This window comes from Pongo pygmaeus, chromosome 4 (genome assembly GCF_028885625.2).
Source record: "Pongo pygmaeus isolate AG05252 chromosome 4, NHGRI_mPonPyg2-v2.0_pri, whole genome shotgun sequence".
Lineage (NCBI taxonomy): Eukaryota > Metazoa > Chordata > Mammalia > Primates > Hominidae > Pongo > Pongo pygmaeus.
Window position 1 is genome coordinate 180,511,311 of NC_072377.2, and position 144,179 is coordinate 180,655,489.

Below are 144,179 nucleotides of genomic sequence, written 5' to 3' on the forward strand. Positions count from 1 at the left end.
TGGCAATGAACAATGGAATTTATTTTTTTTAATGTCATACAGCACAATAAAATGAAATACTTATAGATACAACAAAATGTGTACAGAATCTGTATGCACAAAACTACAGAGCAATGACGAAAGAAATGCAAGATACAAATAAATGGAGAGATTCTGTGCTCAGGGATTTAAAAAGACTCAATATCGTGAAGGTGCCAATTCTTTCTAACTTGATCTATAGATTCAATGCAATCAGAATCAAAATCCCAGCCGGCAATTTTGTAGATATCGACAAACTGATTCTAAAGTTTATATAGAAATACAAGGGACCTACGATAGTCAAAACAATTTTGAAAATGAACAAAGTTGAAAGACTCACATTACCCAATTTCAAGACTTACTGTAAGATACAATAAATAAGACAGTGTGATATTGGTGAAAAGGTAAACATAAATTAATGGAACAGAAGAAAGAGCACAAAAATAGACCCACATACATGTAGTCAACTGATCTTTGCACAAGGACCTAAAGCAAGTTGCTTTTTGTGTTTTCAACAAATGATACTGGAATAATTGGATGTCTAGATGTAAACCAATGCACCTAGACACAGACCTCATACCTTACACAAAAATTAACTCAAAGTTGATCATAGAGCAGTGTGACATGTAAACCTTTAAAATATCTAGAAGAGGACCTGGCATGGTGGCTCAGGCCTGTAATCTCAGAACTTTGGGAGACCAAGGCAGGAGGATTGCCTGAGCTCAGGAATTCAAGACCAGCCTGGGCAACATAATGAGATCTCATCTCTACTAAAAATAAAAATTTAAAAAAAAATTAGCTGAGCATAGTGGTGCTCACCTGTAGTCCCCGGTACTCAGGAGGCTACGGCAGGATTGCTTGAGCCTAGGAGTTTAAGGCTGCTGTAAGCTACAATCATGCCACTGCACTCCAGCCTGGGAGTACAGAGACCCTGTCTCAAAACAAAATAAAATACTTATGAGAAAAACACAGGAGAAAATCTCTTTACCATTGGGTTTGGTGATATATTTCTAGATACAACAGCAAAAGCACTGTCCACAAAAGAAAATATTAATATGTTGTATTTTATTAAAATTTCAAACTTCTGCTCTGTGAAAGACACTATTAAGAGAATTAAAAGACAAGCCACAGACTGGAAGAAAATGTTTGTAAAACATATATTTAATTTTTAAAAATTGCATCCAAAATATACAAAGAACACTCAACAATAAGAAAACAATCCAGTGTTGGGCAAAAGACATGAAAAGACACCTCACCAGAGAAGGTATACAGATGACCAATAAGCCTCAGAAAAGATGCTCAACATCACTTGTCATTAAGGAACTTCAAGTTAAAACAACAATGATATACTACTGCACACCTATTGAAATGGCTACTTTTAAAATGCCAATACAATTTGCTGGTGAGGGTGTGGAGAAGCAAGAACTCTTACTCATTGCCCGTGGGAATGCAAAATTGTATAGCCACTTTGGAAGATAATTTGGTGGATTTTTACAAAACTAAACAGAAGCCCCATATGATCTGGAAACTACAAGCAGTCCTACATATTTACCCAACTGATTTTAAAAGTTGTATCTACACAAAAATCTACATGCAAATATTGATAGCAGCTTTTTAAATAATCACCAATAACTGGAGGCAACCAAGGCGTACTTTATTTAATAGGTGAATGGATAAACTGTCTATCCATGCAATGGAATACCATTCACTGTCCATCCATACAATGAAATACCATTGAGCAATAAAAAGAAATGAGAAAGAGAAAGCTAAACAGAGACATGGATGAATCTTAAATGCACATTGCTAAGCGAAAGAAGCAGTCTAAAGGCAATGCATACTGTATGAATTCATGTATATGACATTCTGGAAAAGGTAAAACTACCCAAAGGGTAAACAGATCAGTGGTTGCCGGGGCTTGGCAGAAGGAAGGTTAAATAGGTAAAGCACAGGAGGCATTTTAGGGCAGTGAAACTACTCTACATGATATTATAATGCTGGATACATAACATTATGTATTTCTCAAATACCACAGAACTTTACAGCATAAACAGTGTACTTTAATGTATGGATTTTTTTTAATCATTTGGGAGTTCAGCATACCCTAGGATGGAATGTAGACTATGACAAAATAATCTAACTGTATTACAAATGTGTGAAACAACCTCACTGAAGGGGGTAGAAGAAAAAAGGACTGATATTAAGTAGCTTTGGAAATGGTGGAGTCTGTAAGACTGAAGGCCTTAAGTTACTGCACATAAACATTGTATCTACACACCTGATAAAATTGATTCCCACAGGGATATGAGCTAACAATTCTGAAACCACTATACATGTGTAATGGAATTGAACAATTAAAATTCAGTAATTGTCCATGTGTGCTTAATGGTTAGCTCCCACTTATAAGTGAGAATATGCAGTATTTGGTTTTCTGTTCCTGCATCAGTTTGCTGCAGGTTATGGCCTCCAACTCCATCCATGTTGCAGCAAAGGACATGATTTTGTTCTTTTTCATGGCTGCATAGTATTTCATGGTATATATGTACCACATTTTTTTTTATCCAATCCACCACCATTGATGAGCACCTTGTTTGATTCCATGTCTTTGCTATTGTGAATAGTGCAGTGATGAACATATGAGTGCATGTGTCTTTTTTGTATAATGATCTATATTCCTTTGGGCATATACTCAGTAATGGGGTTGCTGGGTTGAATGGTAGCACTGTTTTAAGCTCTTTGAGAAATGTCCAAATGACTTTTTCACAGTGGCTGAACTAGTGTGCATCCCCACCAACAGTGTATACTTTGACACTGCAGACTACGAGAAAGGGAAGGGAGGGAGAGGGACATGGGTTGAAAAACTACCCATTAGGTATTATGCTCACTACCTGGGTCCAAAATACCCAAGTATCGATCCTACACATGTACCCCCTGTATCTAAAATAAAAGCTGAAATTAGAAAATAATAATAATAGCCAGATGCAGTGGCTCATGCCTGTAATCCCAGCACTTTGGGAGGCCAAGGCCGGTGGATCACGAGGTCAGGAGATCGAGACCATCCTGGCTAACACAGTGAAACGCTGTCTCAGCTAAAAATACAAAAAAAAAAATTAGCCTGGTGTGGTGGTGGGCACCTGTAGTCCCAGCTACGCGGGAGGCTGAGGCATGAATGGCGTGAACCCAGGAGGCGGAGCTTGCAGTGAGCTGAGATAGCACCACTGCACTCCAGCCTGGGCGACAGAGCAAGACTGTATCTCAAAATAATAATAATAATAAATAAAATTCAGTGAATGGATGGAAGGTAGTAGGATCCAGATTCCTCACTGTTAGAATGGGAGTTATAGACAAGCAAGGGGAGGAGGCTAGAATGACCCATGTGGTAGTGGACTCAAGTTGGAGATGTCAGCAAGAACTCAAGTTTAACTTAGTATAGATACAAATGGTTACACATAAAAATATTTATATGTATGCACATGGGCTTGAAGATGCATACATTTATTTGCTCTGTAAGCTAAGAAGACCTAGAAGTAACGACACTCCAGTAGCAATGAGCACACCTAAGTACCCAGATCTTGGTTTCTAACACAATCCTCCAATAAAAGGAACCAGAGCTCCCTGGAGAGAGGACTGATTCTAGGGCTGGGGCAGGAAATATCCGAAATGAGCCTGGAACATCTTATAGAGCCACAAAGTAAGGAAGTGCAGAAAAAAAGAAAAAACCCACGATGATAGGGGTATGTCAAAGGGATCCAGGAGCCAACGACAGAGTTCCCAATGGCCAAAGGTGGAACAATCTGAGCAACAGAATAAAGTGGTATTGGATTATTACTCAAAGTCAAACGTAGGTCACATGAGCCATACCGACATAAATAAATAATTGAATACATAAACAAACAACCGTGGAAGAATAGACACATCTCCTACGCAGAAGAATTCCAAATAATTCACATAGATAACCCCACCCCTAAGTGCAAACTGCACATAATGATGTTCTTCAAAAAAAATATCATATGGAAAGTGGGGGTAACTTTACAGTGGAGAAAACTGATAAACACTACTTCAGCCAGGTGATCAAGGTAATAAGTCATGTTGATAGTATACATCCTTGATATGATGTGATAAAAATGGCTCGGCAATCTTCCTTTCAAAACTCCATAACCTCAGTCTAATTACGAGAAAAGCAGACAAATCCCAACTTAGGGACAATCTACAAATGACCACTACTCCTCAAAACCGTCAAAGTCATCCAAATAAGAAAAATCTGAGAAACTGTCACAGCCAAGAGGACCCTGAGAATGTATGATGACTAAATGTAATGTGCTGTCCTGAATGGGACCCTGGAATGGAAAAAAAGACTTTAGGGGGGAACTAAAGAAATGTAAACAAGATATGGATTTTAATTAATAATATACCAACATTACTTTACTAATTGAGACCATATTAGCGGAAGGTGTTACCAATAAAGGAAACTGGGTGTGGTGTATATGGGAACTCTCTATACTACCCTTGCAGCTTTTCTGTAAATCCAAATCTATCCTATAATACAAACTTGCTTTTAGTTTTTGTTTGTTTTTTATTTTTTATTTTTTATTTTTTGAGACAGTCTCAATCTGTCGCCCAGGCTAAAGTCCAGTGCAATCTCCACTTCCTGGGTTCAAGCAATTTTCCTGCCTCAGCCTCCCGAGTAGCTGGGATTACAGGCACCCGCCATCATGCCCGGCTAATTGTTTTCTTTTGTATTTTTGTAGAAATGGTGTTTCACCATGTTGGCCAGGCTGGTCTCGAACTCCTGGCCTCAGGTGACCCTCCTGCCTCAGCCTCCCAAAGTGCTGGGATTACAGGCATGAGTCACTGCGCCTAGCCAAAACTTGCATTTAAAAAACGTGAACTGGTAGCCCATATTTCTTGACAACCCCAAGCTCTCTCCTCCGCCAGCTCTCCTCTCCTCCTCCATGCCCTCTCTCCCTCCCTCCAAGCCCACCTCCTTCTCTGTTGAATTTGGAATCTCTATTAAATGCACATCAGTAGTTTAATAACTGTCAGGGAGAAAAACAAAAAAATCAATCTGACTGTTGACTCTTTATGCTCATTCCTGTGAATGTAGAGTGAGTGTGAGCAGAGGTCTCATGACATGCAAACTTAGTCTGGCCAAAGCAGTCAGCCACTCATGAACTGATGCTCTAAGAAGAGGTCCCCAAAGACGTTCTCCTATACAAACTTGTGTTTGAAATCACTTAACCTCATTTACCAATCTCTGTCTACAATTGACTACATATTAGCAATGCTCCCTGATTGAGTATCTCACCTCTGAGGCCCCTCTGCATTTGACTCATTCTTCTAATCTTTTGCAGGTTATACAGTCTGATGCTTCACACTTAAATTTCTTCCTCCTTCTGAATACTCCTTCTGAGTATTCCTCCCTCAATACTGCCCTAAAAGATTTGATCCTCAAACCTTGGATTTAGAACTTGAAGCCTTCATTACTATTCTCTGGAAACATCTAAAATTAGGAGCCTGTGGGAACATTTAACATAAAAATATCACAAAATATTTAATATCTATGTCAATGATGAGAAAAATAGAATTTGAAAACCTCCCAAAAGGTTAAACCTAAGAACAAACACTGGAGTGTTTTTCAGTTTCAAAATAATCAGAAGTGGTTGATGTCACGATGTAGACTGCTTTTTAGAAGAGGCTCTTAAACATTTGAGCAACAGCAACCGAGCTAGAAAACCAAGAGAGTTCAATCGGGAAAATGGCAGTGGTCATTCCTGCTGTGCCCAATAGCACCTGACATCTTTGCTCTCAAAACTTGGAGAAAATTCTTGCTGTGGTTTGTTTAGAGACAGGGTACTAGAAGTCTCCAGGGCTCTGAGTTTTGCTATTAATAAAATATCCAAAACTGACCTGAGGGGAAATGCATTGGCTCCAAAATATGACAAAGGGACTGCAAAATTAAAATTAAGAACAATTTCCCAAACAACATCTAAAAATCCTTCTTTTTTGCAGCAAATATACATATGTATATATTTAAGAAGGAGGTGGGAGCATTTTAATATGTTTGATCTGATTTGCATTGTGGCACCAAAAGTAAGCATAGTTGAGGTCTATGAAGGTCTTAAAATAAGGCAGGCCCCTGAGAAGAGCCACTTTGGGTCAACTTCTAGGACTTCAGACCTGTTCTCACTAATGACCCCCAACCTGGAGTCCCCAAGGACCCCCTTGTGGGTGTGTTTCATCATTTCCCAAAAGCTGAACAGAGAAAATGATTTAACCTATAAGAAGGGCACACAGTGCATTATTTTCCAAATGAGATGCATTTCATCAGCATTATTCCAAATATGGACTCTGAGGAAGCTCAGTAAAAGGATCCCTTTGTGTAAGACCTCCATGTAGTGGTGAAAGTCATGTCCTGGGGGAAAGGGCAAGGGCTGGGAGCAAGGCAGGCCCTGTAACCCTATGATCAGCTCTGGTCAGCTGAGCCTCTACAAGCCAGGCCCCAGTCTCAGCCAGCCTCAGCCAAACCAGGCACTGATGATCAAGCCAGAGATGTGCACAGGTGAGCTCAGACACACATACAGTGCTCAAGACTGTACCTTCTTTCAGGGTCTCAGCGCCCTCGTCCCAACCCCGCCAGCAAAGCAACCACAGCTGGAGCTCTTCCTGCCTAACACCAAGTACAGCATGCTTCTCTAATAATTTTCTTTTAATTAAACCTATGATACACATAAACACAAGATTCTTGTAAAAAGCAAGAAATATACAAAGTAAAACGTTAAGGCCTCCCCACCTTGGTTCTCCCCAAAGCTCACTCTTCTCCTGAGAGATACCACAGAGCTGCACAGTCACGGGGTGGAGCTTACACTTGAGGACTGGGACTTACCTACCTAAATTATTTGGAATTCTTCTGCATGGGAGATCTGTCTATGCACCCACATTTATTTATTTATTATTTGTTTCCATTATTCAGGTGGGTAGGCACTTTTCTACATGTTTTTCTATGTATTTACATTAAGAAATACATACTTCTTACACTTTTTGAAATAAAAGGAACTGTGTTGCTTGACAACTTGTTTTTTCACTAATATGCTCTGAAATTTCTTTCTTAACTATGCTTATGGATCTACCTTTCTTTTAAACTACCACATACTAGCAACAATGTACATTTTAGTAATTCATTCCCCTCCTGCTGGACACTTGGGTTGTCTTCAGTTGACTTTTACAAGCAAGGCTGCAGCGTGCATCCTTTACACACACATCTCTGAGCACATAGGTGAGGAGGCATGTAAAAGAGATTCATGGAAGTGGGATTGCTGAGCCAAATTGTGTGCATGCTTTAAAGTTTGGTTGTCCTAGCCAAATTCGCCTTGCACTTGTCCATATCCATTTACACTGCTATGAATAGGGCAGGAAATTGTCTGTTTCTTGCCCCTAACCCAGAAGTTCTGCTGTTCAATGGAACCTCATCCAAGTGTGACATTCTAAATTTCATGGCCCTAGGAGCAAGCAATGTTATTAGTACCAATGAAAGCTTTCTAAAAATGGCATGCCAATTTGCTCTTGCCTTGAAGGTATTATGACCAGTCTTTTTAAACAAGCTAGAACCCTTACCTTATTGCCCCTGGACTGGATCCTCTTTAATCCTCTCCTTTGCCAGTCAGGAACATACTGTTTTACAGCAAGTAAAAACCCACAGCTGTTTCAGCAGAATTAGTGTGGAGCACCCATCTCCCCCGACACCCCCCTCAACCATTTAACAGTAAACAGCAGTGTGCATTAAAGAAGCGTCTTACAAATGGGGCTGACCATTATCTTAATTACAGTCAACATGTTTATAATGCTAAATACATCTGCCCTAAAAACTCAATCTCAAAACAGCGTGCATGGGGCTAGATAATCTGGGAGCGCTTTTGTGACATTTGGTTGGCATTTCCTCTCTCTCCTGGGTAAAAGGGTTGATTGCTATCCAGGCACATCCCCATGAGCGAGAGCCCTAGTTTGCCGTTTAAACACTATTTCAATTATTTTTCCTGTGATTGTGTGAGTGATGGAGAAACCTAATTTAGCAGAAAAGATCAGCCCTTATAAACTCAGCAGAGTCAATCCCACAACAAAAATTAAGGTTTGTGTATGAGAAGCACCTACCCTAAACTTTTCATAAAGTTATCAATTCGCTTATTCATCTAATGAACTAAAATATTAACTTGGATGGCTATTGCATGCCAGGCCATGCTGGGTGCTGGAATACAGTGTTGAAAAGGACACACTGAGCCCTCCAAGGGCTGCCTCACTCACTGGAGAGAACCGGAACCAAACAGCACACAGGACAAGATGGATATCCCGCAAGGGGCTGTAGTCTGGAGAGAAGGATTCCAGCTCTGAGGCCCATACTTGAAATGAGTCTCAAACAGATGAGGATGACAAGGAGGAAGGGTGTCCCATTTGGAAGAAAAGCAAAGAGGTGCCACCAGTGTGCCTTTGAGGGCAGTGGGCAGGTGAGCACAGCTGGAGAGGGTGTGCAGAAGGGAAGGGCATGCTTACACCCTGGGGCTATCGGGAAATCATCTGGTTAATTATTCAGGTGACCGAGAAGGGGCTTCTGCAGAGAGTAGAGATTACCCCAAAGCCACTAATTTGACAGCCTGTAAGTCCCCATTTGGACCAAACCTAATATATTTAAATTCATCTCCGCTTCACGTCCTATATCCAGAAAATTCATCTAGCACCCACTTCCCAGTCCCATGTTTTCAGGCACTGGAGCTCCCACCCCAGCTCTCTTCATTCCCTGTCTCTTTCCACCTGTCAAAGCTCTGTCTGTCCTTCAAGCCCACCTCCAATGCCACTTCCTTCCCAGCCCTGTGCTCGGTTCCCATGCTCTGCCAGCAACACTCTCCCGTCTTCCCCATCCTGCCTTTACCCCTCATGTCCCTCTCCAAAAGCACCAGGCAAGTGTAGGTAAATGTTTGCTGAAATAAAGTGTACCCTGATTGAATTGATCTGCAAACATAGGAATGTTTCAGCCCTTGAGTAAGCCGTCTCCCTAATTTGTTATCTTTGAACTCCACAAAGTCATGTTTTTGAAATTTAAATGTCTCAAACGTTTTCTTACACTCTACCCAAAGATACAAGCTTCCTGTTGTCGTTGCTCACTTAACTCTTTCAAAGACCGTCAACCTCAGTGTTGCTAATGTTCACAGCTGGGTAATGTTCACAGCTCGTTCACAGTTTATAAAACCATTCTCTCTACGTTTTGTATATCCTTGAAAAATATCAATAATAGTAAGAATTTTTTAACACACAGTATTTGAGATATTAGGAACCCTCTTAGGAAGTCCTTGTTTGGTTAGGACTATTTCCTGGTAAACAGATTCTTGATTAAAAGAATAGGCTTTGAAGTCAGAGAGCCTAAATTCAAAGTTGACCCCATCATTTACCAGCTATGTGACCTTGAACACATTACATGCCCTCTCTCAATATTAATTATGATCTGTAAGATAGCAATGATGATAATTGCACCCACCTCGTAGGATGAGTATAAGAATGGAATGAAATAAGGAATGCATAGTGCTTGACACAATGCAAGGCATGTGGTTATCAAGGCTCAATAAAATTGAATTACTGGCATTACCTGGAAAAAAAATCTCCTTCTCCTTACATCATACTTTCAAAACATTTTTTGGTGATGGTTTATTTGCATATATGTCTTTCTCTTCTAAGACTAGAATAGTGTCTAATCCACTTCTGTGTCCCTAGCATCCAGCACAGGGTCTGAATCATAAAAAGTGCTCCTAAAAGGTTACTAACTTCAAATTGTACTGAATCACATATATACATATACACACATATGTGTGTGTATATGCATATATGTACATGTGTATATATGTATATGTCTCTAAGTATATATGCATAGATATATATATATGCAATTACCTCTATACAACCATGTCACTCTAGGGAACTGCAAGCCTCAGAAATCATGTGGAAGTTGTACCCAAAGACTTTAGAGAAAGCCTAGCAGATTTACACAAATACATCAAGCACCCAGAAATAAACTTCGCTGAAATTGTGACTCCAGCATTCCTTATTTTGACTTGTTCATTCTTTCATTCATCTAACAAAGATTTAATAAGCAACTCCTATAAGCCAGGCAGTGTGTCAGAGGCTTAGGAATACACAAAGAGAGGAGGGAAAAAATAAAATAGCTTTTGCTCTCATATGCACATAATTTAGGGAAAATGATAAGGAAGTAAGGAGATCACTTCATGACAACGTGGTAAGCCCTTGGGAAGAAATTAGGGAGTAGAGGTGGGAAGAAGGCGCCAAGGAAGAACTCTGACATTGATGCCTGACTGAGTCAGAGTGGACAGACAGAGGCAACAGGAAAGGGTGCCCCAGGTCAGGGAACAGCAACACAGGGTCCTAAAAACAAGAAAGGACTCCACAAACTGGACGAAGCTCACAATGCCTGCAGGGTGGTGCTGCTGGGGTCGTAGCAATAGATGAGGCCGCAGAGGCCACCAGAGGCAGGATCGTGAAAGGCTCTGAATGAACTTTATTTTTTTACTAAAAGTAATTAGAAGCCATCAAAGAATGTTAAGCAATGGCATAGCCATCAAATTTGCATTTTATAAATATCCCTCTGTTAGCTTTCTGAAAGCAAAGAGAATGGGCACTTGAGAAAGGCATCGGGGGAGCCATCAGAGTCATATTTTGCCTATAATGGATTTTATATCTCCTACTTCTTTTCTTTTCTTTTTTCTTTTTTTTTTTTTTTGAGACGGAGTCTTGCTCTGTCACCCAGGTTGGAGTGCAGTGGCCAATCTCGGCTCACTGCAACCTCCGCTTCCCAGGTTCAAACGATTCTCCTGCCTCAGCCTCCCGAGTAGCTGGGACTACAGGCATGCACCACCACGCCTGGCTACTTTTTGTATTTTTAGTAGAGAAGGGGTTTCACTGTGTTAGCCATATATCTCCTATTTCTAAGCCAGAAAATATCTTAGAAAGCATCTTATCTAACCCCCTTATTGTAGAGACCAACCCCCCACCTTATCTTCAAGGGATGTAAAGCAGCCTGTCCATTTTTTTTAAATGAAATGGAACATCTTGCCCTACAATTCAGCCTTCCTAGGTCCCACCACCACTGCCATTTTGCTAGCATTTCTGCCAGTGGAAGCATAAGAAGTAGTATCACTTCTGAGTACGCAGCTCAGGGCAGATCCTTTCAATGGCTGAAAACATTTACCCATTTTGAAAGCTGGTAGAGTCTGTATTCTATGAGCATGAGAAAAATTCCAACTGGCTTTGTATATTTTCTCATAGTGATTAGAAAGTTAAACCCTTTTAAAGCAGAGATTATTCTTGAGCTTCTAATACTATTTAAATTACAACTCCCAAATCTTGAATGATGTAACAGACTAAAGTCCAAATGCTGCTTTTTAAATTCTGTGCATCACACGGAAGTTACTTAACGTGACAGAAGGCAACATAGATCGGCCTGGTAACAAAATCTTAGCGGTTTTGTCTGTGCTAGAATGCTCACCATCCTCTCAATCCTCCATAAAATAAACAGGTTGATTTGTCATCGTTTATATCCAGGAAGTCTCAAACATATCCATAGAGTTGCATCTTATCTACATAGTACTACAATTTCATAGCCCAGAGGGCTCAATCCTTCTCATGACCGAAGTAACCAGATCGTGCAAAGCAGTAAGTCCTACATTCAACAGCCGGCAGGCCATCAATTCATTTATTACTCCTGAAACAAATTCTACAAGATAAAGACATTTTAAGAAGAAAATGTTGTGGATAGATGTATTCAATCGGTATCTAGTGGTAACTTAAAGCAATTTTCTTAACCACACAGATATAAAAAGCCACTTGGTTTGGAATACCTGCTAACCGCAGCAAAAGACAATAGTGTCTGGGAAAATCCCAAACCACCTATACTCTGAAAGTCATTTCCATTTGCTTTAAGCAAACATGCAACAAGTCAAGTATATAGCAAATCCATTATTACTAATGCAACAAATATTGTGATTAACCCCTTCAGAATAGAGATCTTGCAAAGAATCAGTGAGCACAACATCTCAGTGCTCAGAACTCTTACAGGCATTAATTTCATTTTAACCCTCCCAAGAACCTGCATGTTTATTTCCATTTCACAAATGGGCAAACAGGCTGAGAGGCAAAGGCATAGGGCTATGCTCACACAGGTAGCTGCAATTCCTGTCTGAAATATCAGCCCTCCCCAGGCTGAGAGGCAAAGGCATAGGGCTATGCTCACACAGGTAGCTGCAATTCCTATCTGAAATATCAGCCCTCTCCAGGCTGAGAGGCAAAGGCATAGGGCTATGCTCACACAGGTAGCTGCAATTCCTATCTGAAATGTCAGCCCTCCCCAGGCTGAGAGGCAAAGTCATAGGGCTATGCTCACACAGGTAGCTGCAATTCCTATCTGAAATGTCAGCTCTCCCCTGCCTGAAACAAAGCCTGAGCTTTTTTGCATTCCAGGCCCTCAACTGTGGGCTGGCTCTGGGGGAAAAAGTGGCTGAAATGCTGCTGGTGCAGGCCTGGAGATAAATCATGATGGAGCCCGCAGAGAGTGGAGAGTTCAGAAAGTCACTGAAGTTAGACTACATATCAGTATCAATTTGCTTTGGGGGGCAACACCCCCAATGAAAAAGTTAATGCAGAGGTTTTGCTCCTCCCATTTAATGGATCAGGATAACTGAGGCTCAGAAGTATGACTTGCTTAGATGCCAAAAGAAACCAGTCACTTTCCAGAATGAAACCTACCCTACGCATTGAAGCCCAATGCTCAGTCCCCACTTCCACAAAACTTCCTGCTGTGTCAGTTACCAATAAGAGCTGTGTATCTAGTTGATTAGGAAAGATGTCTTCTTGGATGGAGAGGGGAAAAAAGCACCCTTTCAAGTTGTCTTAATCTTGGTAAAGTGTTTCACATATATTTAGCATTATTAAGGTTCACCAATACAGTTAAAAATGAAGTGAAAGTCATCTTGTAATTTCGCTTTTATAATTATAAATCAAATTCTCTGAAAGGTTCTTTGAGTAAAATTAACATTTCGTAAGATGCCCTTTATCAATCCAATATGCCAGGAACCCAAAGTATAGTCTCATTGAAGGTGTATTGAATTTTATAATTATTGAACATAATTTCTAGACATATCATTCATTTTCACTCTTTTGCCAAGGAGATAAATGGTAAAGGCTCATATTTCACTGGTTTGACAATTCTGCCTGAGCATTGTAGCTTGTGTTGCTGAGCTTCTAATTTAAGAACAAAATTAGGCTTCAAAGAAAAAAGATATCCATAAAGTTATGAAACAGAAAGAAAAGGCATCATGCTTTTTGGGTGCTCATTCTAGGTATGTTCATTATATGCCAAAGCCCAGAGAAGGCAAATACAGAATTTAAAAAGACACCATCTGTTATGTGATGTTCCAAATTATAAACTTAACCCTTAATTTCTATATCACCTGCTGTTCTGCTGTTCTCTTTCCTCAGTACAGGGGAAAAAATGGCTTAGCATATTAACTGAGTAGCTTTGGGAGGACCTATGGATGTGCCTCATAAGACATTTTAATAAGCTCAGCATCACAACCTGTATATTTTCTCCAGAAAAAAAAATTGTTATATTTTACTTTTAAAACAACCATCACATGTACAATGGTTGCCATCAGCTGAGAGGCTACAACAACCCAACCCAATAGCAAGCCATGGTCTTTTCTGAAATTTTTGTTTTCTTTAAAATAGGCTTTTTGAAAGAAAAAGCAGAGATTTTAGAAAGTTTTAAAATCTGTGAAATGAAAAGTAAAATAATTCCTCAAGTAATTCCTTTTTTCAAAAAAATTATTAAGACAGAAGGAAAAATAGTATATAGCCCAAATCAGAAAACATTTTCACTTTAAATATTCGAAGGCAACATGTGCCATACATAACTGAAGAAACTTCCATTAAAGAAAAAAAAAGTAATATATACTTGAAAATGCCTATGTTTTCTTCCTTGTAGATCTGAAATGTTCTAGTTTTAAAAACACATTTAGCAAATGCAACACAGTTCATTCAGGGTTGATTTGAGTTCACAAAATATTTTTATTATGTGTAAGAAAGCATACAGCCAATAAAATTAAGAAAACATTCACAATACATAAATAACACAGACCTGATGCAGGAGATATTTTTCATATGTTTTTTCTTTTCACAGATTGCATCTAAATGTTAAGTTCATTGCTTATCAAGAAGAATACTTTGTAAACACTTCAAAGAAACTCTGTTGAAATGCCCCACGAGTTGGCATCTGGCAAGGGAGGCTTATGATACTTTTTACAGTCCAGGTGACGATGCAGGAACTTGATTCCAAAGCACAGAGAAAGGACTAGCATTTGTCAAAAGAGATGCTGATGGCTTTGGGGGGGCTTAACACACCCAAAGGGAAGGATTCTTCTGTTTCTCCCACCAACAGAAGTATCTGACTCAAGGATGATAATGAGGCACTATTCGTTAGTTAGTATACCATTAACATTTAAAGACTCCTTTAAAAATCAGCTCTAAATTCAGATTAAAGCACTATAAAAAGTAGCCCCACTGAGTGGCTTGGTTTGACCTGGTAAAATGGAAATGCAGGGTTTGAGTTTGGTCCCTCAGTGGGGCTGCTGTAACCCACTCTCTGTGCTACACATCTCTCTCCAGGAAAACCATTTGTCTGGTTCAGAAAAACTACCTGACACATGAAATGAGAAAAGATGGAGAGGGCCAATTATTTTACATAAATACAAAGCAGCATATACTTTTCATTACCACCTAAGATCGTAAATTTAATGCTGGGTTCTTCTTAAGTTGGCTTTTATTCAAGATATTTACAGAACTGCAAATTCCCCTGGGAAAGTCTTTTGTCATTTAAAACGTTTTGAACACAGTAGTAGCTATACTTTTTTAAATTTTTCAAAATCTTTTCAGAAAAAGAAAGCATTTATAGCATTTGTCAATTCTCACCTTGCATTTATTTGTGTCCACGAATTTTAAGGAATCATTTCAACTTTATTCCCTTATCTATCAGTTTCTGCTGTGTTTCTAGAAGTTATACATGAACATTTAGAATCTCACAGAGTCTGTGTGTTTGTTTCATTGGCTTATAAAGTGCTAGTTAAGTGGCCAGAAATGTGGTTGTAAGGTCTTGGATAAAACTCATTAGTTTATCCTATTAAATATGATAAATATATATTTATTATATAATAAATTAAAAATATCCATATATACAATAAATAAATAGAACCAATATCAACAAAACATCTCTCAATTCTGGAAAAAAATTTCTCATTCCTACTGTAAGCCTCAATTAATGTTTTAGAAATAATTTATGAAGGCATGCACCTACCTTTACAATCTGAAAACTTTGCTGGGAACAGTGTTAGCACCTGTTTGTATACAGCAAACTCAACCCATCTCATTTTCTTCCCAGAAAGATTTGATTTTAAGTGAAGCTGTTCACTGTTGATTCTTTGCCCTATTTGGTAAATCCTAAGATAAGAATAAATTTCTAAAAACAATTTTGAAGCCAAAGACATGTCCCTTGTGGCTCCTCATTGTTTGTAGTGTCCCCGTTTGATTGACTATGAACAACACAGAAAATACACTGGAATGTATTTGAAAATAGAGTTAGTTGTGTGTTGGAAAGCAGCAGAGGGCTATCCTGACACCTCAGAGTCTCACCATACCTTAGTTTCTTAACAGCAAGCCCCAGAGCAATCTCCTCTAGCTTTTGGGATGAGCGTGTGTGGCAGGATTCATCTGCGAGTTCAGGTTGGGTGCTGTCCGTTTTGTGTGATGGGTTGGATCTTCTCCAGAGAGACGTCAGTGTCATAGTCCAATATGACCGATAGGGCTGGGGACAGCTTCTCCAAGGGTCTGGCGATGCCAGCTGCATCCTCCTTTTTCAGGTCCTCAGAGGAGCCCACAGCATGTGGGATCAGGTAAACCAGATTGCACTCCTTGGAGATGGAGCCTCGTGGCTCGTGATGGCTGGAAAACATCGCAGCCCCATTGTTATTGATACTCACCGTCTCTATGGCATTATTCGTCACAGGGCAAAGTCTGTAGCATCCTAAGAGGGTTGAAAATGCCTTCCGAAAATCAGCATTAAAGGCATAAATGATGGGGTTCAAGGATGAATTAGCCCACCCAAACCACACAAACACATCAAAGGTGATGGAATCAATGCAGAAGGGCTGCGTCTCCCCAGACCCACAGAAGGGCAAAATGCAGTTCAAGATGAAGAAAGGTAGCCAACAGCACACAAACACACCCATGATCACCGACAGAGTCTTCAGGACTTTAGTTTCTCTTTTGAAGGACATCTTAAAAGAACTTTCCGGTTGAGAACATTCGACAGGCTTTCCATTACCTGTGGTGGTCTGGCAATTCTTGGCATGGACTGCTGCCCTCTCCAAGGCTGCAATGCGCCGTATTTGTTTCTGAGCAATCCTGTAGATCCTGGTGTAGGTGACAATCATGATGGCCACAGGGATGTAAAAGCTTATTACAGAGGATGAGATGGCATATGTCCTGCTGAGGCTGGAGTCACAGTTGTCTATGGTCTCAGCCAAGGAAGTGGCATTTCCATCAGAGGGGCTTGTGGGTTTTGCCTTGTGCCAGCTGAGCTGCACTGGGATGAAGGAGATGAGTACAGACAAGGTCCATGCCACACTGATCAGGATGAAGGCTGCCTTGGGGGTCATCTTTCTCTCATACCGGAAAGGGCTGGAGATAGCCCAATACCTGTCCACGCTGATCACACAGAGGTTGAGGATGGATGCGGTGGAGCACATGATGTCAAAGGCCACCCAGATGTTACAGAAGGACCCAAAGGGCCAGAAGCCAGCAATCTCAGCCACTGCTTTCCAGGGCATGACCAAGACGGCCACCAAGAGATCTGACACAGCCAAGGAGATGACAAAGAAGTTGGTCACCTTGGACCGCAGGTGTCGGAACCTGATAACCGCAGCACAGACCAGCGTGTTCCCCAGGAGCGTGGACAGGATGAGCAGCGACAGGAAACAGGCAGTGAGGATACGAACAGAGAAGTCCCTCTCTACCACCAGCCCAGTCCCATCCATGGCAGAGGTGTTCAGAGTCCTCATCTTCCTAAGGGAAAGCACATCAGGGGCTCTGACACCCCTCAAGTTCCTAAGCAGGGAATAGGGGTCAGTCAGATTTCCAGGAGTCCTCCCCACCAGGCAGCCCTTTGCACAGCCGGCTTGCTTCCCTGGCAGAGGACCTCACCAACATTCCATGAGAGGACCGCTTGAGTGGCAATCCAAGTCAATCCCGTGGACGGTCACTCTTGATTTCTACATCTGTCTTCTGACTCCCTTGCTGCAGGTCACTGTCTTGGGCACCAGAAAGCCCCTGAATTCCCCAAATAAAGCACTGGCTTTTTAGCATATTCTAAATCATCAATCCAGTGACTCCTGGGCCTCTGCTCTGCTAGTCAGTTGCAATCACATTTCGGGGCTGTTGCTTTTCTGGTGGTGACAGGAAATTCCCCCCTTCTGAGACTCAGCTGAAAATACATGTCTTCTCGCTCCTCCAAGCCCCTGGCTCCTCAGCAGCTCTCCAAACGCCTTCAAAAGCAAAAGGGAAACACACGGTCTTTCTCCAAGACTTAAGCAGATGGCATCATTACTCACGTCAAGCCCAACCTAATAATTCCCAGGGCAAGCCCGTCCGAGCCACCTACCTTGCCTTGGGGTCGTCTCTCTCAAAGCCCCTGGAGCTTGGAATATGGACTTCGCTGGGGGCAGCAGCTCCGAAACGTTGAGGAAACGCGCCTGAGCCCAGCCAGCTGCGCGCAGCAGAGGTTCGGCCCCCGTTGCGCAAAAATCGCCGGGGTGCGTTTGGGGAAAGGATCCCAGGCCAGGTCCCAAGAGAAGCGGCGGCGCCGCCCCACTTCCTTGAACAGCTAGAGATTGCTCAAAGGGCACTGGACCCCGGCTAAGGGCTCCTGGGCGCTCGGAGCTTCCTTGGGAGAGAGCACTCCCAGGACTGGTCACCTGGGCAGCTTCTTTTCTTGGCTTCCTTTCGAGAGCCCAGAGCCTTGGCGAGCCTCGGGCGGCCTTCAGCCCTACAGAGCAGGGCCCAGCGCCTCCCCGCAGGCACTGCCCGCGACCTCTCAGGAGCCTGTGGCAATGCGAGGCAGCGAGCCGAGCTGGCACCGGTAAGCGCACAGGCCGGCGGGGTTCCCGCGGGGCACAGCCCACCCCGCCCGCGCGTCCCCTCCCCTGCCCTGGGGGCGGTCCTCGCTTGACAGGCAGAGTTGCGGGCGACAGCCGCACGTGGTCCCCCTAGATGGTTCTGCGGGCGAGGTGGGCGGAGGACGCCCCGGTGAGTGCTTGCCCTCCTTGGTTACCTCGCCAGTCTCCGGAGCCCCGCGCAGCACGCGCAGAGCCCGCGAGACAAATCCAATGTCAGAACCTCAAGTAAGCTTGAGTCCCCTGAAAGCAAATCTCAGCCCCGACATCCAGCGCCTCTTGGGGTCAACCCCTAGCCGGACCCAAAGCCCTAAGCGAGCGGGAGCCCTCCCATTCTCCGCACACCAACTCCTAGAACGGCCGGCCGACGTCCGACCTGCGTTGTCTCCAAGTGCCCACTAACTAGGGTTGGAGATGCCCATGGGCGCCTGTACTCACCGCTCGCAGGGAGGGCGCGGCGCAGCTGGGATCCGGGCCAGCGCGCGCCGCTGCGCCCCGAGGGAACTCACTCCTTCTCCGCCACGGTGGCGGGCGCGTCCCGGCTGCGGTCAACGCCGGACTGCAGCCGGTGCCCCGCACCTCCTAGCGCCCCAACCCCAGCGCCGCACGCTCCGTGTGCCCGGGGCGCCCTCTGCCGGCGGCTGCGACTTCCCGAGCCCCCTCTGTGCCCTCGTAGGTACCAACCTCACTCACAAGGGTTCCAGCGACCGCCAGGGACCCGCGCCCCGACTCGCTCTTCCCGGTCCATGACTGCCAGAACCTGAAAACAGGGAAGCGGAATCTTCTTCACTCAGGACTCCTCTGCTTGAAATACCCTGAAAAACGGAAAAGTGTGAAAAATTTTACTTTGCTGGCGTTGCACTCGTGAATCAGTGTTTCCTCCTGTGCGCCCACTGCGTTCAAACCTGGGGCGCTAGAGCAGGCAAGACGCAAGCCTTACTCTCAAAGAGAACGGCAGATGGGGCATTGACTCAGCAGCATCCGTGTTCCCGGTGCACGCCTTACGTTGTTCCCCCGTTAAAACAATCTTTCCCCCCCAGGACGGCTCATCCCGCTTCGCCCAGGTGGAAATGCGGCTCGGAAAGGTAGTGGGGCCTGCCCAAAGTCACACAGCTAACGCGGGAGCCGCGCCGCTGCCCACCTGTTCTTTTAACTCACCACATGTGGTACAGGAGCCCACAAACTGGAAAATTACCTACAGGGCTAAAATACAAGGAAGAGTCATATGGAGGCAGCGGGGCCTGGTGGAGAAGGAGCCCCCAGCCTCTCGTGGTTGCACCAGGCAAGCTCACAGGTGAGACTTTGCACAAATTGTGCATAAATTGCGACATTGTGGTGCCTTCCTGTGCCTTCTGAAAGGTGGGAGAATAAGCATGGAGCCCCCAAGTCACACTGCCTGGCTTCCTGGTCCTGCCCTGCCACTGTCGGCTGCATGTGCACTCTCTCCTCTCTGAGCTCGGGTTCTTCCTCTGTGAAAGGGTGAGGACATAACAGGATTGTCATAACTATTAACTGAGACGGTGTTTCCAGAGGGCTTGGCACCAAACCTAGAACTCCGTCAGCCCTCCATGGGCAGGAACCCCTGTAACCCATTAACAAACCAACAGTCCAGGCCAGGCACTGTGGCTCACGCCTGTAATCCCAGCACTTTGGGAGGCCGAGGAGGGCGGATCATGAGGTCAGGAGATAGAGACCATCCTGGCTAAAACGGTAAAAATACAAAACAAAATTAGCCGGGGGTGGTGGCGGGTGCCTGTAGTCCCAGCTGCTTGGGAGGCTGAGGCAGGAGAATGGTGTGAACCCAGGAGACGGAGCTTGCAGTGAGCCGAGATCGAGCCACTGCACTCCAGCCTGGGTGACAGAGCGAGACTCCGTCTCAGAAAAAAAAAAAAAAAACCAACAGTCCAATCTCCACGACAGCCATGCACCATATCAGAAGCAAGAATTTTCTCTGGAAAAAAAAAAAAAAAACCCTAAACCAAAGTAATAATTCCATTTAGTTAGCCAGCACAAACTGTACCTTGCTCTGTCACCCAGGCTGAAGTGTAATGGCTCGATCTCGGCTCACTGCAACCTCCGTCTCCAGGGTTCAAGCACTTCTCCTGCCTCAGCCGCCCAAGTAGCTGGGATTACAGGTGTCTGCCACATATCCGGCTAATTTTTTGTATTTTTAGTAGAGATGGGGTTTCACCATGTTGGCCAGCCTGGTCTTGAACTCCTGACCTCAGATGATCCACCGGCCTCGGCCTCCCCAAGTGCTGGGATTACAAGCGCAAGCCATCGTGCCCGGCCTTTTGCACCTTGGCTTTAGATGAAAGGACCATATTGCTGGCACAGACCCTCCTGTGCCTGTGCTCACAGCTGTCTCCTCCCACCCATGGCCTTGCCATCACACACAGCATCCAACAGACTGGGGGTCAGCGACACAATTGTTGCCACACACATTCCCCAAGAACTGCATGTCTGTAAAGCCCTAAGTCATGCTTAACGTAACACTTTCAGATCACTTTCCCCAAGGCCGTCATTCTCCAAGCTTCTTGACCTTGTTTCATTCTCTTTCTTTCCCTTTTACAAATAAACACAAATTAAAGGTATGTTTCTGGTTCAAGACCGTCATGTAAGCCTGAGCATTTAACTCCTGACCTACCCTGGCAACTGCAATTTTCCACTGAAACTACCCAGAAATAAAATAGGTAGGGAAATTCAGCATTAACCTTGGAAAGCAGGAACAGGTGGGATCCTGATCTGTGGGATAACAAGCCAGTGGAATTGGACTGGGGGAAGCAGGACTCTGTAGGAATATTCCATATGGCAAGAAAATGTACTTCAGGAAGTAACCTCAAAACAACACACTAACTGCCCTGCCACCCCAAAATCGAGGTAGCGGACACTGGAGGTGAAAATGAGGCCAATTTGAGGGGTAAAATTTCTGTCTAATGACTGTCTTTCAGAAGTGCCCCCAATTCCCAAGTCTTCTCAGAGCCAACAACAATGCCACTGCTCTTGTAATTAGGATGACAAGCACATCATAACACCTGGGCTTCAGGTGGTATCATGCTCAAGAAAACATCAGTTTAACGGTGGAAAAATATTTGACACGACATTTAAATATTAATCAAAATTTTGTTCAAAGGAACATTCATAACATGCTTCATATTCTCATTTCTCTCAAGTCCACCAGCTGCTCAAAAAAACTTTTTTGTTTTGCTTGAAAAATCACCTAAATTATTTCAAACTAGCCCATACTGACCTTTATCTTTTTCTCTCAACCCATTTATCTGAGAAGTCCGGGTGATCAAATCAACACATATCATTTCAGTAGTGATTGAGAACTATTTCTCAACCACAAGTAAATTTCTGTCATTTTCATTGTCAGATATTAAATCTCCTCCCTACCCATATGCTATGGTTTGAATGTCTCTGCCAAAACTCATGTTGAAATTTAATTGCCATTGTGATGGGATTAAGAGTTGGGACCTTTAAGAGGTGATTAGGCCAAAGGGTTCTGCCCTCCTGAATGGACTAATGCCATTACCTCGTTATCTCTGGAGTGGGTTGGGTTAGTTACTGCTGGAGAGAGCTCCTGATAAAAGGATAAGTTCAGCCTTCATTCGCTCCCTGCCTCTTGTGTACTCTCTTCTTCTGCCAAGTTATGATGCCACTCCAGGATCTGAGATTTCCCAGCCTCCGGGAACTATGAGCCAAATAAACTTACATTGTTTATAATTTACCCAGTTGGTGGTATTCTGTTACAGTAGCAGAAAACAGACTAGACATGGTAACATACAAAAAAGGCTCAGAAACCCAGCCAGCAAAGCAAAAACTGCTAAACAGGTAGAGAAGGAGAGAACCTGAGAATAACCAAGGAGGTGATTTTGTTTCAGATCACCAGGAAAACCAGAGTGTTGGACCAGTTTCTCTATCATGCTGTAACTCAATGCCTGAGATTCCTTCCTAACAGATGTAGGTCACTGGCTTTTGAACGTCATTGCTGAGAGAACAGGAAAGAGTAAAATGGAGCTGAAATCTCAGTGTTTCACTTTCCACAGAGTGTGAATTTCAGAGGAACTTACAGTTTTGCTAGAGGTTTGGAGTTTTTCCTATTTTCTTATTTGAAGCTAAGGTGAAACAAAGCCTTCTATTTTGTTCTATAAAAATCTCCCCCACAAACATCAAGAACACAAATATAAATGCAATCAGGTATTAGATCATGCTGCGAATGTAAACCCAACACAAAAGCACCTTTGTTTCCCAATTTAGTATGTCTTTTAAGCTCTACTGTGTGTGATTTACGCACTGCAAAGAGGGGGATGTCAAAATGATGCTTTTCAACAAATCTTTATTTGGAGTATGTAAAAGTCAGTGAATACAGAAGGCGCACTATCAAAGAAAGGGGAGCTTAATATCATAAAAGAATAAATAAAACAACAGAACTGTCAAGTATATCAAATGATGTATTTAAGAGTCTTTGGGATTATTAAATTGGACTTTATACACAAAATGATTAGCTTACGATGTTAGTGAAAAAAGATAAAGTTTGGCTGACCTTGACTAAGTAACTAGAATGCTTGTTTCAGACAATAAATGTAACTTTTCTGAAATTCCTAATCCCACGTCATATTTTCCTCTCCTATAGTTATGCAATTCAAAAATCAACATTTTAAAATTTCAAAATCAATATATATCAGTTTCTGCAGTGGTTGGTGGGTAGTGTAACACGCATAATGTGTTTTCTTTTTTTTTTTTTTTTTTTTTTTTAAATTTTATTTTTATTGTTTATGTTTCAGACAGTCTGAATATGTTTGCAATTTTTTTTTTTCTTTTATTATTATTATTATTATTATTATTATTATACTTTAGGTTTTATGCTACATGTGCACAATGTGCAGGTAAGTTACATATGTATACATGTGCCATGCTGGTGCGCTGCACCCACCAACTCGTCATCTAGCATTAGGTATATCTCCCAATGCTATCCCTCCCCCCTCCCCCCACCCCACAACAGTCCCCAGAGTGTGATGTTCCCCTTCCTGTGTCCATGTGTTCTCATTGTTCAATTCCCACCTATGAGTGAGAATATGCGGTGTTTGGTTTTTTGTTCTTGCGATAGTTTACTGAGAATGATGATTTCCAATTTCATCCATGTCCCTACAAAGGACGTGAACTCATCATTTTTTATGGCTGCATAGTATTCCATGGTGTATATGTGCCACATTTTCTTAATCCAGTCTATCATTGTTGGACATTTGGGTTGGTTCCAAGTCTTTGCTATTGTGAATAATGCCGCAATAAACATACGTGTGCATGTGTCTTTATAGCAGCATGATTTATAGTCCTTTGGGTATATACCCAGTAATGGGATGGCTGGGTCAAATGGAATTTCTAGTTCTAGATCCCTGAGGAATCGCCACACTGACTTCCACAAGGGTTGAACTAGTTTACAGTCCCACCAACAGTGTAAAAGTGTTCCTATTTCTCCACATCCTCTCCAGCACCTGTTGTTTCCTGACTTTTTAATGATTGCCATTCTAACTGGTGTGAGATGGTATCTCATTGTGGTTTTGATTTGCATTTCTCTGATAGCCAGTGATGGTGAGCATTTTTTCATGTGTTTTTTGGCTGCATCAATGTCTTCTTTTGAGAAGTGTCTGTTCATGTCCTTCGCCCACTTTTTGATGGGGTTGTTTGTTTTTTTCTTGTAAATTTGTTGGAGTTCATTGTAGATTCTGGATATTAGCCCTTTGTCAGATGAGTAGGTTGCGAAAATTTTCTCCCATTTTGTAGGTTGCCTGTTCACTCTGATGGTAGTTTCTTTTGCTGTGCAGAAGCTCTTGAGTTTAATTAGATCCCATTTGTCAATTTTGGCTTTTGTTGCCATTGCTTTTGGTGTTTTAGACATGAAGTCCTTGCCCATGCCTATGTCCTGAATGGTAATGCCTAGGTTTTCTTCTAGGGTTTTTATGGTTTTAGGTCTAACATTTAAGTCTTTAATCCATCTTGAATTGATTTTTGTATAAGGTGTAAGGAAGGGATCCAGTTTCAGCTTTCTACATATGGCTAGCCAGTTTTCCCAGCACCATTTATTAAATAGGGAATCCTTTCCCCATTTCTTGTTTTTGTCAGGTTTGTCAAAGATCAGATACTTGTAGATATGTGGCATTATTTCTGACGGCTCTGTTCTGTTCCATTGATCTATATCTCTGTTTTGGTACCAGTACCATGCTGTTTTGGTTACTGTAGCCTTGTAGTATAGTTTGAAGTCAGGTAGTGTGATGCCTCCAGCTTTGTTCTTTTGGCTTAGGATTGACTTGGCGATGCGGGCTCTTTTTTGGTTCCATATGAACTTTAAAGTAGTTTTTTCCAATTCTGTGAAGAAAGTCATTGGTAGTTTGATGGGGATGGCATTGAATCTGTAAATTACCTTGGGAAGGATGGCCATTTTCATGATATTGATTCTTCCTACCCATGAGCATGGAATGTTCTTCCATTTGTTTGTATCCTCTTTTATTTCCTTGAGCAGTGGTTTGTAGTTCTCCTTGAAGAGGTCTTTCACATCCCTTGTAAGTTGGATTCCTAGGTATTTTATTCTCTTTGAAGCAATTGTGAATGGGAGTTCACTCATGATTTGGCTCTCTGTTTGTCTGTTATTGATGTATAAGAATGCTTGTGATTTTTGCACATTGATTTTGTATCCTGAGACTTTGCTGAAGTTGCTTATCAGCTTAAGGAGATTTTGGGCTGAGACAATGGGGTTTTCTAGATATACTATCATGTCATCTGCAAACAGGGACAATTTGACTTCCTCTTTTCCTAATTGAATACCCTTGATTTCCTTCTCCTGCCTAATTGCCCTGGCCAGAACTTCCAACACTATGTTGAATAGAAGTGGTGAGAGAGGGCATCCCTGTCTTGTGCCAGTTTTCAAAGGGAATGCTTCCAGTTTTTGCCCATTCAGTATGATATTGGCTGTGGGTTTGTCATAAATAGCTCTTATTATTTTGAGATACATCCCATCAATTCCTAATTTATTGAGAGTTTTTAGCATGAAGGGTTGTTGAATTTTGTCAAAGGCCTTTTCTGCATCTATTGAGATAATCATGTGGTTTTTGTCTTTCGTTCTGTTTATATGCTGGATTACATTTATTGATTTGCGTATATTGAACCAGCCTTGCATCCCAGGGATGAAGCCCACTTGATCATGGTGGATAAGCTTTTTGATGTGCTGCTGGATTCGATTTGCCAGTATTTTATTGAGGATTTTTGCATCAATGTTCATCAAGGATATTGGTCTAAAATTCTCTTTTTTTGTTGTGTCTCTGCCAGGCTTTGGTATCAGGATGATGCTGGCCTCATAAAATGAGTTAGGGAGGATTCCCTCTTTTTCTATTGATTGGAATAGTTTCAGAAGGAATGGTACCAGCTCCTCCTTGTACCTCTGGTAGAATTCGGCTGTGAATCCATCTGGACCTGGACTTTTTTTGGTTGGTAAGCTATTGATTATTGCCACAATTTCAGCTCCTGTTATTGGTCTATTCAGAGATTCAACTTCTTCCTGGTTTAGTCTTGGGAGGGTGTATGTGTTGAGGAATTTATCCATTTCTTCTAGATTTTCTAGTTTATTTGCATAGAGGTGTTTGTAATATTCTCTGATGGTAGTTTGTATTTCTGTGGGATCGGTGGTGATATCCCCTTTATCATTTTTTATTGCATCTATTTGATTCTTCTCTCTTTTTTTCTTTATTAATCTTGCTAGCGGTCTATCAATTTTGTTGATCCTTTCAAAAAACCAGCTCCTGGATTCATTTATTTTTTGAAGGGTTTTTTGTGTCTCTATTTCCTTCAGTTCTGCTCTGATTTTAGTTATTTCTTGCCTTCTGCTAGCTTTTGAATGTGTTTGCTCTTGCTTTTCTAGTTCTTTTAATTGTGATGTTAGGGTGTCAATTTTGGATCTTTCCTGCTTTCTCTTGTGGGCATTTAGTGCTATAAATTTCCCTCTACACACTGCTTTGAATGCATCCCAGAGATTCTGGTATGTTGTGTCTTGGTTCTCGTTGGTTTCAAAGAACATCTTTATTTCTGCCTTCATTTCGTTATGTACCCAGTAGTCATTCAGGAGCAGGTTGTTCAGTTTCCATGTAGTTGAGCGGTTTTGAGTGAGATTCTTAATCCTGAGTTCTAGCTTGATTGCACTGTGATCTGAGAGACAGTTTGTTACAATTTCTGTTCTTTTACATTTATTGAGGAGAGCTTTACTTCCAAGTATATGGTCAATTTTGGAATAGGTGTGGTGTGGTGCTGAAAAAAATGTATATTCTGTTGATTTGGGGTGGAGAGTTCTGTAGATGTCTATTAGGTCTGCTTGGTGCAGAGCTGAGTTCAATTCCTGGGTATCCTTGTTGACTTTCTGTCTCGTTGATCTGTCTAATGTTGATAGTGGGGTGTTAAAGTCTCCCATTATTAATGTGTGGGAGTCTAAGTCTCTTTGTAGGTCACTCAGGACTTGCTTTATGAATCTGGGTGCTCCTGTATTGGGTGCATATATATTTAGGATAGTTAGCTCTTCTTGTTGAATTAATCCCTTTACCATTATGTAATGGCCTTCTTTGTCTCTTTTGATCTTTGTTGGTTTAAAGTCTGTTTTATCAGAGACTAGGATTGCAACCCCTGCCTTTTTTTGTTTTCCATTTGCTTGGTAGATCTTCCTCCATCCTTTTATTTTGAGCCTATGTGTGTCTCTGCACGTGAGATGGGTTTCCTGAATACAGCACACTGATGGGTCTTGAGTCTTTATCCAGTTTGCCAGTCTGTGTCTTTTAATTGGAGCATTTAGTCCATTTACATTTAAAGTTAATATTGTTATGTGTGAATTTGATCCTGTCATTATGATGTTAGCTGGATATTTTGCTCGTTAGTTGATGCAGTCTCTTCCTAGTCTCGATGTTCTTTACATTTCGGTATGATTTTGCAGTGGCTGGTACCGGTTGTGCCTTTCCATGTTTAGCGCTTCCTTCAGGAGCTCTTTTAGGGCAGGCCTGGTGGTGACAAAATCTCTCAGCATTTGCTTGTCTGTAAAGTATTTTATTTCTCCTTCACTTATGAAGCTTAGTTTGGCAGGATATGAAATTCTGGGTTGAAAATTCTTTTCTTTAAGAATGTTGAATATTGGCCCCCACTCTCTTCTGGCTTGTAGGGTTTCTGCCGAGAGATCCGCTGTTAGTCTGATGGGCTTCCCTTTGATGGTAACCCGACCTTTCTCTCTGGCTGCCCTTAACATTTTTTCCTTCATTTCAACTTTGGTGAATCTGACAATTATGTGTCTTGGAGTTGCTCTTCTCGAGGAGTATCTTTGTGGCGTTCTCTGTATTTCCTGAATCTGAATGTTGGCCTGCCTTGCTAGATTGGGGAAGTTCTCCTGGATAATATCCTGCAGAGTGTTTTCCAACTTGGTTCCATTCTCCCCGTCACTTTCAGGTACACCAATCAGACGTAGATTTGGTCTTTTCACATAGTCCCACATTTCTTGGAGGCTTTGCTCGTTTCTTTTTATTCTTTTTTCTCTAAACTTCCCTTCTCGCTTCATTTCATTCATTTCATCTTCCAGGGCTGATACCCTTTCTTCCATTTGATCGCATCGGCTCCTGAGGCTTCTGCATTCTTCACGTAGTTCTCGAGCCTTGGTTTTCAGCTCCATCAGCTCCTTTAAGCACTTCTCTGTATTGGTTATTCTAGTTATACATTCTTCTAAATTTTTTTCAAAGTTTTCAACTTCTTTGCCTTTGGTTTGAATATCCTCCCGTAGCTCAGAGTAATTTGATCGTCTGAAGCCTTCTTCTCTCAGCTCGTCAAAGTCATTCTCCGTCCAGCTTTGTTCCGTTGCTGGTGAGGAACTGCGTTCCTTTGGAGGAGGAGAGGTACTCTGGTTTTTAGAGTTTCCAGTTTTTCTGCTCTGTTTTTTCCCCATCTTTGTGGTTTTATCTACTTTTGGTCTTTGATGATGGTGATGTACAGATGGGTTTTTGGTGTGGATGTCCTTTCTGTTAGTTTTCCTTCTAACAGACAGAACCCTCAGCTGCAGGTCTGTTGGAGTACCTGTCCGGCCGTGTGAGGTGTCAGTCTGCCCCTGCTGGGGGGTGCCTCCCAGTTAGGCTGCTCGGGGGTCAGGGGTCAGGGACCCACTTGAGGAGGCAGTCAGCCCGTTCTCAGATCTCCAGCTGCGTGCTGGGAGAACCACTGCTCTCCTCACAGCTGTCAGACAGGGACATTTAAGTCTGCAGAGGTTACTGCTGTCTTTTTGTTTGTCTGTGTCCTGCCCCCAGAGGTGGAGCCTACAGAGGCAGGCAGGCCTCCTTGAGCTGTGGTGGGCTCCACCCAGTTCAAGCTTCCAGGCTGCTTTGTTTACCTAAGCGAGCCTGGGCAATGGCGGGCGCCCCTCCCCCAGCCTCGCTGCCGACTTGCTGTTTGATCTCAGACTGCTGCGCTAGCAATCAGCGAGACTCCGTGGGCGTAGGACCCTCTGAGCCAGGTGCGGGCTATACTCTCCTGGGGCACCGTTTCCTAAGCCCGTCGGAAAAGCACAGTATTTGGGTGGGAGTGGCCCGATTTTCCAGGTGCCGTCTGTCACCCCTGGAAGGGGAACTCCCTGACCCCTTGCGCTTCCCGAGTGAGGCAATGCCTCGCCCCTGCTTCGGCTGGCGCACGGTGCGCTCACCCACTGACCTGCGCCCACTGTCTGGCACTCCCTGGTGAGATGAACACGGTACCTCAGATGGAAATGCAGAAATCACCCGTCTTCTGCGTCGCTCGCGCTGGGAGCTGTAGACCGGAGCTGTTCCTATTCGGCCATCTTGGCTCCTCCCCCCGCATAATGTGTTTTCTACTGTTGCACCTGCTCTTTGTTCCCTTTTTCCCCTCTTTTCTTCCTTTTATAGGCTTAACTGAGTAGTTTTTATAATTCCATTTTATCTTTTTTATTGGTTAATTTTCTATTTTTTTGTTATTTTCATGGTTGCTTTAGAGTTTATATCATTTCTCAGTCTATATATATATACACACATACATACATACACATATATATATTTTATAATATACATATGTAATATTTTTCAAAGCCTGCATTCAAGTGATATTATATCATTCCATGTATCATTAAGAACATTACAATAGTATTCTTCCAAGTCTTCTTAAATGGTCAATTATCTTTTAAAGAACTCTAAGTAATAAGAAATAAATACTATATGTTTCCCATGTGCCATTTCTGATGTTCTTCCTTTTTATATAGATCTATATCACCATCTGGGATCATCTTTCTGCTAGAAGGACTACCTTTAACATTTCCTGAAGTACAGGGCTGCTGGTGGTTGATTTTCTTCAGATTTTATATCTCTAAAAAGTATCCATTTTGCTTTCATTCTTGAAAGATATTTTTGCTAGGTATAGAATTCTAGATGGACAGATTTTTCATTTTAATGGTTTCAGATGTTGATCTGCTATCTTCTTATTTATATTGTTTCCAACAAAATATCTGCTATCACCTTTATCTTTGTCCCTCTCTACATAACATGTCTTTCTTTCCTCTGGCTATTAAGATTTTTTTTCTTTATCACTGGTTTTGAGCAATTTGATCAAGATCTACCTCAGAGTAGTTTTCTTCAAATCTTTAGCATGTTTGGGATTTGTTGAGTTTTTCTAATCTATAGGCTTACAGTTTTTGTCAAATTTGGAAAACTGTGGTCATTATTCCTTAATTTTTTTTTTTTTTTTTTTTTTTTGAGATAGAGTCTCACTCTGTCATTCAAGCTAGAGTGCAGTGGCACGATCTCTGCTCACTGCAATGCTGGCCTCCCGGGCTCAAGTGATTCTTCTGCCCCAGCCACCTGAGTAGCTGGGATTACAGGTGCACGCCACCACGCCCAGCTAGTTTTTGTATTTTTAGTAAAGATGGGGTTTCAGCAGGTTGGCCAGGCTGGTCTCGAACTCCTAACCTCAAGTGATCTGCCCACTTCGGCATCCCAAAGTGTTGGGATTACCGACGTGAGCCACCGCAACTGGCCTAAATATTTTTTTTTAATCTTTCCCCTTTTATTCTCTTCTTTGGGTTCTTTAAATGCACGGACTGCTTGCAGTTGGCATCCAACTCACTGATGCAGGTTATCTTCTCTTTACTCTCTTTTCCCTCTGTATTACATTTTGGATAGTTTCTATTGTTATGTCTTTGAGTCAACTAACATTTTTCTTCTGCAAGGTCTAATGTGTTGTCAGATATTATTCTGTGTATTTTTCATCTCACATTTTGTAGTTCTCTTCTCTGGAAGTTCATTTTATGTCTTTTTTACATTTCCTGTGTATCTACTTAACTTTCTGAATATATGAAATATGGTTATAATAACTATTTTAATGTCCTTCTTTGCTAATTCTAACCTCTGTGTCCATTCAGTTGATTTTTCTCGTCATTATGGGTCATATTTGTCTAATTCTTTTCATGCCTGCTAATTTTTTTGGATGTCATACATTGCAAATTTTATCTAGTTGGTGCTAGCCTTTTTTATATTCTTAAAAATATTCTCGAGCTTTGCTCTAGAACATAATTAAGTTATTTGGAAACAGTTTGATCCTTCAGTTCTTGCTTTTTTTCTTTTTCTTTCTTTTTTTCCCTCTTTTTTCTTTTGTTCCTTTTTTCCCCTTTTCTTCCTCACATCAGATGAGTGACATGCTGACACTGTAACAAGGTTCAAGGCAACACATCTCACACATGAGCATGAAAACCAAATCATCATGCTTATGAACCACAAAAGGATTCATGTATTGCTTTTAAGAGGTGCTAGGTAGAACCAGAGCAGAGTTTAATCTGGGGTTATTTATTTTGTGTGACTGAAGCAAGATTCTTTTTCAGCGTATCTGGCTGGTGGTGGCAAACCCTGTTCATGGCCCTGCATCAGTTCCAGACACTGAGATACTGTTCCTTATAATTTCCACACTTATATTTCTGCACACTCATGTACTGGTTAGTCCTCTGCTGAACGCTCAAAGAGGACTCTCTGAAGATCTCTGGAGTCCTTTCTGTCTCTCTCTCTCTCTCTCTCTCTCTCTCTGTCTCTTTCTCTGCAGGTCTCTCCTTTGCAGTACTCTGTTCTGTGACCTCTGGTTGTCTTGATCTCCCTGGACCCTTAGTTCTGTTCACTCAACTCAGGGAGTCTCCCAGACTCCACCTGTGTTCCCCCTCCCTGCACCATGGCTTGGAACATCTTTTGAGGTGGAAAGCTGGGTGACAGGAAGTCTCACCTCATTTTTTCCCCATCTTTCAGGGATCACTGTCCTTTGTTTCCTGACATCCAGTATCTGGAGAAACACGTATTTTGTTCATATTATTGGTTGTTTCTGGTGGGAGGGCAAATCCAATCCCTGTTATTCCATGTTGTCTGGAAACAGAGATCAAGAAAAGTCACAACTTTTAGATTTAAGTCTCAACTTTTTAGGTTTTAAATCTAAAAAGGCAAAGGAATCTAATCAGGCGAGAAAAACTGAGGTTAGAAATGGAGACTAATCCAGTAATACTTTAATACCCCAAAACTGCTCTTGGTTCATGGCTCTGGCCTGCCATAGCATCAAATCTAGCCCTGGCCACACCTGTCATTACGGTTCCAGCATTCTCATCTTCCCCCATCTAAATCCTTCACTTTTAGGAGACATAGAGGGTCCGTTTGGCTCAGCCTTGTTTTTAGGGGCTATGGGGAGTGCCAATGCTTTGAGAAGGGATGGAATGGTTACGAACACCACCATGCCTTCCCTAAGTATTTTTTGAGTACCTATTATTGGCCAGGTACTGTTCTAGGTTTTGGGATCATAGCAGTGAACAAAACAAACCTCTCTGTCCTCATAGATTTTATATCCCAGTGATAAATGATAAATACCTTTAGCACAACACAGTATAGAATTGCTATAAGCTTTGATTTTGTTGAAAAAGAAAAATGCACTTGCTAGCAAAGTCATAACCTAAGCTGAGATGAAAGACAGGCTAATCCACAAAAATTGTTTATCCTGTGTAAACACAGAATCTATTTAAGTCACCTTAGAGAGTCTTCTTTAGGCCATTTATAGAAAACATGAATGAAGCCCAGGGGAGAGTCTCTGCAATGAAAAATGCTGAAGTGGGCTCTTGAGGCTGGAAATCAGTGCTTTGTGAAGAAATAAAAGCTGCTAATTTGTCTGCTGGGCCCATGAGATTATGTATCACTGGAGGAGCCCAGAGAGTATCCTTCAATTCACAAAGGGCTTTCCTCTCAGCCTGCCTCTGCATTGATTTAATTACTTCCCCTCCCTAGAACATAAGCACTGGTCACTCTCACCCCCAGCTTCAGGTATCCCAATTCAGGAGACGAGCCTGGGGCTGCAGTAGAAGGAACAGTGGGTCAGACAGACCTGGGTTTGAATCTTGGCTCCATTACTATCAAGCTGTGGGGCCTTGGTCAAGTTTGTTCACCTACATGCCCTCCTTATTTCCCACCCCTGAAAATGCAAATACAGCTGCCAAGAAGCTTACATGAAATCCCGTCCGAAGTATCAAGTAGGTAAGCACAGATCAGGAAATCTTCCCTTGTATTGCATTTTGTCTTGGCAAAGGCTGTATGTAAAGTGTACATTCACTGGTCTTTTCCAGCCCAGCATCCATTTCACCTTCTCTGAAGAAAACATCCCAGATTATTTTGGGGGAATTACCTGTTCTTTATTGAATACATTCTGGTGGTCTGATAGGGCCTGCCCCTCCCTAGCTAAGGGAGTAGACACATAACCTGAGACAGGTTGACCAGATGCTTCCTCCCTGAGATTTGTATCTTCAGCAGAAGGACAGAAAAATTGAATGCATATGAATGAAATAGCATCAGCCTCATCAGCATCCCTCTGACCAGACTGATTCTGCTGTGAGACTATTCATGGAACTCTTGCTTCCAGAAGCCCTGGTTGCTTTGTTTCTTGTCCTTTCCCAAGCCTGGCTCTACAGCCTCCCCTCCACTCAGTGTTACTTTTCCAGTGAATTTCCATTTGATTAGGTTAGCCATAGTACATTTCTGTGACTTACAATCAGAGAGCTCTATCTGATCAGCTGAAGAAGAAGAGGAAGAGAAGAAGGAAGAGGAGGAGGAGGGAGAGGAGAAAGAGAGGGGGGGGAAGAAGGAAAGAGGAGGAGGGAAAAGGGCAGAAGGAGAAAGGAGAGGAGAAGGAATAGGGAAGGAAACACATTTTATGTCTTATTTGGATTTAACACAGCTGGAGCCACAATTTTTGCTTGCCTGGCCAGCAAAGAGAAGAATTAAACACAAGGAACCTCAGGTTTTTTCCTAATTAACAGATGACTGATGACCCTACATAATCTATATAATGATAGATCTTCCCCCAATAATTTATTTCATTTACAAACTTCATTCCCTATAATAAACATATTTAATAGATTAAATAAATGAAGTGTATTACCTGCTTCTAGTGGGCAATCCCCTGCTACCCTACCTGGAATCATCAGAGCTAGCAGGCACCAAATCTCCCAATTTTGGACACTGAGATTGGCCTGATTAGCTGTACCTCCAGAAATACAGCTAACGGAGATGCCCATCCCAGCTTTGGGAGGGTGGATAGAGCACCAAAAGAGACTTTACGGAGGATGCAACCTGAATCTGATGTTAAAGGAAGATCTCATAGGACATGCTTAGATGAAGGAGGAAAAAGTATGTTCGCAGAAGGAATAATGTATGCAAAGACTCAGGTGGGAGTGTGTGGGGAGGGGAGAAAGAGGGTCCTTTTAAAGTCAGAGCACTTTTGAGGTAAATGTACTTTTATCCAGAGATTTATAGAGTCTCAAGGATACCCGAGAGACCTTGTTATGCTCATGAAGTAGAGAAACTGGAAGAAGTCCACATATTTTAGTAGTTTTGTTACTGGAAAAGAGACTCAATCTAGACACCAAGAGAGAGTTCTTGGATCTTGTGCAAGAAAGAATTCAGGGTGAGTCCATAGAGTAAAGTAAAAGCAAATTTATTCGGAAAGTAAAGGAATAAATAATGGCTACTCCGTAGACAGAGCAGCCCCGAGGGCTGCTGGTTGCCCATTTTTATGGCTATTTATTGATGATATGCTAAACAAGGGGGGGATTATTCAGGCCTCCCCTCTTTAGACCATATAGGGCAACTCCCTGACATTGCCATGGCATTTGTAAACTGTCATGAGGCTGGTGGGAGTGTAGCAGTGAGGATGACCAGAGGTCACTCTCATTGCCATCTTGGTTTTGGTGGGTTTTTACTGGTTTTTTTACTGAAGCCTGTTTTATCAGCAAGGTCTTTGTGACCTGTATCTTGTTGTAACCTCCTGTCTCATCTTGTGACTCAGAATGCCTTAACCGTCTTGGAATGCAGCCCAATAGGTCTCAGCCTCATTTTACCCAGCTCCTATTCAAGATGGAGTTGCTCTGGTTCAACACCTCTGACAGCTTTAATTTGGAAGAGATGGAAAATGTTGAGGAGGTCCTGGAGAATGACCAGCAACCTCACAGACAGAATCCTGGGTACCTTGGGTAAAGGTTTCCTCTCCATGCCACCCACAAGACACTGTGGCCCCAATCTCCAGCCCTCCACCTCTCTGGAATTTTTCTATTATATCTTCTGTCCACTCAACAGCTCCCCCAGATTTTACTTGTGTTTTTTATCAAACTTATCATCTTCCTCCAAAACTCGCTACTCCTCTTGTAATTCCTCCATTGGTGAAAAACACTCCATCTTCTCCATATACGACAACAATTGGACTTCAAAATGAACTTTTGCACATCAAAGGGCACTGTAAACAGAGTAAAAAGACAACCTATAAGTCGGGAGCGGTGGCTCATGCCTGTAATCCCAGCACCTTGGGAGGCTGAGGCAGGCGGATCACGAGGTCAGGAGATTGAGAGCACCCTGGCTAACACGGTGAAACCCCATCTCTACTAAAAATACATTACATATAAGCATTATGTAATGCTTCCTCTGCCTACCCCACGTTCAGAGTCATACACTCTTGCTCATTCTTCTGGGATTCGGGGAGACATCTGCTCCTTTCACCTGATTTTAACACCTAGTGTTCTAATCCAGGTCTCAATGTCTCTTGTATGGGTTACCTCAACCAGCCTCCGCATCATCATCTCAGCCTCCCCAAGGGCATACACCATGGACCTGAGTTGTTAGGTCATGGGCTATGTGTCTCTAGCTTTCAGAGCAACTCTGTAAAATCAGATGAGCAGCACCTCTAATTGACTCTTCTGTTTCTACCTGAGGCAACCAGATATGGTAGCAAATATTATACACTATTTGCCCCTTTCTTTAAAATCGATTGCTTCATTATATAAACTTTTACTAGGTCTTAGATTTCTTTAGGTCTTGCCTTATTGGAAGAAATTCTGTGTGCAATCTTGCTGAAGAAGGTCTTCCTAAATGTAGGTAAAGGAAGGAAAAAAGCTGGTGTGGCTTCACCTGTAGATGAAATCCTGAACAGTACAGCCTTTTAGGAAAAAAAAAAAATGATAAAATTGGAAGTAGGAAACATTTCAAGAATAAAACTCTGGGGTGAAGTTTAGAAGGGGGATGAGGGATAAAAGACTACACATTGGGTAGAGTGTACACTGCTCAGGTGATGGATCCCCCAAAATCTCAGAAATCACCACTAAAGAATTTATCCATGTAACCAAACACCACCTGTTCCTCAAAAACAATTGAACTAAAAATTAAAAAAAAAAAAAAAAAAAAAAGAACTCCATTCCCTGATTAGAAACCACAAAAGGGGTCTTAAGAGGTTGTCTGTAAGTAACGTACCTTGAATCTCTCAAGGCCTTTCCTGCTGATTGACCATCACAGGAAATGGTATTCAGATCAGCATCTATCATTTTTGGAAGGTTTATAAACTGACATTTTACTTTGCCAGAAATAGGAGACTCAGAATCCAACCTTGTTTGTGTCTTCTCTCATGTTACAGAGGCAAATGAACTGATGAACCTGGCAGATTTCCCATCTTCAAACAATGATGGTTCATGCTGACACTCTGTCCCTGGCTGCAGAGGGCACCTCCTTTTTTGTTCACCTGACAAAAAAACAACAATTGGATTGGTCTCTCCCAGACCATGTAGTCCTGGCAGGCTGCCCGTCATGGGCCTCAACTCCCCTGACCAGGTGGGACAGGCACAAGACCCACAGTACTCTGTTCAGACTCTCTCTCAGGCATCTGAAATTTCCATGGAGACAGAAGGACAAAAGGACAGAGCTGTCTTTTCAACAAATGATGCTGGGAGAACTGGATATCTACTTGCCGAAGAATGAAGTCATACCCTTATCTCACAGTATCTACAAAAACTAGCTTAAAATAGACTAAAGAGCTAAACGGAAAAGTTAAAATTATAAAACATAAGGAGAAAACTTCATGGCATTGGATTTGGCAGTGATTTCTTCTTTATGACACTAAAAACACAGGCGACAAAAGAAAAAAGACGGAAATTGGACTCCAAAATGAAGAATTTTGCACATCAAAAGGCACTGTAAACAGAGTAAAAAGACAACCTATAGGCCAGGCGCAGGGGAGCTCACGCCTGTAATCCCAACACTTTGGGAAGCCAAGGCGGGTGGATCATGAGGTCAGGAGATCAAGACCATCCTGGCTAACACTGTGAAACCTTAAAAATACAAAAACAAAATGAGCCGGGCGTGGTGGTGGGCACCTGTAGTCCCAGCTACTAGGGAGGCTGAGGGGGGAGAATGGCATGAACCCAGGAGGCGGAGCTTGCAGTGAGCGGAGCTCGTGCCACTACACTACAGAGCAAGACTCCGTCTCAAAAAAAAGACAACCTATAGAACGGGAGAAAGTGTTTGTAAATCAAATTCCTAATAAAAAATTAATATTCATAATATGTAAAGGACTCCTATAACTCAACAACAACAATTAAAAACTAGGCAAAGGACTTCAATAGACATTTCTCCAAATAAGTTATACAAATGGCCAATGAGCACAGGAAGAGATGCTCAGCATCACTAATCATTAGGGAAATGGAAACCAAAACCACAGTGAGATCCCACCTCACACCCATTAGGATGGCTACTATCAAACAAGCAGAGAATAGCTGGTGTTGGTGAGGATGTAGAGGGATTGGAAGGAACTCTTGCGCATTGCTGGTGGAAATGTAAAATGGTGCAGCTACTATGGAAAACAGCACAGAAGTTCCTTCCTCAAAAATAGAATTACCATATGATCCAGCAATTTTGTTTCTAGGTGCATAACCAAAGGAATTGAAGGCTGGAACTCAAAGAGTTATTTGTACACCTATGTTTGCAACAGCATCATTTACAGTAGAGTGAAAAGATCATCGTGGGCATGATAACATTTTAAAGCATTTATTTGAGCAGACAATAATTCATGAATCAGGTAGCACAAAACTGCGAGTAGTTTGGGCTCCACCAAGAGGGTGTGAGGGGAAAATTGTTAAAAGGTGTTCATGAAAGCAAGACAAAGAAAATATTTGATTGGCTAAGGCAGGAGGTCTCCAGTTAGAGGTCAGCTGGAGGTTTCTGATGGGTAAATTGTGTAGTGAGAGGTTAGTTAGCAATTTCTGAATGGTTAAGCTGGGGTTTCATTTTCCTAGGCTATGGTCACTCACACTGAATGGGGTTTCAGTTTCCTTATGTAGGAATCCAGGGTGCTGGGTTCTCAGCCAAATGGACTCCAAATTAATTTTTTTTAACAACAGCCAAAAGGTTAATCAGCTTAAGTGTCCATTGATAGAATGAGTCAATGAATTTGTTTACTCGTCGATGAATGAGTAAACAAAATGTGGTATATACATACAATTAAATATTATTCAGCCTTTAAAAGGAAGAAAATTCTGACCCACGCCACAATGTGGATGAACTTTGAAGACATTATGCTAAGTAAGATAAGCTAGTCACAAAAATAACAAACTCTGTGTGATTCCCCTCATAGGGGGTTCGTAGTCAAATTCATAGAAACAGAATAGTGGTTGCAGGGGCTGGGTAGAGGGGGAGTCATTGTCTAATTTGTAGTGTTAAATTAAGCTTAGCCTAAAGCTGACTGCTTACATATTTTAAGTTCAGCCTAAAGATCCCTCCATACATGAACTGTCCCCTAACTGGATGTAGGAACAGACTGTAACCTACTCTTGTACCAGTCACTGAGTTTCTGCAAATCAAAGGTGGCCAGACCCTGTTTAAATAAGGCAAACATTGAGCTGTAGCCAATACAGTAGTTTCTGCACCTCACTTCCACTTTCTGTACATTACTTTCCTTTTTCTGTCCGGCAATCTTTGACCACACTGCAGCAACAGGGTCTCTCTGAACCTATTCTGGTTTAGGAGACTGCCCAATTCACGAATCTTTCTTTGTTCATTTAAACTCTGTTAAATTTAATTTATCTGAAGTCTTTAACAATTACAGAGTTTCAGTTTTGCAAAATATAAAGAGTTCTGTGGATAGACGGTGGTGATGGTTTCACAACAATGTGATGGTAGTCAATGCCACTGATCCGTACCCTTAAACAGAGTGAAAATGGTCAATTTTATATTATTTTATCACAATAAAAAGAAAAGGAGGTCAGAGCTGAGCCATCAGGCAACAGCCTCCAGAGTGTTGCTCTGTCGTTGTGTGCTGTTGAAGACCCCGGTGCTTCCCTGACCCCTCCATGGCAGACCTGAAGGATCGGCGCTCTTTTCTAGCCTGTGAGTGCCCCGTTATGTTTACCATCAAGTCCTCTTTTGGACGAAGTCACCCAGGGTAGGCTTCCTTTTGCCAAAGAACATTCCCTGAAATGCCAGCATTCTACATAAAGTGGCTGCAGCTCTCTGCCTACCAGACAGCCATCCCCAAATTGTTCTACGGAACAAAGAATACCTGCCATTTGCTTGCCACCCCTTATGCACCCTGCTGCCACCTCGTCCCAGGATCATCCTGAGCCCTCCAGAATGAAGATTTATTTGACAGTACATTCATGTTTTTATTTTGGTTTCTGTCTAATATTCTTTCCTATTTTCATTCCTGTAGGTGACATGTACCACAGCTCATGGGCCAGTAAAAGCTACCAATTGCACCAGTCCTGATTCCTGGGCATGATGTGATGGTCTGCACTCATCCCATCTGGGTGAGGAGCTTGTGCAGACATCGTCTCCATCTTACCCAAGAGAAAAGGGAGGCTCCAAGAGGGGAGGGGATTTTCCCAAAGTCTCAGAATGAATAAGATGATGGAGCCAGTGTCTTGCCCAGCCCTGTCTAACTTGAAAGACCATAATCTCTATTCATTGGAGAAAGCGTGGCTGGGATGTTCTGTGTATCAGAGTAGCTCTTGGATCAAATGCTAAAGAGCCAGAGATAACTCTCCAAATCACATAGATTTCTTTGAGACTAAGACTCATTATTATTACTTAAAAATATATATTTTTAAACTACTTATGGCATGAAAAACAAATTTGCAAATTGAAACAAGGCAGTCAATAGATCAACAGATGTCATTTTTTAAAGCCAAATTTAACACATTCACTAGAGCATATGAGACTCAGTGGCAGAGCCAGAGATCATGAAATTAAATTAAATTTACTTTAATTAATGTATAAATTTACAATTTAATTAATTGGGTTACATTACTGCAAAACACAGCCAATCTCAAATGGAGGGATTTCTGAATCAAAGCCAGTATAAAAATGTTGTTCTAATGAGAACACATGGACACAGGGAGGGGAACATCACACACAGGGGCCTGTCAGGGGTCGAGGGGGAAGGGGAGGGAGAGCATTAAAACAAATACCTAATGCATGTGGGGCTTAAAACCTAGATGACGGGTTGATAGGTGCAGCAAACCACCATGGCACATGTATACCTATGTAAAAAACCTGCATATTCAGCACATGTATCCCAGAACTTAAAGTAAAATTTTTTTTTAAAAATGTTCTTCTATATTTGCTGCAACATAACCAATGTCATGCTATTGCTCATATATGTTGCAGTGAACACACATGCCTAAAAAATAATGATGACTACAAAACCAACACAGTGAGAAGGAAACTAATGTTTTGTTGGTGCCCTCTATGGGCCAACTCTGATGAAAGTTTTATCATCCTTGTTTTGAATATGAAGAAACTACAGCACTGAAATACTTGTTAACTAGCCTGAGGTCATATACTAATAAGAGGCAAAGCTGAGATTCATACTTGATTCTATCTGATTCCAAAGCCTGGCCTCGTTCCATGATCTTTCAAGTTTACGTATTCATTTATCCGATGACGTATTTATACACACACAGTACACACACTGCTCCTAAATCACCGTGGACTTCTTTACAATTTATAATTGTAATAATTGCTATGAAAGAAAGCAAACAATAGGAAGTATTAAGAGAAAATACAGACTGGGGGTGACCTTTTTGGTAAATTATTGTTCATAATATTTGCTGCCTTTCCTTGGGAGAATATTCTACTTGCCCAGCTCATTGACTTCAGGCTTAGCTATGGGACTTTACACATCCCTAAGGAACACATGCTTTGTACTCTATGGGACTATTATAGGTCCCCACCCTGGGGAACTGGGGAGTGTCCATGTGACCTGATTTAGCCAATAAAATGAGGCTGGAGAGATGTGTATTATTGCCAGGAAGAAGCCTGGTTTTTATGCTTATGGCTCACCATCTTTCTTCACTCTGCCCTAAGTCCAGCAATGCCCCAGTGAAGGCTGTTCATCAGCCTGTGTCCCAGAGTGAAGTCTTTGTGAACAGGAGCTGCAGCTGGCCCTTGATAGAATTGTCATTGTTGGACCAAGCACACTGGCTCGCGCCTGTAATTCCAGCACTTTGGTAGGCCCAGGCGGGTGGATCACTTGAGGCCAGGAGTTTGAGACCAGCCTGGCCAACATGGCAAAACCCCGTCTCTACTAAAATATAAAAGTTAGCTGGGCATGGTGGCACACGACTGTAATTCCAGCTACCTGGGAGGCTGGGGCATGAGAATTGCTTGAACCCGGGAGTGGCCAAGATCGCGCCACTGCACTCCAGCCTGGGCGACTGAGCGAGACTCTGTCTCAAAGACAAAACAAAACAAAAAAGAATTGTTATTGTTGTAAGTCACTGAAATTTGAGGATCATTTGCTAGCACAATATAATTTGACCTATCCTGATGGATGAGCCTTCTTAACTTGGGGGTGAGCGAAGACCCCTTGGAAGAAGTGACATTTGAGCTGAGACCTGAATAAAGAGAAGGATTTTATCTGTGAAAGAGCCAGGAGGGGAGAGATTTCCAGACAGTGCAAAACAGCCAGTGCACACGCCGCGGGGTGGGAAAGAACTCAGCACACTTGAGGAAAGGAGGCCCGAGTTACTAAGCTGACAAGAGTGGTGAGGGATGAAGCCAGAGATGTGTCCACACCTGAGCACAAGGGCATCACCAGCCACGTGAGGAGGTTGGGTGGTATTCCATGTGTGACAGGAGGACACCCAGGGAGCCAAGAAGTGGAATGATGTAGTCAGATTCAAGCATGTAAGATTGTCCTCAACGCTGGGTAGTAGAGGAAGCAGAGAAACCAATTAAGAGGCTTTGTTCAGGCCTCTTAAGGGCCGAATGGTGTTCCCCAGTAAATCACATGCTGAAGTTCTAACCCCCAGTAGCTCAGAATGTGGCCTTCTATGGAAATAGGATGGTTGCGTGTATAATTAAGTTTAGATGAAGTCACGCTAGAGGAAGGTGGTTCCTTAATCCACGTAACTGGTATCCTTATAAAAAAAAAAAAAAAGGAAATTTGGGGCCAGGCGTGGTGGCTCATGCCTGTAATCTCAGCACTTTGAGAGGCCGAGGCAGGCAGATCACGAGGTCAAAAGACTGAGACCATCCGGGCCAACATGGTGAAATCCCATCTCTACTAAAAGTACAAAAATTAACTGGGCATGGTGGCACGTGCCTGTAGTCCCAGCTACTCGGGAGCCTGAGGCAGGAGAATCACTTGAACCCAGGAGGAGGAGGCTGCAGTGAGCCAAGATCATGCCACTGCACTCCAGCTTGGCGACAGAGCGAGATTCTGTCCCAAAAAAATAAAATAAATGACAAAGAGGAAATTTGGCTGCACACTGCACACAGACACACAGGGAGAATGCCATGCAGTGAAAGCAGACATTGGGGTGGTGCTCACACAAGCCACAGCATGCCAACAATTATCAGCAAACCACCAGCAGCAGAGCCAAGGGCAAGAAACAGATCCTCTCTCACAGCCCCAAGAAAGAACCAACCCTGCCGACACTCTGAACTTGGACTTTCAGCCTCCAGAACTGCAAGACAATAAATTTCTGTTGCTTCATTCACTCAGTTCATGGTACTTTGTTACGTCACCCTAGCAAACTAACACAAGGCTAGAAACAATGGTGCCTTGGACTGGGGTCATAGCACTGGAGGTAGTCAAAAAGTAGATGAATTCAAGGTTTTTTGTTGTTGTTGTTTTTGTTTTGAGACAGAGTTTTGCTCTGTTGCCCAGGCTGGAGTGCAGTGGCACTATCTCAGCTCACTGGAACCTCCACCTCTCCAGTTCAAGAAATTCTCCTGCTTCAGCCTCCCCAGTAGCTGGGATTACAGGTGCATGCCACCACGCCCCACTAATTTTTTGTATTTTTGGTAGAGACGCAATTTCACCTTATTGGCCAGGCTGGTCTCAAACTCCTGACCTCAAGTTATCTCTCTGCCTTGGCCTCCCAAAGTGCTGAGATTACAGGCATGAGCCACCACACCTGGCCTCAAGGTACATTTTTGAAGGTGGAAATAATGGAAGTTTCCATTGGATTTGACATAGATTATAATGGAAAGGGAGGAATTAAAGAAAAAATTCTCAAAATTGTGTATCACGCACTCTGTTCAATGCTTTCATGGATTATTGCCTCATTTCATCTTCACCAAAGTCCCACGTATCAGTTGGGTCCCCTGGGATGCAGACACTGAGAGAGAATTAAGAATATAAGAAGTTTATTAGGAGTAATACCTGTGGATGACAAAAAGGAGAGGAAGCAGGATTAGGCAGGGAAAAGACTGCGATGCAGATGTGACAGAAGATTCAGCCACCCCAACCCAATAGGGATCTTCAGAGCAAAGATTTCCCATCACAAGCATCATGCATTGGCAGAAATAGGCCCTAGTGTTCCCACCATGCTTGGTCATTGGCTAGCAGGAACTGGAAACAGTGTGGCCTCTGCTCAAAAGTGAAGGTGGACCCTGAAGGCTCTGACAGCTAGAAGCTGTCAGCTAAATTCACTCCTAACAGTGAAACAGCAAGTTCTTATTTGAAGGGAGATCCAAGCCGCTCACCATGCTCTGTAACATACAATTTCTAACCATATTTCTCAAACTAGGAAACGGAGGTTCAAAAATCAAACTTTGAAATGTTGCCTTGAATGGGACAACATAGACTCTGGCTCTGCTCCTCTAACATCATGGTCTCTGCTGAATTATGGTGAGTACTTGTGGCAGAGACTGAAAGCTGGCTCCCTCAGCACCCATTCCAGTGCCATCGAAGCTTGCCTCACAGCATGATAGGGGATGAGGAGCTAAAAAGCAAAGTCTCAGATTCCTTTGCAGTGTGGGTACAGGTGTGTGACCTGGTTTAGGCCTGTCTGATGTATCACTAGACTTGGTCATGACTGTCAGAAGTGAAAGGTAGGACTGTGGCAGATAAGAGGCTCACCTGGACAGCTCTGTGGCTGAGTCTCTAGACCCACAGGTGCCGAGTGGCAGGTGGTTAACAGCTGCATTGTTTTTGCTAGAACAACCCTTGATACGACTGACTGATTCTCCCAACTGTGCTGTGTCTGGTTCTTGAAACACGCCAGAGTTTTGCAAACTATCCAATATCCTTTAACAAATTACCTTCTGTTTACACTAGGAGGAAGGACCTCTGTTGTCTGCGATAGAAAGCCTTGAGATTCACGATGCTGGCTAGATTACACTGAGCCATACAGACACAAATGCACTATTTAGCAGGGAAATTGAATTGAAATCCAAGTGCATTTTTCAATCTCTGGCATACTCCACTGCAGCATTTCTCCTAAATGAATCAAACGCATTTTGGCCTTAGCTGCATGCAAACATGTCTAAAAAATCAAGTAACACCTGGCAGGCAGTGTGTTGGTTAAAAGGGTCTCAGGTCTCCTAGGAATTGCCGTGCAAGAACCAGACCTTTTTCCAGCTGTATGCAAATTAACTATCAGCATCTTTAAACAAAGCAAAATACTAGCTGAAAAATCGAGTGCCTCAGCTACAACATAGAATAGGTGTTCCCAGATTTTTGTTTAATACAAGGCCCTCTTAAAAAGTCCCATTTTTATCTCTGATGTAATTCAAAGAATGTGTATGATTTTTGTCCTCCCTACCTGTCCACCAAAAGCAAATCAAAGGCCTTTTTCCTCAAGGAAGATTCCACACTATGCAACAGCCAACAATGTCAAGAGCTGATTTGCAGGCTGAGCTCAGTCATATTAGGGACTTCTTCCTATGCAAGCGGGGCTGTTGAAGGCAACAGTGAGATTAGTAAGGGAGAGAGTCATGCACCTGGAAACAAAAACCTGGACCCTCCTCATAGCCCTGCAAAACGACGCCGACTGAGTGTGCAAGCTCATCCCTTCCCTCAGCCTCTCTGTCCTCCTCTGCAACCCTGCCTCAAGCGGTCATTGTCAGAATTGCGCTGAAAATCTGACAAAGCAGGAAGCTGATGTGGTCTACAGAGGCACTGAATTGAGGTAAACAGAAATTTCAGAGGCCACCTCTGCATGGAGAAGCCACAAGCAGAACAGTCCGGTGCACCACCACCTCGGACCACACCTCCCCAAGTCATCCAGACCCCAGAGCCGCCTTTTTCTGTTGTTTTGTTTTTTCTTTAGAGACAGGATCTTGCTCTATTGCTCAGGCTGGAGTGCAGTGGCGTGATTATGGCTCACTGAAGCCTTGAATTCCTGGGCTCTAGCCATCCTCCCACCTCAGCTTCCTAAGTAGCTAAGGCTACAGGTTCTCACCACCTTACCTGGCTAATTTCTTTCCTTCTTTTCTTTTTTTTTTTTTCTTTTCATAGAGACAAGTTCTGGCTGTGTTGCCCAGGATGATCTCAAACCCCTGGCCTCAAGTGATCCTCCCATCTTGACTTCCCAAAGTGCTGGGATTACAGGCATGAGCCACCATGCCTGGCAAAGCCTCTTGGCCAAAAGCCCCACTCCAGTGGCTCCCAAGAAGCTGGTCTCAAAAATCCTATCTGTTCAATGGATAAAAAATCCAGCATCCTTATACAATGGAATACTACATGACAATGAAAAGGAACAATGCACTGATGCACGCGGCAATGTGGAGGAATTTCACAGCCATTGTGATAAGCAAAACAAGACAGACACAAAAGACATGCTATAGGGATTCCATTGATTGGGCATGCTAGAAAAGGCTAAGCTAATTTAGAGTTACAGAAAGCAGACTAATGGTTGTTGGGAATGGGGGCTTGACTGCAAAGGGACACAAGGGAAACTTTTTTGGACACTGGATATATTCTAAATTTCGATTGTGATAGTAGATATACAAATGTATATACCTTGGTCAAAACTCAATGAACTATACAACTTACCATGAATTGTGCAGTGTGTGATACATAAACTATGCCTCAATAAAGTCAACAAGAAGAATCCTGTCAGGATGACTAAGACTTTCTATGTGAAAACCCCCTTTCTATGTGTTCCACTTTAAATACCTGCCACCTTGTTCTCTCTGAGGGCATAGATAGTTTTGCTGCCAGTTAAACCTGAATTATAGTTATCCTCATCACAAAATGTTGTCTGAGAAAAATATGTAGGCTCTGCACTTACTTTCTGTGTGACCTTGAGTATAATACTCCACCTCTCTGTGACTCAGTTCCCACATGTGTACTATGGAAACAGCTGTACAAAGAGGGCTCAACAACACAGCTTCCACAAGAGAGCCCAGCCCAGAGCTGGGTATATGCTGTGTGCTAAATAAACCCTGGTTTCCCATCTTCATGCCATCAGTTATGGCTCTTTAGATTGCATATAACAGAACATCTGGCCCAATTTATTCAGAGGCGAGACTAATGGCAGAAGAGCCCAGAGCCTGTACTGATTCCAGAAGGTCAGCATCGAGGCCAGGCACTGGATTTCTCTCCCTCTCTCTGCCATGCACTTGGGTATGTCAGCATAGTCCTCTGGCCCCATGTGGTGCACTCCCTCCCAGCAGCACCCGCCTCTCCCTTTGGGCCTCCAGAGCTTTCTGCCTCCCATGCCATCCTGGAGGCCCTCTCTCTGTCCCCAGTTGGAACACACTTGGCCTTTTGTCTTAGCCAAGAACTGCAGCTACGGGCATGTAACATGCTAGTAGGATTAAGCAAATCATCCTGGAGCTGAAATCTGGATTCTACACTCCCCAACCAAGTGGCTGCTACAAACTGGGGTACTAGTGACTGCTTCTCTCAGCAGAAGAAGGGGAGTAATGATATGGGAAGATAATCAACAAATGTCCATCGAACACATTCTGTCTGTCAGGGAGTTCATCGGGAAACAGAAAATACAGAAGTTATTTTAACAGAGGATTTAATCTAAAGAATTGTTTAAACAGGTGACAGAACACTGAAGCCATCACAGTGTAGCAACTGCAGGAATCAGCTACCATTCCTAATACCAGGGGAATGAAGAGGAGAGGCTGGGATTATGAAATCAGAGAGACTCGGGGAAAAGAGAGCACTCTTTGGCTGGTGCTCCTGGCCCTGAGCTTAGAGAAGAGGCCCTTTGTTTCCAGGACCCAGAACCCTGAGGAGAGGTGCTGGGATCTCTAAAGGGGTGTAATGGGGCTGAATCAGGGTGTGTGGAAAAAACCTAGCTCTTGGATGAAGAAGCAAGGCTGTAGTGATGCCAACAAGAATAAGATGCAAACAGGAAGGGACATGTCTCTCCTTCTGCTTTCAGTCTTTCCTCCCTCCCTAGGCCTGCATTAGAGCCAGCTGGCAAAGCACAAATGTGGCTTACAGAGTCATAGAATCACAAAGCATTTACAAAAAATTGGGTTTGGAGCAGAGAGACGATTACTTAACAACTAGCCCCCAAACTATTCCACAACCAGAGTATCAGTGAGGACGTTTTCGCTGCACAAAGTAGTAACTCCAACTTAATTAGCTTAAGCAATGAAAACATTTTCTTCCCCAGGAAGAGCTACTCCAGATTTGCTTAATAATTCAACTGTTCAACATTGCTGTTAAAGACAAGGTTCTTTCCATCTTGGAGGAGACGCTTCTTGGTTCTGTAACCCAGAACACTAAGGGGGAGTACTGGGGTCCACACTGTGGATATGTGTGTGGATATATCACATATGTGGATATGCATATAGGCACCTCAGGAGGTTTGCTGTCATGCATATACATATATACTATATGTGTATATATATGCTGTATATATGTGTGTGTATAGAGAGAGAGAAAATTTATTTTATGTTTTAATTTTTATTTTTAGTTCTGGGGTACACGTGCAGATATGTGCAGGTTTGTTACATAAGTAAATGTGTGCCATGGTGATTTGCTGCACCTATCAAGCAAATTTATTATAAATATACTGACATAAATGATGTGTAGAGCAAAATTTACAAATGATAATAAATTATACAATACTCCTTATTCTAAGTTTCATATAGGCAACTGGTTCTCACAGGATGCTTTCATTGATTTTTGCCAAACTCTTGGATTCTTAGCCAACCTATAGCTGCAACTGATCAAGTTTAGTTCAGGCATCACCTTGCTTGATGTAGTAAGACAAACTGAAACCATAAAGATGTATGTGTGAACTTCACTTATTAGCCAATAACATGAGCATCTCCCATAATTGAGCTAAAAAAAAAAACAACTCTATCTGGAGCCCTCCTTCCACCGGGGTGATTGAATGTTTATCTTAGTTAATTCAAAGTTTACCTATCTCCTCATTTTCTAGGGATTACATCTAATTTCCAGGACATAGTGGGAGGGCCCATGTGATCTTGCAACAGTTCAAAGAGCTCACTGTTTACATAGTTGCTCATCCGTCTGTCAGTACTTGTGTTTACACATCCCTCATTCCCGTCCGTGGGATGCTTTGGATCTGCTAGCTCTGTTTTCATATCCCACACTGAGAGCCCAAGAATCTCCATGAAGCGAAGTCCCCATCTCCCAAGACTCACCACCATGCTCTGTCAGGGAAGCAGGATGCAGATTCCTTCTCCCTGGAGCACATTAATGTCTGAGTTTTCCACGTTTTCCATCTGCTCTCCTCTTCCTTCAGCCTGATGAAATCATTTCCATTCTGTGGGAGTAGTAAATCCCTACATGCCTTACATGCCCTGATCCAGTTTAGCTGAGAGCACAAGGGAAATCGGCTCACTCTTTGAAGAAAAATAAAGCCGAATTCCTACCTCTTATACTGCCTACAAACTCTAGACAGATTTTAGATTACATTTTACTTTCTAGATGAATGAAAGACCTGAATGTGAGGTGTAAACTATACAACTAAAGCATTAAACATTAGAGCAAACATTTTAAGCCCATGTTGAGGGAGACCTTCTCTAATAAGACGTCAAAAGGCCAAAACAAAAGAAAAACAAATTAATGGATTTAATTACACCAATGTTCGAGATAATCTGTTCAACAAAAGTACACTGTAGACAAAACTAACAGGAGGATGACAGGTCGGGGGAAGATATTCACAATGTTTTTGGCAGACTTGAAACACTTACAAAGATATAAAGAAAAGGAAAAAAAGGCAACAAACATAAAGAAGTGCTAATAAGTAGATGAGAAGATTCTCAAATTTTTTAATAACCAAAGAAATACAAATTAAAATGACAATATAGCACTTAATTCCCATCAGATTGGCAAAACTTAGAAAGAAGAATAACACCAAGTCTTGGTGAGACATGAAAAAAAAGGAGCATTTTTGCATACTGGTGATAAGTTATACAATGCCATCATTCTGCAAAGTCCTCTGGCAGTGCTATCTAAATTAGACAGGCAGGTATCTACAGAAATTTCACCCTTGGATATGTTTCTGGAGTCCTTATTAAACAAGACCATAATTGGATATACATTAATAAGTTTTTGCAGGGTTTATGGTACTGAGAAGTACCATAACACATCCTAGGTAGTAGATAAGTAAAATGCATCCTAGGTAGTAGATAAGTAAAATGTGGTGGGTCTACGCCAGGGAATTTTATCAGGAGTTAGAAAGAACAAACTAGATCTATACAAAACAACATAAACAGATCCCAAGCACTCAACAGTGAGTGACAAGTGAGAAAGCAAATGGGATCTCCATTTTTATAACTTAAAACCATATGCCCAAAGCATTACATATTCTGCAAAGATATTTTGTAACGTGTTAGAGCTGTTGCCTACAGAGGACAGGAAAACAGAAATGGAGGGTGGGAATAAAGTGAATCATTTCTTTCAAACATCTTGTCTCCATTCAGACTTTCTCCATCCCCCTAAGGATTCAGATTTATTGACCCTAGAGTTCTGAGTCTAGAGCCTTTCTTTCTGCCTTGATGCAGCTTATCATTGAGAAAATTAGCCCAGAGCAGCGCAGTCATTTGATGAGGAAGAAGAGGAATAGCAAAGGCAGTTGGGGGTTGGATCAGTTAATCAGCTAACCAGCCAAAATCTCGATATATTATCCCTCCACGAATGTTTCAGGGTTCTTGGTGAGAGTTTTCAAATCCATAACAAAATAACCAGAAAAAGAATGTCTACTCTGTGTTGCAATTTGCCTATGACTTGGGTGAGTCTGTTTCAAATGACCCTCTGTGAGGACTGCCACATTCAGTTGTGCAGCCTGTGCACTGCACAAAGATGCTCCTGCCCAGGGGAGCAGGAGGAAGCTGGAATTCACCAGGGGCTCTGTTTATGAGCTGGGCCTGCCTGGAGCTCTTTCAATCATAGCCTGGGGCTCTTTCAATCTTAGAGAGGAGCCTCAGGAGGTCAGCTGTAACTTGTCTGCCAGAAAGGGTAACCTTGCGAAATTCCTACAATGGTGCTGTATGTACTTGCTGGAGCCCTGACTTAGTTTACCCTCAGCCTCCCCATGTCTCAGTCTGGTCAACATACTTATCAGAAATTCACACTAGCTTCCTTTACAATCTGCCTTTAGGACAGTCCTGAGGCAAATTTCACTTGTTCTTCCCTCTGCCTGGAATGCTCTTCCCCAGATAGCCACATGGCTCACTCTCTTCCTTCACTCAGGCCTCTGCTCCAACATCACCTCTACAGAGAGGCCGTCCCTCCACATCTCCTCTAAAATAGGCCCCCATCCTGCCTTGCTCTCGCCTCTCATCCCACATTCTTCATCCTGCTTATCACCCGTGGAATGTGTGTGTATTCATTTATTGCAAGCTTCTCAAAAGGAGAGACTCAGTCTCACTCACTAATTGGTGCCTGTCCTGCGCTGGCACAGAGTAGGTACTCAGCAAATACATGTTAGATGAATGCATGGATTGGATCTAAACAGCAAGCAGAGTATGGTATTCCTCTCCAAAGAGTGCAGGAAATAGAACAGCAAGTGCTGAACCAGGGCAAAAAGAAATGTGAAGTATTACTTCTTCCTTAATTCTGCCCTATTACATATAATAAGATTAATTTGACTAATGAACCAGTTCCTTAAAACCCATAACAGAGTGGCTCAGTTTTCTCGGAATGATAAACATTGTCTTTAGCCTCTAGGAACTATTTCAAAGACATAATTGGCTTCTAAGCGATGCTTAGCACGCTTTATTTTTAAACAAAGAGCCAATTCATGATGTGTTCTTCAGATGCTTTGTATGTGAGGCTTACTGGGCTTTCACTCTAAAATAAGAAATGCTGGCCAGGGGGATGGGAGAGGGGTAACATTAAGAGAAATACCTAATGTAAATGACGAGCTAATGGGTGCAGCAAACCAACGTGGCACATGTATACGTATGTAACAAACCTGCACATTGTGCACATGTACCCTAGAACTTAAAGTATAATAAATAAATTAATTTTTTTAAAAAGTTTGTGCTTGATTGTTCTTGGCTGCTTTATTCATAATAGCCCCAAACTGGAAATACTGTAAAGGTCCAACAATTGAAAAATGGATACAAAAAGAAATGTGATATATAACAGAATTCTATGCCACAATGGGAAAAGAATCCAACACCGTGGATAAATCTCGAAAACATGCTGCGTGAAAGAAGCCGGACATATACACACACAAGTGTGGCCGTATGATTCCATTTATATGAATAATAAATGTTTCAGAGCATGAATGAGTTCCAGAACAGGCAAAAGTATTAGCTTGGTGCAAACGTAATTGTGGTTTTTGCCATTGAAAGTAACGACAAACAACGCCATTACTCTTGGCTACTCCAGACAAGTGGTTAGGGAAGGCACCTCTGAGGAAGGTGACACTAATAACTGAAAATTAGTGTCAGAAATTATGGAAAGCCGGTGACAGAAAACAGTATGATGTGATGTCGGGAGTGCGGGTATCCTGACTGAGAAAGGGCAGGAGGGGACTTCTGCATCTGAGTGGGAGGCAGGTGTCATTGGCCTCTACAGGAAAGGTCTGATGTTACCTGGCATGTGACCTCAGCTCAGCCAGTCAGATGCTCCTGCCCAGACAGTGGAGACTCCATTCTGGTAGTGGCTGCAGCAACCAGTTTCGGGAGAGGAGTGACTTTCGTCCAGTGTTCAGGGGTGGAGACCACAGAGTCCTCACCACAATGGTTCCGTGGCATAATCTGGGCTGTGACAGTAACTGCAGGCAGTTTTCAAGGAGCTGAGAATATAGTGGGGGATAAAGAAGACAGGATTCCTGCCCTTATGGTAGAAAATTCTAGCTGAAAACATAGAGAAGAAACAAATCAAAAATAAGTAAACAAGGTAATTTTTTGTTTAGTTTGTTTTTGGTTTTGTTTTGAGAAAGAATCTTGCTCTATTGCCCGGGGTGGAGTATAGTAGCGTGATCTCAGCACACTGCAGCCTCAACCTCCCAAGCTCAAGTGATCCTCCCACCTCAGCCTCCCAACTAGCTGAGACTACAAATGTGCCACACCATGCTCAGCTAATTTTTAAATTTTTTTGTGGAGATAGGTTTTACTATGTTGCCCAGGCTGGTCTTGAACTCCTGGGCTCAAGTGATCCTCCCATCTCAGCCTCCCAAAGTGCCGGGATTACAGACGTGAGCCACCATGAGGCTAAATGAGGTAATTCTGGCCTAAATGAGGTAATTTTGAATAGTAACAGTATGACAAAAGAAATAAACAAGCAATGAGCTCCAGTGTGAGTGAGAGGGGCTACTCCAGATAGGTGATCAGGGAAGGCACCCCTGAGGAAGTGACATTTGACCTGAGAGCATTCCAGGCACAGGGAACAGCATATGCAAAGGCCCTGCGGTAGGTAAAGTTGCCCTGTTGAGCCAGCATTACCGTGAGCATGGGGAGCAGTGGTATATGGTAAAACTGGAGAACTGGAACAGGACAGATCATAAGGGTCCACAGGCCACAGTAAAGAGTTCAAATTTTATCATAAGTATAACTGGAAGCTGTTGATGATTTAAAAGCAGAAGGTGCATGATTTTATTTACCTTTCCAAGAGATCAGGGACTGAACAGTTAGAGGCAAGAGTAGAAATGGAGGTGTAAAATCAGGTGTAGAGTAGTGTGACGGTTGCTTTTATGTGCCAACCTGGCTAGTCTATAGAGTGAATTAATCAAACACCGATCTAGGTGTTGCTGCGAAGGAGTTTTGTAGATGTGGTTGACATCTACAACCAATTGACTTTAAACAAAAAAGATTACCCTCAATACTGTGCGTGGACCTCATTCAATTGGTTGAAGGCCCTAAGAGGAAAACCTGATTTTCCCAGTGAAGTTCAGCCTCAAGACTACAGCATCAACTCTTGCCTGAGTTTCCAGCCTGCTGACCTGCCCTAGAGATTTCAGACTTGCCAATCACAACAATTATGTGAGCCAATTTCTTAAAATAAATAATTCTAGACAAATAGATGGAGAGAGAGAGATGGATGGAGATACAGTATATATAGAGAGATATAGATATAGATACAGTTTATTGGTTCATTTCTCTAGAGAAGCCTGACCGATATAAGTAGTTAACCCCTCAGGGTTCCAGTGAAGATGAGAGAAGATATTTGTGCAAGTGGTTAGGGTATGTGTTGCCTGCCCCACTCACAGTGGACACTCAGTTACTGGCATTCCTCTGCCTCCCTTCTGTAAGGCTCTGCTGAGTTTCTGGACCCAAAATCTCCAGGTCTTTCCTCAACTGAGAAAAAAACACACTGAATCCAATGTGCATGAGTGGGTAGTGCAAAAAGATTTTCTTCGAGAGGTCAGGTGGAAGCTGACACACCTGCTCCATGAAATGTTCTACAGCCATTCAAACAAGAAAGGGCACCTTCCCCTAGGTCTTCCCTGACCTGGCTCCCTGTCACCCCCACACCCCCTTCTTTGTTTACTTATAGGACTTACTACCTTCTAACATGGTATATATTCTACATTTTTTTTTTTTTTTTTGAGACAGAGTTTCGCTCTTGTTGCCCAGGCTGGAGTGCAATGGTGAGATCTCAGCTCACCACAACCTCCACCTCCTGGGTTCAAGCGATTCTCCTGCCTCAGCCTCCCAAGTAGCTGGGATTACAGGCATGCACCACCACACCCGGTTAATACTGTATTTTTAGTAGAGACGGGGTTTCTCCGTGTTGGTCAGGCTGGTCTCAAACTCCCAACTTCATGTGATCTGCCCGCCTTGGCCTCCCAAAGTGCTGGGATTACAGGTGTGATCCACCATGTCTGGCCTTATATATTCTACTTATTCATTGTGTTTATTATCTGTCTTCATTTCCTACACAATCAACTGCGTGAGGGCAAGGGGCTACATGTGTTCCATTCACCGTAGACTCCTTAGAACTTAGAATAATGACTGATGTAGAATCAGTCAGTGTTCAATAAGCATTTAGTGAATAAAAAGCATGAAAGAATGAATAATGAAGATCATGATGTGACTTGAGAACATGTTTATAAAATATAACTTTGAGTGAAGAAAGCAAAACATAAAACACATGGACCAGGATTCTCACCACATATTTAACAAACAAATACAGCATTCACTGGATGTCCTGCTAGACACTGGGGACAGAAAGTTGAATGACACCGAGTTCCTTGTTTGAAAGAGTTCATGGTCCAGAGAGAAGATAGGACCGTAAAACTATGCAGAGAGAGTTTATGAAGTGCCGCAGGAGCCATGAAGCTGGAACTCTAAGAAAAACGGCTCTCAATTAACAAGGCTCACCATTGACCAGGCACCCTGCTCATCTCTGCACATACGTAATCTCAGGTAATGGTCACGATGGCCCCAGGTAAGTGTTAGTCTTACCGCATTTAGACATAAACCAATGCCCGGCAAGATCAAGGAACTAATCTGTGTAGGGTCTCAGGACCGTAAAACTATGCAGAGAGAGTTTATGAAGTGCCGCAGGAGCCATGAAGCTGGAACTCTAAGAAAAACGGCTCTCAATTAACAAGGCTCACCATTGACCGGGCACCCTGCTCATCTCTGCACATATGTAATCTCAGGTAATGGTCACGATGGCCCCAGGTAAGTGTTAGTCTTACCTCATTTAGACATAAACCAATGCCCAGCAAGATCAAGGAACTAATCTGTGTAGGGTCTCACTCCCGATCCAGGCAGAGGTGGAATCAGCACCCAGGCGGACCCGTCTGCAGATCCTGTGTGCTTAAGCACTGTGCCGCTTGCTTCTGGGTTTCTGCATACAGAGAGCTGAAACTCAAGCATGGGATGAACAGAAGTTTGATGGGTCAGAAAAGGAATGAAAATATTGGAAGGGAATACACCAAAAATCTAGCAGGGAGATTTCTGGGGAGTAGCATTGAGTGTACACTTGTACTTTTCTGTACTTTTCAAATTCATTTGATTACGTATTTCTTTTATAATCAAAAACAACATGGCGGCCGGGCGCAGTGGCTCACGCCTGTAATCCCAGCACTTTGGGAGGCCGAGGCGGGCGGATCACGATGTCAAGAGATCGAGACCATCCTGGCCAACATGGTGAAACCCCGTCTCTACTAAAAATACAAAAATTAGCTGGGCATGGTGGCGTGCAACTGTAGTCCCAGCTACTCGGGAGGCTGAGGCAGGAGAACCGCTTGAACCAGCGAATCAGAGGTTGCAGTGAGCCGAGATCGCATCACTGCACTCCAGCCTGGTGACAGAGTGAGGCTCCGGAAAAAAAAAAAAAAAAAAAAAAAAAAGGCTAATATCATCCGGAATTTAAAGTTTTCATTAAAGAGTTCATTTAAACAAACAACAAAAAATATAGTTCTCATTGGATTACCTTTCCTGTCTTGATGAAAACTTCACTTTGTGATACATTCAGCAAGATCTTTCCTCAGCATCCTGAACTTTTGCTATGCTCAGAAATGCCCCCAACCTTTGCTGATTTAAGCATTGTTTTGTTTTTGCTGTTCCCTGAATGGTCAAAGTCCATATCAAAATGCAAGAGTTTTGCAACTTTTGTTGATGCAAGCCTAGCAAGAATTCCCAAGCATTCGTTTTCTGAATCAAGGAGAAATGTCATTTTAGCTTTATGGAAGCTGTTTCTGAAAGGGTTGTAATTGAAACAATGACTGGAAATCATACAAACCCTTGCTTTCCACTTTTAATTCCCTCTCATCTTTCTTCCTTCATCCATCTGCTTTTCCCGCTTTTTCAAATCTGGTCGCACTAGCTCGGATGTCACCACCTCTGTGAACATCTCCTCTCCCCAGTTAGTCAGGGATGGAAATTCAACTCACAAGAGTTTAAGATTTTAAAAAGAAGGAAAAAAGAAAAGGAAGGGAAAAGGAAAGAGTTGGGGTGGGGGATGGGGGTTATTGACTCCCATAGCTGGAAGCCCAGGAGGTAGACCAGGAGGCAGATCTAGCCTCGGGCTTGACTGAGTCTAGGGCCTGACATGATGTCATCTGACCTCTGTCTCTCTCACATCTTTTAGACTGGCTTCACTTCCACAGCTCTAGCAGCCCTTAATCCACATTCTCTTAGATTAGCTGTCCCAATATATGTGTGTGGTGGGGAAGGGAGGCAGGGAGGAGAGGTTACTTCTCTTCCCCAGCGCCTACATATAAATTCAGGGCAGAATTCTGTTGGCCCAGCTTGGGCCATGTACCCATGGCGTGGCAGGCAGGAGGAGATCAAATACCATGATGATAATCGGACAAGATCAAATGAAATGCGGGAGGGGAATTCCCCAAGAGAAATTGAGATGCTGGAAAGACGAAAACTACACGTGACAGAATTTTTGAAGAAAAAAAAATCCACAATTCTCCACGAGTCTATATGTCTACACCTGCTTACCATGTTGCTTGGCAGCTCCTCTCAGCAAAAGATAAAGTCTATTTCACCCTGAATAGGGGCTGGCCTTGTTGACCTGCTTTGACCAATAGGATGCCTTGGAAATGAAGGTTTGCCAGTTTCAAGCCTTGGCATCAAGAGGCCTTGAGTGCATCTACTCTCTCTTTTCTCTGCCTTTGCAATGTGAACATGTCCAGGCCAGCCTGCTGGAGGAATGAGACATGGAGCAGAGTCATCCCAACCCAGTTATCCCAGCTGAGGCCCCAGACACATATGAGAGAGCGCTGCCAAGATCGACAATGCCACTGATGGCCCAAAGGTGACCACAGACACATGAGCAAGCTCTGCAGAGCCCAGCTCAGGTCAGCAGAACCTCCCAGCCAGCCCATACATTCAGGAACAAAACTAAATGTTTACTCTTGCATAGTCCCAAGGTTTTGTGGTTGTCATATAGCATTACTGTGGCAACAGACAACTGATACATTTGTATCTACTAAACCTCTGCCACATGCCCATTCTGCAGGCAACTAGTCAATCCCTTCTCTGTGTTCTCATGGCACTTAGTTATACAATATATTCCACATTCTACTGTTGCAAGTTTTCTATTGAATTGTTACGATTTATTTTAAACAAGTATTTACATGTCTATCTCCTTGCTCATAAGCTCTTTGGAGAAACTGGTTTTGGTTTTTCCTTTTGTGAATTTTTTTTATAATTGTTAGTTTTCTTTTGTGTGTGTGAGAGAGAGAGAGACAGGGTCTCACTCTATCACCTAGGTTGGAGTGCAGTGGCACAATCTCAGCCTACTGCAACCTCCACATCCCAGGCTCCAGCAATCCTCCTACCTCAGCCTCCTGAGTAGCTGGAACCATATGCCACCATGCCTAGGTAATTTTTTTGTATTTCTGGTAGAGATGGGGTTTTACCATGTTGTCCAGGCTTAAAATTCTGAGCTCAGATGATCCACCCACTTCGGCCTCCCAAAGTGCTAAGATTATAGGCATGAGCCACAGTGCCCAGCCAAGAAGGGGTGATCTTTCATATATCTTTTTGAGCCCAGCACTTGGCACAGGGTATGGTACAGAGAAAAAGCTAGTTAAACATTCATAGGAATTTGGAGGATGAGGAATACCACTCAAAATATCTGTGACATATTGCTTTAAGTTTTAGAAGTTTTATTTTTCACGTTTGGATCATTAATCCACCTGGAGTTGAGTTTCATGTATTATACAAGCAGGGATTTGGCTATCCCAGTACTGTTTAATGAATATCTAACCTTTTTCCCCTGACCTGGGATGCCAACTCAGCAGGTTTCTACATGTGCAGGTTTCTACATGGATGGCAACTCTATTTGGCTCTGCGAGGCTCTTTGTTGACCCTGGAGCAAACACATCACTTTTCTTTTTTACCATTGTTTTATAACAAGTTTTGTATCTGCAGGACAAGTCACTCTGCCTTGCTCTTTTCTTAAAAGCTTGTTTGGCTATTTCTGGCTCTTTATTTTTTTCATATACATTTTGCAGTCCGCTTGTGCAGTTATAACACACACTCCACCAAGCACAATAGTGTTGTCGAATTTTTTTTTTTTTTTGGAATTGTCATAGGTCATTTGGGAGAGAATTTACGTCTTTAAAAATGGAATCTTCCTATGTAATTTATGATGTAATTCGCCATTTATTAGATTTCATTTGCCCTTTAAATATGCCCAGGTTACCCACCTGGTCCAAAACACCATGATTCCTCTCCTGGATAACCACAGCATCTCGCTAAACAGCCTCTCTGCCTGCACATCCCCTCCCACACAGTCTGTTCTCCATAAAAAAGACAGAGTGCTGTTGTTGTTGCTGTTATTGTTGTTGTTGTTGCTGTTATTGTTGTTGTTGTTGTTTAAGACAAAAATCAGGTCGTGGCACTAAAGTCCTAAAATCGCCTTGTAGCGCCAGTCTTGCCAAGCTCCACACTTTAATTGGGTAAATGAGTGCGTGAACGGATGCTGGCTATGCCAAGGCCCTGGGAATAAAGAAATGATAAAGAAGCAGTCCCTTAAGGGAAACCCAAATGGAACATACTGGCCCCAGCCCGTGCAGAGCCCCATACCACCATGAGGATGGGCTTGGAGTTCCTCGTGGAGCCGGGGCGCGGTCGCTAAGCCAGAAGCAGAGTCGCGGGCGCGGGGCGGGGCCTGGACCCGGGGGGCGGGTCCTTGGGCCTTGTAGCTCCCGGGCCCGGACGCGCGCTCGCAGGCCCGCGCGAGGACGCGCTCCGGGGACGCGCGAGGACGCAGTGGCGGGAGAAGCGTTTCCGGTGGCGGCGGAGGCTGCACCGAGCCGGACCTGCGAGCAGCGCGGGCGGCAGCCCGGGGGAAGCGGTGAGTCGCGGGCGGCAGGCCCAGCCAGGTGGGTGGGAAACGCGCAGAGGGCCCGGCGGAGGCGCGCAGGCTTGGGCAGGCTCGGGCCGTGCACCCGCGGGCCGGCTGCGGGGAGACCCCGGGCTCCGAGGTCGGAAGCCCCTTTGCGGGCAGGGGATGCCTCGGGCCGGGGGGGTCCCTGCACCTGGGGATCCCTGCCCTCCTGCGGCCGGACAACACCACGCTGCCAGCATCCCGAGGCCCAGCATCCCGTGGGCCTGGTCCCCGGTGGGAAGGGCCCTCCGCCGCGTCCCCGCGCGCCTGGCCGCGCTGTCTTCGGCGCCTGCGTGGCGAACTCGCCCCGGGGACACCAAGATGGCTGCCTCGGGGGCAGCGGCAGCCAGGTGGCCCGGTGCCTGGCCCAGCGCTCCGCGCTCTCGGCTTTGCCTCCTGGTGCTGGGGGTCGGAGGGGAGACCACCTGGTTCCTGCCCTAGAACTCGCAATCCAGTAGGGAGGTGCTGTGCAAGGAAGTAGATTCTTGGAATAGTAGTTGGTCCTACGGGGACCTTGCATTTTCACGCTTTTCTCCTGAACTTTCACATCTGTCACAGGTCTCTAACCTGCCCAGAATGACAATAAACAGTCTACTAAGTGCGTGCCAGGTGACGTAGGTCCATATACTTTTACACTCTTCCGGCCCTGCGAGGTACTGGGTGTTGGCTCTATAATCCAAATGAGAAAACTGGGGCTCTGAGAGGTTGAGTGCCCAAGGTCACACAGCTGGCCATACGTAGTCCAAGGCCATCTGAGTCTCAGTCGTAAATGCTGCGTTCTCAAAGACGCTTTTCCTTGGCTATACTGTCTAAAATTGCACCCCCCCGTCCCCACACACACCCTTTGTAACACAAACTCTGGGTTTTTTCTCTTTAGTGTCTTTTGTCACTAGTTGAAATTAACGGTGTTTACTTGTTTTCTTCTCCTCATGTGAACAGGGCCTATTTTGTGTTGCTCAACCTATCTATCCCCTGCGCATAACAATTGCCTGCACCAAGAAGGCCCTCAATGAATATTTGTTGACTGCCTGAATGAAAAAGCCTAGCTCTGCTTCACTCCAGAGCTTGGGCACTTAGCTGCTCCGTAGGCAACTCTTTTCTGCGCCCCCATAGCTTATTCCTTGTACATTTCTCATAGTCCTAGTCCCTCTTCTGCCTTGACTTCTAAATTTTGACTTGGGTGCCTCTGGATTCTCCCTTCTTTGTCCATCCCCCTTTTACTGATCTGCTTCAATGTTCTAGGCATTGTTATAGGTGCCCAGGGAGGATGCAGGTAAATGAGGAGGCTTTGCAGCTCCTACAACTTCAGACTTGATATAAAAGATGAGAGGGAACTGTTTGGGAGGATGAATGGGGTGGCTACCAAGAAGTTCTGGGACCTCAGGCAGGTCCTTTCTCTCCTCAGCAGTGAGCAGGTGTCTCACTTTCAAAAATACAGTGTTTGGGCCGGGCGCGGTGTTTGGGCCGGGCGCGGTGGCTCACGCCTGTAATCCCAGCACTTTGGGTGGCCGAGGCGGGCGGATCACGAGGTCAGGAGATCAAGACCATCCTGGCTAACCCGGTGAAACCCCGTCTCTACTAAAAATACAAAAAATTAGCTGGGCGTGGTTGCGGGCGCCTGTAGTCCCAGCTACTCCGGAGGCTGAGGCAGGAGAATGGCGTGAACCCGGGAGGCGGAGCTTGCAGTGAGCCGAGATTCCGCCACTGCACTCCAGCCTGGGCGACAGAGCAAGACTCCGTCTTAAAAAAAAAAAAAAAAAAAAATACAGTGTTTGGCAGGGAGGAGCTATCAGCTCCCATCTCAGCTCAGTACGTATTCAAAGGTTAGATTGCAGCTTTCAGGCCTCATGGATGTTCAGAAAAGGGATGATATCTGTGGTTACAGTTGTCAGAGAGGAACCTATATGGCAAGGGGTGTCATAATTCAGGATCAGTGAAGTGTTTAGCATGTTCTTAATTTTCTGTAAAAGTTCTATGCAATCCCATGGGGATGGATACAGAAAGGCACCAACTGGCAGGGAATATCCCTTCCTGCTCCTCACTTCCTGCAGAGAAAGCTGAGAGGACAGCCAGGGCAGCAAAGGTGGTAAGAGCAGACGCGTCATCAAACGTTGTTGTTCTGGAAGACTTACGTTGAAGTCAGGCGTCTGTATCCTGTCGTGTAGCGGTGGTGAGCTGCATTCAGTTAGAGCAGAACCATGAGTGTGACCAATTTTTCCTTTGTGGTTAAAGGTAAGAAATCAAAAGTAGTGAATCCATTTTTTAAAAAGGGGGGAACAAAGGGCTGTTGTCCAGAAAGTGAAAAGTCCTTAAATTAGACTATGTATCAAACCTGCACTTAATTACACAAAGTTCAAAGTTACTAAGTTTTTCTTTAGCAGCTGTTAATTTGTAAAATAGTTTTATAGACTTTGGTATATGGCATCTCTGAGTTGATTCTTATACATGGATGGTAAAACTTCATCCAAATATGTCTAAAATACTAGTTTGGTGTTGTTCATCATTTTTTGCAGGCTGATATCACCATCTCAAACAGAAATCAGTAGATTTTTTTTTTTTAGCTGTAGTAACATCACCCATCCTAAGATACTGCTTAAGAAATCCATGCCCATAGTTGATCTTGAGGACTGGAATATGAGCAATGGTTGTAATGTTACATCCGTGTTTTTGCTTTTTGTTGTTGTTTGTTTGGTTTTTGAGATGGAGTCTCGCCCTGTCGCCCAGGCTGGAGTGCGGTGGCATGATCTCAGCTCACTGCAACCTCTGCCTCCCGGGTTCAAGTGATTCTCCTGCCTCAACCTCCCGAGTAGCTGGGATTACAGGCGCGTGCCACCATGCCCGGCTAATTTTGTTGTATTTTTAGTAGAGATGGGGTTTCACCACGTTAGCCAAGATGGTCTCGATCTCCTGACCTCATGATCCGCCCACCTCAGCCTCCCAAAGTGCTGGGATTACAAGTGTGAGCCACCGCGCCTGGCACATGGGTGTTTTAAAGTTAATAGAATAGTAGGATCTGCGTGGGAGGGGAGAACATGGCAGTGGGAAAGGCAAGAGGCCTTGATTCTCCATGTCTTCCTGATTCTAGGCAGGCCCTACATCTCCATGCAGAACTATCCTGGAATAGGGAAGCATATGCAACACAAATCCATTGCTGAGTGGAAATAGAATGAATCTAATGCTTTGCACAGAATTCAACTCTCTGATCTATAATTCGATCTCCTGTGCGGCCATGCCCATAACAAAGGAATACTGTATGCAGATGACCAGCCCAACAGAAATCAGGGAATTCGATTTTTAGGCTCCTTGAGTTAGTGTGATTGTCCTTGGCAGACACATCTTCTCTGGCCTCCAAAGGGTCGGAATTGAGTTTCAAAGTCAGATAGAACTGTGAAGGCTATGTCATCTTGGGCGTGGTACTCAATTTCTCAGAGTGGCTCTATAAAACAGGGGAAAATATCTTGGAGGGCTGTCATAAGGATTTAGCAATCTAACAATGCATGGAAAGCCTAGTGTCTGGGTGCTCTGTCATGTCCCTTGGACAGTGGACAGCAGTGACTGACCAGCTGTCTCACACCTGCCTGGCCCTAGCTGAACAAACTGGGCAATCAGACCCTTTCATAACTCTTTCAAAATACAGTAGTTTCAACCAACAGCTTTCCAGCTTAATAATGCAGTTATCATTGTTAATCTTTAGCCAAGATTAAAGGTCTTTGTACTAATTCCTAATAAAGCACATTCCCTGCTAACTTGTTTTCTACAAAATTTTGGAAAATTCTTTTTTTCTCCAGTAGTTAAGCATTTTCTTAGCATGCAGCTAAAAATTTGAAATAAAGTTTATCTTGGAGATAAATTCTTTTTCTTACACGTTTCTGATGATCTTCAGGAAGCTCAGGAGCCATTCCTGGCACCAGGAGCTGCATTTATGCACAGGACGGTGGCCAGTGAGGACAGAAGCTTCCACTCGCAGAAAACCAGCTTGTTAATAATGATCCCACTTTTGTTTGGCACCTTAATAAAGATTAATAAAGGCCTCTTATACTCTTCAGTTTGCTGATCCTACCAACTCTATGAGCCAACTCTTATCTGTGTTTTATAGATGACAGAACTGAGGCTCAGAGGTGTAAAGTAATTCACCCAGTCACATGTCTAGAAAGGAAATGACAGAATCAGGACCGAAATCTAGATTATATTTGCTTAAATCCGGTTCTCATTCCATAGGTTATCAGGGTAGATGCTCGGGAGATTACACCACAGAGCGGGGGGCCTCCATCAGCAAAAACCAGCCAGAAAAAAACAGCTGTGTGTTCAGTCTTTCCAAACCCAGGACCAAGCCAGTGTTGAGTACATAAGAGGCCTTCGGTGGATATGGAAGGCATAAGTTAATTTTGTGGGTGAATGAATAAATAAAAAGACTTTGAGAAATCTATTGGGATGAGGCTCCATGAAACTATATTTACTCAAAACCTTAGTTAAAAGATTGAATTTAAACAGTTTTTAATTTCTCTATGAAATTATTTTTGTCTCTTTTTAGGGGTAAAATAATTTTTCAACATATATCATCTCTAAAATAATTTATTCACTTAAATGCAGTATAATGTCATAATTATTAACAGTTCCAGATAGCCAACATCATTGTGAGAATGTCTTTATGTGATAAAACCTTGAAGTCATTTTTCTTCTTAGCATAAGTGGCATCAGCCAAACACAGAATTTTTTTAAGTCCCACTTTTTTCTCATACCCCACCAAAATTTCTTAATACCGTTAAAATCCAAAAATTTCTTTAAAATCATTCATGAAAAAGATTCTTAGAATTAACACCTCAGTTGGCCGAGCACCAGGAAGCCACATTACAGCTATTGCAATACACGGAGACCGTCTGTCACCAATCATTTTCTTCTAGCGCGTCTGTTCTAGCCCCATTCTCTTCCCTCCATACCCCATTGCACCATTTCTTCAGCTCATGAAAACTGAGCTTGCTGGACATGAGAAACCTGCCAGTGTGCCGCTGTGTAAACCATAACATTTTGCTGCTGCCTTTCTGCAGTCCTGAAGCCAGCTAATAACTGCTCAGTAAGCACCTCTTCCACAGCTTCCCTAGGTCCCTCTGTGTCTGTGGTGGGCTGGGGCCTGCTCCCCTGTCTCCTAGCCTCTCTGAGTGCCTGAAGGCACCACCCCAGTGCTTCTGCATAACTCTGAAAGCCTCAGGTGAACAGGGCAAAGAGAGCACCCTCCCAACTGACTGTCGCCTCAGTCTCCCAGGCATCTTTCACTTGCTTCAGGTGCCGTGAAGCTGATGAACCCACACACTCTGGAACACATTCTTTGGCGTCCTGTGCAGTCTGTCCCTCTGAGGGACATTCTTCATGATCCTTGCCGCACCTGCAGTGGGAACGCAGATATCTTGTTCTCCAAAACTTTCTTTTGAAGCATCTGTGGTTTCATGATTATTCACACTGTTCCTAGTGTCAGCACAAGGCTGTGCAGCATGACTTCCTCCAGCGCAGTCTGCAGAAATCTGGAGTCGAGAAGCCTCTGTCCTAGCACTGTCCCTATCCTAGGTCATGAAAGACTGTGATTGATGTTCAAAACACCTCTGTAACAAGATGTCTGATCTTTACCCAGTTTCAACCTTCCAGACAAGCCCAGGGGCCATAATTTGCCAGATGGATGGCTGCATAAGCCAGACCATGGAAAAACAAAGGCCATTCCTGCACAGTCACCCCCACCCCAGGACTTCGTTCCCTCCCCACGATGGTGGCCCGCAGCAGCCCCGACCCTGCTGACCCGTCAGTACCAGGTGTGCGGGGCACATGCCTTCAGCGCATCTCTGCCTTGCCCAGGGCCAGCAGGTGCACGCTGGAATGCTGCGGACCAACCAAGTGGCCCGGCCAGCCCTGACCCCAGCGGGTGGAAGGGGGTGCACCCTGGGGATCCCCACATAGCGGCCAAGGCCTTAGGGATACCAGCATCTCACTCCCTGCATAGACTCTAGACACAAAGTGGAGCCAGCCCAGGGCGCGCCGAGGCGCACCCTCCTCAGCCCAGGCCCCATGCGTAAGGAGCGCTCCATGTCAGTGCGCTTGCTAGACCCCATTGATTTTTAGAGACGGGTTTTACTATGTTGCCTAGTGTGGTCTCCAACCTCCTAGATTCAAGCAGTCCTTCCACCTCAGTCTCCAAGTAGCTGGGATCACAGGAGCGCACCACCATGCTCAGTGCTGTTGACTTTAATGTGAATAGGAAATAAGTTTTGGTGTTTGCTTTTTTTTTTTAAGTGGGACTCCTGTTTTTTATAAACGGATCAATTTATCTGGAGTGCAGGCTGCTCCTGTGCTTGAAGGTGGAAGTCAGTTCATGCGTGAAAGAAGTCTTGCCTAATTGAAACATGGCATCATGGTTAATAATTAAAATGTTATCTGATTTGAGATCAGCTGTTTTTGTGAGAATGCTAATGTGGCATTCCTGATTAGTCTGTATGTTTGTTTGTTTGTTTTTTAATTCTGGGTGCAGAGGAACACAGATTATCAAATCCAGTTGGTATTTCTTATGCCACTATAGTACAACTTGAAATCCTTTTTAAGTAGAGGAAACAGTGTTATATTCATTTCCTATTGCTGTTATAACAAATTACTACATATTTAAGTAGCTTAAAACAACACAAATATATTATCTTAGAGTTCTGGAGGTCAGAAGTCTAGAACAAGTGGGCCTTCCTTCTGGAGGCTCTAGGGCAGAGCCTCTTTCCCTGCCCTTTCCAGCTGCTAAGAGCTGCAGCTCACAGCCCAGCATCACTCCAACCTCTGCTTGTTCCCACATCTGTTTTTCTGGCTCTGCCTCTTCTGGCTCCTTCCGTCTCTTATAGGGAGCCTTGTGATGACATTGGGCCAACCAAATATTCCAGGATCATCTCCGCATCTCTCAAGATCCTTAACTTAATCGTATCAGCAAAGTCCCTGCACCATGTAAGGTAACATATTCACAGTAGTAGGTGCTCAATAAATAGATATTAAAGATAGCAGCATTTTTTATTAGATCTTCTCACAGCTTCTGGGGATTAGAATGAGACATCTTTGGCAGCCATTGTTCTCCCCATCACAGGTACATGCAGTAGGTGCTTCCAGTGCCAGGATTTCGGTGGATTTAACTGGAGTGTGCAGATAAGTAGTTGGAGTCAAGAACTCCTGCTTCTTCCCTTGCTGGAAAGATGGGGTGGCTTTGAATGACATCCCAGAATCTGATTCTTCCATCTGCAAAATGTGCATAGGATGTCTGAATCACACTATTGTTGTGAGAAATGAGGTAGAATATTCTCTAATGTGGCAAGCTTAGGCCAGCATCTAGCCCAATTCCTTGTACACAATGGAAATTCTTAAGATGTTAGGGTTCCCCTCTCCATCTCTCTCCTTTTTCCTTGCCTACTAAGGAAGACATTTTTTGTGAGGCCTCCACAGCATTCTTGATCACTTGTACTGTAGAGTAACCTTAAGGTTATTGTGGTATAGAACTTCGTAGGATAAAGGTCAAGTTTTTATTTAAAGGAAAAAAGGGGGGGCCTCCAAGATATCATTTATCTGCAGACATTAATTGGTGTCATACTTCAAGAAAAATGGCTAGAAGAGAGTGGTGAGTGGAAAGCTGGCCAGTGCCCTGGAGGCTGGTCCTTCTTTGAGTTCTCCCAGACTTGTTTCTGCCGCCAGCATCCGCCATGCAACCTGGGCAAGTTATTTCCCCTCTGGACCTCGGCTTCCGCATAATAAGCACATTGGATAAATCATTTTTAAGACTATCCAGCTCTTATACGTGATAATACTTATATTTTATAGAGTAACCATATTTTTGGCTGGGTGCAATGACTCACACCTGTAATCCCAGCATTTTGGAGGCCAGGGTGGGCAGATCACTTGAGCCCAGGAGTTCGAAACCAGCCTGGGCAATAGAGTGAAACCTTGTCTCTACAACCAGTACAAAAATTTAAAAAAACAAAAACTAGCTGGACATGGTGGCAGACGCCTGTAGTCCTAGCTACTCAGGAGGCTGAGGTGGGAGGATCACCTGAGCCCAGGACGTCAAGGCTGCAGTGAGCTGTGATTGTACCACTGCACTCCAACCTGGGTGACAGAGTAAGACCCTGTCTCTAAATAAATAAATAATAAAGTAACCAATTCTAAAATGAGACCGTGATGGCAGCAACTTGCCCTAAAGGTTGCCTTATATTTAACAAATTAGGGATAGTTTGTTATTAGGAGCTAGAATTCTATAAAAGCTACATATTAATTTTTGTTTTCATTATTTATGTTAAGCATAAAGGAAAAACAGTGATAGTGAGAATTATAGTTAAAAGGGAAGAGAGATTCCTTGGTATTCAATTTCCTGAGAAAAACCCATATCAGATCTCCACCGGGGAACATCACAGATCACCTAGGCCCAAGGACAGGCACAGGAGGGTAGAGAAGGGTGCAGGGAAGGAAATGGCTCACGGCCTCATGTACAGCCACAGCCTGGTGTCCACCCAGCATGAAGTCCACACCCAGAGCGCGTGCTGAATCCCACGCCCAGCCTTATGCTGGACCTCCTGGATCAGAACCTCTAGAAGGAGGATAGTATTTGTCTTTATAAGAAGCTCTCCAGGTGATTTTGATGTGTTCCATTGGTGCAGAACCATCAATCTGCACCAGCAGCTTTGCAGGAAATAAACGGTTTCCCAAGGAGGGGAGGTTTAACGTGTTGTTCCTCTTGCTACCACCATCATTGCTGTTAAATCCACCTCCTCCCGCTTCACTATCCAGAAATGGAAGTGACCGGCTACCAAGGTATCTTCCTTTTGGCCAGTCGGGCTACCAATAGATTTACCTCTCATCTTTCAGGATGCCACTCTCTCCTGGTTTTCCACCCACCAGTCACTCCCCAGCCCGCTTTGCTGTGCCTTCAGTCCTTTCTGACCTCTTCACACCAGAGTCCTTGGATCTCTTTATTTACCTTCACTTCCCTGGTGATCTCATCACATCGTATGACTTTAAATATAATCTCTGTCTGACAACTCCCACGGATAGTCTCCAGATTACACTTCTCCCCTGAACTTAGACCTGCTTATTCTGCTGCCCGCTGGACATCTCCACTTGCTGCCTCCTAGGTGCCTCACACTTACTCCGTGCAAATCTGAGCTTCCTGTCTTCTCCCTCGGCCCTCTCCTCCTCCAGTTTTTCCAACCAAACACCTTAGGAACCGTGCTTTTTCTTTCTCTCACATCCCACATCTAAGATGTCAAGAAATCCTGCTGGCACCATTGAAGAAATACCCAGAATTCCAGTACCTCTTGCCACCTGCGCTGCCCCCCAGCTCTGTCTGGATCTCTGCAGCAACCTTGCCACTGTTCCTCCTGTGTCCACTCTTATCTCCCCACTGTTTGTTCTCCACACAGCAGCCAGAGAGATCCTTTTAAATTGTGAGTCCGTTCATTTCAGTCCTCTGATCAGAACCTTCCAATGACTCCCATTTTTTGCAGAGTGAAATGCAAAGGCCTTGCAGTGGCTACATGACCCACATCATCTGTCTCCAACCTAAGCCATTACATCTCTTACCTCCTCATCTCCCATCTCCCGCTTCCTCACTCCACGCTCCAGCTCATGCCTTCTTGCTATTCTTTGAAGACATCAGATGCATTTCTTTTTTTTTGAGACGGAGTTTCACTCTTGTTGCCCAGGCTGGAGTGCAATGGCGCGATCTCGGCTCACTGCAACCTCCGCCTCCCAGGTTCAAGCGATTCTCCTGCCTCAGCCTCCTGAGTAGCTGGGATTACAGGCATGCACCACCACGCCTGGCTAATTTTGTATTTTTAGTAGAGACGGGGTTTCTCCATGTTGAGGCTGGTCTCGAACTCCTGACCTCAGGTGATCCGCCTGCCTCGGCCTCCCAAAGTGCTGGGATTACAGGCATGAGCCACCGCGCCCGGCCGACACCAGATGCATTTCTGCCTTAAGGTCTTGGCAATGCCTTTTCCCTCTGCCTGGAATGCTCTTCCCCCAGATATCCACATGATTCAATTCTTCACTTTCCTCTGATCTTGCTGCAGTATTACTTTCTCAATGAGACGTGCCTTGACTACCCTGGACGTGGTGGCAGATGCCTGTAGTCCTAGCTACTCGGGAGGCTGAGGTGGGAGGATCACCTGAGCCCAGGACGTCAAGGCCCTGCTCATGATCCTTCTTATCCTATTCTGGGGTATTTTTGTTTGTTTGTTGTTTGTTTGTTTTCCCCAACCATTTACTTCCTTCTAATGTAATGAATAGTTTACTTATCTTTTGTGTTTTTTGTTTATTACCTGTTTTCCTTTCACTCTGCCATCCCAGTGTCAGCTCCAATAGGGCAGGAATTTTTGTCTTCTTTGTTCACCGATACAGCCCAAGAGTCTGTCGTGTAGTAAGTAGGTGCTCAATAAATAGTTATTAAAGATAGCATCATTTTTTAAGACCTTTTAGAAAAAAACAAAGCCAACAGATTTTTTTTCTCGTAAGTATTTATTCTGTTATGCATTTAAACTATGGTCTACTTGAAGGTAGGAATTATATCTTTTATTGGCTCATTCAGAAATGGGAGGAAATTAGGCCAGATTATCTGTCTTATTCAGTTGTATGATTATGTATGGCATTTATTTGATGACCTCTAAGGATAGAAACAAATGCTGAGTAATACACGTAATTGTAACTTCAAAATGTGGCCTCATGGACAGGGGCCAGCATGTGAACCCACCTGCTTGAATTCCCCTGCACGCCCTGCAGGTTGCTAAGATGCCTCAGCGGAGCCCAAGCCTCTGTAGACAAGTCTGAAGAGCGCTGCTTTTCAGAATAGGAACTGGACTCTTTGCTTCTTGTAATACACTTGATATATTCTAATTCAAAATTTAGTGATGTCTCCATACAATGACATACATTTCTTGTATCCCCATGTTGGTGGCAGCAAGAAGGAAGACACTGCAAAACACATTCAACTCCCCTCCTTGGGGAACTGTTTATTCCTGCGAAGCTGCTGGTGCAGATTGATGGTTCTGAAAACAGTGGAACACATCAAAATCATCTTGAGAGCTTTTTAAAAAGACAAATGTTATCCTCCTTCTAGAGATTCTGATCCAGGAGGTCCAGCACAAGGCTGGGCATGGGATTCAGCCTGCACTCTGGGTGTGGACCTCGTGCTGATGGGCACCAGGCTATGGCTGTACATGAGACCATGAGCCATTTCCTTCCCTGCACCCTTCTCTACCCTCCTGTGCCTGCCCTCAGGCCCAGGTGGACGGTGATGTTCCCCGGTGGAGATCTGATACAGCTTTTTCTCAGAAAATTTAATACAAAGTAATCTCTCTTCCCTTTTAACTATAATTCTCACTATCACTACCACATCCCTATTTCCTTGGAAACTACAAAGTTAAGATGGACTTGCAATGTTGTGTCCAAAAGTTTCCTAATCTGAAACTCTGCACCTGGGCTGGAAATCCAGGCCAGCTTTCTGTGTCAAGAGTGGGATGTTTCACTCTTCACGTTATGATTTCAGGTAGCAAAGTTTCTGACCCTCTGTGATGACAGAGAACAAGGTTTCTCAGTGAGATAAGAAACAGTGGTCACAAAAAAAGAGAACTGTTAGGACACCGTATAGCTGCATTCTGACCTTGGGGAAATAGGCTTCCTGTTAGCTTTGTAGCTGGCCTTCTCTGTGTTTGTTACCCCAGCCTGCTCTAGGAATAGCAGGGCTGATTTTTACCTTCTCACTAGATTCCTCACATCTGTGGACCTAACATGCTCAGTTTTGATCCTGTGGTCCATGATATGTGTTAATTGGAGATTTTGAGAAAGTATACAAGAATGCCCAGCATTCACATCCGACATCTTAATATACCTCCGAACCTGTAAAGCACTAAGAAAGTAACTTAAGGAAAAGTGACCTGAAAAGAGAATTAAAATTAAAACTGGTATTAGAAATGTAGGGAAGGGAAACAGGTATAAGGAAGCAATGGTTTGAAGCCTTTATAGTGGTTAAAATCCTTTGGCCTGCTAATATCATGCAAAGAGAGCTAGTCTGAGGAAATCACTAGCTGTAAGGACAAAGATGCATAGACAGGGATAAGCATTATATGTCATGGTGGAAAACCGCTTAAACATTAAAGATGTAGTTATATATCCAAAATGAACAGCGGCCACAAGGGTGCTCGTGAAATAAGTGCAAAAAAATCAGGATCTTAAAATACATAGTATGATATCAACTAATTTTTTAAATTGTATAATAACATGTATAGAAAATGTCTATAAGGAAATGTACCAAAACAGTAACGATGATTTCAGAGTGCCTGGATTATGGGAGATTTTGTTTCTTTAGTCTTTATTTTCTATAATAAGCTTGTATTTTTCAGAATACCACAGTAAGCATCTATTACAACAATACAAGGCAGTTCTAAAATAAACATGTATTACTCAGAGAAAGAAATTAATTACTTTTGGAAAAAAAAGTAATGGCTCTTTAGCCAGAAAATAAAAATTTTATGAGGATAATTACATGCTACAGAGTTATTCCTATTCATGGAACTGTGCAAATGTGTTTTTCCCAGTATGTTCCTGGTAGCTTGAAGAACGTAATTTTAAATTTTTGATTGGTGGTTTATGTGCTAAACAAGGCTGAATGAATCTGCCATCTTTTTTAGTTGTGTAATTTTTAGCATTTAAACCTTTTTTTAATCATTAGTCATTTCTCCTAGTAGGAATAACAACTTTAGTAGGCTTCAAACAACTTTAGTAGTTTGACATTGGTTGTTTCACTCAGTAAAATGGGTTCAAACTTCAGACCTTGTTACTGTTATTATTTTTAAACTTTTTTTTTTTTTTTCAGAGGCATGGTCTTGCTTTGTCACCCAGACTGGAGTGCAGTGGCGTGATGATAGCTCACTACAGCCTCCAACTCTTGGGCTCAAGCGATCCCCACACCCCACTGCCACCTCAGCCTCCTGAGTAGCTGGAACTATAGGCATGCACCACCATGCCCGGATAAGTTTTTAAAATTTTTTGTAGAGATGGGGTCTTGCTGTGTTGTCCAGGCTGGTCTCAAACGCCTGAGCTCAAGGGATCTTCCCTTCTCGACCTCCCAAAGTGCTGGGAATATAGGTGTGAGCCACCGCACCCATCCTAAAACTTTTCATACCTTTATTTTCTCCAGAGTCATTCTAGGTATCCAACAAGTAAATATTAGAATACTATGTACTTATAAAGATAAATATCTAGGAAACTATTGAAATTTAGTTAAGATCAATTGAGATTTATAGACAAACTTAGCTTTGAATTTAGATGGCCTTTTTGCCATTTATAGCAAAATTATCTTTATAAATAGGAAGAGTATGTACATCTTTACTTGAAAATGTAAGGTGACTGTAAAGTTTCTAAATATGTAGTGACATTGTAAGCCTTACACGAACTTGCCTTTTTGACTCCTTGCAGTCCGGGACCATGTCTGGAGAACTACCACCAAACATTAACATCAAGGAACCTCGATGGGATCAAAGCACTTTCATTGGACGAGCCAATCATTTCTTCACTGTAACTGACCCCAGGAACATTCTGTTAACCAACGAACAACTAGAGAGTGCGAGAAAAATAGTACATGATTACAGGTAACATTAATTATTGTTTTTTGGTTTAATGTATAAGTAGCTCATCATGTTAGGCTGCTATCTTTAAACCTTCACTTAGTGATTTTACAACTTTTTTTTTTTTGCAATGGAATTCTTTTGACCAAAAAAAAAAAAAGAAGAAAAGAGTAAAAAGACCTGTTATATCCCCCATTGCTCGCCCTTAACACAGATATCTAGGGTTCATATTAACCTGACAATGGGAGTCATCCCTCTTAGTTGTAGATACCAATCCCTTTTTCCTGGCAGCTTGCCTTCTGTTCTCCGATAGCACCACCACCTCCGCTACGACATCCACAACCCCTCCATGCATTTTTCTGTCTCTGGACAGAAACAGCATTATGCAAACACAAGTTGCCAAGAATCAGGAGTAGGTTGGTTCCTTCTGAGTTACAGGCCCAGTAAGTAAAATCCTGTAGGTGGGAGCTCAGATGGGAAGGGTGCTGGTGGCAATGCCTACAGGGAATGCAGATGTGGGATGCACGCCATCAGTTGAGAGAACGATGTTGGAGGGAGGAGAAGATGCTACCGGTGTAGAGATATTCCAAGGCAGCAGTTGGCCCCTTTTTCTGTAAAAGATCATATAGGAACTATTTCAGCCTTTGTGGGTCTCTGTCACATATTATTCTTAATTTTTTATTTGTGTTATTTTTTGTTGTTGTTTAACGATCCTTTAAAAAGATGTAAAAACCGCTGGGCGCGGTGGCTCATACCTGTAATCCCAGCACTTTGGGAGGCTGAGGCGGGTGGATCACAAGGTCAGGAGATCAAGATCATCCTGGCTAACACGGTGAAACCCCGTCTCTACTAAAAATACAAAAGATTAGCTGGGTGCGATGGCGGGCGCCTGTAGTCCCAGCTACTCGGGAGGCTGAGGCAGGAGAATGGCGTGAACCCGGGAGGCAGAGCTGGCAGTGAGCCAAGACCGTGCCACTGCACACCAGCCTGGGCGACAAAGCAAGACTCCATCTCAAAAAAAAAAAAAAATGTAAATACCACTCTTACCTGGTGGGGCACACAGGCCACAACCAGTAGTTTGCTGACTCCTGCACTGGGGAAAGTCAGTCCAAAGCTGGGGATTGGATTGTTAGAAGCTTCGTGCCTAAACGTGCCCAGAAGTGATGCATCAGAAGCAGGTCCTTAACCATCATCTAGGTAGAGAGAGAACCAACGACAGTCAATAAACACTGAGTCTGGCCAAGTTCTGCCGTGTGCCAATGTGCGTAAAGAGGGAATTCACAAACAGCAGATATACAAACAGCAGAACATCCTGGAGCCTTACGAGAAAATAGTGAAGACAGGCAAAAGCCGTAGAAAGCAGAGAGGTTGAGATGAAAAGACAACTACATGGTTGAAGAAAAGATGGCATAAGGAAGATTGCCAAGAACATACAAATGTAATTGAAATCGAAATGTTTACTGGAGGCAGTGATAAAGGACCAACATCAGAAATCACACATAAGAAAAAGTAGAATTACCGATGGAGAGAATGAACCTGAGAAGCTTCCCGGGGTGACCAGAGGTCGGCAAACTTTTTCCGTAAAGGGCCAGATGACAAGTATTTTAGGCTTTGCAGGCCATGCATTCTTTGTCACATATTCCTGTTTGTTTTTACAACCCTCTAAAACCATAAAAGCTATTCTGAGCTCACAGGCATAGAGAAACAGGCCAGGCCGTGGACTGGTGTTCGCCAATCCCTGATACAGATGGAAAAGAAGGGTATGAAAAAGACTCTCTAAGAGGAAAAGAGAATGGAGACCGAAGATAAAATTAATTGGTGCTCCTAAAAGGGAAACTAGAAAAAATGCAAATAAGCAATATTAAATATATTTCATAGCAACAGAAAGTAAAATGGAATTTTCCTCAGGTGAGGAAAACCATTTCTCTAATTAAAGAGACCTGCCCTATTTCAAGCAGAGACACCCACACATGGCAATTTTTTTCCTTTTTTCTATAAACTTTTAAAACTTCCAAAAGCATCCATGAACAAGAAAACAACCAAAAGCTATTAAAAAGGAACATGTCAGAAAGGGCTCAATCTTTTCATCTCTATACTGAATGCCTGAAGATAGTAAGCAATGTGTGCAAAGTTCTCAGGAGAAAGAGTTGTCACTTGGGAATTTTAGAGCAGATTGTCTTTATTTGCAACAGCAACAGAAAATATGCAAGTGTGGCTGGGCACAGTGACTCATGCCTATAATCCCAGCACTTTGGGAGGCCAAGGTGGGCAGATCGCCTGAGGTCAGGAGTTCGAGACCAGCCTGGCCGACATGGTAAAACCCCGTCTCTACAAAAAAAGTACAAAAAATTAGCTGGGCATGGTGGTGCATGTCTGTAATTCCAGCTACTCAGGTGGCAGAGACAGGAGAATCGCTTGAACCTGGGAGGCAGAGGTTGCAGCGAGCCGAGATCATGCCACTGCACTCCAGCCTGGGCAACAAGCACGAAACTCCGTCTCAAAAAAAAAAAAAAGAAAAAGAAAATATGTAAAATATGCGAGTGCATCAAACATAAACTCTTCATAAACCCTTCTTGGGTGGTCAAAAGATAATACAAAATAGAGTTAAAAAAATAAGCTGTAATATAAGGTGATTCCTCAGACAGTTAAACATGAATCACTGTGTAACCCAGCAGCTCCACTTCTGGGAATATACCTGAAAGAAATGAAAGCAGGAACTCGAACAGATACTTGTACACTCATGTACATAGCAGCATTATTCACAGTAGCCAAAAGTTGGAATCACCCCAGGTGTCCATCAGCAGATGAGTGGATGAACAAATGTGGTCCCGCCATACAGTGGAATCCCATACAATGAAATAGTATTCAGCCTTCAAAAGGAGGGAGATTCTGATGCATGCTACAACATGGTTGATCCATGAAGACATTACGTTGAGTAAAATAAGCTAGTCACAAAAGGACAAATATTCTGTGATTTCATTTATATGAGGTACCTAGAGTAGTCAAATTCACAGAGACAGAAAGTAGAGGGGAAGTTGCGGGGGGCTGGGGGAAGAGAGAATGGGGAGGTAGTGTTTAATGGGGACAGAGTTTTAGTGGGGGAAGATGAAAATGTTCTAGACGTGGATAGCGGTGATGACCGCACAATAATGGGAATGTACTTAATGCCACAGAATTGTATACTTAAAAATGGTTAAAATGGCTGGGGGTGGTGGCACATGCCTGTGATCCCAGCACTTTGGGAGGCCAAGGTGGGAGGATCACTTGAGGTCAGGAGTTTGAGACCAGCCTGACCAACATGGTGAAACCCCGTCTCTACTAAAAATACAAAAATTAGCCGAGCATGGTGATGCATGCCTATAATCCCAGCTATTCAGGAGGCTGAGGCAGGAGAATCGCTAGAACCCGGGAGGCGGAGGTTGCAGTGAGTTGAGATCGCACCACTGCACTCCAGCCTGGGCAACAGAGCAAGACTTCATCTCAAAAAAAAAAAGGGTTAAAATGGTAAATTTTATGTTACAAATCTTTTACTACAATAAAAAAAGAAAAATATAAGAAAGTCATATAAATAGACAAGTGATGAATGTTGAAACACATAGAAATAGTTGTATCTCTAGTGTGAAATACTGTATAGAATAAAAGAAATTAAAAGTGGCTTTTTTTTTTTTTTTTTTTTTTTTGAGACAGAGTTTCACTCTCGTTGCCCAGGCTGGAGTGTAGTGGTGCAATCTCGGCTCACGGCAACCTCCGCCTCCCAGGTTCAAGCGATTCTTCTGCCTCAGCCTCCCGAGTAGCTGGGATTACAGGCATGTGCCACCACACCTGACTAATTTTGTATTTTTAGTAGAGACGGGCTTTCTCCACGTTGGTCAGGCTGGTCTCAAACTCCTGACCTCAAGTGATCCACCCTCCTCAGCCTCCCAAAGTGGTGGGGTTACAGGCATGAGCCACCGCGCCTGGCCTTAAAAGTGTTTTATAAAAAATTGTAATAGATAGCCAGGCATGGTGACGCGCACCTGTAATCCCAGCTCGGGAGGCTGAGGCAGGAGAATCTCTTGAACCCGGGAGGCAGAGGTTGCAGTGAGCCGAGATCGCTCTCTGCACTCCAGCCTGGGCAACAGAGTGAGACTCCATCTCAAAAAAAAAAAATACTAATAGCTGTCTGTATCTAAAGCCCTAGATTGTAGTGTCAAAAAACAAAAAGGAAATGGAAGAATTAAAACATCTTGTCTCAAATAGGAACAAAACTCAGAAATATACATGATTTTGCTCCTTACTATATTCAATAAATGCATTAACATGTTTCATTTTAAAGTTAGTAGAATATGCATGAACAGAAAACTGTAAGCCTTGATAATTTACTAACATAACAACAAATTAAAAATTTTTTAAATCAAATCAAAGACTTTAAAATTGGGTGGAAACACTTAAAAAGCTCAGTGATGATATGACATCCCACTTAGAATACCTGAAGCTTGCATGATGTAATTGTACTTACGAAATTACAGTACATTTTTCCAAAAATCCCTAAATGTCTCCCTTTTTTTTCTCTTCACCTTTTTAAAGCATATAGACTCTTAAAGTCTGGGTGATAAATTGCCTAGGCCTGTTCCAAATTAGCTTTGGAGTATTTGTTAGGTTCTGTGCTGATATATACTCTTTCTTTTTTTTTTTTTTTTTTGAGACAGAGTCTTGCTTGGTCACCCAGGCTAGAGTGCAGTGGTGCGCCAGCTCACTGCAACGTCCGCCTCCCGGGTTCAAGCAATTCTTCCTGCCTCAGCCTCCCAAGTAGCTGGAATTACGGGCGCCTGCCACCATGCCCAGCTAATTTTCGTGTTTTTAGTACAGATGGTGTTTCACGATGTTGGCCAGGCTGGTTTTGAACTCCTGGACTCAAGTGATCTGCCCACCTCAGCCTCCCAAAGTCCTGGAATTACAGGCGTGAGCCACCATGCCTCGCCTGTATATTTTTATATATATAAATTAGTAAGCCAGTTGTTAAATCAGTATGTAAGAAATAACTCAGAGTTTCCTACCTCCCCATCAAGAGATAAATCAGCCATCAGCCTTCAGGGCAGATTAGTTCAAGGGCTAGTTAGGGTTGAAGAGATACCATGTTTTAAGTATGACTGCCAATATATAGTTCTAGTGGGATTCCCACAATGCTATTTGAACAATGCTATATGAACCAAAAAGAAAGTAATAAAAATGGCTAACATTAAAAAGCAGGACAAAGGTAATTGCAAATAAAAAGTAAGAAATTACAATTCTAGGCAAATAGATCGAAATATTTTGATATTGATAAAGATATAGTGAATGCCAAACAGACAGTATTCATGAGCCGGTGGTGTTCCATCAAAATATACAAAGAAAGGGTGGTTAGCAATACAAATAGAACTTGATTAAAACACAATCATAGGGCCGGGCGCAGTGACCCATGCCTGTAATCCCAGCATTTTTTAAGGCCGAGGCGGGTAGATCACCTCGGGTTAGGAGTTCGAGAGCAGCCTGGCCAACATGGTGAAATCCTGTCTGTACAAAAAACACAAAAAGTTAGCCGGGTGTGGTGGCGGGCACCTGTAATCCCAGCTACTCGGGAGGCTGAGGCAGGAGAATTGCTTGAATCCAGGAGGCGGAGGTTGTAGTGAGCTGAGATCGCGCCACTGCACTCCACTGCAGGTGACAAGAGCAAAACTCCGTCTCAAAAAGAAAAAAAAAACACAATTGTAGTAGGAAATTCTAACATACCTTTTATCATCTTTGATAGATCATCTAATCACATTAGAATTTTTATGCTCTTTTAATTCTTTGATCAAAACAAAAAAAATAAAATTACAAAGTAAAAACAATGAGAAAATTAATAAGAAACCTTAAGGAATTGTACTCAGGGGAAAGTTTATAGCTTTACATATCTCTGTGATTAAACAATAAAAGCCAACAATGAATGAACTGAGAATCCAGCCTAAGAAATTAGAGAACAACAGAATAATAGGAAAATAGTAAACCCTGCAAGGTACTTCCTGAGTGCTGGATACTGACTGCTTTAATCATTTCACATTTACTAATTTAACCCTCACAAGCTTTGAAGGTAGATAATGTTATTTCCATTTTTCAGATTAAGAAATGGAGGCAGTAACAGAATCCTGCTGCAGTAGGTGGTAGAGCCAGGATTAAAACCCAGACGATCTGACCGCAGAGTTCATGCTGTTAACTGCTACCTACACTGCTTTTCAAAACAGAGAGGAGTTCATTTTAAAAGCCAGAAATTAATTAATAGGATTAAAACATAAATGTAAGAAACTGTCCTTTGATAAATCCAGAAAAGGATAAGCCTCTGGTAAGTCTAACCAATCTAAAGGAAACAAATAAAACTCAAAATATATAACAAAAGGAGTAAGAAAGCTACCTAAAAGAGAAATAGAATATAAAAATAAAGCCTACTATATAGCTTTTTTGCTAAAGATTTTAAAAATCTTAGTGAAATATGTAACATTCTATGAATACAGTATATAGGTTACCAAAATTGACTCAATCCAAAAGAAGGCAGGGAAAGGGGGGAAAAAAGGAATGAGGAGGAGATGAGACAAACAGAAAACAAATAGCAAGATGGTAATAAAATAAAAATCTTTCCCACAAAAATCTCAAAAGCCAGATGGCTTTACACAGGTAAAGAAAGAATTTTTTCACAGGAAGAATATCAAACCGGCCAGGCGCAGTGACTCACGCCTGTAATCCCAGCACTTTGGGAGGCTGAGGCGGGCGAATCACCTGAGGCCGGGAGTTCGAGACCATCCTGGCCAACATGGTGAAACCCCGTCTCTACTGAAAATACAGAAATTAGCCGAGTGTGGTGGCTTATGCCTGTTATCCCAGCTACCCGGGAGGCTGAGGCAGGAGAATTGCTTGTACCCAGGAGTCGGAGGTTGCAGTGAGCCGAGATGGCACCACTGCACTCCGGCCTGGGTGACAGAGTGAGACTCTGTCTCAAGAAAAAAAAAAAAGATATCAAACCACAAACTCCAGCAGAAAGCAGAAGAGTGAGGAAACACTTCATCATTCATTTCATGAAGCTACAAATACCCTGATGCAAAACCAGAAAAAGGGATTAGTGGAAAAATGACTAATACCCCTCATAAACATAGACACAAAAATTCTTAACAGAATTTAACAAATCTACCCAGAAAGGGCAATACCCAAAATAAGCAGAACTCAAGTGGAGTTATGACAAGAATGCAAGATTGGTTTAACATTTAAAAATCACTGTATCAGTAGACTAAAACAGAAAACCATATTATCATATCAATAGATGCAGAAAAAGCAGACAAAATCCAGCATCCATTCATGATACAGCTGTCAGCAAACTAGGAATAGAAGGGGAAGGTACAACTACAAAAACCCTACAACTGACATCAAACCTAATGGTGAAAGTATGAACACATTCCTCCTAAGACTGGGGAGCAAGGTGAGGATTTCTGCTCTCATTACTTTTCTTCAGCATTGTGCTAGAGGTTCTAACTAGGGCAATAAGAGAAAATTTAAACTTTTTTTTTTTCAAAAAAGACAAAGATAGGATATGAAAAAGTAAAACTTTCCTTATTCACAGAAAACGTGATCATCTATATAGAAAGAATTTACCAGGCCAGGTGCAGTGGCTCATGCCTGTAATCCCAGCACTCTGGGAGGCCAAGGCGGGTGGATCACCTGAGGTCAGAAGTTCAAGACCAGCCTGGCCAACATGGTGAAACCTTGTCTCTACTAAAAATACAAAATTAGCCAGGCCTGGTGGCGCATGCCTGTAATCCCAGCTATTTGGGATGCTGAGGCAGGAGAATCACTTGAACCTGGGAGGTGGAGGTTGCAGTGAGCTGAGATTGCACCATTGTACTCCAGCCTGGGTGACAAGAGCAAAACTCTGTCTCAAGAAAAAAAAAAAAGAATTTACAAAAAAAACAACTAGGATAAATGGGTTTAGTAAGGTTACGAGATACAAGATCAGTATAAAAAATCAATTTCATTTCTATCTAGTAGCAATTAATGACTGTAATTTTGAAATTTTTTAAATAATGCCATTTTCAGTAGCAACAAAAATATTAAGTACTTGGAGATCACTTTAACAAAATATAGAAAATGCCTGTACACCAACACACACACACACACTCACACAAATTACAGAGAAAAAAAACAGAGCTTGGGTTTTTTTTAAAATGGAGAGATATACAGTGTTCCTGTATTGGAAGACTCAATAATGTTAAGATGTCATCTCTTCCCAAATTGATGTAAGATTCATTGTAATCATCAAAACCCCAGCAGGCTCTTTTTAGACACTGACAAGCTACTTCTAACATTTATGTGGAAATACAGGGAGCCTAGAATATTGGAAACAATTTTGAAAAAGAATGAGGCTGAGAAACTCACACTACCTGGTCTTAAGACTGACTATAAATTAGCTCTCGTAGTACCGACAGTTTAGCATTGTTGTAAGGAGACACATTTAGATCCATGTAATAGAAGAGAAACCTGAAATAGGCACAAATATGTATAGTTAGCTGATTTTACGTCAAGGAGCCAAGATAATTCAATGAGGAAAGGATACTCTGTTCAATGAATAGTTCTGGAAAAATTAGATTGTTATGTAAAAGATGGATCTTGATCCTTAACTCATCCTGTAAACAAAACTTAGCTTGAAATGGATAGTAGACCTAAATATACTAGCTAACACTATTCAACTTCTAGAGAAAACGGGAGAAAATCTTTATGACTTTGATATGGGCAAAGATTTTTTTTTTTTTTTTTTTTGAGACAGAGTCTCGCTCTGTCACCCAGGCTGGAGTGCAGTGGCACGATCTCAGCTCACTGCAACCTCCGCCTCCCAGGTTCAAGCTATTCTCCTGCCTAAGCCTCCTGAGTAGCTGGGATTACAGGCGTGTGCCACCACGCCCAGCTAATTTTTTGTATTTTTAATAGAGATAGGGTTTCACTGTGTTAGCCAGGATGGTCTCGATCTCCTGACCTCGTGATCCACCCGCCTCGGCCTCCCAAAGTGCTGGGATTACAAGCGGGAGCCACCGCGCCCGGCAGTATGGGCAAAAATTTCTTAGATAAGATATAAGAATGAACAATGATCAATTGAAATGGAAAGAAGAGAAAAACACTGATAAATTGGACTTTATCAAAAGTAAAGTCTTTTTATGACAGAAGACACTGTTTAGAAAATAAAAATGCAATTCACAGACTGAAGGAAAATATTTGCAAAACTTATATCTCATGAAGAATTTGTATCCAGAAGATATAAAGAACTCTATCAATATTGAACTATATCACTTGAACTATATCCATCCAGTAATTACTCAACCCAATTTTTTTAAATGGACAAAAGATTTGAGTAGACTGAGGACACTTCACCATAGAAAATACAGGAATAGCAAGTAAGCATATGGAACTATGCTCAGCATATTAGTTACTAGGGAAATGCAAATCCACAAGAAGATGCTACTTCACACCTACTTCATAATCACCCAGTGGGTTCACCTTACCTGCTGCCTAGACAGAACCGATTTATCAAGACGGGAATTGCAATGGAGAAAGAGTAATTCACGCAGAGCCAACTGTGAGGGAGACCGGAGTTTTATTATTATTCAAATCAGTCTCCCCGAGCATTCGGTGATCAGAGTTTTTAAAGAAAATTTGGCAGATAGGGGCTTGGGAAGTGGGGAGTGCTGATTGGTCAGGTTGGAGATGGAATCATAGAGGGTCAAAGCGAGGTTTTTTAATGTTTTCTCTTCCTGGGTGCGATGGCAGAACTTGTTGGGCCAGATTACTGGTCTGGATGGTGTCAGCTGATCCAAAGTGCAAAACATCTCAAGCACTGATCTTAGGTTTTACAATACAGTGATGTTAGCCCCAGGAGCAATTTGGGGAGGTTCAGATTCTTGAAGCCAGAGATTGCATGACCTCTAAACTGTAAATTCTAATCTTGTAGCTAATTTGGTAGTCCTGTAAAGACAGACTGGACCCCAGGCAAGACGAGGGTTTTGGGGGGTGTTACCAATTTTGTTTCAGAGTCAGACCATGAACTGAATTCCTTCCCAAGGTTAGTTCAGCCTATGCCCAGGAATGAACAAGGACAGCTTAAGGATTACAAGCAAGATAGAGTTGGTTAGTTCTGATTTCTTTCACTGTCATAATTTCCTTAGTTATAATTTTGCAAAAGCAGTTTCATAATAACTAAAAAGAGAATTGATAAATAACTGGTACTGGCCAGGCACAGTGGCTCATGCCTGTAATCCCAGCACTTTGGGAGGCGGAGGCGAGAGGATCGCCTGAGCTCAGGAGTTCAAGACCAGCCTGGACAACATGGAGAAACCCTGTCTCTACTAAAAATATAAAAAATTAGCCAGTCGTGGTGGCACATGCCTGTAATCCCAGCTACTTGGGAGGCTGAGGCAGGAGAATCGCTTGAACCCGGGAAGCAAAGGTTGCAGTGAGCCAAGATCATGCCATTGCACTCCAGCCTGGGCAACAAGAGCAAAACTCCATCTCAAAATAATAATAATAATAAATAAATAAATAACTGGTACATCCATCCATCGAACGGATTAACCAACTCATATAAACAACAGGGTGCATCTCAAAAGCATTATGCAAAGTGAAAGAGGTCAGACACAAAATACACAAAATATATATCCACTCACTGTATCATTCCATTTGTGTGAAATTCTTGAAAAGGTAATATAGTGTTAGAAAATAGATCCATTGGCTGGCAGGAAGTGAGGAAGTAACTCCAGAGGGGCCCAAGGGAACTGTTGGAGACATGGAAATATCCTGTACCACAATTCTGGGGCGGTTACATCACTGAGTACATTTTTTCAAAACTTATCAAATTGGACACTTAAAGTGGATGACTTTTATGGCATTTAAATTATACCTCAATAAAGCTGATTTAATTTTAAAGTGTTACGAGATCATAGGAAAAAAGGAAATGCTTCCCGATTCATTGCAACCCTGATACAATAAATGATAAAAAAAAAAAATACAAAAAGAAACAATGGCCTGTCTTACAAATTGATAATGCAAAAATCCAAAATAAAACACCAACACATAACATCCAACCTTGTGTTAAAACATGAACTGGTAGAATTTATTCCGAGAATGAAAAGGTGATTTATATTTAGGACATTTATTAATGTAATTTATCACATCAGTATGTCAGAGCAAAAAAGCCACAACTTGATAGATGCCCAAAAGAAGGTAAAATTATATATCTGTTTCCCATAAAATAATCAGCTAGGAATAATGTGTAGTACTTCTTTAATTATTAAGAATGCATATCCCACATCGGTAGTGAGCAATGCACGAAATAATGGAACACTAGAGCTGAACTTCCCAAAAAGACCTCTAAAGAAAAGGAACCCTGGCCGGGCGTGGTGGCTCACGCCTGTAATCCCAACACTTTGGGAGGCCGAGGCGGGTGGATCACCAGAGCTCAGGAATTCGAGACCAGCCTGACTAACGTGGTGAAACCCTGTTTCTACTAAAAATACAAAAAATTACCCAGGCATGGTGGCACGCACCTGTAATCCCAGCTACTCGGGAGGCTGAGGCACGAGACTTGCTTGAACCCGGGAGGCAGAGGTTGCAGTGGGCCGAGATTGCGCCATTGCACTCCAGCTTGGGAAACAAGAGTGACACTCCATCTCAAAAAAAAAAAAAAAAAAGGAAATCCTATGGAATACTTAGAGAAAGAAAAGAGGGGGGCGGGGGAAGGGAGAGAGGGATCAAGGGAGGCAGAGAGAAAAAGGGAGAGGGTTTTGGTAGTCAAATTTGAGAAAGTTTGCATTCCACTCTTGAGAATGTCACATTCTATTAACTGTTCAAAGTTTCCAAAAAGTCCAGGAGTGAAAATAAAGCTACTTAATCATTTTTCCCAAACTTGGACATGAGCCCTTTCTTTTTTTTCCATAATGTATGTAATATGTATGAGAATACTCGGCCGGGCGAGGTGGCTCACGCCTGTAATCCCAGCACTTTGGGAGGCCAGGGCAGGCAAATCACCTGAGGTCAGGAGTTCAACACCAGCCTGGCCAACGTGGTGAAACCCCATCTCTACTACAAATACAAAAACTAGACGGGCGTGGTGGCGCACACCTGTAGTCCCAGGTACTCCAGGAGAAGCACTTGAACCTGGGAGGTGAAGGTTGCAGTGAGCCAACATTGCATGCCTGCACTCCAGTCTGGCAACAGAGCAAGACTCCATCTCAAAAAAAAAAAAAAAAAAAAAAAAAGAGACCATAACCAACTGAAAAACCATAGAACAAATTAAAATACAATGAGGGGGCTACTTACAATAGACACAAAACAACAGTAGTTGCCTGTATAACAGCAACAAGCAATTAGACATTGTTTTTTATTCACTTCATAAGAACAATTTTTTTTTTTTTTTTTGAGACGGAGTCTTGCTCTGTCGCCCAGGCTGGAGTGCAGTGGCACAATCTCGGCTCACTGCAAGCTCCGCCTCCCAGGTTCACGCCATTCTCCTGCCTCAGCCTCCTGAATAGCTGGGGCTAGAGGCGCCCGCCACCACGCCCAGCTGATTTTTTGTATTTTTAGTAGAGATGTGGTTTCACAATGTTAGCCAGGATGGTCTTGATCTCCTGACCTCGTGATCCACCTGCCTCGGTCTCCCAACGTACTGGGATTACAGGCATGAGCCATTGCGTCCGGCCAGAACAATTTTTTAAAAATGTAAAGTACATGGGAAGAAACGTACCCAGAAATTTGCGTCAATGATGAAAACATCTGGAATCATGTTAAGTTTGAGTAAATGGAGAAATGGAGAAATGTGCCTGGGTAGAAAGGCTGGAGAGTGTAGCGGTGTCAGTTTTCTCCAGATTAATACAATTTCAGTCAAATTACAATTGTGATCACCTGTAAAATTGATAAAATAATTCTGACCGGGTGCAGTGACTCATGCCTGTTATCCCAGCACTTTGGGAGTCCGAGGCAGGGGCATCACCTGAGGTCAAGAGTTCAAGACCAGCCTGGCCAACATGGTGAAACCCCATCTCTACTAAAAATACAAAAAAAAAAGCTGACTGTGGTGGCAGGTGCCTGTAATCCCAGTTACCCGGGAGGCTGGGGCAGGAGCATCACTTGAACCCAGGAGGCGGAGGTTGCAGTGAGCCAAGATCGCACCATTGCACTCCAGCCTGGGCGACAAGAGCGCAACTCCGTCTCAATAATAATAATAATAATAATAATAATAATTCTAAGGTTTATCTGGGAGAATAAATTAGTATAAAGCATTTTAGAAAAACAAAAAGAAGAATAGCGTGTGGGACGGTTGCTCTACCCAACATTAAAATTGACTGTCAAGTTAAAATGGTGGGTATTGGCATCAGAATGTGTAGATAAGTGGAAACACAATAGAAAATCTAGAAATCAAGGCTAATATTCACAAACTTTCAACTGATGCAGGCCAGCCGAAAGAGAAAATTAAGAACGTTTCACATTTTCTTTTCTTTTCTTTTGAGACTTAGTTTCGTTCTTGTCCAGGCTGGAGTGCAGCAGCACTGTCTTGACTCACTGCAGTCTCCGCCTCCCGGGTTCAAGCAATTCTGCCTCAGCCCTCCGAGTAGCTGGGATTACAGGTGCCTGCCACCATGCCCGGCTAAGTTTTATATTTTTTAGTAGAAATGGGATTTCACCATGTTAGCCAGGCTGGTGTCAAACTCCTGACCTCAGGTGATCTGCCCACTTCGGCCTCCCAGAGTGCTGGGATTACAGGCGTGAGCCATTGCGCTGGGTCCACATTTTCATATTAAGATAAATTCCAAATTCATTAAAAACCTAAATGACAAAAAGAAAACAACTATTCTGAGAATGCTAGAAATATCGGTGAACATTTGTATAATCTTTCTAGATAGAAACTTTATTCCTACCTGATTACATAAAAATAATAATTTTCAGGACAGCAGATAACACAACCAAAAAAATAAAAATTGCGGTTAATCGCAGTGTATCAAGTATGCGTACAAATTACATAAATAACAATGATGCTGCTGTGGATGGTGATTTTTTAAAAAAAGACTAGTCAAGTAGAGAAAAAAGATAGAAGACATAGCCAAAGTTTTAATGTTGTACATAGCTTTTGTTCCAGCAAATTTACTCATTTCTTTCAGAATAATCTTGAATGTGGGGATAGATTTATGTATGAGGATTTATTTACTTCCTCATCCTTTACAAGTGGAGTAAAATTAGAAGCACTTAATATGCCCAACACTAGGAGATTGGTATATATTGCAGTATCTTATAATCATATAGGAGAATACTATAAAGTACTTAAAAAGATGGTGTATTCATTTCTTTTTTTCTGAGACAGAGTCTCACTCTGTTGCCCAGGCTGGAGTGCAGTAGCGCAATCTCAGCTTACTGCAACCTCCGCCCCCCAGGTTCAAGTGATTCTCCTGCCTCAGCCTCCTGAGCAGCTGGGATTATAGGCACCTGCCACTGCACCTGGCTAATTTCTGTATTTTTAGTAGAGATGGGTTTTCACCATGTTGGCCAGGCTGGTCTTGAACTCCTGACCTCGTGAGCCACCACACCCAGCCTATTAATTTCTTAAGGCTGCCATAACAAATTGCCGCCAACTTGAGCCTCACAGTTACGGAGGCTCGAGGTCTGATATCAAGGTGTCAACAGGGCCGTGCTCCCTCTAAGAATCCTTCCTTGGGGCTTCCAAGGTTCTAGAGGCTCTAGGAATGTTTTGGTGCACCTTGGCTTATGGGTACATTGCTGTCATCTCTGCCTCCATCACTTGGCCTTCTGCTGTGTCTGAATGCACATGGCCTTCCTATGAGGACACCATTCATTGAATTTAGGGACCACTCTAATCCAGTATGCCATTTGAACTAATTGCATCTGCAAAGACCCCATTTCCAAATAGGGTCACATTCTGAGGTTGCAGGTGGACATGAGTTTTGGGAGAGACACTGTTCAACCCAGTATAGATTATATAGAAGAATATCTGAAGACACAGAGAAATCGTTTACAGTATATTACTGAATAAAGAAGGTGGTTATAAAGCAGCAGGTCTGGTGTGATGCCTTTAAGTAAACACATCACTTTTAGATTCTAGAAGAGAGACTGAAAATATACGCATGAAAACATTACCAGTGGAGATGATTAGGTAAAGACTCGAGTGATTTTAATTGCTCTAATGGATTCCTGTATTTTCTCAATTTTTGACAATGAATATGTGCTTCTTTGATAAAGGGAAGAAGAATGATGTACCTAATTTTTTTTTTTCATCGAGAGTCTTCTGAGGCTGGGCATGGTGGCTCACGCCTGTAATCCAGCACTTTGGAGGCCATGGCAGGCAGATCACCTAAGCCCAAGAGTTCAGAACCAGCCTGGGCAACATGGTGAAATCCTGTGTCTACAAAAAATGCAAAAAAATGAACCAGGCATGGTGGCGCATGCCTATAGTCCCAGCTACTCAGGAAACTGAGGTGGGAGGATCACTTGAGCTCAGCAGTTCAAGGCTGTGGTGAGCTGAGATCATGCCATTGCACTCCAGCCTGGGTGACAGAGTGAGACCCTGTCTTAAAAAAAAAAAAAAAAAAAAATTCTTCCTGAACTAGCTTTTCATTCTATAGGTATAAAAATGAATTAATATCCTTGATTACCATAACTTTTGTCTAATTGTTTAAAGTATTTTAGAGTTTACAAATTCAAAATACATTATAAAATATGTCACTTGAAGAATATTTCAAAATTGAATGCTTTCCTATTCCCTATATAATTTCTTTTCTGGCTTTTCCAAACTACAGATAATTTGAGATGAATAGGTTTGATTTTTGTTTGTTTGTTTGTTTGTTTTGAGAGCGTCTTTCTCTGCCCAGGCTGGAGTACAGTGGTATGATCACTGCTCACTGCAGCCTCAACCTCCTGGGCTCAAGTGATCCTCTTGCCTCAGCCTCCCAGGTAGCTGGGACCACAGGCATATGCCACAATGCCTGACTAGTTTTTATTTATTTTTATTTTTTTGTAGTCACCATGTTGCTCAGGCTGGTTTTGAACTCCTGGGCTCAAGCAATCCTCCTGCCTCAGCCTCCCAAAGTGCTGAGATTACAGGCATAAGCCACCGTGCCCAGCCTGAAATGTTCATTTTAAGTGTTTATTGTCCTGTGTGTTTTGAAATTTTTACTGACTATATGTAACAAATTTGTCACTCCATCTAGGCACAAGTGTTTTAGCTGAGCATAAACTTTTTTTTTTTTTTTTTTTTTTTTTTTTGAGACAGAGTCTCGCTTTGTCACCAGGCTGGAGTGCAATGGTGCGATCTCGGCTCACTGTAACCTCTGCATCCCAGATTCAAGCAATTCTCTTGCCTTAGCCTCCCGAGTAGCTGGGATTACAGGCGTGCACCACCACACCTGGCTAATTTTTGTGTCTTTAGTAGAGATGGGTTTCACCATCTTGGCCAGGATGATCTCGATCTCTTGACCTTGTGATCCACCTGCCTCAGCCTCCCAAAGTGCTGGGATTACAGGCATAAGCCACCACACCCAGCCAGAGCATAAACTTTTAAAACCTTGTAGCCACTTGTCTCTAGGGCACTGGGGAGATATTTGAAATGAGCAATTGCCATATTATTTGTTGTTTTCTCAGGCAAGGAATTGTTCCTCCTGGTCTTACAGAAAATGAATTGTGGAGAGCAAAGTACATCTATGATTCAGCTTTTCATCCTGACACTGGTGAGAAGATGATTTTGATAGGAAGAATGTCAGCCCAGGTTCCCATGAACATGACCATCACAGGTTGTATGATGACGTTTTACAGGTATGTTATGAATATGTAGCAACAGTGTGTTCACCATTACAGAAGCTCAAAGTATATTTTTGTATGTAAATAATTTTGTTGAAATAAGTATTACTTCATAAGTATATGAAGTGACAAACAAGGTATTTAGCTTGATTGAATCGTTCCGTAATGTACTTATGAATCAAAACATCATGTTGAACTCCTTTAGTATATACCATAAAAAATAAAATTGAAGACAATAAAAAACAAAAAATGGGATATTATCGATGTAAAAGAAAAAAAGTCATTTCACTTTTAGTTCCATTATGTTTGAATGTTGCTACTCTGGGACTCTTTTTTTTTTTTAACCCTTCCCCTCTGCTAAATAGCATCTTCTTAGTTGTTCAAAAGGAGGTTGAATTTTTTTTCTAAATCTTAGCCCCAAAAGAGAGTGAAGTGGAGAAAGAAAATAAAAGAGTCTGCAGGCAAATTCTCCTTTGACTCCATTCATATAGATATAGGTATAGGTGTAAGTGTAGATATAGGCACATTAAAGGTGTATGTGTAGACATAGACATAAAGCATTGCAAGTGCTGTTAGGAGGGCCCAGGACCATTTAGCCTACAAATTGTATCTTTTTTCCCCAAGAGAAGGGATCTGGCATTTATTGAATGTCTATTCTGGACCAGGCTGTCTACAAATTTTATCTTACTTCATCCTCATAGTAACCCTCTGAGCTTGATGTTATCTATATCTACGGAACGAGGAAACTGATGATCCCAGAGGATAAAAGCTTGCCCAGCAAACAGATCCTAAGCCTGTGGCCTTGTGGGTTTCTCCCTTCCCCAGTATGTCTCCTCTCTGGTTACTGGTGTTCACGTTTTCTGTTCCGTGCAGCGGCTGGGCCCAGTGATAGTGGGTATGTGATGGATGGCTCTGTTTTAGGACTACGCCGGCTGTGCTGTTCTGGCAGTGGATTAACCAGTCCTTCAATGCCGTCGTCAATTACACCAACAGAAGTGGAGACGCGCCCCTCACTGTCAAGTAAGGCCAGGAGATTTGACCACTCTCTGCAGTTCTCCACCTTCATTTTATTAAGTGGTGATACTCTCCTATTTAAAAAAGCCTATGTGTGCATATTTTTATATTGTTCAGAATATTATGTAGCATCCTTTTTTGTAGCTTTTTTTCTTTTTTAAAGTAAAGTGTTTCATTTTCTCTCTCCCTATCAAGAAAACAGTCTTCTTCCAGCCTGCCTTCTCAGACATTACTCGTGCCTTTGGAGGTACTGGTAGGATGATACCTCCTTCTCACCCTGGAGCTCATGGCCCTGTAGAACACACAGCAGGCAGCACTGGTCTGGCCTCTGATAAGTGACAGGCTGTTCCCCCATCTACCCTGCCTGAGTTGACAGACACCAACGTTAAAAGTAGAGGAGACAAAGTGTGGTCTCTGCAGAAATCAAGGGGAGACCATGGCAGTGTGACCTTTATATCTGATATGTTTTTAAAATAGCTCCTCTGTGGAGTCCAAAAGAAAGCAATGAGTTTTAATTTTTTGTCACCTGTTAAAAAAAAAAAATAGGCTCACAAGATTAGTTAACCAAAAATGTTAGTTAGCATAATTGTATTACACTTGAAAGAAAAGTGCTTCTCTTTTTTATCACTTAAAATTGCTTTTGACAACCCATATTCTTCTACTATTGTTATATGGAGCAAAGGATCTTGAAATCTGCAACCGAGTGGTGTTTATCGCAATTAAAATTTCTTTTAAAGGAAAAGAGAATTGCTTGGGCTTTATAGTTTTGGGATGATAAGACTTAGTATTTTTATACAGTTCAGATATCATTTTTTAAATGGCAGCACTTCATTTTTGCTTTCAGTGTGTATATTAATATTTTGAGAAATATTTTTAAGCAAATATGCCCCAAACATTTAGCCCAATATACACTCCCCTGTATTCATAGCTTCCTGCACACAGCTTCCCTCCTTCTCACCAATACAAAGTCTGTATGTTTATTTATTTATTTTAACCAACTCACTTCAAAGACTATATGTCTACTTTTTTGGAGTTATAGTCAAGATACGTGTGAAGGATCCCATTTTTTATGGATCTGCTTGCTTTTTCTTTAGATTCCCCTATTTGTGGAGTGATAGTGAATGTTGTTTTGTAGACTCTTCATTCTGAATCATGCTCTTTTATATTTCCCTTTTATTTCTCCAAATAATGTTGCACCAGAGTTTCCTGACATGCCCTCGTCGTCTACACGATATCCTTTTTCCTTTTCAGTGAGTTGGGAACAGCTTACGTTTCTGCAACAACTGGTGCTGTAGCAACAGCTCTAGGACTCAATGCATTGACCAAGGTACTCAGATTTTTATTTCCATAATAAAGCTGCTTAATTTGTGATCACCTGCCTGGCTCTAAATCCCTCTATTATTTCTTAAAATAGTTCAAGTCATAGGGATTTCTTGTTATAGTCCTTATCTTCAGCTGCATATTTTAGTTATATCTTCCAATAAGTTTGGGAAGAGTTGTCACCAATAACACCTACCAGGACTGTGGTCTGTGCCTGACTCTGTGTACAAAGTGCTAAATGTTCACCCATCCTGACAGCCCCCCAGAGGCATTGCAGAGGGCAGTGTGCCTCAGGCCACAGCTCTGAAGAGAGGCAAGAGCATTTCTCTCTCTCTCTCGCTCTCTTCTCTCTCCACTCCAAAGCCCATACTACTGCAACCACACTTAGCTACAATGCCTTAGAAGCTTGCATGGTCCCAGCACACCCATGTGGGAAATATACAAATACTGCTAGGAAAAGTTTTGAAAGTGTTCTTGGCCTGAGTTTCTATGCAAATAGGACTCTGCATTTTTCAGAGTTTTCAAGAAGAAATAAGTTATTTCCATTCACTAGTGCAGGAAAAATAAGATAAAGCTTTTGAAATTTTCTCCTCTGCAGCATGTCTCACCACTGATAGGACGTTTTGTTCCCTTTGCTGCCGTAGCTGCTGCTAATTGCATTAATATTCCATTAATGAGGCAAAGGTAAGATGAATATGCACTCTTAGTAGGGATGTGTGCTTGACAGGGGAGTCTCTTGTAATAAATAGCTTTGTTGAAACTTTCAAATGTTTGTTTTAATATGTATAGGTGAAATTATACGAGATCTTGGATTTCTTTCAAAATACTGTGGGGTTGGCAATGACGATGGGCATGTTGATAAAACAAGCTTAGCGATGAGTTACTGATTATTGAAGCAGACTGAGGAGTGCGGGGAGGGGGCTGATGCTGGAATAGTCTTTCTGTGTCTGTATGATAAAAAGTTTACAAGATATATCTCAAGCTTACATTGAGTTGGGCTTGGGTTGGACAAAGTCTATCCAAAGAAAGTTTATTCTCTAAAATAGATTCCTTTTTTTTCCTCCAGAATTTTCTTTTGGGGCTTAAAGTACATTATTCTATATGTTTGGAAGTATTGTTTTAGAACTGGCAAAAATTAAAGGAGAAGAAAGAACAACAAAAGCATTTTGGAATGGATAACGAAAAACAGGGGTAACGGTAGAAGTTATACTTAGTGTTAGTAAATGTAGTTAATAAATATACAATAGGGCCATGTGCGAGTGACTGTTTCCCTGTCAGCATATTAAGTTTGTTGACTTAATAATGCTGTGTGTTGTATCTGTTTCTTATTTGGAAAGTTGCTCAAATTTGCACATGAGCATAGATTGAAGTTCGCATATCCACCCTTTGAATTGTATTGTTCCTGAAAAAGGTACACCCTGTTTTAAAAGTTTACTAGTGTTGTTTTACTTTTATTTCTATCAAAGGAGAATTAAACTTGTCCATGGTATTTAAAAATAGATGTGTCTGCTGGGGGCAGTGGCTCATGCCTGTAATCTCAGCACTTTGGGAGGCCGAGGCGAGTGGATCACCTGAGGTCAGGAGTTCAAGACCAGCCTGGCCAACATGGCAAAACCCCGTCTCTACCAAAAATACAAAAATTGGCCGGCACACTGTCACACACCTGTAATTCTAGCTACTCGGGAGGCTGAGGCAGGAGAATCGCTTTGAACCCGGGAGGCGGAGGTTGCAGTCAGTGGAGATAGCACCACTACACTCCAGCCTGGGCAACAGAGTGAGACTGTAAAAAAAAAAAAAAAAAAATAGATGTGTCAGTACCAAAAATGACACTTGAGTGGGTATTTGCATTAAGTAGAGGCTTGATCTTTCCCAACATAGTACTATTTCAGGACGTTTATTGAAGGCATTGGTGGAGCTCTCTGTATGTGTTTTGCTCTGCAGGGAACTCAAAGTTGGCATTCCTGTCACAGATGAGAATGGGAACCGCTTGGGGGAGTCGGCGAACGCTGCGAAACAAGCCATCACGCAAGTTGTCGTGTCCAGGATTCTCATGGCAGCCCCTGGCATGGGTTAGCAGGACTTTGTCATTTATTCCATAAATACAGGTTGAACCAGCGTTCACGGATCCGTGAACCAGAAAACAAACACAAATATCGCACCTCTTAGTGGAAATTGCCTTCCAGTGGGGGTGGCAGAAAATAAACAAGTAAATAAAGTATATAGTATGTGCAGTGGTGATGAGGGCAAGGGGGCTAGGGCGTGTGGGTAGGGCAGCCAGGGAAGAGCACTGGGTGGAGGTGTGGGAGTGAGCCAAGTGGGTATCGGTGATGAATATTCTGGCAGAGGGAACCACAGGCAGGGGTTTGCCTGGTGTGTTGCAGGCATTACAGGTGCAGGTGCAGCTGGGGCACAGTGAGAGGGGTGGGGAGCAGTAGGAAGGGAGTCAGGAGGCCACAGACGGCAGAGCGTGGATGGCAGCCCTGGCGTTTCACACTTGGGTTTTAGTCTGAGAGGTAAGAAGCCAGGCAGGGTTTTGAATGCAGGAGCAGCACAATCTGACTTAGGTTTTATCTGTGTGACTCTGGGTGGTGGGTTGAGAATGGGCTGAAGGAGAACGAGAATGTTCAGTGGAGGCTGTCCAGGAGGCTGCCTCAGTAACCCAGGCAAGAGGCGGTGATGGGCTGGACCAGGGCCATACAGTGGGACTTTGACCAGAAGGGACTGATGGAGCAAATTGGAATGGTTAGAGCGCTACTGATAAAATGTGTGCCAAGCAACTACTCAGTTTTCCCTATAGGGACTGGGGTCAGCATGACCAAAAATAGAAAGTCTACATTGTATTTAGTTCTGCTGAGAATCTCTAGTCCACCCTAAGGCTGCTTAGAGCTACCTTCAGACCAGGGGCCTAAAGAAAGTTCTCAGACTGAGAAATCAGAGGGCCTGGGAGTTAGAGTGCTCTTCACAGAAAAAAAAAAAACAGAAATTAGTGTGTTTAATTTTCATCATCGAAACTGAATGCAAACAGCACTTGGCAATTAAAATGAAGCTCTCCAATGAAGTATACTTCATCAGCTGCTGTCAAGTCATCCATTAATACTTTTTTGCGATTTTTAAATTCCTTTTGTCACTGTGACTGCTCATCAGCAGGCAAGGAAGAGCAGGCAACAAAAGTTGAAGAAAAGTGCGTGAAGGAAAACTTTGAGGAACATTATATTCACATTCCAGCAAATTGGGGAAAAACTGCTATTATCTGATTTAACACAGGAGTGCCTTGGTGCCCTGTCTGAGGCTAATGTGTTCCGTAGGGGTGGCTGCACAGCCACGGTCCTGAAACATGAGGAAAGTATCCCCTGAGTCCAGGGACCAGCACGTTTGTCACTAACCTAAGAGGAGGCTATGGAGCCCACCCCGGTGTGCCTACTGAGCCCTGATTTCCAGATTTGCTGAAATCGAGGTTGCAGCTCCAGCTTCTGCCCTGGGTTTGTTTTGTTGTTGTCGTTGTTGTTTTTGAGACAGGATATTGCCCTGTCCCTCAGGCTGGAGTGCAGTGCTGTGATCATATGGCTCACTGCAGCCTCAACTTCCCTGGGCTCAGGTCCTCAGCCTCCCAGGTAGCTGGGACTGCAGGCATGCACCACCACACCCAGCTAATTTTTATATATTTTGTAGAAACGGGGTTTTGGCATGTTGCCCAATTGGTCTAGAACTCCTGGGCTCAAATGATCCGCCCACCCCGGCCTCCCAAAATGCTAGGTTTACAGTTGTGAACCACCGTGTCCGTGTCCGGCCCTGGGTTTGCTTTTGATTGTGATCTTTTCTGTTTTGAATTGCCTTACTCCTCTTAGAGTTCAGCCAGCCCAGACGGACAAATCCATTTCTAATGATTTGGTTATTTTAAACACTATTTAGTCCCCAGAGAAGAAATACAATCTTTCTGTCCTAGTGCAATTTATAAGAGTAATTGACATATCGAAGTAGTGGATATGACAGTTTAGCCTGATAAAAGTTGTCAGCAAATGAACGAATGGTGTCCACTGCATACCCAGTGTTTTACATGCATTATTATATCCAATTTCCTCCATTTTATAGAAAAAGAAAACAGAAAGCTGAGGCTCAGAGAAGTTAGGTAACTTCTCCAGGGTCACCCAGCTAGCAAGTGGTCTAGCCCAGCGGTCCCAAACCTTTTTAGCACCAGGGACCCATTTCATGGAAGACAATTTTTTCATGGACCGGGGATCAGGGGGGTGGTTTCAGGATGATTCAAGCACATTAAATGTATTGTGCACTTTAGTTCTATTATTATTACATTGTAATATATAATGAAATAATTAGACAAGTCACCATCATGTTGAATCAGTGGGAGCCCTGAGCTTGTTTTCCTGCAGCTAGGCAGTCCCATCCGGGGGTGATGGGAGACAGTGACGGATCATCAGGCACTAGATTCTCATAAGGAGCGGGCAGCCTAGATCCCTTGTATGTGCAGTTCTCAATGGAGTTCAGGCTCCTGTGAGAATGTAATACGGTCGCTGATCTGACAGGAGGCAGAGCTCAGGCATAATGCAAGCAATGGGGAGCAGCTGTAAATACAGCTAAAGCTTCATTCACTCGCCCATTGCCCTCCTCCTACTGTGCAGCCCTGTTCCTAACAGGCCAGAGATCCATATACCAGTCCATGACCCAGAGGTTGGGGCCCCTGGTCTAGCCTGTACGGAAGCAGTTTCTGCCTGACTCCAAGGCAGGATTCTTTACACCATCCTCCCTGCCTTGTACCCTTTGTTTCATTAATACAGGAAGAAAAAGTTCCTGATATTTTTATTTTTGCCTATTTAAACTTAAAGTTCTTTTCGAGATTATAAAACTTTCTGGCTGGCAGAGGATGTGATGATAATTTTCAAAAATTTAGAAAATCAGAACAGTTTTCAATTTAATGAATTCAAATGTAATAATTTAAAGAATTGCTACAAACTGTTTTTACTGTGACAGTGCAAATAGCCTAAAAGTGACGGAAGCTTTCTGTCAAACGGTTGAAAAAAAAGTGTAAGCTGAAAATTGGCATTAAATAAAGATTTAAGTGGATCTATCTTTATTTCCAGCCATCCCTCCATTCATTATGAACACCTTGGAAAAGAAAGCCTTTTTGAAGGTAAGCTGTGGTCCTTTTGTCATTTTCTCAACCCTTTTTATTCCTTTTCAGATTTCAAACTGTACAGACTATTTCCTACCTAAACAGTAAAGAAATTGAAGGCCAGTTTCCTGGGCTCTTATGTAAATAAAAAGATGTTCCCAGGAAGATTTTATTTCTAATCTCAGATATTTGAAAAAGCTTTTTGTAAATAAAGACTGCCACTATTGAGAGGTTGTAACTCAGTTACACACACAGTCATCTATTGGATGCCTGGCTGGGTAAAAATGAAGAGGTGATGTGAATTTGGAATGACATGTGTACAAGTCAGTAGTCATCCTATCAGGAATGAAAAAAATCATTCGGAGTAGCAGCTTCATGGGGTCTCAGTTTGGGAACAGTTACCACAGTTCCTCTCGTCTCATCTCAGTGACAAACACTGAACAGAAGACATAGTTGGGCATGTTGCATAAGTTTCTTGCTGTGACAGATGGAAATTTCTGTAGATGTACCTTGGCATTTTCTGATGCGAAGGAGCTGGCAAATGATAAAAGCAGTTAGCCCCATCTTAGCCCACCATTGCCGCATTGTTCCAGGCTGTTACACAATGATAAGATGAATAACTATTGTGTTATTCCCCACTTTCATCTTAAGTTGTGGTTTTTTTTAGCTTTGCTTGATATCATACCCTTTGATCATCATTTGGAAGTGTGCCACCATGCCTACTCTTCCCACTGAAGCCCCCTACCTGCCCCACTCCCCACAAGGAAGGGCCCACTGGCTTCAGAACCCCATTGTGAAGGTCCAGAGAGATGATCAGGATGGCTCATGGCTCAGTCCTGGCACCTCACTGGCTACAAGGGGGCCTGGTTGTAGCTGTACTCCTTCAGACCTCAATGAGAGATATTGCTCTAAAAAAGTAATGGCTAAATACCATTAAGGTACCCATACATACCTACCACTCCCCAAGTTCGTGGTTGCTGGTATATGTCGGTGTTGCATTTCACCCACGTAGAGAGGACCACAGGACAGAAATGATAGTATAGTCATTGCTAAAATAGACACAGAGGCAGCTTATATTAAAATCCCTACTTTTCCACGTTCAAAACACTTTCACATTCTATTGTGAAGGTGGGCTTCACCATGCCTCTTCCGCAAAGCCTGAAGAGGTCACTTCCTTGGCAGCTCATGATGCCCATGGCAGTGGTGTTCACCTTCATTGGCCTTCTGCTTGTTCCCACTGCCCCAGGGCCAGGTGTGCCTCCTCTGCAAGGGGGTACTTATCTGGGCTTTTACCTTAGAAATGACCAGACTCCTCCGCAAACATGAAACTAATTGAACATTCTGGGCTTTTTTAAATGGTGATGCTTGGGGAGCATTCAGCATGACTCATCCATCCCCCCACGCCTTATCTCTCCCCAAGTGGAGAGCTGGAAAAAAGGCATCAGCTGTGGGCAGGTGACTCACGGAAATTTTTGCAGTAAACCAAAAAGTTCACCGCCTAAAATCTGGTGCTTCTGTGAACAGTTTTCTTGAAGAATAGTTCCTGTTGTCTCTTTAAACTTGGGTCATTCTTGATGGCACTTTCATTGGGAGTGAAATTGATATAGTTTGGGTCCTATGCTAATTCTTATTCCTTAAGTTCTAATTCTTTTATATTCCCTTTTATAAAAGTAGACTGCTGTGTCTACTCAGTAGGCTTTCAGGACTGCTAATTGAATGGGAATGTAACATTTATTTTGTTCATTCATGTTTTTTTCAGCAGCCCTTTGCTGAATGCTTGTTTATGCCAAGCAATATGGTAGACACTAGAGTCCCAGAAAGAGGATATGACCCCTGCTCTCAGGGAGCACGTAGCATGGTATGGGGAAGAGGCGCAAGACACATTGTTAAAATACACAGTGTTTAAAGTTTGGGGCACAGAGGGAGCGCATAGGAGGTATCTTACCCAACTGGTGCAGGTGAGCAGAGACTTCTTTGAAGAGGACTGGCTGAGGGCCACATGCTCTACAAAAGCTCAGCAAGTACACAGAGCATGAATTGTTGGAGATTTGTGGATGGTTAGGTTGGCTGGGATGTAGGCAATGTGTAAGGAATTGACTGTACCATATATAAAAATTAGCTCTCAGTGATTCGTAGACTCTAATGTAAAAGTCTACAACTGTAGAACTTCTAGAAGAAAATACAATAGAACACGGGCTAGGCAAAGACTTATTAGACTCAACACAAAAAGCACAGTCCATAAAAGAAAAATTGATGAATTGGACTTCGTTGGATTTTTTAAATTCTGTTCTTTAAAACTATACAGAAAATGCAAAGAGAAGAAACAGCACGGGAAAAAAATGTTTACAAGGCATGTATGTGATAAAGGACTTGTGTCCAGAATACATAAAGGACCCTCAACACTTAAGCTGGGCAAAAGGTTTGAACAGACACTCTACCAAGTACATACAGTTCTCAAGCACCTAGAAAATGTTTAGTATCTTTAGTAATTGGGAAATCTAAATTAAAACCACAGGAGCTGCCATTAAACGCCTATTAGAATGTCAAAAACTAAAAAGATTGATCATAGCAAGTGTTGGTGAGGAAATGGAAGAACTGAAACCCTCCCCACTGCTGGTGAGAATGTGGTACGTTATTTCTGTGAGAAAATAGTGAGGCAGTTTCTTACAAAGTTAAACAGATGCTGCCCTACGATCCAACCATTTCCTTCCTAGATCTTTACCTAGGAAAAATAGAAGCACATGTTCATAAAAGACAAATGTTCATAGCAGCTTTATTTGTAATAGCCAAAAACTAGAAACAGCTCAAATGCCAATAAAAGGAAAATGGATAAACACCTTGTGAATACAAGGGAATACTTAGCAATAAAAAGTAACAAACTAGTGCTACACACAACATGAAGGAGTCTCAAAGTAATTACACAAAAGAATAGATACTGTATATCGAGTCCTAGAAAATGTAAACTAATATCTAGTGACAGAAGATAAGAGGTTGCCATATAGTGGGGTGCAGGGTTTATGGAAGAGGGAGGAACTGCAAAGCGGTACAAGGAACAAGAAAAACATTCAGGGTGGTGAATATTTTCATTATTTTGGTTGTGTTTATGGCTTCACAGCCACATATGTATGTCAGAATTTACACATATTAAATATGGGCAGTTGTATGTCAATAAAACTATTAGAAAAAGATCACTGGGGGAGAAAGAATTAGTCATTAACTTTTGAGGGGGTTTTTTGCTTTTTTTATATTTTTTTTATTTTTGAGACCGAGTCTTGCTCTGTCACCAGGCTGGAATGCAATGACACAACCTCGGCTCACTGCAAATTCCGCCTCCCGGGTTCAAGCAATTCTTCTGCCTCAGCCTCCCGAGTAGGTGGGACTACAGGCATGTACCACCATGCCTAGCTAATTTTTATATTTTTAATGGAGATGGGGTTTCACCATGTTAGCCAGGATGGTCTCGATCTCTTGACCTTGTGATCTGCCTGCCTCAGCCTCCCAAAACGTTGGGATTACAGGCGTGAGCCACCACACCCAGCCTAACTTTTGAGCTTTTTACTTAATTGAATATATATATATAAATATATATATACACACACACACACACACACACACACACACACACATATATTTATATATCTTTTAAACATATAATTACTCTCTTTAATTCATTTGGACTTTTCATCTAAACATCCTCTGTTTGCACAGTTCTGTTAGGTAAGATATGTTCCTACCTTGAGAAATGTTGTGAGTATCTAGTGAAACACCAAACATCCTCAGCTGACTAATGTAGTATCAGACTTTCTAGTTGTGAGGTAGGGGTGAATAAGGCAGGATAGGGTGCTGGGGTAGGGGCTGGAAGAAGACATGGCATCAGGTTGGGTTTTGCAGGATACTGAAATTGTCTAGGAGCCTTGTCTGTGCGAGGAGCCTTTCCATCAGAATGCCCACCTCCAAGGTGGTACACAGCTGCTCTCTTTTGGGTAACAGGTTAGCCCAGTTTGCTGCAGACCAGAGTCTACTTACAATGAGGAGGCTGCTCTCACAGGGTCAAGTTCATCCATGCACAGGCTCTCGCTAAGTACTATGTTTACCCTCCCATCACCAAGTCTGTCCCGGCCCAGATGTCACCTGGCTAGGAAGTGCTAGGGGAGTATTTAGCATCTCCTTATGACAATCCTTCATCATCAAACAGAGACAGTTGCCAAAGATACAGTGTTTTCCTTTTCATTCTATCTTTTGAGGAGAGGGGCCCCTCTGTGTAACCTGTGAGGACTAGTTTCCTTGACGATGCTTCTCCCTTCCTCTCTAATCCACCCCTTTCCCCCCTCACGCCAACCCTCCTGATGAACCTTTTCTCCAGAGGAGTCTCTTTGGGGACCATGGTACGCCTCCCATGCACATTGTCTTCTAACAGCTTGTGTTGGACTCCTAATTAAGCTGGCTGATTTCATTACAACCAGCTCACACCTTGGTTGCAGTGATTTCTGTGGCCTTATTTATATAACCATATATCTCATCACTCTTTATATTGTGTATTTAAGTACCACTCCTTTTTTAAAACTAAAAATCTAACAGCGTTTATTCTCCAGAAGACCAACTTGTTCATTTCCATTAAAAAAAAAAAGTGTGACTAGCAAAAATGTTTTATGCCAGAAATAGTTTTAACCATACTGACAGCAACTAAAACCAAGAAAGACGAGGTGCAAAGTGGGGTGAGGGATGGTAAGCATTTGTTGGGTTTCTGTTATGTTCCAGCCACCATACTAGGTGCTTTATGAATGTAATCTGGCATATCTTCATCCACACACTTTTAGGAAGCTGTTAATGATGTTCATTTTGTACCATAACAAGGAAACGGAAGCTTGGAGAGGCCAGGCTCTGCCTGTGGTTCTCCACAGTCAGGAACTAACCGGAAGGCTGGAGACTTGAGACCTTGGCACCAGGCTGTCCTACCTCCCCAGCCAGGGGATTCATTACAATTAAAAGACAGATACCTCCCCACCTCCATTATATACCCAAGCAGTGCTCAGATTAAATGCGGGAGTGGGGGAAAAAATAGAAACCACTTGATCTTTGCATGTGTGCTGATTTACAGATCAAAGAAGGTTACAGGAAGTTAGGCTAACACCCTTGTTGCAGCGTTTCCCCCAAATTTCGCTAACCACATTCTAACTGGATCTTGAAATGTGGTGAGAGGTTCCTTCCAGTTAATCAGAAGAAATTGCCTCTAAGACCCTGTATAAAAAGCATTCAAAGCCATTTATTTCTCAACACAGAGGTTCCCATGGATGAGTGCACCCATTCAAGTTGGGTTAGTTGGCTTCTGGTGAGTAGAAATTACTTTTACATAATTAATTTCTTTTTAAAATATAAATACACAGCGTATGAAAGGTGACTGGGTAATATGGGATACAAATTTTGAAAATGAGGCCATCTCAGAACATCTGGAATGCATGGCCCCAAATAATTAAATAGAAGTAAACTGTCTTTAGAGAAACCTACAACATGGGGGACTATTCGTGTGATTCTTTTTTCAATTGTTATCTCTGTGCCTTTTTCATTATTTTGGCAATCCTAGGTAATAAAACTTACACAAACAGGACTTATTTTTGTTAGACAACACAGAATGCAATGCTCTGAAGAAAGAAGGGATTGTTATAAAAGTAAAATAGAAAAATAACCTGAAAAATTAACCATTTAAAATGGTCTGACTTTTTTTTTTTTTATTTTTTTTAAGTTTGGTGTTTGCTACACCCCTGTGTTGTGCACTGTTTCCTCAGAAAAGGTATGTATTTGTTATTCTTCAGAATAATCATGAGTATTAATCCTAAAAACCAATTGAAGGCGCAGGTGCCATTATTCCATTTCATTGGCAGGGAAGTTGAGACTCAAAAGATACTGAAGCCAGGGTCTCTTAAAAGGAAGGGATGGAGGCAGAAATCAAACCCACATCTGTCTAATTTCAGATGTACCCAGCTCTTTTCTACCCACTTCCATTAAATTTGAAAATGCTTTATTCTTTTGTAAGAATCAGATTAACTCTGATGCAAATTTGCTTTTATGAAAATTTAAAATATGGTCCAATCCACTGGCAAATGCATCTGTAATACAGATATGATAGGATGCAAGTTCCACCCCCAGGGACAGCAATTATGTGCACTTAGCTTAGGTGGTTGGTATATTTGCTTCCCTTCTTCCCACTTAGTTTTTTGCCTTAAAAGCTTTCTTGTGCATGCCTTTCATCACAAACTGCCCTTGAATCCTGCCTTTGATGTGAGAACAGGACTAACTGGCGTTAAATCGGCATTTTCTACATCAGGTCTCCAGCCTGCTCTTGACCTGACACCAACACACAAAGCAGCGGCATTTTGTTGTCTGTCATTTTCTGTAAGTGTTACCAGGCCCCTTGCCTTGGTAATACCCTTTCCTTTGTGGGCCGGTAGGTCCCGAACATATGGTCTTTAATACCCTAGCCTTGTGGAGTTGGTTTTGGATGAGGTGTTCTGTTCTAGAACTAATGCTGTCAGATCCCTCTACCTGATCAAGAACTCCACCTTGTATCTGCTCTCCCACTCTGTCTCTGACCCTGCTGTTCTTGAATAGAAATTTAAACCTCATAAGACAGGAGCCCTTCATCACCTTGGGGCCTACTGAGGAGCCCCCCTTGAAGAGGGCAGGACCTTCAGAACTTGCTCTGGGAGCCTGATTCAGATGAATTTCCTCATCTCTACAGAGGGATAATGATACCTGTTTAATTGTACAAACCCCAGAGTCTTGGGGCTCAACCTGAGAATGTCCATTTCTGTAGTATGTGGCTTATGAACACTGGTGTTCAGCAGCTGGCCTTGATTTAGCAGTTTACACTTTGAGCACATAAAATGCCAAGGGGTGTGCCTGATACCAAGTTGTAAAACACCTAAGAAATGTAACAGTAATTATTTTCAGATTGAAAGGGTTTTAGATTTGAAAACCCATAGAGAAACTTTCTTCTACTTTAGCCTTGATTTTCTTTTGAGTGCTGCAAGAAAAAAAATATAGCCCAACATTTATTTTTTATGATTCATTTAAACTCTAGGGGTAGAAATGAAAAGCTTTCTGTAACTACTAGTGTCCTTAGGTCAAGGCCCTCAGAAAGCGTGTGGTTTTACATTTGAGAAACCAATCCTCTTTTGTTTTACTGTATTTTAAAATAGCTTCTTACTCTGTTTTGTTGTTTATACATTGTTTGTATGTTTGGCTTCTTGAGGTCTCTGGCTCCTCAGTTTTTCCTTGGCTCGTAACATAGTATCCTCATTGATCCAAGCATGACCCTGTTTTGCTTATTTTTATTTTACTTATACTAATAATATAATGAATATCCACAAATTCAGTGCCCAATGAGGCAGGAGAATCGCTCGAACGCAGTAGGCAGAGGCTGTGGTGAGCCAAGATCACGCTACTGCATTCCAGCCTGGGCAACGGTGCGAGATTCCATCTCAAAAAATATATATATATATATCTCTCTCTCTCCAATAAGTTACATCTTATAGGCTCCTCCCAACCTGTGTCCCTGCCTCCCCTGCAGATTTAACCACTATGCTGAATTTCATGCTCTTGCATTTTATATTTGTGTATGTATCTTTAGTTTGTCTTAGGAACTTTTTAGACAAGGGTGTCACACTGTCATAAGATGTATAGTCTTCTAGTACTTGTTCTTTTTATTCAGTATCAGAACTAAGATTCATCTACATTATTGTGTGTACCTGTAGTCCGTTCATTGTTATTGTTGTATAATAGTGCATTATATGAATGCACCACAGTTTCCCTTCTCCTATGTGAACAAGTGATAATGAAAACATTCTTTATTAACATTTTTGAGAAGCAGCAAATGTGTTGCTTTGAGAGATATTTATAGCATTAAATGTTTATATTATGAAGAATATAAATGTCCCAACTTAAAAAAAAAAAAAGCACAAAAGAATAAACATCAGAAGAGAAGGAAGGAAGGAGATTAAATCAGAAATCAATAAAATAAATAACAGAAAGAGTAGAGGATCAACAAAGTGAAAACTTGGTTCTTTGAAAATAGAAACAAAAACAGACAATTGTCTGGTGAGATTAATCAAAACAGAGAAAGAGAAAAGCACAAATAATATGAATGAAAAAGAGGTATAACTGTAGATTCAACAGTGATTAAAAATAATATCAACATTATACCAACAGATTTGAAAACAGGCAAAATAGACAAATTTCTGGAAAAAATATTAGCAAAGCTGAAAAATTAGAAAGTCAGAACAGGCCAGATAGTCATTAAGGAAGCTGAAGCAGCATTTAATCTTCCTCCTACAAAGAAAACACAAGAAACAGGTAGTGTTACAGGTAAGTTTCTCCCAACTGTCAAGGAACAGATTATTCCAATTTCAAACAAACTCTCCTGGAAGATAAAAAAGAGAATACTCCCCATCATCCACCAAGGTTTGAATAACTTTAATTCCAAGATCAGACTTGGGCCTTTAACATACATTCATAGTAATTACAGATACTTAGAGATCAATGGCAAAACAGAAAGACCAAGAGGTGGCATAGCAGGGCTTTGGGATCAAGAAAGATCTGCCTTCAACATCTCAGTTGCACCTCAGGTTTCCTTATCTGTACAATTATAATACTGGACTTACAGAGTTTTCATAAGGGTTAAAATGCATAATGTCTGGCCCAGCAAGTGAGCTATAAGTCATAGCCATTATCGTTACCATCATCAGTGTCATCATCATCATTTAAAATTACTCAGAGGCCCACTACATAAACAATAGCCATCATGGGATTTTTTTTCCTACCCTTTTTCTATATTCGTAATTTTTAAAATTTGTTTTGCATATTTTAAATATAAACTTACATCCTGACTTTTTTTTAACCTTACAGTCTATCACATGTCAACTATATTAATCAATTTTTTTATTGTTTTTTAGAGACAGGGTCTCACTCTCTTGCCCAGGCTGGAGTGTAACGGCACAGTCATAGCTCACTACAGCCTTGAACTTCTGGGCTCAAGCAATCCTCCTGCCTCAGCATCCTGAGTAGCTGGAGCCACAGGCATACACCAACACATCTGTCTTATTTTTTATTTTTATAGATACAAAAATTTGGGTCTCACTAGGTTGCCCAGGCTGGTCTCAAACTCCTGGCCTCAAGAAATCCTCCTGCTTCAGCCTCGCAAAGCTCTGAGATTACAGGTGTGAGCCACTGCGCCCAGCCTCTAATATTTTTTTTAAACTAATCACATATCAAAATATTAGCAGTTTTTCTGGTAGGTATTCTGGACAATTTTTCTTCATGTTAATGAGTGTGCGTTTCTCTTAAAGAATAAGCTTTAATATATATACACCCATAATACCTTCAAATACAGTTTTAAGCACTTAAAGACTAAGAGTGGTTATCTCTCAGCGGGATTATAAATGTTTTGGGGTTTTTTTTTGTACATTTTAGTATTTTCTGAAATTTTTTTAACAAGCATGTATTATATACAGTAAACAAAAGTACATTAATGTAGGCAGATTCTCAGTGTTATACATTTCACTGACTGCATATCTCTTTTTTTATCAATGGTGAACATTGCAAATGATTGATACATTTTTCTTAGGAGTGGCATTGCCACAAATGGTTTTTCCAACACCAGCAGGGTCTGAGAGTGTCATCACCATACACTCTTGCCAGCAATAAGAGATTTCACCTTTTAATGATATGAGAGGGAAAAGTTGGGTGTTGGGTTCTCCAGTGCATTTCTTTCATTATGAGTGACATTTTTCTGAAAGGAACATGATCTCGTTTTCTAGCCGCATGAAGCATTTCTCCAACAAGACCCACTGTACCAGTCCTGGGATCTTCACACCTGTGCCTTCTCCCTGCCCTTTCTAGGTCCTGATTCTCACCTCTGCCTGTGTAATAACCCTGTCATTTCTCCCTTATCCCAGTTCCATGTCTGTGACAAGCTTGGAGGCGGAGTTGCAAGCTAAGATCCAAGAGAGCCATCCTGAATTGCGACGTGTGTACTTTAATAAGGGATTGTAAAGCAGGGAGGAAACCTCTGCAGCTCATTCTGCCACTGCAAAGCTGGTGTAGCCATGCTGGTGAGAAAAATCCTGTTCAACCTGGGTTCTCCCAGTTACAGAAACCTTTTAAAGATCCACATTAGCCTTTTAGAATAAAGCTGCTACTTTAACAGAGCACCTGGCGTGGGCCAAGTGCCTGATACTCCCTTACATTGAATCATGTTATGATTTATAGAAATACCCTTCCTGTAGCTTTTATAGTCATTGTTTTTCAAAGACAATATACCAGCCCTCACCCAGGGTTTTAAAAAAGCACTGGTAGACATAGAATAGGTGCTCAGTATATGGTCAGTAAATGTTCTATTGATTATCAATCAGTGAAAAAAGAAACCTGTTTAAAATACTGAATTTTCATCTCACTCCCATTGCAAATCAAGGAGATCTCAGCAGTGAACTGGGAAAATACAAAAGCTCTGGGCTAATCTATAAAAACTTACCCCGAAATATTAAGGGCAGTTTGCTTCTAGTTTGGGGATTGTGCTGGCCCAATGAAGGTGATGAAGTTTTTGAATTTGGAGGGTAAAAGCTCCTTCACACCCCTTCCAAAAGTCAGTCACAGACCACTGCAACATGTCTTCCCTGCTGGATCATTATATACATTCAGATTGTGGGTGGATTGCCTTGGTTGACTTTTAATTTATTGTTTTATGTTCTTATAAAGATGATAATCTTACCTTGCAGTTATTGACTTTATATTCAATTATTTACATCAAATAATGAAATAACTGAAATGTACAAATGTCAAATTTTGGAAGTATATTCAATACCAATGCTATATAAGTGGGCTGAATCCAGTTCATTGGTTTTTTTTGGTAAGAAGTAAGACTACAGTTCCAGCTACCTACATGTCTTTTCTTGTCATCCTTATAGATCTCTTTGGCTTTCAGAAAGATACAGTGATAATGTGTGTATGAATCAGTCACAATGAATTTTACTTGAATATTGTATGTTGCATTCCACTTCATTTGAAAATAATGAAACCATGTACCACTGTTTACAGCATCTGTAGTGATTTCACAGATAATATATTTAATGTAACAGATTATGTTTCAACTCTGTAGATGTTTAACGTCATAGACAGTCGGCCCTCTGTATCCGTGAGCTCTGTATCTGTGAATTCAACCAAGTTTGGATGGAAAATATATATTTTTTTTTTTGAGACAGAGTCTCGCTCTGTCACCCGGGCTGGAGTGCAGTGGCGCAGTCTCGGCCCACTGCAAGCTCCGCCTCCCGGGTTCACGCCATTCTCCTGCCTCAGCCTCTCCGAGTAGCTGGGACTACAGGCGCCCAGCACCACGCCCGGCTAATTTTTTTGTATTTTCAGTAGAGACGGGGTTTCACCGTGGTCACGATCTCCTGACCTTGTGATCCGCCCGCCTCGGCCTCCCAAAGTGCTGGGATTACAAGCGTGAGCCACCGCACCCGGCCTGAAAATATTTTTAAAAAGATAAAAAATATACATAACAATGAAAAATAATGCAAATTTAAAAACCAATACAGTATAACAACTATTTACATAGTGCTTACATTGTATTAGGTGTTATAAGCAATCTAGATATGATTTAGCAGGTATACAGGAGGATGTGCCTAGGTTATATGCAAATACTGTGCCATTTTATATCAGGAACTTGAGCATCTGCAGATATTGGTATCGGAGGGCGGTCCTGGAGCCAAGCATCCACGGATACTGAGGGGTGACGTTTCATGAAGTGTAGATCGTTGTATTCAGAGATTGTAAATGACAAAAATATAGAAACTATTTAGTTTTGGCAGATTTTTTTTCTGACAATGTGACCAGACTGAATTTCCTCATAAAGAAAAAATGGCGTGCCTTGTGTCTGTGTTTCTCTTTTCTCTGAAAGGATTAATAGATCTGAAGCTTTGGGCCACTCGGAGCCTTCCTTGATGCTGCCAGAATCTTCTCATTTAGATATTCTGTCTTAAACCATTGGAAGCAAAACACTTTTCCGTGACATTCTGGCCTTGGACAGATTCTGTTATCCTCGACGTGTCTCTTTATAAAGTGGTAAAAGCCTGAAATTCAGGGCAGATCTCCATGAGGTGCTGAAGGGCTCTTTTCATAAGAAGCTAAGGCACTGCTGCCTGCCCCAGGTGTCCCACTCCTCTCAGAGTCCTCCCCCTACCAGGTAATCTGTAGCTCCATTTCAGAATGTTAACCTCCAGTGAAGAGCTAATGACTGGTTAGAAGATTGACAAACTAACCAAAATTTTACACACTCCAGTTATGTGTGTTAAAGGTTATAAAAGGAATGGCCGGGTGCGGTGGCTCACCCCTGTAATCCCAGCACTTTGGGAGGCCAAGGCGGGTGGATCACCTGAGGTCAGGAGTTTGAGACCAGCCTGGCCAACATGGAGAAACCCCATCTCTACTAAAAATACAAAAAATTAGCCAGGCGTGGTGGCGCACGCCTGTAATCCCAGCTACTTGGGAGGCTGAGGTAGGAGAATCGCTTGAACCCAGGAGGTGTGGAGGTTGCAGTGAGCCAAGATCGCACCATTGCACTCCAGCCTGGGCAACAAGAGTGAAACTCCATCTCAAAAAAAAAAAAAGAGATAATAAAAGGGATGATGAACATGGAGCTGTGTCTTTTTAAACGTTGTTTTTTGATGCTTCAGACTCTTAATGCTTTTATATAAAGCTATCAACTATGTATGTTAATCACGGTTTATAACAAAGAACAAATAAACCAAGATTGGCAATCCTTGCCAATCTTTTAGAAATACCTTTTCTGGAGAAAAAAATCCACATGAAGTGCAATAAGCTTGTAAAGCTAAGTAGTTATTAATATTTCTATTAACATGATACAAGGGATTATGATTGTAAGCGTTTACTGACTGGCAGTTTTTATTTCAGTATTAGCACAGCGTCTTGCCAGTGTTGGAGGCCATGTATTATTTCATTTCAACTGGATGAAATGTTAAATAAACTCAGAATGAAAATAAATTCTCTCTTTTATTTGTACATAAAGGATAAAGCAGTTTGTATGTTACAACTGATGGTACTTTTCATTCAAATTTAATATCTACAGTACCATCAGCAACTCCTAATGAAAAGATATTTTTGTATTATGCCTTTAACAAGAAATATATTTCTATTTTGGACTACCAGTCTTCCACCTTTTTGAACCTCATATACATAGAGGCACACCCACCCACCCCCCAAACTCCTATGACAATGTGATTCCAGGAATATTAATGATGGGTGTGGGGGATAGATTTCAGCTTTAAACTTTGATGGCCACACCACTGCACATGACGGTGATGTAAACGTGCTTCTATATTATTGATCTGATTCTAACCTGGAACTGGCATTTACTAACAGAGAAAGTCTAAATTGACCTAAGATTAAGGAGTGCCTTAATAAAAGACTTGATGCAGAGCTGAGCATTTTAACTTCCCTGGCCATGTTTCTGCATTTGTTTTGCTACAGTAACTCTGTTGTCACTGAAATTATTTAAATATATGCAAGAGCGTGGGTCTAGAAGTCAGACCGAGCCAGGTCCAATCTACATTGTGCCCATTTATAAAATACGCATTTGGGCCAATGACATTCTCTGTGACCTTCAGTTTTGTGGTTTTTGTTTTGACTGTTTGGAGAAATCATTGAATCATAGAGTTGTTATAAAGATTAAATGAGCTAATCCCTGCACAGCAGCCACCATATTGCCTGGCACTTAGTAAACATTCAATGAATGCTTGCCTCTTGTATATTTGCTCTAGAGACAGTGGGTGTGCATTCAAAATGCCAGTATATCATTGCTAAAGGTAAGATTTCAGAACCCTGGCAACTTTGCCAGAGATAGCACACAACTTAACTAAAAATAACAGATTAAAATGGTCAAGTGGAGACTTTAAATCCATCCCTTAAAAATGTCCAACAATTAAGGTTTTGCATAAATGAGACAGAAGTAGGAAGAGTCTCCACTCACAGATGAGAAAACGGGCTTGCATTAGTGAAGTGCATGCTCCAGGCTGCTCCTGGTCACTTGAAAACCAGATCTGACACCCACACCTACAGCCCTGTCCAAAAATGTAGACAACTGGAATATGCTAATAAAATTATTTTTCTTCTGCGTATTCACAGTTTTACTAAAAGCTGCAGGAAAATAAGATTACATTTGGTGGGATGAGATAAGGCATCACTTAAACCCTGGATAGTCAAAGTGTGGTCCGCAGACCAGAGACATCCAGACTTGTTAGAAATGCAGATTATTAGACCAGACCCCAGACCTGTTGAGCCGGGATCTGACGGATAGCAAGAGCCCCAGGTGATCCCTGAATATGTCGCAGCTTGAGAAGTTCTGGCTACAACCACATTCCTGGTGTTCCCAGGGGTCAGTGAGCTTCATTGGGTCAATTTGAGGAAAACTTGTGATTTTCCATGAATTTGAATATTTACCCCTCACCAGATTCCAAGAAACCATGGGAAGGGGTCATCATTGACGTACTTGGGGGCACAGTAACAATGAGCTCATGATGGCAAGGATTTGGATTTCTGTTCTCCATTGCCATATCCCCAGCACCTAGAACAATTGACACTAGCCCAGGGGCCATGTGGTCATTGGGTTCAACCTGGGCTATTTCTAGGAATCTGCAAAGTATACTTACCTCCTATCCAAATGTGGAAAAGAATCCGTTTTGTGTTACAAAGAGGTCAGCACCAGCATGTGGAAAGAACAGGGAATATGAGATTTTCTGAGAAGAGGGCTAGAGGGGAAATGACTGTGAGCAACCACATTATAAGCGTTGTTCTAGAATGAGCCCTTTCATCGCAGAGGACACAGTGCCTCTGAGTTTCTGGAACAGAAGTAAACCAGGGCTGATACACATAGGGGCTTGTTTAATTCTCACTGAACCCATAATATCCCCACTTTCAAAGAAAAGAAATTTGATGCTCAGGGAAGTGGACTGACTTACCCAGTGTCACACCATGGCAGAACCACGATCTTTTTTTTTTTTTTTTGTGAGACGGAGTCTCACTCTGTTGCCCAGGCTGGAGTGCAGTGGTGCAGTCTCGGCTCATTGCAATCTCCACCTCCCAGGTTCAAGTGATTCTCCTGCCTCAGCCTCCCGAGTAGCTGGGACTACAGGTGCCTGCCACCACGCCCAGCTAATTTTTTGTATTTTTAGTAGAGACAGCGTTTCACCGTGTTAGCCAGGATGGTCTCGATCCCTTGACCTCATGATCTGCCCACCTCGGCCCCCCCAAAGTGCTGGGATTACAGGTGTGAGCCATCATGCCTGACCCAGAACCACGATCTTAATTTGTACCTCCCAAATTCTCATAGCTTCCCCATCAACAGGAATAATTATAACCAGCTTTAGAACAACATTTCACAATCTCCAAAGTGTTCTTTACATACATTCTTCCTTGCAATTCCCCCAAGGGTTCCTGTGAGCGTAATCTCCATTCAAAAGGTGGGGAAAGTCTTGAAGAGGTGAAATCGTTTGCCACCAACCTTACCCGAGATATTCAAAAGACCACGAAGGGTTCTGTTCACATTCACATACACACAAATACAAGGTATGTAGAACATGTAGAGTTCCAATGAGCACCCAGCCAAGGTCAAAGGTAATTTCCAGGTGGGGCCTCATATTAGAGTCACAGAAGCAATGGTTCTCAAAGTGTGGTCCCTGGACCAGAGCATTAGCATCACTGGGACCTTAGAAATTCCCATTCTCAGGCCTATCTCGTACTTACCAAATCAGAAACTCAAGCTGGGACCCAGCCAACTTTTAACAAGCCTTCTGAATGATTCTGATGGACATTCAAACTTGAGAACCATTGGTCAGGAGGATGAATGCTTGGAGCTGGACCTCCCAGGCTTGGATTCAGCTCAGTTCTTCAAATTGAGGTAGGCTAACCTCTCTAAACCTCAGTTTTCTCATCTGTAAAATGAAGATATACTACTTCCCTCATTGAGTTATTGTGAGGATACAGTGAGTATTAGCACATAGGCAGCCCTTAACCTGGTACCTGGCACAGTGCACATCCAATACATTTTAGCTAAATTTAAGATGGATGTGTGATCCCTGGGACAAAAGGCTGACAACATTTTGCTGGTGACCCTATTGGGAAACAGCTACTCTCATGACTGCTGATAAGAGTGCAAATTGCTACAATATCTCTACAAGACTTTGGCAGTATCTATCAAAAGATATAAAAGCATAACTCTCTTTTAGCAGTTTCACTCCTGAAACCTAATCCCACAGATGTATACACTCATGTTCACAGAAGAACAAGGCTACTCCTATGGAAGCCATATGAATGGAGCCTGTTGGGTGTATTTGGAGGAAGGGGAGGTTGGAGGATGTTTTCCAAAGATGGTGAGAAATTTTCAGGCAGAAAAAAATACTAAGTGTATACTACTATGGGGTAATCCAACGTATAAAAATAAATTTTTCTCTGGGCGCAGTGGCTCATGCCTGTAATCCCAGCACTTTGGGAGGCCAAGGCAGGTGAATCACAAGGTCAGGAAATCAAGACCATCCTGACTAACACGGTGAAACCCCATCTCTACTAAAAATACAAAAAATTAGCCAGGCGTGGTGGCGAGCGCCTGTAATCCCAGCTACTCAGGAGGCTGAGGCGGGAGAATTGCTTGAACCTGGGAGGCGGAGGTTGCAGTGAGCCGCGATTGCGCCACTGCACTCCTGCCTGGGCAACAGAGCAAGACTCCGTCTCAAAAAATAAATAAATTTTTATCTTGGGAATTTTTTTAAATTTCTGATTTGAATTCTTGCTAAGTAGATATATATATATAATGATTGACTGTCATAAATATAAACTAAATTGGGAAGGAAGGCTATCTCTACGTGATGAAACTGAAAGTCATTTTTAAATTTTCTTCTTTATGCTTTTCTATTTTTGCAGATTCTTTTCTGCTTCTGCACTCAGGACATATTAAATGCTATTTAAAAAATTCTATGTACATTCTAATCTCAATTTTGTAATAAATACATCGATACGCATAAAAGACATATAAGAAGAATATACACCAAAATGGTTAACAGTTGGTGTCTCTCAGTTTGCAGGTAATCTTTATTTTATTTACACTTTTCTGATTCCCAAATTTTCTGGAATGCACCTGTATTCATATTATAATCAGAAAACCATCCAGTTCAGGCCTTTGAGTAATGTCATAGCTTGAAGCAACACCCAAGTCTCTAGGCCTCCTCGCAGGGTGGGCGATGATTCCGGCCCAGGTTCCCATGCTGGCAGCCCTGGGACAACTCTCAGCTCTCCCAGCTCGAAAGCCCTGGGGATACTGAGCCAATCGTGGACCCTTCCCTAGATTCCAGCTCCCTACTGGAAAAGATGGAAACAGCGTGGACCTCAGGAGCCTTGTCAGGCCTGAATCAGGCTCTGATTTTCGAGCCAGGAGAGCGGCGCAGCGCTGAGAGGCGACGCCAGGGCGCAGCATTGTCTGCAAGATCGCGCTGCCGGAGCCGGGCGCTCCCCGCAGCTGCCGGCAGGTGGCCCAGGGCAACCGCTTGCCGCCTGCGGACGTGCATCTACCAGGCGAAGTCAGGAAAGAGGTAGAGGAAGCTACAAGAAAGACGGTCTCTCCTGCTGCGGCAAGCTGGAAAGATGCCCTGGCTTGGCGTCCCACAGATAGGAGTGGATTCATCCATTCCGGATGTATTTCTTTAGGGTACATTGTACCGGGTACCTGGTTGGGGGTGGGAGGGGAAGACACAAAACAAGGGTGGACCAGCCCCCGTCCTTGCCCTCAGCATCGTCCTTGCCCTCAGCATCGTCAGTACTGTCACACACAGGTCAATTAACACCAGGTTCTGCAGGAGCACGGAGGCTGAGCCCTGAACCTTGGCGGTGGGAAGGGAGCAGGGAATGGGGAGGGCCTTAGGGGATGAAACCTCAGCCACACCAGAAGGATGAGCAGGACTTCCTCACTGGGAGCAGAAAATGGCAGAAAAAAAACAGGGCTTCTAGATAAGGGAGACAGTACATACAAAGACCTGGAGACCAGGGAAAGTGTGGCTGAGTGTAGTGTGCAGGAAGATCCCACCAGGATGCCGAGTCATGAGGGCCCTGCAGTGCCCACAGAAGCAGCATGGATTTCATCCTAAAAGTTGGGGCTCCTTCGGAGAAGTTTTGTGCAGAGAAGGAGCAGTAGTTAAATCTTAGCTCTGCCACTGTTTCTGCGATACGAGACAAGCCACTTGCCTTCTCTGGCCCTCAGTTTTCTCCTCTGTAAAATGAGTACAATAAAAGCTACCTTACAGTCTTTTTGTGAAGATTAAAAGGGGTAAACAGAGAACCCTGAGTCAATGCCCAGTATGTGTGACTTGCCTTCCCTTGTCCTTTTATTTCTTTTTATTTTTTATATACTTTAAGTTCTAAGGTACATGTGCACAACGTGCAGGTTTGATACATAGGTATACATGTGCCATATTGGTTTGCTGCACCCATCAACTCATCATTTACATTAGGTATTTATCCTAATGCTATCCCTCCCCCAGCCCCCCACCCCCTGACAGGCCCCGTTGTGTGATGTTCCCTGCCCTGTGTCCAAGTGATCTCATTGTTCAATTCCCACCTATGAGTGAGAACATGCAGTAGTTGGTTTTCTGTCCTTGTGATAGTTTGCTCAGAAGGATGGTTTCCAGCTTCATCTATGTCCCTGCAAAGGACATGAACTCATCCTTTTTTATTTGTCCTTTTATTTCTCTGCAATAACATTCAGATGGAAAAGACAGATAAGCGAGCCATCTCCAGCACGGCCACAGTGTCAGCCTGGCAAAAATTAGTAGTCCAGGGGAGTCATCTCAGCTGGTTTCCAGGGGCCAGGAAATCATTTTCATCATGTTTGATTGCAATCAAGAACAAGTTCTGCCCTCTTATTCCTGTTAACAATAAAAATGTATCTTTAAAAATGCACCTCATTCTGATTATAAAAATACTATCTCCAGGAAAGATGGTAGCTGAGAGAACAATTTTTTAAAAAAAAATTAAAAATAGGGAAGAAAATGCCAACTCCATTGAATGCAAAATACCCAACCTCATGATACAAACTCTAAATAATAATTTTCATCCAGAATGTAGGAGGGGGAAATTCTGGGACCCACTTCTGGAGTGGAGCAGCATCAGGTAAGTGAGAGAAGGGCTGGGCGATGGGTAGGACATGAGGGTGCAGGTGCAGACACGTGCGAGGAGGACAGGAACCAAGAAGAACATTCTCCTCTGATCTGGTTCCCTCACTGAGGGGTGAGTCACAACAGGAAGTCCAGTGATAATCAAGATCCGATGAGGAGGAAGAAGATACCATAACCGAGAGAGAAGTTGAGGCTGTATTCAGCTTTCCTGGGAAGCTCAGCTACCTGCACTCGTTTGCAAGACAAAATCTGGGTCATGGAGAATTAACAAAAGAATCCTAAGCAGCTAAGTTGAGCCTCACAATAAAAAGCAGAGAGAGTAAGAAGAGGGGGCAGATAGAGAGGGTCCACAGCAACTGAGAGTGGTAAGTAGGCAAGAGGCAGTTTTGGAGAGAGAGGTTGCAGAGAAAGGCAGAGACGGAAGACTCCATCCTTAAAAGTTGGCTAAGCATGGACAGGACATGCCCATTTCGGTGTAGAGCAAGGCTTCTCATCCCTGGCTTCATTCCAAAATCACCTGCCAAGCGTTTCAAAGTATCTGTTGCTGAGGCCCCATCCAAACCTATTATATCTCAATACCCAAGGGAGGCCTGCGAATTGGAATTTTGAGCTCCCCAGGCCGGTCTGAGATGCAGTCAGGATTGAGAATTGCTGTTCTAGAGATAGAATTGTGCTTTGATCTGCTTTAATAACTTTGGGGGTTGATGGATGGTATTTTTAAATGCATTATACTGATGTGAATGCCCAGACCTGAGCTAAGAATATCGACATTTATTGTCTCATTTAAATCCAGTGTGTCCCTGTTTACAGATAGTGGTGGCTAACATTCATCGAACAGTTATTTTACTTAGACAACACCTCATTTAATCTCACAACAACCCTTTGAAATAACTAGTTATCCCCTGCTACACAGATGAAATTATGGCATAGAGCATTTAGGTAACTTGCCCAAGATCAGCCAGTTAATAAATGGCAGAGGCAGAACTGAGCCTACGCATCTGGCTCTAGGGCCTCCTGGTCAATACACCAACATCTGCCCAGGTTCCCCCTTCGCTTGCCTTTCATCAGAGGGAGGGGCAGGCCAGCCTCTGATCCCAAGGTAACCACAACCAAGACTCCACTCAGATTAGCCTGGGAGAAGGAACCTAAATGAGGCTGAATGCAAGCAGCAGATGTCCCCGCACAGCAATTCATTTGCTACTGGGAACATGGCTCGGCAAAGACTCCAGTATGAATGGAGTTTGCAATTTGAAAGATGATGTGTCTGGAGCCCTGCGGCGTGCTCTATTCTGGCGTGCACCTGCCTCCTCCATTCATTCCCATCCCCGCTCCCATCCTCGCTCCACCTCAAACTCCTCTTCTTCCCCCTGCACTCCTTCACACCTCAGCCTCTCTGACCTAAAAAACTTGGTTTATTTTTACTATAAAAATAATAGGCCACACGCAGTGGTTCACATCCTAGCACTTTGGGAGGCTGAGGCAGAAGATAGCTTGAGCATAGGAGTTCAAGATAGGGCATAGCAAGACCCTGTCTCTACAAAAAAATTAAAAATTAGCCAGGCGTGGTGGGCATACCTCCCAAGTAGCTATGGTCCCAGCTACTTGGGAGGCGGGGGCAGGAGGATCACTTAAGCCAAGGAGTTTGAGGCTATAGTGAGCTATGATCATGCCACTGCACTCCAGCCTGGGTGACAGAGACAGACCCTGTCTCTAAAAAATAAAAATAAAAATAAAATTAAAATAATACTTTCTCATAAGAATAAGATAGCACAGAAGTATATCCCAACCCTGCATGCCGCCATCTCCTGCTGGGTACAATTTCCTGTGTGTTCATCCAGGCCTAGCATAGGCTCATACAAACATTATGCTCATCTGTAAATATTTCTGCTTTTGAATTGTCTGTAAAAATTAAATCCTGTTATACAAATTATACTACAACCTTATTTTTTTCTCGTTAAAAATATGCCATGAACTTTTTTCAAGACAAAATATATTAATCTTTCTCATTTTTAAGAGCTTCATAGAATTCTGATATACTAATTTCTATAATTTATTTATCATTCCCCTATTGATGAACATTTATTTCCACAATTTTGCTACTATACACACACACGCAAAATGCTGTCGTGAGTCCCCTTGTTCATAGCTTTATATTCTTGTGCTATTGTTTCTGTAAAAGAGGTTCCTAGAAGTGAGATTAGCTAGTTCATAGGATGTGAGCATGTACATTTCTTTTTTTTTTTTTTTTTTTTGAGATAGAGTCTCACTTCATCACCCAGGCTGGAGTGCAGTGGCCTGATCTTGGCTCACTGCAACCTCCACCTCCCGGCTTCACACAATTCTCCTGTCTCGGCCTCCCAAGTAGCTGGGACTATAGGCGCCTGCCACCGCACCTGGCTAATATTTTCTATTTTTTAGTAGAGATAAGGTTTCACCGTGTTAGCCAGGATGGTCTCGATCTCCTGACCTCGTGATCTGCCCGCCTTGCCCTCCCAAAGTGCTGGGATTACAGGCATGAGCCACTGCGCCCGGCCTGAGCATGTGCATTTTTAATGATGATGATGATAATCATCTTGCTAACTGTATTTAGCACTTACTTTGATATGCCAGGCATTATAAGAACATTATATTCATTATCTTAGTCCTTCCAACAGTCCTGTAAGATAGATTTTGTTATTATCTTCATTTTCATGCAATAGCATTAAGGCCTAGAGAGGTTGGGTTCTTGCTTCAAATAATACAGCTAATAAATGAACTGTCTGCCAAAAAGGCGGTACCAATTTTCACCCTAGCCACAGGGCCATTTCCCCAACAGGATATCATTGTCTTTGTGAGAACGAAAATCTAAAGGTACCTCTTTTTGGGTTTGCTTTCTCACCCCTTGAGGTGAACATCTGTGGCTTCCATCATCACCATCCTATTTCAGACCATTTTCTCTCCCTATTGGACCAGAGCCTCCACAGGCTCCTGCTCCCAGACTTTCCCCTTCCAGTCCATCCTCCCCACTACCAGAACACTCACACTCTCCCCTAAAGCCGTTTGGTCTCTCGTTGCCACCAGGATAAACTCCTGGCTCCTTGGTCTACTATTTGAGGTCCTCCATGACCACATCCCTACCAGCCTGTGAAAGTCACTGTCCTTTCTCTGGCCTTTCTGTCCTCTTCCTGTCAGCTTTTCCAAACCATGACCCTGCACCACTTTCACATCTCTGAGCCTGTGCACATGTCATTTCTTCTTTCTGGAAGGCCTTTCCATCTTTGATTTTCCTGGCAAACTCTTATCCATCTTTCAAAGCCCAGTTTAAATGGCCTCTCTTGAAGCCAGGATGAAACCAAGGAGAACACCAAACTCTTAATGACAGCAAGCTTGCAAGTGAGAGTTATTCTGTTTCACACTTTTTGTGCTTTCTAAATGTTTTGCAATGAGTAGCTGTTACTTTCATAATGAGAAAAAATAAAATACCTTTAATTTTTTAGCATCTTTTCCTTTGAAATTTCTTAGTCTATGCTTTATGAAGTAGTCATAAAGCATACTTGGACATGCTTGTAATCTCAGCTACTGGAAAGGCTGAAACACGAGAATCACTTGAATCCGGGAGGCAGAGGTTACAGTGAGCCAAGATTGTACCATTGCACTAAAGCCTGGGTGACAGAGTGAAACTTTGTTTAAAAAAAAAGAGTGGATTTGGAGGACAACCACCTGAGACTGCGCTGGAAGAGCTGGAGTCACAGCTTGTCCCACTGGCCAAGTGCCTTATGTCCCTGACCTAGAGAATGCTAAATTACTCTCTGAGAAGAATCTTTGCTTGCCTCTTGGTTCATATTTGAGTCAAAGTAGGCATCCTTTTCCTCTGAGAAAATATCCAGGATGCCTGGCATATAGCCGACCCTCGATAAGGGATTGCTGAATGCGTTAAGTAACAAAGAAGTCAAGCACACACACAGTTTGGCTAACTTCTAAAGCATAAGCTCCTCACGCATCCAAAAGATTTCTCCTTCATCTCCTCTTCCACAGGGACTAGGGATGGGCATGACCCTGAAGCAAGTGCTTCCATGAGATAATTCCAGGATCCTGCTAGTCTTTGGTAGCTGTGCGAGCACATGTTACACTTCTGGGTCTGTGATGGGCCTGTTTCTCACTCCCAAATGCTGCAGGTACTGTGTGAGAGCAGAGGGGTGGAGGAGAAGGACTCTGCTCCACTGCATGATGTGAAATTCTGACTCCTTTGACCTCTCTGCAGGAGGGCAGCCTTGCAAATACGCAGCAGCCAGGAAACATGTCTTTTGCCCCTGGTGGACTTAAATTGTAAAGTTTCAGAGAATTATCTTTTCTCCTTGGAAGGTGTTTTATGGGTACATGTGTATTAACTATTACTGAGTAATAAACCCCTCCGAACACAGTGCCTTAAAACGACAAGGCCTTTATTATTTATCCTGAGTCTGTGGGTTGGTTGGGCCATTCTCTGGCTGGTCTCACCTGGGCTCACTCATGTAGCTGCATGCAGTTGCTGGCAGTTCCGAGATGGCCTCAGCCACGTGCTTGGTAGTAGGTGCTGGCTGTTGGCTCGGGCACCTCAGTGCTCGTCCACATGGCTTCTCCTCCTGCAAAAGGCCAAACTGGCTTCCTTGCACAGTGGCCTCAGGACAGCATCCCAAGAGACACCAATACACAAGGCTCTGCTTGGGTCATGTTTACTGACGTCCCACTGGCCAAGTCACATGGATAAACCCAGAGTCAGCCAGCCAGGCAGGAGGCTTGGAGCTCGCCTCTTGATGGGAGCAGTAGTAAGGAATGTGTGGCCAATTTCAATTCACCACAACACGTACGAGAGTCAGAGACAGAGGGAAGCGGAACCTGATCCTCACCTAGGGGCTGGACAACTGACATGACAGAATGATGTATCCACGGCACAGAAGTGGGGAGATGTCAAAGAGTGGATTTGGGCTGGGCGTGGCGGCTCAGGCCTGTAATCCCAGCACTTTGGGAGGCCAGGCGGGTGGATCACTTGAGGCCAGGAGTTCGAGACCTGCCTGGACAGCATGGCGAAACCCCATCTCTACTAAAAATGCAAAAATCAGCCGGGTGTGTTGGCACATGCTTCTAATCCCAGCTACTGGAAAGGCTGAGACATGAGAATCGCTTGAATCCAGGAGGCTGAGGTTGCAGTGAGCCAAGATTGCACCATTGCACTAAAGCCTGGGTTACAGAGCGAAACTTTGTTTAAAAAAAAAAAAAGAGTGGATTTGGAGGACAACCACCTGAGATTGCGCTGGAAGAGCTGGAGCCACAGGCTCCCCCAGCTGTCCCACAGAGCCCTGCTCTCTGAGGCTTTACCTTACACAGAAGAGGAACTGAGGACATGCATTGCTGGAGGAATGGAAGGAAATGCTAGTGAAAGACAGGTCCCACCAGTAGGGAGAGAATTTTCCAAAAGCTGCATGAAGACCGAAAGAAAAACAATCTCTTTAAGGAGGTTGCAGACCTCAGCAAGGCCAAGAACTGGGTGTGCTTCAGAGGGGACTCCCTGGGGCAGCCACAAAGGTGCATGCTCCAATCTCCCTTCAGGAAGAGTATGCATTTCAGCTACAAGACATGCAACTGGCTGCTCCTGCTGCTACAGCTTTCAGGGTCCATCTCTGCATGCAGGTTCTAGCCAAGGCCATACTCTTCCCAGGAAGCCCCCTCAGCCAGTGACTGAGCATGGTGGGGGTACTGGGGCTTGGCCATTTCTGTCAAATGTGGGATTCTTCTAAAACCCATCTTTGCTCTAGGACTTTGTGCTGCATTCACAGAATGTCAGATCGGCATCACAGTCTGAAGGTTTTCCCTACTTCCACCCTCTTTTACCTTTCATAGCTGCTGTGCCCAATATACCGTTTGCTTGGCTAACATTTGCTGAGCATGTATCATACATCAGGCACTGTGCTAAGGGATCTATGTGCCTTGCCATTTAGTCTCTACAGCAATCCTATCAGATAGCAACTGATAGCACTCCACGTTATAGGTGAGGAAACAGGAACAGAAGGATGATGTGGCTCATCTTGTGTGTGGGGAGAGGGGAAGCACAGCCAGGAAGAGGTCCAATCAAGATTGGGTTTGGGGATCGGATCTGCACCCTCCACAGGGGAGACACACTTCTCGCTGCTCTGTCCTTTCCCCTGGATGTTTTCCAGGCTCTAATTTCCTCTAGATTTGAAAAATGAACTTTCCTTCTTGGAATTTGTCCAATTTTGGAATGAAGTTTCCTGGTCTAGTCAAAAATTCATTAGCAAGAGCTCAGATTAAGGGCTTCCCCTCAGTATGGTGTTCCTCAAAGTCCTGCCTTGGGGACTTGACTGACCAAGTAAAGGAAAGCACTCACTGTGCAGACAGCACGGGAAGAACTGCTTTGGCTTCCCCAAGATCAGCAGGGCCTGAAAGGCAAAGACCTTCAAAGGCAAAGGCACCTGAAAGGGTTTGGAAGGTGCAGCAGGTTAGAGGAAGAGTGGGGCTTCTCCGCTTCTGAGAACAGCATGAGGAAGTTCCCAGCAGGGTGCCTGGCTCTCCAAGTCACACAGGGTTAGTCACCCCTCTTGTCCCAGAGGCTCTGCTTAGCTCTTCTGTCAGTCAGAATCTCAATTTCATCTATACCTCACAGCCACAGACTTTCAACTGTAGACTTCCATGGTCTAGATATCCTCTAGCCCACTGTCACCCCCAAGGAGCTGGTCTCCAAAGTCTCATCTGTGTAGGAGATTCAGCAGATCCAATGCATGAAATAGACCAGAGCAAGAATTTGATTTTGAAATGAAATCAAAACAGAATCAACCAGCACAAACCTGGCTTCCAGCCCAGGCACCATGTCCTGGAAAATAAGTCACCGTGTGAATTTGGGACAATCACTTACCTCTTTGAGCCCGTTTTCTCATCTGCAAATGGGAATAATAATAGTACCTGCCTAATGAGGATTTCATAAGGATCACAGGCAGTATGCTCAGCTCCGCACCTGGCACAAAGCCAGCTCTTAATATATCTTAGTTACCATCTCATTTTGGGTCCCTTAAAGAGTAGGACTTCTTGACTCTACTTCAAGGTTGACTTATGAGGTAATCTCAGGAAGCACAGTTGGAAGAGTGAAAGGAGAAAAGCCACTAAAAGTTGTCATCCCAAGTGGCTTCCTACTGTGGGCACCTAGGGCTCAGGCCCTCTGAGAAACAGTGTGGAATATGCATGAGAACTGCCGGGAAGCTGGAGGGCTTGTCCCCAGACTCCCAAGCCTCATTTGTAAGGGATGCCCTGGGAGGCAGTGACAAGCCCCACAGCACATCTGGGTGCACCTGTGTGAAGAGGGAAACCCTCAGCCCAGTGAAGAGAGCCCAGTGTTCGAGAAGGAGCGTGGTCAGCTTGCAGGCCAACTCAGGAGGGCCAGGAGTGTGTGGGGGGCATTCTTTCTGCTCCAGTTCCCATTATTGTTACTGTAATGACAAACACGGGTAACAGGGTATATTATCTTGTGTTACTCACATAAATATATAGACCACGACAACTCAGTCCAATTTTCATTGTCTTCTGTGACGCTTGAATTTCAATAAATACCCTAACAGGCTTCATGGAAAGAAGAGGAAAGACCAGTTATTTTACTAAGGGCTGTCATGGCCAGGGACTGTGCTAAGCATGTAATCCACATACAATTCATGAACTTGGATATGAATATCCCCATTTTGCAGGGAACAAAACTGAAGCAAAGAGAGGTTATATATCTTGTTCAAAATTCTACAGCCTGTAAAAGGCAGAAATGTGATGCAAATACACAAAATAAGACTCTGCTGTCAACCATCTAAACCTTTGTGGAATTGAACTGAAAATGGCATGATTCTACGAAGTGGTTTGGAAGCCTGGTGAGTGGGTGGGGCAGGCCAGCACTCAGTCAGGCACCAAGAAGGCTGAGTTCGAAGGCTGGGCGCGGCGGCTCACGCCTGTAATCCCAGCACTTTGGGAGGCAGAGTCGAGTGGATCCCCTGAGGTCAGGAGTTCGAGACCAACCTGACCAAATGGCAAAACCCCATCTCTACTAAAAATACAAAAATTAGCCAAGCATGGTGGCAGGCACCTGTAATCCCAGCTACTCGGGAGGCTGAGACATGGGAATAGCTTGAACCCAGGAGGCGGAGGTTGCAGTGAGCTGAGATGGCACCATTGCACTCCAGCCTGGGCAACAGAGTGAGACTCTGTCTCAAAAAAAAAAAGAAGACTGAGTTCATAACTTTATTAGACACCTCCCAAGGGCTTTCCTCTAGACCAGAAGGATGTCTCTTCTGTTCTTAGGGAAGCTGTGTGGAGTACCCTTGACATAACTAACTCCATCTTAGGGAAAGGCTCCACTTGATAATTCATAGGGCACTCTGCCAACAAGGATAAGATGTTTTGTTTAATAAACAAATTTAAAAAGTAAAGACTGCATCCAACCAGATAAGGACACAAACAAGCATCCTCTTCCACTATCAGTTCTCACCAGAGTACTCTGTGACTATAAAAGATTAGGCCTTCAGCAGCTCAAAATGGTCGTCTTAACTGACACCATCTCGCTGTCACTTGTGATAAGAACTTGGCATCTGCTGCCAAAGGCTCTGCCACCTCAAAGACTCTTCCTTGCAAGACCAACAGACTGCCCAGCCCAGAACAGGACACCTTGTGTCTTCTTCGGTCCCCTGGACTCATTTATTAACCCTTTCTCCTATATCTTTTTCCTCTTGATGTTAAATGCTACATTGTTTGTGTGGAGTGTTTAATCTATAACACTTCAAGTACACTATCACGCATGGTTTGCAGTATTGACTGACTTACGAAGTGCCCGCAGCTCTGACTACGCAGTAAATGGGAAGTGTTAAGAACTGCCTCCTTGGGAACTCCACAGAACTCATGGCTTTTGTGATTGAATCACAATCAATACAAGCCTGACGCTGTGGAAAGACACAAGCATGTGTGGACCTGGCTATTTCTAACCTGGCACTGCTCATGACAGAAGCCAAAGTGACAATTTGCATACGTAGAATGAGAATGGTCGGCCTTCAGATGGACTTCATTCATTGTTAGTAGTGCTCCCTTTCATTCTCAACTGTCCTGGTTTGGACAAGACATTGCATGTCTCCCTATACAAAATGCTATTAAATTAACAAAGAGCTTCCGCACAGGTTATTTGACTTTATTATCCCCACAACCTTAAGAGGGGAGTAGGAGAATCGCTTGAGCCAGGAAAGCGGAGGTTGCAGTGGGCTAAGATCGCGTCACTGCACTCCAGCCTGGGCGACAGAGCAAGGCTTCATCTAAAAAAAAAAAAAAGAAAAGAAAAGTTTAGAGCAGGAGTGAAAAGAAGTAAACTGGAAGAGGGCCAAGCAGGTGACTTGAGAGATTCAACTGTGCTGTTTGACCTTTGACTTGGGGTTTTACATGTTGGCACCCTTCCCTGATTCTTCCTTCGGGTGGGCTGTCTGCATGCACAGTGACCTGCTAGCACTTGGGAGGGGCTGCAAGCTCAGTGTGTTTACTGGAGTTGTACGCATGCTCGTTTGAGGCATTCTTCCATTACCAGCCAGGCGCTTAAACCCTGCCATGTTGCCTCTTAGTGCGCATGCTTGGGCCCACTCTCCCAACTGTTGTTATCTTATTGGGAAGCTGCTGATCACCAATTTCAGGTGTTTTTTTGTTTTTGTTTTTGCTTTTTTTTTTTTTTTGAGACGCGGAGTCTTGTTCTGTCGCCCAGGCTGGAGTGCAGCGGCCTCATCTCAGCTCACTGCAAGCTGCGCCTCCCCGGTTCACGCCATTCTCTTGCCTCAGCCTCCCGAGTAGCTGGGACTACAGGCGCCCGCCACTGCGCCCGGCTAATTTTTTGTATTTTTTTAGTAGAGATGAGGTTTCACCGTGTTATCCAGGATGGTCTCTATCTCCTGACCTCGTGATGCGCCCGCCTCAGCCTCCCAAAGTGCTGGGATTACAGGCGTGAGCCACCGTGACCGGCCTCATATTTTTATTTTATTTTGTTTTGTTTTGTTTTATTTTATTTTATTTTATTTTATTTTATTTTATTTTATTTTATTTTATTTTATTATTTTATTTTATTTTATTTTTTATTTTTTATTTTATTTTATTTTTATTTTTATTTTTTTTTATTTTTTTGAGACGGAGTCTCGCTCTGTCGCCCAGGCTGGAGTGCAGTGGTGCGATCTCGGCTCACTGCAAGCTCCGCCTCCCGGGTTCACGCCATTCTCCTGCCTCAGCCTCCCGAGTAGCTGGAACTACAGGCGCCCGCCACCACGCCATGCTAATTTTTTGTATTTTTAGTAGAGACACGGTTTCACCGTGTTGGCCAGGATGGTCTCCATCTCCTGACGTCGTGATCCACCCACCTCGGCCTCCCAAAGTGCTGGGATTACAGGCTGAGCCACCGCACCCGGCCCCAGGTGTTTATATCCATTGGGAGACGGCCTTTCCCTGGCGCCGGCTGCCACCAAGCATTATTTTAGAGACACAGTTTACAACTGCCTGACCATCACCTGATGGTCTCCTCCCATTCCTGGTGGGAAGGAAGGGGGACCCTCTCCTCTCCTGCTCATGTCTGCCTGACTACCTACTGTAACAAAATCACCACTTTGTACACCTTGAATATATTCGGTCTTCATGTCTCAATGTAATATTTTAAAATTAAAACAAGAAAAAACAGGCTTGAGTCCTTGTCTCAAAGTCCTTGGGATTCTTCACATACTACAGCATGGCTACAGCTCTTTGAACCTTTCTCTAGGTTTAAATCCTGGTTTTGGCACAGCTAAGTGACTCTACCTGGGCAAATCTCAGATTCTTCATCTGCAAAATAAGATAATCAGAGCAAGTGCCCACCTCGTGAGCTGCTGGGAGGAGAAACAAGATAAAGCATGGGGAGAGCTTGGCACCATGCCCTGTACACAGGAAGCCCTCAGCAAAATGCAAGCCAGTATTTCCTTTATCAGGCGGGAAACATCACCCAGATCTAACCTAGGGGATGGAGTGAGCCTTAGGAAACCAGAGGATTGGGGTTTTGTTTTTTGTTTTTTGTTTTTAGCTCTTAGCCAGGAGCAATAATTGAAAATTTTATTTCCCCCCCCCCCCCCCCAGGGAACACGGACCACGTTTTAAAGAAAACAGTTGGGGGTGTGGGGTGGAGAGTTACTTGGCTCCCAAGGTAAAGGGACTTGGGAAATGTTGAGCCTTAATTTCTGCATCTATGCTCCATTTATCTTAAGAGAGTTCCCATTTAATCAGACAAGGAAGGCAGAATCAAATGGGGCATATTTGCATCATAAAAGAGGTAATTGAATTCAAATGTGTGGAGTCTTTACCTTTCAGAGTCCCCAATCCTTTTGTTCTCCCTTCTAATCATTCCTGGCAGTTTTTGTAAAAGGCTAAAATGTGGCACAGGAAGATATCAATACAGGAGGGAAAAGAAATATGGTCATAAAAGGGGTTAATTCAAATTGTGGGCAGAAAGCCTTTTTTCTTCTTTTTTCTCTTTTCCTGTGAGGGACTCAGACCCAGAGAGAGGGAGCTGTGACTGGCAGCCGCTGAAGAAAAAAGCAACTGAATTCCTGGTTTCCTTTTCTTTCTTTCTTCTCCACCCAATGCGGGGAGGGAGGGTATTTCTTCAAAGAGGAATTTTTAAACATCTGTACACGTCTGTTTTTAAAAACAAAACAAACTAAAGTTATTAAATGCAAACAAAACACTTGAAAATCTACTTAAGTTTCAATCTTATGACCAATTAGAGAGGCAGAAAGGCACTGACTGAGGGTTACACTTCATCTCCTCAAAGTTGATGTGTTCATATTATTTCCATCTTACAGATGAGGAAATTGAACAGAGAGTTCAGGAAGGTCCTAGAAATTGAATGAGGGAGGCATTGAATTCCATTCTTTTTACTAGAAAGAAATTTAGAAAAAGACAAAAGAAGAAAAGGAAAGGAGAGAAAAAAAGAAAAAAGAAATGAAGGAAGGAAGGAAGGAGCATCTTATTTGGTATTATAAAGTGAAAAATATAAGCAGATAGATTCTGAGACACATGCTGAGCCAGAGCTGAGTATCAGAAATAGATGCAGTAAAATAAAGGCTGTGTGGAAATGTTATCCAGCAAATGGGCTTGCTGCCGGATGTGCACAGAAGCCAATACCATGGCACCAGCGCTTGAGAAAAAAAAGGCTTTATTGCAAAGCCAGACAGCAAGGAGAACAGGGTCCCAAACTGTCTCCCCAGTTTGGGGTCTGCAGCTAGTTTTAGGGATCAGAGGGCAAGGGAAAGGATTTAGGAATGTTGGCTCGTCAGAGTCTGATTGGAGGGCTTCAAAGTTGACCATTTATGGTAAGGTATGCTGAGGTGGATGCTAGTCCTGGATCTTTTTAACCAATGGACCCCTCGCTTCTGAAAGAGTTCCCGTGGTGGAGTTCCGGTGGTGGAGTTCCGGTGGTCAGGTTACGATTTGTCAGGTTCCGACCTAGTCCCAGGCTTCCTGGTCCTGTGGGGAGGGACCGATCATTGGTTCTGGGTGTTGCTGAGAGCTTTATCCTACTGCACATGCCCTCACTAAGTGACTTGAAGTTTCATCTCTGTTCTACCTACAAGGTAACAGGACGCTTTCTTAACAGTAGGCTGTTTGGGCTGGTCCTGCAGTCACAGAAATAAACCTCCTGTGGGTGCATGAGTAAGAAAGCGAAGCGCAGCTCGTCATGGTGGCTCATGCCTGAAATCCCAGCACTTTGGGAGGCCGAAGCAGAGGCTGGGGGAGTTGAGGGGGGAAATCGCTTGAGGTCAGGTGTTCGAGACCAGCCCAGGCAACATGGTGAAACCCTGTGTCTAATAAAAGTACAAAAATTAGCTAGGCATGTTGGTATATACCTGTGGTCCCAGCTACTCAGGTGGCTGAGGCAGGAGGATCACCTGAGCCCAGGAGATGGAGGTTGCAGTGAGCCAAGATCGTGCCACTGTACTCCAGCCTGGATGATAGAGCCAGACTCTGTCTCAAAAAAAAAAAAAAAAAAAAAAAAAAGGTGAAGCTGCCTGGTAGGGACCCTGTAAATAGCATGTGTCTCTTCTAAAAGGTCAAGTTAAAGACAGTGAAGACAGGGGCAATGTAGTTTATCTCCCCAACTCCTCCCACAAACACATGCAGAATAACTAGGATAGCAAAAGAAAAAAGCCTCAGACACCATATTTAACACAGTCAGGTGACCGAGTATCCCAGAATACAGGAAGCTGGAATGGGGCACTGACAGTGGTAAGAGTCTCCTGGAGTGCAGCTCTGTGGGCTTTCCTGAGTCTCCAAAATGCAAAGAGAAAAGAGCCACACGGAGGGGACACTGATAAGAACAGAATGCAAGATGACCAGGGTAGGACATTTGCAGGTAAAGGTAGGAAAAGGTTTGTTACATAAAATGTATAGGAGGCCATGGTTTTGGACTGGCTACAATTCAAACTAAGAACAAAAACTGCTCTCTTGAAGTCCTATGAACAGAAGCTGGATATAAACTTCAAGGGGAAACTCTCATGCCTGATGCCTTGCTTGTGGGCCACACAGACAGTTCACCAAAATGCCCAAAGCCATAACCAATGATATTCAAACTGCAAACTGGGGTGAGAAGCTGACAGCTTCACGCTGTGGATAGCTATTCCCAAGACTTCAGAACAAAACTCCCTGTCATAACGAGACTCTTACCCCTCTTAATTTTTCTTTGCTTTTATGCCTACCTTTTTCACTTGGCAGGATAATGCTATAGTTGGAATTTCTGTGGTTAACTTGACAAAATATTGCATCTGTCATGCCTAACCCAAACCTTTACATGACCTAAAGGATCTGTTTGTCCACCCAGTGAATAACTTCAGCAGCTTCCCTAATGCAACTGTTGTTCAAACTGTGCTTTTATGGAGTCAGACTTCTAGCCCCACTTGTTCTCACTCTCTGCTTTAATTTAACCCAATCATGGGATACTGGTTAACAGACTTCCCTACTAGCTGAACAGGAAAGAGTCTGTGCAGTTGCTGATGCTTCCTGTTACATATGGATAAATAAATTGGGTATTGTAGAGATTCAGTGAAAAAAATTAACGAACAGGCTACTTGGTTAAAATGGAAAGACTTCTCATCTGGCTCATTCTTTGATCTATTTGATTTTGAGTTTCATTGCTCATTCTTTGATCTATTTCATTTTCATTGGTTTGGGTCATGGAATATGCCCCTGGCTAAGAAGCATTCTCCACACTCTTGGTATTATACTCCTGAGAGTCATAATAGTAGTCTCCTTGTTCATGGTATCCTCTCAAAAAGCCTTAAATGCCTCCATGCAGCCATTTGCTGAACATTGAATGGTTTCTGGTTGGAATGATGAAAATGTCAAGAAATTAATGATAACAAGGACAGTGTAACCTAGAAATGACATTTTGACACCAAAAAGCAAAGATGATGTTGACTGAGAGTAGAGTTGATGCCCTAGGTTTTGGTCACACCCTCATCTAGGTGAAAGCCTGGCCAAAACATGGGAATTGCCAGGTAGAGCAATTGGTTTGGATGGATCTCCTGAATCAGGCACAACAGACCAAACCAGAGAGGAGTCCCTCATGCTAAAGTTCCACACTACCAAGCTGAAATGAAATTGTTCATCTAAACTTCCAAGAAATCAGAAGAAAGAGAGAGGGAGATAATCGCCAAATCTCCAAACAGCCGGTCTTAGCCAGCATGATACGGAAATTCCCTCTGCTTTCACCTTTATAAGAAAAGCAACTTCGAAATGACCAATTTGCTTTTTGTGTTTTTGTTTCTGCTTTTCTCAGCCCTTTTCTGCTTACAAAATCTGCTCAGCTCATTGGAACACTTATTCTGTTTTACAGAATGAGGTGTTACCCAATTCTACAATCACAAATAAAAGCCAATTAAGATCTTTAAACTCGATTTTGTTATAAATCTGTAGGATACTTGGAAGGGGGTGGGGTGGTGAGCAGAAGAAAAAGATCTCTCAAACTACTGGGGAGCTTGCTGCACTGAAAGTTCCTTTTTTTTTTTTTTGAGACAGAGTTTTGCTCTTGTTGCCCAGGCTGGAGGACAATGGCATGATCTCAGCTTACCACAACCTCAGCCTCCCGAGTTCAAGCGATTCTCCTGCCTCAGCCTCCCGAGTAACTGGAATTACAGGCATGCACCACCATGCCTGGCTAATTTTTTGTATTTTTAGTAGAGACAGGGTTTCTCCATGTTGGTCAGGCTTATCTCGAACTTCCAACCTCAGGTGATCCGCCCACCTTGGCCTCCCAAAGTGCTGGGATTACAGGCGTGAGCCACCGTGCCCGGCTGAGAGGTCCTATTTTTTAATGTTTATGAAAGCAACAGAAGAGCCATAGACTGAGATATCAAAGAGAAATAGCACTGGACCCTTATTAATGGTGGCAAGACAGATTTTACCCTGACTATTGAGCAGGGAAGAGAGACTCCAGCATAAACAGAGCCCGACTCCAACTAAGACAAAGGTGACTGAGGTTTTCAAAGGGAAAACAAAGAGGAAATAAGAAGGAGTTATGGGGAAATGGAATACTACAGAGGGATGTAAGTGAAGAATTACTGAAAATGGTTTGGCAATGTGGTTTGGAACTGTGAACACTTTGCAGTTTGGCCGCATTGAGTTTTTTTGACCAAAGCCTCAGCACAGGGGATGGTGTTACGTTTAGGGTCATGGTCTAGAGCAGGTGGAAGCCAGGCTAAAGTTTGGTCAAGTTCCTTAGCACAATGTTTGGGCAAGTCCTTTCTGCTGCATGAAGGTGCACAGTTCACGGTGGCTAGGAATGCTGGTCCACCCCTACCTCTTGCACAGTGTAGAAAAAAAAATCATATTCCTCAGTAGAAAACTATGCACTATTGGCCAGGTGCTATGGCTCACGCCTGTAATCCCAGCACTTTGGAAGGCTGAGGGGGTGGATCACTTGAGGGCAGGAGTTCGAGACCAGCCTGGCCAACATGGTGAAACCCTGTCTCTACTAAAAATACAAAAATTAGCCAGGCATGGTGGTGCGAGCCTGTAACCCCAGCTACTCAAGAGGCTGAGGCAGGAGAATCGCTTGAACTCAGGAGGGGGAGGTTTCAGTGAGCTGAGATCACGCCACTGCACTCCAGCCTGGGCAAAGAGTGAGACTCCGTCTCAAAAAAAAAAAAAGAGAGAAAAGAAAACTATGCATTATCTACGTGCATCCCTTATGCCTTATTAGATTCTAATTCTATGGGAGCTATTTTCTAACTCTGAAAGTAGTATGTAAGTGGTAGATATGCAGATTCTGCCTTATCTCATAGAGATTTCATTGATTTCCCTCACCCCTACACACATACACACACACACACACACAGAGGTTTGTCTTCATTTACAATTCATTTCCACATTCCTTGACTCCACATAAATTTGTGCTTTTCTGACATTTTCTTTGAACCAGTTATAACATCTGCCTGGTTCTCTCATTGATTAACAAGTAAAGTAACGTTGAACATATGTTTATTTTTGTATCTGTATGAGAGTCCAGATTTTATTTTTTATGAAAATTGTCTTTTAACAACAGAACTTCCTCTTAACATTACAGGGAAACCCATCCCACTTAACTGTAAGTAAACAGAAAAAGATTGTGGTCAAAGACTAAGAGAGAATAGAATAATAATCATGGTAATATATCTATGAAAATAAAAACACATCAGAAACATATGGTTCCAAGAAGAAAAGAATCATAACCTAATATTTCAAAATGAGCTAAGGAACTTTAAAAAATGATAGCAGCTATGAAACAACAATCTGCAACAGAATCACAAAAGCCCAGAAATGAAATGGCTAAATGTAGGAGGACGTAGGACAAAAGCACTGATAGTGCTCAGGAACAAGTGAGAAATAAAAATTTTAAATTTAGAAATGAAGACTGAGGCTGGGCATGGTGGCTCATGCCTGTAATCCCAGCACTTTGGGAGGCAAAGGCGGGTGGATCACAAGGTCAGGAGTTCGAGACCAGCCTGGCCAATATGGTGAAACCCCATCTCTACTAAAAATACAAAAAAAAATTAGCCAGGCATGGTGGCACATGCCTGTAATCCCAGATACTCAGGAGGCTGAGGCAGGAGAATTGCTTGAATCTGGGAGGCAGAGGTTGCAGTGAACCAAGATCACGCCATTGCACTCCAGCCTGGGCAACAGAGTGAGGCTCCGTCTCCAAAAAAAAAAAAAAAGAAATGAAGACTGGCCAGGTGCAGTGGCTCACGCCTGTAATCCCAATCTCAGCACTTTGGGAGGGTCTATTGAGCTCAGGAGGTCGAGGCTGCAGTGATATAGGTTTGTGTCATTGTACTCCAGACAGAGCAAGACCTGTCTCAAAAAAAAAAAAAAAAAAAAAGAGAAAAAGAAATGAAGACTAACTTAAAATAAACACAAAAGTGAATAGATGCCATAAAAAATTACTGTTAGAGAAATACAGAGTGAAAAGGAGAAAAAAATGAAATAGAATACAAATGAAGAAGTAAAAAGAAAAGATTTGAGAGAAAGTGATAGATATAGAGCATATTCCTAATAGATTAGAATGCCCAACATGTGTATAATAGTTCCCAAAGATTGGGGTGGAATGCAACACAAGAGAATAAATAGTATTATACAGAAATTACGAGAGGCCACTGTTTTGGATTGAGCTTCAATACTCTAGGCTTCGACAGACCAGATCAAACCAGAACAGAAATACTCATGTTAAGTACCACAGAGTCAAAGCGAAACGTTAAGGCAACAGATCTCAAAAGAGACCAGTTCTTCCTGAAATCAGAAGATGCCAGTCTGAGTCATCATCTTAAGGAAGTCCCTTCTGCTTTAACCCTTAAAAAGAAGTAACCTGAAGTTACCCGATGTCAACCAGCCTTTTTTTTTTTCCTGTTGTTCTGTTCCTCGTTCCCACCTCATAAAACCCACTGTTCTGTTACTACCCAGTGAGAGCTCTCAGTCTAGTTTATTGAGGGGAGTCTACCCTGATTCATGAATTGCAAATAAAAGCCAATCGGATCTATAACTAAATTTGTTGTAATTTTGTCTTTTGATGATTCTGGCATTGCAGGACTTTTTCCTTAGTTCAGCTAAAAACGGGGTCCTTGTTACACGACCAGGAAAGATTAGGCTTATGAACACATAGAAGGGTGAGAAAAGCGGAATGTGTTGGGTGAAAAGGAAAAAAATTCAGCAAAGCCAGAGACGTTCCTGTTAACAGGCCCCCATCTCACAGATTGAATCCCAGGTTGCCCCCCCGGAACAGAAGCAGCCAGGCTCCTGCCCCCTGCAAAGGGCACAAACTTTCTGAGGCTCCACCCCAAAGTGCACGCCTCCCAGTGCACAGGCTGATCAGAGGCTCTAAGGGAGCCCTTTTTACTTGGCTGTATCACTGGCAACCACAAAGGGACCCAAAGGACCTGGCTTATGGCTCCCAGGACTCCTTGAGGAGTTCAGGAGAGGTGCTGCTGACCCTCTGGAGGCTCTCTCTGTTCCACACAGAGCCCTGAGCATTGTAAGTCAGTGCCTCTCAGGTCAAATGCTACTCTTTTTGCATTGGACCACCTGATCTTTTTGGCTTTCAAATCCAGGGTTTAGTTTATGTTGTGAATCCATGTAAAACCTCTTGGGGTTTACAGTGGCTGGAAGTCACTGGCAGAGCTGTGGTTTTAAATGTCACTGACACCAGTTGCAGTACATGGTCATTACTGCAGGGCCACAAACTTCAGCTTTAGGAATTCACAGGAATTTTGAGTTCTATCCTCTTCCTTTCTTTTTCTTGCACACTTGTGTAGACGGAAATCATTGGCTAAGTTGGCCAGGGGGATCTCAGCCCCAAAGCCACAACTCAACTGGTGGACATGGATTAGGCACTTAAGAGTTATCAGAGCACTCACCCCCAAAATATAAGGCTTCCGTCAGGGGTAAGCAGGTCATGGGATGGGGCAGTTGACACCAGTCCACCCACCAGCCTCAAGAAAACTTTCATGAAATGAAGGAACACAGCTAAAGCATCACACGATCCAACCCTGTGGCGTTTCTCTGTTAAGCTTTTTTCTCGGCCCTGAGAGGCCCACGATTCAACATAAAAATGGGATCCTTAATTTCTAAATAACTGAGTAATCCACACGTAAAGGCTACACTTGCCTTTACGTGTATAAGTATTAGGCCTCCAAAGCCGCAAATATTTACAAAAGTGGCCAAAATCTTACTATAGATATTTCAGAATTACAATGGCCATCACATGGGACATTCCAGATGAACAACACTGCACTTTAAGCAGTGCATTTTAAAATGAGGGCTCCCAAAATTAGTCTCACCCAGGGACGCCTACAGAAGCTTCTAAAAAATTTCAAGGAAAATATTTTTGCCTCTTTTAAGAGACTGTTTACAAAAGACAAACGAAAAGCTTCAGGGACTGATAAGAAAATTAAATCTACTAACCTTTTTGATATTTTTCTTTTTGCTTCATTACTGTCCTGCCCTGAAGGTGAAAAGAAAGCTGGATAGGCCAGGTGCAGTGGCTCACACCCTCAATCCTCCCACTTTGGGAGGCCAAGGTGGGTGGATCACGAGGTCAAGAGATCGAGACCATCCTGGCCAATATGGTGAAACCCCGTCTCTATTAAAAATACAAAAAAATTAGCGGGGCATGGTGGTGTGTGCCTGTAGTCCCAGCTACTTGGGAGGCTGAGGCAGGAGAATCACTTGAACCCAGGAGGCAAAGGTTGCAGTGAGCTGAGATCACACCACCGCATTCCAAGCTAGCGACAGAATGAGACTCTGTCTCAAAAAAAAAAAAAGAAAGCTGGATAAAATGTTTATAAAAGCTAGGCCCTCTGGTCAAGCAGTCATCATGCTGAATCCAGACATAGAAAATGCTTTATCTGTCCAATTCGTTAATGGGCCCCACCCTGAACTCAGTAATCCAGTTAAGAAATAAAGCTAAACTGAAAAGCCACCTATCTAACTAAACTCATCTCCAAAATATGCCTTTCTGGCATTCCGCTGGTTACTGTGAACAGGCTTCTGAATTTTCTCCTAGGCTCCTCTGCGTACATCCTTGTAAAAGCCTGTAGTGAATTTCTGTGATTTTAAATTGCCTCTGCATCCATTTTGAATCTTCTTGTTTCCTACCTGACTGGCACACCGAAATCTAAAGCTCCTCCCAGTCAGGGCTCTCCTAGAGAGTGACTAATTGGATAGGAGTAAACTGGACACAGGTCAGACAGAGCCAAAAGGGCATCAGCCAGTACAAACAAGTTTCCTGTGGGAGGGACACTGGCCACAGGTCAGGCATTTATGCATTAAGCTGCCCACCAGGACACAGAAGTATCCTGTAAGAGGCACACCAGAAACATCCACAATCAGTTCCCCTGTATCCGATCACAGCAGGGCTAGAATTCAAAGCCACTCTCCAGAGAGAGCCTCAAGACCAAATTAAAGGAAAATGCATCAAATTCAGTTTTAGCAGAAATGGATGTTTTGCCCACCCAGATGAGCTTTGGAGACATTCAGATCTAAAATGTAGTCCACCATCTCTATCAAACTGACCGCTAATAATAGGCAACATGCCCTAAGTTCTTTCTTGGGAAAAAAAAAAAAAAAAACTTGAGGCAGAGGTCAGTGGCTCACGCCTGTAATCCCAGCACTTTGGGAGGCCCAGGCAGGCGGAACACAAGGTCAGGAGATAGAGACCATCCTGGCTAACAGAGTGAAACCCTGTCTCTACTAAAGATACAAAAAATTAGCCAGGCATGGTGGCACAGGCCTGTAGTCCCAGCTACTCGGGAGGCAGAGGCAGGAGAATCGCTTGAACCCGGGAGGCAGAGGTTGCAGTGAGCCGAGATTGCACCACTGCCCTCCAGCCTGGGGGACAGAGCGAGACTGTCTCAAAAAAAAAAAAAAAAAAAAAAAAAAGATAAGATAAAAACGAAACAAAACAAAAAACTTGAATTGTTTCTCTGTACATCTTCTGTAGGACTTTCTCCTTAGTTCAGCCAAAAACCAGGTTCTTGTCACATGACAGACACTTTGAAGGGTGAGGGGGAATGGAATTTATTGGGTGAAAAGGAAAAAAGACAGCAAACTGAGATGAGGTCCTGTTAACAGGCTCTCCATCTCACCAACTGAATCGCAGGTTACCACCCAGGAACAGCAGAGGCCAGGCTCCTCCCCACTGCAAATGGCGCGAACTTCCCAAGGCCCCACCTCCTCCTTCCAGTGGGCAGGTGGGCATTATTCAGAAAGAATCAGCTGGGAAAAGGACAGGCTTCATCCAGGACTGACAGTCAGGTTTTTCAGCCTTCAAGCTGTTTTCGGCTTGAAGGCAGGGTTTCATGGGGGTGGGGAGGCCTTGGCTGCCACCTGTCTGTATCACCTCTGAGATGTAAATTTTCCCCTTAAGTCATTCTTTTTTTTTGAGACAGAGTCTTGCTCTGTTGGCCAGGCTGGAGTGCAGTGGCCCGATCTCGGCTCACTGCAATCTCCGTCTCCCAGGCTCAAGCAATTCTCCTCCCGCAGCCTCCTGAGTAGCTAGGATTATAGGCATATGCAAGCACCATGCCTGGCTAATTTTTGTATTTTTAGTAGAGACGGGGTTTCACTATGTTGGCCAGGCTGGTCTCGAACTCCTGACCTCAGGTAATCCACCTGCCTCGGCCTCCGAAAGTGCTGGGATTACAGGGGTGAGCCAGTGCCCCTGGCCAAGTCATTCTTTTAAAAGGACAAATTTAGGCCGGGGGCGGTGGCTCACGCCTGTAATCCCAGCACTTTGGGAGGCCAAGACGGGCGGATCACGAGGTCAGGAGGTTGAGACCATCCTGGCCAACATGGTGAAACTCCCTCTGCACTAAAAATACAAAAAATTAGCCGGGCGTGGTGGCGGGCGACTGTAGTCTCAGCTAGCGGAGATCGCGCCACTGCACTCCAGCCTGGGCGACAGAGCGAGACTCCGTCTCAAAAAAAAAAAAAAAAAAAGACGAATTTAGCGCTGCTGGGCTAACAATTGCTTAGGGCAATGTAACAGGTAATTGAAAGTCTGATAGTCTTAAAGGGGGTTGGACAAGCAAGGTGGCTCGGGCCTATAATCCCAGCACTTTGGGAAGCAAGTGGAACACTTGAGTCCAGGAGTTCAAGTCCAGCCTGGGCAACATGGCAAGACCCTGTCTCTACAAAAAATTAGCCTGGCATGTGCTGGCATGCACCTGTAGTTCCAGCCACTTGGGAGGCTGAGGTAGGAGGATGGCTTGAGCCCAGGAGGAGGAGGTTGCAGTGAGCTGAGATGTCACCACTGCACTCTAGCCTGGGCAACACAGCGAGACCTTGTCTCAAAAAATTAACTAATTAATTAAAAGTCTTAAAGGGGGAGAGAAACAATTTTGGAAACTGGCAAATGAAACATTCTTAATGAACGCTCTAAGATCTGCTTCTATCTGCATGTTTATGCATGTCTATATATGTATGTGTGTTATGTATATATAATTTTTTTTTATTTTTATATTATTTATTTATTTATTTATTTATTTTGAGATGGAGTCTCACTCTGTCACCAGGCTGGAGTGCACTGGTGCGATCTCGGCTCACTGCAACCTCCACCTCCCAGGTTCCAGAGATTCCCCTGCCTCAGCCTTCTGAGTCCCAGCCTGTAGCTGGGACTGCAGGCACGTGCCACTATGACTGGCTAATTTTTGTATTTTTAGTAGAGGCCGAGTTTCACCATGTTGGCCAGGATGGTCTCCATCTCTTGACCTCGTGATCCACCCGCCTTGGCCTCCCAAAGTGCTGAGATTACAGGTGTGAGCTACCGCGCCTGACCTGTATATGTAATATTTTTTACCTTGAATGATATTGTAACTACCCAGCAGATTATCCTTGTCTGCTGCCTAGACAGAGCCAATTTGTCAAGACAGAACTGCAATAGTGAAAGAGCTTAATTTCTACAGAGCCTGCTGTATGGAAAACTGGCATTTTATTATTACTCAAATCAGTCTCTCTGAGAATTTGGGGACTGGGGTTTTTAAGGATAATTTGGTGGGTAGGGGCCAGTGAGTCGTGAGTGCTGACTGGCTGGGTTGGAGATGAAATCATAGGGAGATGAAGCTGTCCTCTTCTGCTGAGTCAGTTTGGGTGGGATTCACAAGACCGGATGAGCCAGTTGATAAGTCTTGATGGTGGCGGCTGATCCATCAAATGTGGAGGGTGGGGGCGGTGGGGGGGCCTGCAAAATATCTCAAGTACTGATCTTAGGTTTTACAACAGTGATATTATCCCCAGGAGCAATTTGGGAGGTCAGAATCTTACAGCCTCCAGGTGCATGACTTCTAAACCCACAATTTGTAATCTTGTGGCTCATTTGTTAGTCCTATAAAGCAGTCTAGTTCCCAGGCAGGAAGGGAGTTTGTCTTGAGAAAGGGCTGTTACCATCTTTGTTTCAAAGTTAAACTAAAAGTTCCTCCCAAAGTTAGTTTGGCCTGCACCTGCACCCAGGAATGAACAAGGGCAACTTCAAGGTCAGAAGCAAGATGGAGTTGGTTAGGTCAGATCCCTTTCACCATTATAATTCTCTCTGTTATAATTTTGCAGTGGCAGTTTCGATCTTGCCAAAATGTATAAAGAGCTCTATTTAATTGACATAAAGAAAAAAATAAACACTTAGATAAGTATTCTCTTAGAAAAATAGAAACTAACTCAATTCAGTTTTAGTTCATGTAATCTGAGATAATCACTGGTAAATAAAGCTAGTTTTGAAATTGTTGGTAAAATAAAAATAGGAATATCTTTAAAATTGTCAGCATTAGTAAGGCTGGGCATGGTGGCTCACACCTGTAATCCCAGCACTTTGGGAGGCCGAGGCGGGCGGATCAGCTGAGGTCAGGAGTTCGAGAACAGCCTCGCCAACATGGTGAAACCCCATCTCTACTAAAAATACCAAAAATTAGCCGGGCATAGTGGTAGGCACCTGTATCCCAGCTACTCAGGAGGTTGAGACAGGAGAATCGCTTGAACCCAGGAGGCAGAGGTTGCAGTGAGCCAAGATCAGGCCATTGCACTCCAGCCTGGGCAAGAAGAGCGAAACTCCGTCTCAAAAAAAAAGAAAGAGAGAAAAAAAAATTGTCAGCATTAGTAATAATGCAAACATACTTTTTTAAATCTAGATTTGCTTCTCAAACAAGCATATTATCTCCTAGATGTTTAAGGCTATAAAACTAACATGTTTAAAGTTTCAACCCAAGAGCAGAATGCCCAATGAAAATAAATTGCTTGGCTGAATCAGTGGCTCATACCTATAATCCGAATACGCGGGGAGGTCAACGTGGGAGGATTGCTTGAGTCCAGGAGTTGAAGACCAGCCTGGGCAACATAGGGAGACCCTGTTACAGGTAGTTAGACAGGCATGAGCAGGGCTGGAGAGGGCTCTCCCCCCACCCACTAGGAATGTCAAGTGATGATTCAGCAGTCATCACATTTGCCTCTCTAAAAGTGGTCAGTTGAAAGCTGATGCAAGGGAGAGACCATTTCCTGATGGTCCACACCTGTTGCACTAAAATGTTAATTGAATGCAGATGCTAGGAAGAAGCAACTGCCTGGGTACGCTCATTAAGAGACCAAATGGCAGAGTATGACCTCCTGGGGACACTCCACCAGAAAAGGGAAGAAAGCCTCAGATGGGCATGCGTACAACCTCCTAAACACACTGCACTTGCTCACCTCCCAAGAGTAAGAGAGCACTGTGCATGTGGCAGGCCACCCTAAGGGAATGATCACGGGAGAGGGACCAGCCTGGAAAGTCCTAGGATCAGGGTTCAACATCACAGTTGACCTCGGTGCCCACTTGGGACTCTTCGAAGCATGCTTTCCTTTCTTTGCTGTTCTAAAATCTTTTAAAATAAATTTCCACTCCTGCTCTGAAACTTGCCTTGGTCTTTTTTTCTGCCTTATGCCCCTCAGTCAGTCTTTCTTCTGAGAAGGCAAGAACTGAGGTTGCTGCAGATCCCTATGGTAACACAGTCACCTTCCACCAGTAACAACCCCATCTCTACAAAATGTTAAAAAATAAATTAGCCAGGCATGGTGGTACACACATGAGGTCCTAGCTACTCAGGAAGCTGAGGTGGGAGGATCCCTTGAGCCCAGGAGGTCAAGGCTGCAGTGGGCCATGGTCGTGCCACTGCACTCTATCCTAAGCGACGGAGTGAGACCCTGTCTCAAAAAAAAAAGAAAAAAGAAAAAAGGAAGAAAGAAAATTAATTGCTTGATGCATGTCAGTCATGGAAGTAAAAAGGAGAGAAAAACTATATTTAACTTTTTAGTTTCTTTGCTTCTGTGATATTTTTGATACCATGTCAAGAAATAACTTAAGATGATGGCTAGCCTTGTTTTCCATGAGCAATTCAAACAGAAATGTTAAGAACAAGTAAATTGGATAAATGCAAATGGGATAAATGTTTATAAATAAACTTTTTATGGTTTCACATTTTTTTCAGAAACTTGAAACCTTAAAGTTATGTTATATTAAGTAATAGATATTTATGAAATGTCTGAGTCATTTCTATAGAAGTTAAAATGTTGAAACATTAATTGGTGAACATCAGTTTAAAGTATACATACTTTGGTATCTTGTTTTTATATGGTATAGAGAAGCTAAATATATTTGGAGCTATTAATAAACAGAAATTGATGAAACCTATGTTTCTAAAAATTATGAGATGGTGCTCATCTACAAAATGCTGACATAAATTGTTCAAAATTGCTTACTTCCTAGATTTTTACTAGAAATTAAGGTCACTACAAGTGAAAAATTCTAATTAGTATATTGTAATTATAACTAAAAATAGTAAGGGAAATAACTCCTTATGCAAAGAAAGTAATAAGTGAAACTTACATGAAAGATGTGTTTATATTAAGGGAAAAGGAGTAAATTTCATCCTAAAGTAGAATAACTAGTTGTCCCAACATAAGAAACAATAAAAGTATAGGGCAAATAACTGAAGAGATATAAGAAGTTTGTCGAAGTTTGCAGAAGATGAATCTTGGGAAAAGAATCTTACGTGTGATCAAATTGGGTAAAATTAGAAGGGAATTAGTTATAAGTTTTTCTAAAAACTGAGCATTAGTATCAAAAGTACACTGATGCAAAACTACAATTTGGTTCTCTCTGTTATAACAACAAAGTTTTCTTGGAGTTTTATCTGCTCTTAATAGGAAATAGTACAAAGTTTTTCTTTACGTTTTTAAGTAATTATTCTAGGAGACAAAGATTTTGTGTTTTATCAAAATTCCCTGTGCTTCATGTTGGCTTTATTAGATCTTGGTCACTTAAGAAAACCAAGTTATCTAATTCCACGAAAGAGTCATGTATGCAAAGCAGCCCCCAAATGCCAAAAGAGCCAATAAACCAAAAGAGGCAGAAAAATCCAGTTTGTCAGTTTGGGGTGATTTATGAGGGGAACTTACAGACAAAAGTGTGTTTTTGGGCAGCTGTGAAACAGGTAGATCTCCATACCACAATCCCCCAGACTCAGGTGTCTTGGAGAAAAAGCATGCGTGCTCCGGAAGGGATGTGTAGGTGGCTACAGATGTCACAGCCTATGACTTCTGCCACAACAAGGGTGGTTTCGAAGGAAATTTACAAGGAATAGGTGTTCCTACATAAAGAATAATGTGGCCGGGGCGTGGTGGTGGATGCCTTTAATCCCAGCTACTAGGGAGGCTGAGGCAGGAGAATTGCTTGGACCCAGGAGGCGGAGGTTGCAGTGAGCCGAGATTGCGCGCCATTGCACTCCAGTCTGGGCAACGGAGCAAGACTCCCTCTCAAAAAAAAAAAAAAAGAAGAAGAAGAATGTGTCCACTAGACATTTTGGAGGCATTCCCTAGATTTAGGGTAGCCAGAAGGATTAAGCTTTAAATTAAAGTCACTCTGTCACTCTTGTCTTCATACCTCTCTATTAAAGAGCTAAGCTTTTATCTGTAACTATGTAACTTTCTGTATTTGCCTTTGAGTCTTAATTATCACCCTGGTTAAGTAAATAACTAATATTTCGTAGCTACCTGTGATCCTATTTTGAGCAAGTGTCTTTTTTTTTTTTTTTTTTTTTTTTTTTTGTGACGGAGTCTCGCTCTGTCGCCCAGGCTGAACTGCAGTGGCGCGATCTCGGCTTACTGCAACCTCCGCCTCCCGGGTTCAAGCGATTCTCCTGCCTCAGACTCCAGAGCAGCTGGAACTACAAGTGCCCACCACCATGCCCAGCTAATTTTTGTATTCTTAGTGGAGACAGGGTTTCACCATGTTGGCCAAGCTGGTCTTGAACTCCTGACCTTGTGATCTGCCCGCCTTGGCCTCCCAAAGTGCTGGGATTACAGGCGTGAGCCACCACCTCCAGTCCTTTTTTATTTTAATTTATTTATTTATTTATTTATTTATTTGAGATGGAGTTTTGCTCTTGTTGCCCAGGCTGGAGTGCAATGACACGATCTCAGCTCACTGCAACCTCCACCTCCCAGGTTCAAGCAATTCTCCTGCCTGAGCCTCCCAAGTAGCTGGGATTACAGGCATGCACCACCACACCCGGCTAATTTTGTATTTTTAGTAGGGATGGGGTTTCTCCATGTTGGTCAGGCTGGTCTCGAACTCCTGACCTCAGGTGATCTGCCCGCCTCGGTCTCCCAAAGTGCTGGGATTACAGGTGTGAGCCACCGTGCCCAGCTTCAAGTGTTTTAAATCTTTGATATTTTTGACGAACTTCCCAAAATCAAATTCTAAATTATGTCTTCTAAGATATACATTAAACTAATAGGCTTATTTAATATGTTAATTATATGGGAAGCATTGTCAAATAAGAAGTAATATTTAATCTTCTTGGAGTTATATTTGCATGGCTATGTTATTAGTATATGTTCCCCGAATTATACA

At 42.9% G+C, this 144,179-nt stretch overlaps 2 protein-coding genes, 1 long non-coding RNA gene and 1 other non-coding gene across 9 annotated transcripts; 1 reads left to right on the plus strand and 3 right to left on the minus strand.

Annotated features, from left to right (window-relative positions):
• Positions 1-14,110: 14,110 nt before the first annotated feature.
• Positions 14,111-33,675, minus strand: DRD1 (dopamine receptor D1). Of its 2 annotated transcripts, XM_054488112.2 has the most exons (4): positions 32,821-33,675; positions 31,563-31,699; positions 18,969-19,099; positions 14,150-17,657 (listed from the first exon to the last, which is right to left on the minus strand). In XM_054488112.2, the coding sequence occupies exon 4, from the start codon at positions 17,172-17,174 to the stop codon at positions 15,834-15,836; it is 1,341 nt and encodes a 446-aa protein (XP_054344087.1). In that variant the 5' UTR covers positions 17,175-17,657; positions 18,969-19,099; positions 31,563-31,699; positions 32,821-33,675; the 3' UTR covers positions 14,150-15,833. The 2 variants fall into 2 exon arrangements, with proteins under 2 accessions (XP_054344088.1, XP_054344087.1); XM_054488113.1 differs by lacking the exons at positions 18,969-19,099; positions 31,563-31,699; positions 32,821-33,675 and adding an exon at positions 17,774-18,260 and having other exon boundaries at positions 14,111-17,657.
• On the minus strand, positions 30,976-31,078 carry LOC129037739 (small nucleolar RNA U13). The gene has a single exon (XR_008502963.1). It is a non-coding gene; the product is annotated as a small nucleolar RNA U13 (small nucleolar RNA).
• A 2,395-nt stretch (positions 33,676-36,070) lies between the features above and the next one.
• Positions 36,071-55,744, minus strand: LOC129036657 (uncharacterized). Of its 3 annotated transcripts, none has more exons than XR_008502616.1 (4): positions 55,692-55,744; positions 54,952-55,117; positions 51,899-52,162; positions 36,071-36,371 (listed from the first exon to the last, which is right to left on the minus strand). It is a non-coding gene; the product is annotated as an uncharacterized LOC129036657 (long non-coding RNA). The 3 variants fall into 3 exon arrangements; XR_008502617.1 differs by having other exon boundaries at positions 54,952-55,123; XR_008502615.2 differs by lacking the exon at positions 55,692-55,744 and having other exon boundaries at positions 54,952-55,595.
• Positions 55,745-58,891: 3,147 nt separating this feature from the next.
• On the plus strand, positions 58,892-108,929 carry SFXN1 (sideroflexin 1). Of its 3 annotated transcripts, none has more exons than XM_054488114.2 (11): positions 58,892-59,075; positions 72,579-72,751; positions 89,396-89,566; positions 90,473-90,571; positions 91,817-91,892; positions 92,484-92,569; positions 93,827-93,954; positions 96,979-97,028; positions 102,290-102,339; positions 102,751-102,798; positions 106,961-108,929. In XM_054488114.2, the coding sequence occupies exons 2-11, from the start codon at positions 72,588-72,590 to the stop codon at positions 107,055-107,057; spliced, it is 969 nt and encodes a 322-aa protein (XP_054344089.1). In that variant the 5' UTR covers positions 58,892-59,075; positions 72,579-72,587; the 3' UTR covers positions 107,058-108,929. The 3 variants fall into 3 exon arrangements, with proteins under 3 accessions (XP_054344089.1, XP_054344094.1, XP_054344095.1); XM_054488119.2 differs by having other exon boundaries at positions 58,985-59,103; XM_054488120.2 differs by lacking the exon at positions 58,892-59,075 and having other exon boundaries at positions 72,612-72,751; positions 89,425-89,566.
• The last annotated feature ends 35,250 nt before the right edge of the window (positions 108,930-144,179 follow it).

Coding starts and splice junctions, on each gene's coding strand:
- DRD1 (XM_054488113.1), bottom strand. CDS start 17,174: ATGAGGACTCTGAACACCTCTGCCATGGATGGGACTGGGCTGGTGGTA.
- SFXN1 (XM_054488114.2), top strand. CDS start 72,588: ATGTCTGGAGAACTACCACCAAACATTAACATCAAGGAACCTCGATGG. Junction 89,567..90,472: donor TGTATGATGACGTTTTACAG/GTATGTTATGAA, acceptor GCTCTGTTTTAG/GACTACGCCGGCTGTGCTGT. Junction 92,570..93,826: donor ATTCCATTAATGAGGCAAAG/GTAAGATGAATA, acceptor TTTGCTCTGCAG/GGAACTCAAAGTTGGCATTC.